The following is a 136,388-nucleotide window of genomic DNA, read 5'->3' on the forward strand; positions in this document are numbered from 1 at the left end:
GTTCCAAGCACCCACACCAATAAGTACTTCATTCAGTGACAGAGATGACACTAAAGTCTATGAGATGCTCTGTGATACACCTCAACGTGGAGCTCTGTGATACACCTCAACGTGGAGCTCTGTGGTACACCTCAACGTGGAGCTCTGTAATACACCTCAACGTAGAGCTCTGTGGTACACCTCAACGTGGAGCTCTGTAATACACCTCAACGTGGAGCTCTGTTATACACCTCAACGTAGAGCTCTGTGATACACCTCAACGTAGAGCTCTGTGATACACCTCAACGTGGAGCTCTGTGGTATACCTCAACGTGGAGCTCTGTTATACACCTCAGCGTGGAGCTCTGTGATACACCTCAACGTGGAGCTCTGTTATACACCTCAACGTGGAGCTCTGTTATACACCTCAACGTGGAGCTCTGTTATACACCTCAGCGTGGAGCTCTGTTATACACCTCAACGTGGAGCTCTGTTATACACCTCAACATAGAGCTCTGTTATACACCTCAACGTGGAGCTCTGTGATACACCTCAGCGTGGAGCTCTGTGATACACCTCAGCGTGGAGCTCTGTTATACACCTCAGCGTGGAGCTCTGTGATACACCTCAGCGTGGAGCTCTGTAATACACCTCAGCGTGGAGCTCTGTAATACACCTCAGTGTGGAGCTCTGTAATACACCTCAGCATGGAGCTCTGTGATACACCTCAGCGTGGAGCTCTGTTATACACCTCAGCGTGGAGCTCTGTAATACACCTCAGCGTGGAGCTCTGTGATACACCTCAGCGTGGAGCTCTGTGATACACCTCAACGTGGAGCTCTGTAATACACCTCAGCGTGGAGCTCTGTGATACACCTCAGCGTGGAGCTCTGTGATGCACCTCAACGTGGAGCTCTGTGATACACCTCAACGTGGAGCTCTGTTATACACCTCAGCGTGGAGCTCTGTGATACACCTCAACGTGGAGCTCTGTTATACACCTCAACGTGGAGCTCTGTTATACACCTCAGCGTGGAGCTCTGTGATACACCTCAGCGTGGAGCTCTGTGATACACCTCAGCGTGGAGCTCTGTGATACACCTCAGCGTGGAGCTCTGTGATACACCTCAGCGTGGAGCTCTGTGATACACCTCAGCGTGGAGCTCTGTAATACACCTCAGCGTGGAGCTCTGTTATACACCTCAACGTGGAGCTCTGTGATACACCTCAGCGTGGAGCTTTGTAATACACCTCAGCGTGGAGCTCTGTGATACACCTCAGCGTGGAGCTCTGTGATACACCTCAGCGTGGAGCTCTGTTATACACCTCAATGTGGAGCTCTGTTATACACCTCAATGTGGAGCTCTGTTATACACCTCAGCGTGGAGCTCTGTGATACACCTCAGCGTGGAGCTCTGTGATACACCTCAGCGTGGAGCTCTGTTATACACCTCAATGTGGAGCTCTGTTATACACCTCAATGTGGAGCTCTGTTATACACCTCAGCGTGGAGCTCTGTGATACACCTCAGCGTGGAGCTCTGTGATACACCTCAGCGTGGAGCTCTGTGATACACCTCAGCGTGGAGCTCTGTGATACACCTCAGCGTGGAGCTCTGTGATACACCTTTTCAGTTTCAGAGATATTGACCCATGCTGACTGGGTATTGAGGACTGGGGGCTTGGTGACTTGGTCATGGAGAAGTCTGTAGTAACTGGGGCATGGAGGAGTCTGTGATGACTGGGGGCATGGAGGAGTCCGTGATGTTCCTGTAAATTAAAAAAGAAAGCACTCTCGTGGTCTTGTGAACAGAAAATAGTTATTTAATTAACAGTTGTCAACGATTCAGTCCTTACCTTGGATCTTTCTCAAGACGTTTTGAGGTAAGGACCGAAACATCGAACAATGTTAATTAAACAACTATTTTCTTTTCACAAGAGTGCTTTCTTTATTCATGTACATGTACATCACAGACTCCTCCATGCCCCAGTTACCATGGACTCCTCTATTCCCGTCACCATGGACTTCTCCATGCCCCAGTCATCACAGACTCCTCCATGCCCCAGTCATCACAGACTCCTCCATGCCCCAGTTACCACGGACTCCTCTATTCCCGTCACCATGGACTTCTCCATGCCCCAGTCATCATGGACTCCTCCATGCCCAGGTCAGCACGGACTTCTCCATGCCCCAATTGCCAAGGACTCCTCCATGCCACGGTCACTACAATCTCCTCCATGCCCCAGTCATCACGGACTCCTCTGTGCCCCAGTCACTACGGACTCCTCCATGCCCAAGTCACCACGGACTCCTCCATGCCCAAGTCACCACGTACTCCTCCATGCCCAAGTCACCACGTACTCCTCCATGTCCCGATTACTACAGACTCCTCCGTGCCCCAGTCACTACAGACTCCTCTGTGCCCCAGTCACTACAAACTCCTCCATGCCCCTGTCACTACAGACTCTTCCATGCCCCAGTCACTACAGACTCCTCCATGCCCAAGTCACCACGGATTCCTCCATGCCCAAGTCACCACGGACTCCTCCATGCCCCGATCACTACAGACTCCTCCGTGCCCCAGTCACTACAGACTCCTCCATGCCCCTGTCACTACAGACTCCTCCATGCCCCAGTCACTACAGACTCCTCCATGCCCCAGTCACTACAGACTCCTCCATGCCCCAGTCACTACAGACTCCTCCATGCCCCAGTTACCACAGAGTCCTCCATGCCCAAGTCACCACGGACTCCTCCATGCCCCAATCACCAAGGACTCCTCCATGCCCCAGTCACCACGGACTCCTCCATGCCCCAGTCACTACAGACGCCTCCATGCCCCAGTCACTACAGGTGCCTCCATGCCCCAGTCAGCACCCGTGGCAGAATATTGAATTACGTGAGTGCGCCTTTTCCCTTCTATCAACCTTGGTGTAAGCCCCATACGCCATTTCTACTCCTTCTGGCACTAAATAGGGTTCTCATACTTTAGGCAGGGATAAAACAGTGTTTTGGATGTATGCTGCATTGTATATACTGTACAAATTCACTATATCCAATCTATGAGCAGCCCTCCAAATGTTGTCAAACTGTGTGAGTAACATAACTTTGTGTTGATTTTTACAAGTTGGCATAAAAAATTGTAAATATGAGTCTCTGTTGTCAGCGATGTGCACTTATACGGGGGCATTTTCTGAGTATTTCAAACGTAAATCTAAAGAACATGTTCTAAAATAACTATTATGGAATCAAACATCCCTGTCTGTAGCTAAAGGGTCTATTGATGAGCAAAATAAATCAACGTTTGATGGATAAGATGTAATATCGATCAACTCAAGGGATGATATCATTGGAATCAATTAAATTAATCTGCAGCCTTTCTCTTTAACTGTACATCAGTTCAACGTCAACTGCGCAGTGCAGGTCAAACTGCCGCCATTTTAATAACCTGCTTTATATAAATGATTTACATGGTTAGTGGGAAACTGGGAATCCCTCAAGGTATTGTAATGTGCACCCTTGCCAGGGTCGGTGCATTTTGGGGGGCGGCGGTGGAGGGTGATGGTAGGAGCAGAGGATGAGGAGGGGGGGGTGAGATGATCAGGAATGGGAGGGGTGAGAGGATGAGGAGGGGGGGTGAGAAGGAGGAGGTGGGTGAAGAGAGGGAATTAGAGGGGGTGAAAGGGGGACGTGAGATGGAAAGGTGACAGGAGGGGGGGTGAGAGGAAGGGGTGAGATGATGAGGAGTGGGGGAGTGAGAGGATGAGAAGGGGGTGAGAGAATGAGAAGGGGGCTGATAGGTTGGAAGAGAGAGAAAATAGGGGGAAGGGAGGATGGGAGAGTGATGGGAGAGAGAATGGGGAGGAGGAAGGGGGAGGGAGAATGGAGGAGGGAGAGTATTGGAGGGAGGGAGAGAGAGAATGGAGGGACGAAGAGAGAGAATGGGTAGAGTGAGAGAGGGATAGAGAGAATGAGGGGGAGGGATAAGGAGAATGGGGGAAGGGATAACGGGGGAGGGAGAGAGAATAAGGGGGGAGGAGAGAGAGAAAATGAGAGGGGAGGAGAGAGAATAAGGGGGAGGGAGAGAATTGGCAGGGAAGGAGAGAATGGAGGGGAGGGAAGGAGAGAATGGGGTGAGAGAGTGCATGGGGGCATGAAGAGAGAGAATATGGGGGGGGGGGAGAGAGTTCATTATGGAGGGAGGGGAGGGGCGCAAGGCTGACGGTTTGTCTAGGGCACAGAATACCCTGGCACCAGCCCTGATCCTTGCAGTTTCTGAGAGTTAGTGCCTGCCAGGTTTAGCACTGTACAACGTGCCACATTACAGAGTCAGGCCTCCCAGTAACTGTATGCACAGGCCGTCCTTTACCTTCCCTAGCAATGTACCAGCCAATTACCTGCAATCTGTGATACTCTTATGTTAAAATAGGTTTGTTGGCATCATCTTTTAAAGCCGCAATCCCCCCTCCCTTCCCCCTCCCCCCCCCACCCCTGTGCGTTTAACTCATATAATGTTAATATCTCGCTGCCTGAGCCTGGCCTGCTTTATATAAATGTTCTATTTTAAGCGTTTAAAAAAAAATGCTTAATCGCTAGCTTGAGGCTTTGGTCCCGCTGCGGCCGGCGGCGTGCACAGCCGCGGTCCACCAGCAGCTTGGCTCCGGTCTGGATGTCCCCGCTGGCTCCTTCCGGCGTGGCTGACTGCGTGCTGTGACGCGTCAGCCAGCCGGAGCTACAAGAAACTTGTGGTTTCGGCGAGTGCTGCGTCACGTGACACGCAAGGCAGCCAATCCGATTCCCCCCTCTGCTCCGATTCCCCCCTCTGCTCCGATTCCCCCCTCTGCTCCGATTCCCCCCTCTGCTCCGATCACCCCCCCCCGCTCCGATTTCCCCCCCCCCCGCTCCGATTTCTCCCCCCGCTCCGATTTCTCCCCCCCCTGCTTTGATTTACCCCCCCCTGCTCCGATTTCCCCCCTTCCGCTCCGATTTCCCCCCTCCCTGCTCCGATCACCCCCCTCTGCTCCGATCCCCTTTCCGTGCGGGCGCGTGCAGCGGGGCCTTAGCGGTTACCATGGTAACCTTTGTACAGCACTAAGGCCGGGGGGAGGACTCCATTTTAACTGCCCAGACACTTAATATTTTAAACACTTAGATCTTCTGAACAACGCATCAGATTTTAAAAATAAAAAGCTATTTTGGAAAAGACCTTAAATAAAAACATACAGCAAAGGGCGATCAGTGGGGACTGCTGCAATAAATACGCAATCCAGCCTTTGTGGGTTCATTTCTAATGTATTGACGAAGGGGACATATCCAGGTAAGCTGGAAAGAAGCAGTGAGATATTGATTACTTTGTGGTGAGTCAAAATCAGGGGTAGCCAACTCATTCAGCAACAGAGCCACTGATTGTGTGCCACCTGTGCTGAAGCAGGGATATCCTTAAAACCTGTCCTGTCACTGGCCCTTGAGGACTGGAGTTGGCCACCGCTGGTGGAAATAAATCATCCCCCTGTTTTAAGACGCCGTAATGAAGTCTTACCCATCGAGTCCAACACAAAATCAGCAGACATGTTGGTTTTATCATTTAACTCCTTCGATGTCAGGGAGTTCCTCGCAGAACCTCCTCTAACAGGGAAAACCTCCCAAAAACAATTCCCATTTTTTTTTCAACTGAAAAAAAAAATGTCTTCTTCCTTCCCCACTTCTTTTTGGGACTTTGTGACCCTCCTTTATCCTCTCTCGATCCTGTTGGCCAAAATGTTTTCCCTGGCTGAGATACAGCGCACCCGGAGAACAATTCAACTGACTGCCAGGCACCCAACCTTTACAAACATGGCAGTAACCTCGCCCTGTTATCTGCAGTCAGACGGGTTGTGCGGAGGGAACAAGGCTGCAGCCGAACACGAACTTAGCATTCGGACTACATATCGTTACGTTTTACTTGATCACTGTGGGAGGCAAGAAGTCAGCATTATTAAACGGTGCTGTCTGTTCATTTTCAGGAAACATCATTTTTCCCCCATGAACACAAAATTGCTGCTTTTAATGAATAAGTCAGTCTGCGTTCCAGCTTCTGAGCTGTGTTTTTACTTTGTTGTGCAGGGTGGCTATACATGTAATTACCAATCCATGGGCAATGTGACTTTGCTTTGTTTTTATAATCTCATTTAACCTGGCAAGACCTCCCCATTGGTCAAGCAAGCTTCTTGAAAGCAGCTACCAATACACACAGTAGTTAATACACAGACCTTTCAGTTACAAACCCCTGCCCCTGCTAGAGCAACAGTGTCCCCTAGTGGACTCCTCATGCAATTGCTCACAGACGTTAACCTCAAATGAGGTTTATAAAGGAAAATATTATCTATAATTCTTCTGTTTCAAGGCAATCTGTTCACATTTACAGAACATTGGCACATGGTGGTAAATTACCTGGTTTAATTAATTAACCCGATGTACTTTCTGGCCAAAATAAAAAGCAATTGTTTTACAGAAATGTATTGAGAATATTAAAGCAGCAATCCCAGCTGCTTTGTATTTTTAATCGGATATTTGTGGTACCTCCTATTAATTAGCAGGTGGGGGAGGGGATTCAAACTTTTGCTATTTATCAAGATTTGGGGAAACCTTTAAAAAATGACATGATTGGCAGTTTGTTTGTTTTTTACTGCCGTAATCTCACGAAAGTTGGAAATGTGAAAACAGGATGTGTTCGCTGTGAATTCTCCCCGTCTCTATAAATATGACACGGTGTAATATGTCATGTGCTGTTGTTCATCTGAGGTTGTATTTGCCTAATTTTAAGACCTGCTAAAGAACAGATGAATGTTATTATGTCCTGATATGTAAAACCATAGAATTCAAAGAGGCTGCACTTTCTTTTTCTCACAACTGTATATAGCGCCATCCATGTACTTAGCGCGTTACAGCAGTAAAACACGTGACATAATAATATAACACATCATTGGGAATAACCGCTTCAGACATAAAAGTAACAATAGGAAAACGGGGGTCCCTGCCCCGAAGAGCTTACAATCTAAGTGGTAAGTAGGGAGAGCTCACAGAGACAGTAGGAGGGTGTTTAGGTAAGTGCATCTGCAAAGGGTCACGGTCGGTGTATCTGAGATGTATAGTAACTATATTGTAAGCTGGTTAAATAAAGTCCTAGAAATAGTTATCTAGTTGAATAAATCAATGGGGAAAGGGGTAGGATGACGACCATTGTATGGCAAAGCTTTGCAGGAAGAGAGGGACCAGCAGGGGGGGAGAAGGCGCATTGGTTAAGAACATCAAAGCCCCAATAAACGGTATGCCAGGGGAACGGAAGATAACAGAGTTTAACAGAAGCCTTGAGAGGCGCCTCAACCATTAAACACGGAGTTCCAGATAATAAGGAGGGATACATGGCAGGTACACACACTCACTGTTTGGTTTAAAAAAAAAAAAAAAAATATCTTGAAAGGGGCGAAAAAATGGGCCCAATTATTTTCCAGCTTGTGACAAAGGGACATTAAAGAGACGTGACAATGGCAGCAGGACACTGAAGTTCTGTCGGTGGTCGGTCCGCTAAATTGGATGCCCCACGCCTTGTTAAGCTTCTGTGTGTGCAAGGAAGGAAGGGCAGTCAAAGGCACTGATACATAACAGTGCTTGAAATGAGCATGCTTCAGCTAAAATAAATCTACACGGAGTAGGACCCTGCATTCCGATCATTACCTGCACTAAGTGTAACTGTGCACCGAATCCAGAGTCAAATACATTCTCTTCAAGTAATAATAATATGATTATAGTTCGAAATGTTGAATCTGACGTCCCGCACCATTATGTCCCATCTGTTTTGGGTCTGTGAATTGGGTCTATTTGCATATGCCTTTTAAAAAGAAGCCGTTTAAACATTGTGTCGTGTATTAAGCTACTTAGTATGTTGCCTGAAGGTCAGTGTAATAATAATCCAGTCCTGGTATTGTATTTCTGTTGGCCTGCCTGTAATAGTGCCATGGCGGCACCCGGGCAGATGAGAAGAAAGACTGGACTGGATTCTTATAACATTGAAATGCTGTAAAAGGCTGGTATCTCCCTAAAGCTGGAGTGGCAAACTCCAGTCCTCAAGGGCAACCAACCGGCCAGGTATAAGGGATAGCCCTACTTCAGCACAAGTGGCTCAATCAGTGTTTCAGTCATTCTGACTGAGCCACTGATTGAGCCACCTGTGCTGAAGCAGGGATATTCTTAAAACCTGCCCTGTTTGTGGCCTGGAGTTGGTCACCCCTGCCCTAAAGGAATACACATGTAAACAAATTGGACATGATGATTCAACCACGTCCCAATATTGGTACGCCACCACGGTACATTTTCATATAAATAACGGGTGTTTCGACTTATAAAGAGAACTTTCCTTGGTTACACGCGGTACCGGATTTTAATTCAAACTTGGGCGGGAAACGGTTTGGAGCCCAGTGCCGAGAAAGAGATTTTTTTTTCCCCCCCAAACGGTTCATTCAACGCGTCCTCCTTCCTCCTGCGCAATGTTGGATTAGAAGACGCCGTCGTTATCTCCGGCGTCAAAACCAGAAGTGCGAAAATGAATGTGCAGCGCGGCATTTCTTCTCGGCTCACACAGGGGGAGGCGACGTGGACGCCCGTCCGGCCCCACTCTGCAAAGCTGAGACTAATTAAGGGTGGCTCGCACAAACGCCGCTGCATTATAGCAGCCCGGCACAATGAGAAAGGAGGGCATGTCGGCGAGTTCTAGTGCTGAGGGTGTTTGTTCCTTTATGAGAGAGGATAATGATATTCCTTTTAAACCTTGGTGCTTATTTAAAGATTTCTGTACTGTACAGTGAGGGATAATGATTGCAGATGGGGAGTCCTTTGAGGAATAAAGCGTGCACCCTTTCTTCTATGCACACCTGGAAATAATAAACCCCAGGCATTACTTTATAACAAGAAGCACAAATCATTGAACCAACAAGAGTTTGTCATTAATATCTTGGTCATTTTGTTTCTCATTTGATAGGCAAGTAACCCCTACATGGGAGAGCCCAGGACTAATGTCCCGGGCCCGGTGGCTGCGGAGGGCCCAGACAGCCGGTGCTGAAAGTTGGGCCCAGCCAGAGGGTCAAGCCCAACTGCTGCGTCCGGCTGCCGGGCCTCTCGTTGCCACCGGGTCTCTCCAGGTGCGGTGAGCCTCTCTCCCCCACGCCGGGCCTCCCTCTCTCCCACGCCGGGTGCCTCTCTCCCGCCGGGAAGCTGGGCCAGACTTCTGGGTGGGCCCAGCTTCCGGTGGGATAGAGAGGCCTGGCGTGGGAGCGAAGCCCGCGGCAGCTGGGGAGAGCCGGGGCCACCGGAATCCTGAGACCATCCCCAAGGTAAGTGTGTGTTGTATGTATTGGAGGAGGAGGGGTAGTATTTTTGATTGTATTTGGGGGGGTAGTGTTGTATTATTTATTTATTTATAAAATATTTTAGCAGGAAGTAACACATTGAGAGTTACCTCTCGTTTTCAAGTATGTCCTGGGCACAGAGTTAAGACAAATAATACATGGTTACAAATACAGTTACATAAATGAACAGGTGGGTAAGGGAAGAATCCCTAATTGGGTGCTCTAGAGAAGTCTCCTGGTAAATCGTGTACTCCATATATAATGTGACTCAGATGAGTAAGGTACCCTGTCCCTTTAAGTATAAGACAACATATGAAGACAGCAATGCGGTTCCGGCATGATATGATCACAATGGACTATTATGTCCACACGGGTGTGAAGCCATCTAACCTGACCGGTGCACTCATCCGTGGCTCCAACCGGCGGTCCCTTCTCTGGAGTGCTTCTCGATATCCCGTGACCTGTGACTTCCGGAAGTGTTTACCGCTGCGTAGTGTCCTGTATGTGGGAAAGGGGTATACCTCTGCTCCGACGCGTGCATCCGTCCCAACAGTTATATGAAGGTCCTCTGACGCGTTTCGTCCCAATGGGACTTTATCAAAGAGTGATAAAGTCCCATTGGGACGAAACGCGTCAGAGGACCGCCCTTGTGTAATTTTAATGGCTAGTATGCCGCAATAAAGCTTTTTTTATATTGCACAATTGCCTTAGCCAGACCTTCATTCTGCGGTGCTCGCAATCCCCACTTTCTCCTTCATATAAATGAGCAGGGTATACATTATATACCAGACATTGCGTGCACAGTTAAAGAAAATATATATTATTTAAAATGTGAGACAGCCTTAGTTTTGAAAGAACTTAAACTGGTGGTGGATGTGAGAGTCTCTGGTAGGTTGTTCCAGTTTTGGGGTGCACGGTAAGAGAAGGAGGAACGGCCGGATACTTTGTTGAGCCTTGGGACCATGAACAGTCTTTTGGAGTCTGATCTCAGGTGATAAGAGCTGCATGTGGTAGGGGTGAGGAGATTTTTCAGATAGGCGGGTAGCTTGCCCATAAGGAATTTAACGGCAAGACAGGAAAGGTGAACTTTGCGCCTAGACTCGAGTGATGACCAATCTAGTTCTTTGAGCATTTCGCAGCTGACTTTTTTTGGTGTGGGGGGGCATGGCCAAAGCGGGTCGGGTGGGGGGGGGCGCGGCCATGACGTGAGGTTGGGGGGGGGGAAACGCGTGTTCGCAAACCCTCGCAACCCTCTCCTTCAACCGAGGAGGAACCGGGGGCAGAAGGGGGAGGCGGCGCCATGTGGAGCCCCGCGCGCCCACAAGCTGGCCCCTTCACAGCTGGGGGACACCTCCCCGCGCCACCCACTGAACCACCAATGCAGTGACAGCCTCTCCCCGTGCGTGCCAGTGTCTCCCCAGCTTTCCCCCTCCCCCGCATGCTCAATCCGCCCAGAGTGGGCAAGTGTGGGGCCAGCCACGCTCCTGCTGCCACCAACCCCGCCCCCCACCCTCCCCCCACGCTTACCTCCCGCCTGGGCAGCAGCCACAAGGATCTGAGGCAGAGGGGGGGGGGAGCCCAAACAACCAACTAACCCCGCTCCTACTTCCCTGCCCGAGCGGGCAGCAGCTGCGGGGATCGCGGGAAGTGGGGGACCTGGGCAGCAAAAAGGGAAAATAAATGAGGGAGGTGGAGAGGGGCTGTAAGAAACACACACAACACACAATATATATATATATATTTATATATATATATATATATATATATATATATATATAGACACACCACGTGACGCGTCACCGCTCAAGATCTCAATTCTCTTCCATCCCCTGGCGGCTGACGCGTCACAGCGCGTAGTGAGCTGTGTAGGGAGGAGGGACTGGGACCGGCTCGGGAGGATACCAGGTGATGGTGAGTAACGCGCGCGCCACCGAATGCAGCGGGACCAAAGCCTTAGGGAGGATTTGTTCCTGTAAAGTACCCCTAGTTTGGCATAGATCTTGGTTGTATTTGGGGCTGGGGGTAGTGTTGTATGTATTTTGTTGTGGGGGGGGATTATTGTGGGGATTGTGTGGGGGGAATTTATGGGAATTGGGGGGGGGGAATTGTGTGTGGGGGGTATTGTGCATGTGTGGACAGGGGGAGGAGGGGGCGATTGAGGGAACGGGATTGAGTGAGAGGGGAGAGGTGGTATAAGAGAGGGAGTGAGGGGGGAAGTAAGCAAGGAAGAGAGGGGGGACGAGTGAGATGCAGAGGGGGGGGGAGAAATATATGGGGAGGGGGAAAGCGAGGTGTGAAGGGGGGGAGCGCGCAAGACTGCCAGCACGGGGGGGAGCGATACTCTAATCCTGGGAAATCTGGCGGCGCCCCCCCCTTACCTTCAGAACTGCCTAATCACTAACACCCCCAATCGGGCTCTCAGATCTGCCATCGCCCTTCAACTGATTGAGCCTTGGTTTAAGGTCAATAAAGGTCAATTAAGCTGGTGGGAGGGAGAGCTTCACCAAGAACCGTCCCAAAACTGTGGCATAAGCTCCCTGCTGCTTTAAGATACCAGGAAGCTTTACTTCCCTTTTAAAACAAAGCCTGGCAAACTGACCCTAATACCCCGGCAGCCATCTTTCCTTCTCCCTTTCATGTTCCCACCCTTTCTTGGTCTTCCTCGTTGTTTCCCCTACATGTTTTCTTTCGGTCGGTCCCAGTTGTAGGTCTGGGGGATGGGTGTCCTCCCCGAAATTCCTACCCGCGGTTCTAGCGCTGCGTTTCTTGGTGAGCAAGCACGTTGGATAAAAATTGGAATAATAATAATAGCATGTTTTTGTATAGCGCTGCTAGTTATACGTAGCGCTTTACAGAGACATTTTGCAGGCACAGGTCCCTGCCCCGTGGAGCTTACAATCTATGTTTTTGGCACCTGAGGCACAGGGAGATAAAGTGACATGCCCAAAGTCACAATGAGCCGACCCCGGGAATTGAACCAGCTTCCCCCGCTTCACACTCAGTGCCCGTCAGTGTCTTTACTCACTGAGCCGCTCCTTCTATTTCTTTTAATTTTTTTTAAACTGGCATTTAAAAATAAAATCATCTTTTTGACCAGTTTCAGCTCCTTGTATTATTCAAAATAGAAACAGAAATATGAAACAACCCCCTTTGTGTCCATAACGAAGATTTCCACAGCACCCCAGGGGCACAGAAAGTGTTATTAAACAGATTATACACTCCCTGCTGTTGGAACAATCAGATGATAGAAAGTTAGGCTTGCTCTATTGTCCTTGCGCTTTAAAGAAGGGGTACTGAAGTCCAGCCCTCAAGCCTCCCCCAACAGGTCAGGTTTTCAGGCTCCCCTGCTTCAAACTCTCAGTGGCAGTCAGTGTCTTTTACTCACTGAGCCACTCCCTCTCCACACGTGCAATGCGTTGCAGGCCTCTCTGGCAGTGAATGGGTTAAATTAGTGTGGATGTTCTGTTGCTAAATAATGTATACAGAAAATCTCGAAGCATCTCACAGTGTGACGAGAATGGGGATTTACTTCTCAATAGCAAAAGGTTTCACTGGGATTTTTACCGTCAACTAGAAAGATTTAGATCAATGGGCCAGCGGCATTAAGGAAAATAAGGCTTCTTTTGGTAAAATGAATTTTCACGGGATGTTTTTAATCTTCTTACTATCACATGGTCCACTTGATCTTCTCAGAGGTATCACGGTACCGCTGGCTAACATCAGAATAATCTTACCGACTTAATATTTAATTTGCTTCCTTTAGAAAGGGAAGTACTCCCACAGAAATCTACACTCGCCTTTGTTGCCTGTGAAATGTACGGACCTGCTTAGCAACATGTACTTAAGTGCTACTTAAGTGCACACACTCAGACATGTAACATCTTTCAGAATGCTCAAAAAATAAAAACACTCACAATAGCAGTTATAGTTTGTAAGTGTCCCAAGAAACAATATATGTACCGTATATGTTACATATAAATATTTCTGTATATTATTATCATTTATTTATAACGCGTCAACGTAGTTCGTGGCGCAGCACAATGGAGCGAGAGGGCGATAACAATAAAATAGCCAACATTACCATACATTGTTACAGTAAGGAGGGCACTGCCCCAAGGAGCTTGCAAACTATAAGGGAGGGTAAGTGGAAACATAAGGTGCAGGGGGAGAAGGTTGCTGTGTGTCAGTGCTGCTTGTTATGTGAAGAGGGAGAGAGAGAGAGGGAGAGGGAGAGAGGCAGAGAGAGGCACTGTGTGCTCATTTGCATGTCATTTCCCAGAATCCCTTGCTGCAGTGGGAGTACTGTATGCTAGGTGATAATAGCGAAAAGCAGGGTTCAGACCTGTCAAAGATGTGAATGTGCTCATAAGTAATATTTTTATATATACATATGTAGCCCCCTGTAAACAGCACAGGCTATACCTATCTTCCTTCTACTGTAGTAAGTCCTGTTAAGATCAGGCACCAGTAATCATCATGGGTTTTCCCCCTTCATAGCCCTATCCTGAGTGGTAGACGCAGGCCTGGACTCTGCTGCAGGAGTGAGCAAGAGGGGAGGTTGGGCTGACATCACGAGGGGCGGGGCTAGCTCTATATTTAGCAGCCAACTCCGGTGAGTAGAGTTAGAGTTGATAGTGATATCGAGAGTCTGCAGTTGCCGGTTAGTTATGCCGGGAGTATGCAGTGCCGCTAACAGGCCATGAGGCAAGGAATCCTGCGGATCGGTCCGAGGAGTTGGAGGAGACTACGGTCTCCCCTGCGCAGAGTGCAGGAGAGATAGAGAGAGGAGCGGAAAGATTCAGCTTCCTTTAGTAGAGCTGATAGAATTATAGACTTGGTGGACCAATGCCCTCTCCCCACTGCCAGGGGTGATGGGGAGAATCCAAGACCCACTGTGAGGCTAAACTCGGGGGTGGGCCACGGGGTATTGAAGCCCTAGCCCAGACCATCCTGCCGGAGGAGAGACTTGGAGGGAAGGACAGGAGGAATTATCTGGGTGGAAGGCGAGCAGCGTAACAACCCGTCCTGGCTATTGTTGTTGCGGCTGCTGGAAGCCACTATCGTTGGGATATTGCTGCTCTGTCAATAAAAGAGACTATTTGTTATTATCAAAGACTGTGTGTGACTTGGGAAGTACTACCCTGGGACCCAAGGGGTTCTTCTATACCGGTCCTGTCCCATATTCCTGGGAGTATAGAAGATGGAGGCGCTGCACCACCAAGAGATCATGGAGGCTACCACCTCAGAACTCCGGTCCTGGCTCCCCCACAACATCGCGGGAAGCTCAGGCCCTCCTGTTCCTCACAGGTACGCACCACACCGCATGTAATCTGCCCCTATGCGCCATAGACACCACCGTAGAGTCTGGGGGATGGGGGGAAGCAGGGTTACACATACATACATACATACACACACAGCATTTAACTTCTTCAGGGCTAGTCCCTTTAACAGTGAAATATTAATGAACCAAGTACAAAGATACTATGTCCCCCATTACTTTCTAATACAGAGCTCACACTGCACGCAGCTGTTCTAAGCACAGACGCCGTAATACAAAGAGACATCTAATAACGGGTATTTCACTAAATTGTATGTTATAGGCCGGGTATTTAAACCTAATGCAATCAGACACATGGAAATCACAGTGCTATCTACATGACTGAATGTTGTGCCAGCTACGTTCTGAACAACAATACACCCATCCACCAGCAAACTGCTTTGTGAGCATCAAAAAGGCCCACGTTTGGATCGCAAACACCTACTTTTTATATCTATTCGTTTACAGCGTCAGCCAATAAGCCCTCTGCAGAAAATGGACGTGTGCAGGTTAAAGTGGTCCTAAACAAATAGTACAGTGTATTTACATTGTGTATTATATTTTCACAAGACTGTGTGACCTGTGCGTCAGGGAGATGTGGCGCTAAGGCAGGGGGGCTCAACTGCAGTCATTAAGCCCCCCATCAGGTCAGGTTTCAGGATATCCCAGCTTCAGCACAGGTGGCTCAATCAGTGGCTCGGTCAAAGACTGAGCCACCTGTGCTGAAGGAGGGACATATTGAGCCACCTGTGCTGAAGTAGGGATATCCTGAAAACCTGACCTGTTTGTTTTTTTAAAATAAATCAGTTCTGTGGTACAGGCATACCCCGGTTTAAGGACACTCACTTTAAGTGCACTCGCGAGTAAGGACATATCGCCCAATAGGCAAACGGCAGCTCGCGCATGCGCCTGTCAGCACGTCCTGAACAGCAATACCGGCTCCCTACTTGTACCGAAGCTGTGCGCAAGCAGGGAGACTATAGAGCCTGTTACAAATGCGTTATTTACATCAGTTATGCACGTATATGACGATTGCAGTACAGTACATGCATCGATAAGTGGAAAAAAGGTTGTGCTTCACTTTAAGTACATTTTCGATTTACATACATGCTCCGGTCCCATTGTGTACATTAATGCGGGGCATGCCTGTATTGGATAATACTTCTTGTTAAAAAGAAATCAACTCTTAATGCCATTTTTAATCAGTTTTAACATACTGAGCATCCTTTGATTTCTATAGCAGGTGCCCACTTCCCCAGCAGTGCAAGATCTTTGCAATACTTTCCTGTTTGTGATCATTTGTTGCCAATATTCCCAGCAGTTTGAGCTGCAAACTGTAATAATAGATAGTACTGTAATATACGGATACATTGTAGCTGCTGAGTTACACTGACTGAAGGATCGATTGAAACTGAAAGGCAGCCATTTAGTGACCCCTGGGAAGCCGGATCTTTGCTGACCGATCACAGGAAAACAAATCAATCGGCAGCTTAGGTAATTAGTTTCCAATAAAAGTAATCAAAGGCTGCATATATATATTTTTTTAAATGTAAATGCCGCTGGGATTGCCTCTTTAAGAAGTTTGCGGCCCAATTTTCACACTTCATGCAGACGGGCAGCAGCGGAGAAATATATCAACATTTGGTAACCTACTTTTGGTGAGTAACAGCAATTATACAGTATGAAGCTAATAATTGGCCTTGTGATTAATTTGGCAAGGTATTCAGCTAATGGAAGCATATACAGTGAATGAACAATGAACATGGAGTTTATAATTAGCTTCTTCTTGAACACAAGCAGACAATATATAAACCTACAAAAAAATAAATTCTGCAAAGTTTGACAGCAAAACAAAGAGAAGGGGACTCTGTAACCCTCACTGCAGGGGTGGTCACCAACAGATCAGGTGTTCCGGAAATCCCTGCTTCAGCACAGGTGGATCAATCAGTCATTGATTGAGCCACCCGTTCTGAAGCAGCGATATATCCGGTGGCCCTTGAGAACTGGAGATGGCCACTCCTGCCTTACTGTATCTGAGGTTTTTACGATTAGCAGCATATATTGGATTTGCAGTAAAGTGACAGCAACAAACACATTATACCCAAGAGCTTACACCTGGGGCCAAGCGCTAATTGCAACAAATATGAATAAGTGAGTAATTAGGATACAGTATAGTGCCTGTGATATAATAAACCAGTGGCAGAAAACCTAAACTATACACATGCTAGTATCGGATGTAAATCATACACTGTGGAAGTCCCATATGGACAAGAGTAAAACATGCACGTGGTATAATACCTCGGGGGGACAGGTGTACACATGCTACAAATAGGTGATGGTCCAAAGAGAATGTGGTGAGAATTGAGGCAAGAACAGGTAAGTAGATATATTGGTTTTGGACTTAAGTGACTGCAGCTTGGAAAATTATGGACTCTGATATATACCAAAGGACTGGAAAAAAAACATGCAAAAAAACTTTAATAAAAATCTGTTAGTAAAACAAGCTTCTTCTTGACATCTCGAAGACGGTTTAAGGAGGTCTGTATCTCCATAAGCAGGGGGTCCCCAAATCTAAATGAGTGGGGTTCAGCTCCAGAGACCCCCATGCTTCAATCCTATGTTTAAAAAAAAAATTTTAAATGTTAGATTGCAACAACAACAAAAAATCGCCTGCTGGTGATTGCCACTTTAAGAGGGATTGAATCCTTCTGAGAAAGCAAATTACACGGATAGGTTATTTCAATCCTCCTGGAATTCTTCCTCTTCGTTTGCTGAACTCAACTGGCAGAATACATATCACAATAGTAAGACAGTTTATTTACGGGGGTGGCCATATTTAAGAAGCCCTGTGACATTTTTATGACATCAATAAAAGATGTGTTGATGGCCACTCTGGCAGACAGGGGGTTAATCGACAAATTAAATAGGGCAGGCTATGTAAAAATGGCTTGGAAATGCTGTTCTGCGACAGTAGACCTTGTCACTGCCTTCTGCGTCTTTGCTCTGAAGAGTTGTAGATGTGCCACCAGAAGCCTCTATAGTAACTGTGCTTTGAATATGTCGCTGCCATTCAAACACACTGGCAATAAACAAAAGAATAATATCCTGTGCTCTTCGATACAGCGAGCACATCCTGCAAGCTTTGGCAGCCATGGATTTCAATGAAAACCCTTCGCTTCCGCCAAAGCTTGGGTGGAATTATTAAATACAGCGATAAGACAGAAGCAGCGACCTCTCGGAGTTTCAATTTACAAGGTCAACCTGCTGCCCACTGAAACCTAATAGCATTGTCACATCAGGACTTGCACAAGCGCTTCGTTCCGAGTTGTACAAGAAAGTAATTATGTTATCTAAAGCGTTGCAGAAACCGGAGCCTCTGAGGCTGCCGAAAGCAGACACGTTTTATAATACAAGGAAAGTTCCGCATAATGTCCGCCAGAAAGTTTGTTTTGAATAATGTGTGGGCTTCATCACGGCTACAAATATTCCCTAGTTGGATACTCCTGAATATTGCTGGATTGTTCGTGGATATGAGAGGGTTTCGCCCATTTATCGAAGCCTGATTGTCTCTGAGATCATTGGTGGGACTGTGAGAAACCAAGTAACATTAATCAGAGGTCTACGGGTTACTAGATTGCATGGGGACTGGAAGTAGAATGAAGGGGGTGGCTGCAGTTCTCACCTACGATTTAACTGGGGGCCCAAGAGCACCCCTTCCTGCTCTCTGTTTTTCCAACTGTAATTTGGTCTTTCCCGTTGCGATGTCTTTCCATGGCGCCGATTTTTCACCAAATGTCAAGATCAGCAGACGGCACAAATCAAAGCAGGTTTCCTGGGTATGTCATATATGATCTAATTCTGGTATCACTTCACGTCCCAAGACACACCCCGCTTCCCATGTGAACCCTGGAAACATCGAATTTGACAGCAGATAAGCACACGTAGTCTTCCCATTTTCCTATCTGTTGTATACCACCCGACCCTATTTGATCCTTGTCTTTCTTTCATATTTAGGATAGCCCTATCTCTGTCCCAAGCATGTTTTAATTCCCTTACTGTATGAGGCTATTCCAGGAATCCCCCACCTGTCACCTTGCAGCTTCAGAATCATACCCCTCATTCTCCTTTCTATCCTCTAAGCCAGGGGTGGACAAACTTTCCCCTCTGTGCCTCCCTCCCAGCTCGCACCCCCCTTCTTTCCTTGTCTTCGGTGTCAAATGATGCCGCGGGGTTATGTGACCCCCGCGGCATCATTTGACGCCGTGTTGCAATGGCGAGGCATCGCCGAAGACAAGGCAAGGGACTTTGCAGAGGCCTCACGCGATCCCCCTGGCATTAATTTAAATGCCTTGGGGGCAGAGCACGGGGCCTCTGCAACCGCGCGCACCCCTGCTCTAAGCTGTCAAATTAAGGTCCTTTACAAAGCCCTAATACAGTGGGTTTTAGTCCCATTTGGCAGTTGCGATCACTTACTAGCCTTTAGGTCCAAGATCTAATAAACATAGTTCTGAGCATGTGGAGAAGTGCATGTAACTACCTTTTCATTCCCAAAAAGGATTCAGATATTTCTTGTATTGTATTGTATTGTATGTCTTTATTTATATAGTGCCATTAATGTACATAGCGCTTCACAGTAGTAATACACGTGGTAATCAAATAAATAACAGATAATATAAATAACAGATCATGGGAATAAGTGCTTCAGACATAAAAGTAACATTAAGGAAGAGGAGTCCCTGCCCCGAGGAGCTTACATTCTTGACTCACATTCCCCTAAGGTTGTGTCAATGTCTTAGTATGAGTGAGTATGTTGCCTACATTTTGGGTTTACCTGTAACTCTGCAACCAACTTGGATTCTGCAATATAGAGACATCAGCAGACAGGCCCAAATCCGCCAAGCATGCTGTGACAGACCAACGAGAAAATCCTTTTTACACGTACCCAAAGAGTGTGGATCCTTCTCATTACACAATGGCTGGCGATCCTATCTTTTGCCCATTCCTGTGTGAAATTAAAACATCCCCACCGCATACAAGCCAGGAACAGAGATACACATGTTGCTATCAAACTCTATTTTATTCTGCTTCACCAGCACATGTAATCCAATTCACACCAGTGCAGTTGAATTATGCCCTCCACTAACACATTTGCTGAAGATTGAGGACAGCAATCTGACACATTGATCTCTCCCACTGCTATCTGCTAACAATTTTCTGCTTGGTAATAGCCTGCTCAACCCCTAAGTGAGTTAAAAGTTCACCTTAGAATTTTCATCTGTTCTTCTGTACTACAAAAAAAAAAGATATTTAGCCAAGAGGATTGTGAGTGCTGAAATACTTGAGTGAGTGGCCCTGTGGTTGTGTGAGAATTCCCGTCTCTTACAATCCTGGAAAAGTTAATCGCCCATGGCTATGGGTAACAAAAATGTAATTGTGTGGTCATCTAGGCAGGCAATCCTTGGCGCTGCATCTTTCCACAATGTGCAGCGATGGAAGGATTGTGTGTAGATCCTTCTTACAAATGCTTGGTGTGAGGACACTCATCTTTGATGAAAGTCAATAGCCTGGGTGTATCAAAAACCCAGACAGACTCTGTAGAAAGAATCGCACATCTTCCTATAAGGGTGAAAAGGTTTCTTAATGCAGTGGATCAACGTTTCGGTCCAACCTTTACCAAGATTAATGATCTGTGGTCTATTCCGTATCTCTGTTCACCTGTGGGATTGGCACTTCATGTCTCAATGCCCATAGAGGTTTCCATACATTGATTGTTTGGTTTCTTGGTAAACACTAGGTACAGATGTGTCTAGGTTGCCCACATCTTCTTCATAAGGCGTTCTTTCCAAGGGTATTTATAGTGGTCTATTCTCACTGCGAGTGTCTCAGATTCCTTTCTACATATTCCTGTTATAGATAATTCCTATGCGTGCAAATGCATTATTGTTACATGTTGTGTATGAATAAACTTAACTACATTCCCTTCTACTGAAAGGGGGGTTCAATTCAGACTAGGAAGAGCTCAAATCCTTACTTTATAACTCAGCCCTGGTGTAGGAAAAGGCAGGAGATGCAGAATAAAATTCAGTCTGTGCTATCAAAGAAGTCAACAGTGACCTTGAATTTAGCAGAATTATAACCTCTTCAGTTCAACTCCCTCAATAAACTAGCTGTTACTGTACAGGCAGTTAGTGTTACAGGCAGTCCTCGGTTATCCACCGGAATCTGTTCTGGAAGTAGCGTTGGATAGTGAAACCGTTGTAAAGTGAGTCCCATGTTAATCAGTGGCGGTGAGCGCTGGATAACGCATTCAGGCATCGGGTAACACATTCTGGCGTCGAAAAACGGCCCGTAGGGTTGCATTGTAAAGCGTTGGATCACATGACCCCGCGGTATCATTTGATGCCACGTTGCCATGGTGACGTGTCCCAGAGCGCCTGAACCTCGGGAAGTATAGCGTCGCAGAGGCCTCTCGCGATCCCCCGGCATTTAATTTAAATGCCTTGGGGAAGAGCACGGGGCCTCTGCAACTGCCTGCGCCCCCCCCCAGAAAAATATCCCGCCCCCCCTGGGGCGCACCCCCCAGTTTGCGCACCGCTGTCTTAGCATACAGCGCTTCCACTGCCGCTAGGGATTCTGGGAAATGACATGCAAAAGAGCAGTCACTTTTTACCCACCATAACTTATTTAGCGTGTGATATTTTAACACAAATCTGCTTCTTTACAAGAAGTGCAATTAACAGCATTTTTTTCTTCACTTAGGAACGATCTCTTCGTCACATGCGTTACATGGCTGAGTGACTTATTGTGCAGTATGTCACTCTCTAGTGCTGGAAGAAGAAATGAAACCCATTCGTTCTTCCCAAATGTAAGTAGTTGATTGTAAAGCACTTAAACTCCTTGCTCGTGCTGCTGCTGCTGCGTGGGAGCCCTCCAAGCTACTCAAGGTATTTGGCAGACGGCGATCTCCGATGACATGAAAAGGAACACAGAGCACGCCGGAGATAAGTATAAAATTGTATTAGACCATAATAAAAAAGCAAGTAGACACTTACAATGAAGTAATGTGCGCTGAACAAGTGACAGCTCCCTCCTCGCCGGGCAAGACGTGCAGGATAGCAAGGCGTAGGGCAACCCCACTTCCCCCACGCTGGGACGGATCTTGTGCTGTGGGTGCAACTCGTCCACACCTCTACCTTCTGCCCCCCCCCTCTCGGCGGCCCCCCCCAGACACAGCGAAAGCCCTCTTTTGTTGTCTGGATGTGAGTTACGCCAAGTTTAGCTGTGATCTATAACTAAACTAATGTTAAGTCTCTGCATTAACCTTAACACACTTTAGTGGATATGCAATGTTATGATAACGCCTCATTTGAATATACTTTGCATGTCATTATCACCATCCATTATAATTAACGCTATGCTCTTTAAATATTGCTTAATGTTACGTTATTGTACTTTGAAGATGCACTGTTTGTTTTAACATGATGAAAAGTGAGGTTAACATCACATTAAAGCAGCAATACTACTTTCTCCTTCTCTCCTTATTTGTATATGTAAAGCATGTGACAATGTATAATTCTACATTCTTATCTAAGCAATCAATTGTTTGGTGCTCCTGTTATAAATGTGTAAAAATCCCGATTGTATGCCTAACATAAAGGCCGCCTTTCAGTTTCAATCAATCCCTGAGTCAGTGTAACTCAGTAGCTACAATATAGCCTTAGATTACTAAAGTAACATTATCTAGTGTTACAGTTTGCAGCTCAAACAGCTGGGAACATTGGCAACAAATCATCACAAACAGGAAAGTCTTGCAAAAATCTTGCACTGCTGGGGAGGTGGGATAAAGCCTGCTATCCAATGTGATCATTCTTCCTCTAATTATAGAGGTAAATAAGAATTTTAATCAGTTAGTGTTAGGACCTGCTAATGGTCATGCCTTGATGTGGCTAGCAGGCTTATAACGCTTTGGCCAAAGGGTTTAACTAAATGACCCTTTCTCAAGAGAATATATAGGTATTTCACTGTGTATTTTTGTCATATTGGACGTAGCTTTGGGCTTCTCTGTCTTTTATTGTATAGAGAAGAAACTACCCTGAAAAATGAGACAGAGGGAAAGGGGAGTGAAAGGGACCTGGGAAAAATGCCGATTTCAATTAGCCAATGAAGTAATTTCATTATTGAAATGAGATGGTCGCTCTCTCCTCCAAAACCCACATTTCAGCCAGTAGAGAGATTTACTTGGCGAACTCCTTTCGAATCTTTTAAAAAGTTTTTTTTTTTTTTCGAAGTTCAACAAAAACATTGAATTTCGCCAGGTTTACACATGGAGTATTTCACAAGCAGCGGAGGAAACCCATATTATACTCTGTAGCAAAGACCTGCCACATAGATACACAAAGAGGTGGATAGATGAAGGTGCAGCCGCTCCCAGGAAAAAACAGGGAAACTCACAGAAAATGAAGTAAACCCTCTACAAAGACCCCGGTTCTATTGCTATAATTCCTCTACAATTTGCACTCTTAAGAGCTTTTATTCGGGTTTTGCCCTTTTGCTCACAGATACATGGCAGAATACTGTGCCACAGCGCAAACTCTTATTTCCACTTCTGCTAGTTACTGGTCCCCCAGCTTCCCCGTCACTGGTGGTTTAGCTGAGCAGGGACTGCACGGTGAAATTTGGTGCCCGAGGCAAGTGCAGAGAGCCGCTGCGCCCAAGGGCATAAAACGAAATGTGTGCTGTTTTCTAGCCTTGGAGCGCACAGACGAGAGCTGCGGTTATGTCACACGGAGGGAGGCAAATAGTCAGAGAGCCGCCGGGACCCCATAAGGACGCCGGCTAAAGCACTCCATACCAATAACAGGACCGGCTAGGATTTTCACAGGTTCTCGGTTCAGGGAGAGCACGTGAAGCCTCTTACCTTGTCCAGCCGGCATCTTCTCCTGCTATGTGGCCTTGTGGCGTCGACTTTGTCACAGCAACACAACACTGTGACGTTGTGGCGTGACACGGCAATGCGACAGCACATGGCGACATGCCATGTGATCGCAGATGCCAGAGCTTAGAGGCACCAGTAGCACAGCCATCAAGCCAGCCCTACGGTGGCCTTCTCCTGGTATTGTACCAGGAGCCAAAGGTCACACAAAAAGCCACCCGAGGCTGTCGCCTCTTTGCTCACCCCTGGCTCCGGGCCTGTAGCCGAGATTAGTAGTGTCTCATGAAAATATGGCCTATTAGAGTTTCCCAACTAGGGCAACTCAAGGGTGCCTCGGTCTCACCTTAAAAAGTTCCACACGGGATGCGATTTGAGCATATTGTTGATGAAAGACTTTGCATGGTTTCCATGCAAAACAAATGATAACAGGAATTTACAATAACATTTACAATCGCTGTGGTCACAGTTTCTAACCCTCCTGCTATTAACTTGAAGCCGGGGAAGCCTTTCTCGAAAAACTGTGTCAGAACCTTGTGACCTGAAGTAAGTCTCGAGCACCAAAATGATAAACTCTAGAATGTAAGCTCTACGGGGCAGGAATTCATTGTGCCTGCAATATTCTATGTACAGCGATGTGTACACGGTCAGCGCTATATGTAGAGGGAGAAAGGGGGTGGCCCGGTATTAAAGGGGTTGCAGCCCATTTGGCCACCCCTGACCGCACCAGGGAGACAAGGGGTTAACTGGACTGAGGTCCAGAAATGTGATTTAACCCTTGTTATGACCTGTAAATGTATTTTCCCCTGTTCCCCTGTTCCATTGTAATGTCTGTGTTAGTCAGTGTCTGCATCACACACACACTAGAATCCATCCGGGAGCACAAGGGTTAATAGTTCTTTAATGATTATAGCTCTTTGTGTAGTTTTCCCGCCTTTTCAGGCACCATTTTGCTGGCCCCCATTGGCCGCCATTAGGGCTCAATGCATTCCAATGGCGAAGTGTGCTGTTTTAGTCCTATTTCCTGTAAAGACCAGCAGGTGGCGTCCGAGAGGGAGAGCGGCGGTTCCCCATTGAAAGTCAATGGGCCCATTGACTTCAATGGAGATTCCTCGAGGTACCCTTTCGAAGAACAAGTTGGCAGCCATCCAGACCGCAAACCGCAAAGCGGATACAATGTCCTTTAAAAGAGCTAAAATCACTTGAGTCAAGTTCAACGTCAATTAGCGTGGGAATAAACAGTTCTGGGGGCCCTAGAAATAAAATTCTTTTTGCCCCTAGTTCCTAGGCTTCCCCCCACTCGACCACAACCGGGTCCCCGAATCCTGGACCCCCGATAAGGGTCGAACCAGATAGAGCGGGTCGCGCCATAGGCTTTGCCGGCGGCGGCAGAAACGGCTCAGAAAAATTACAGTGTGAAATGCTGAATTTTAGGAATCCATATCTCCGGTTCCGGAGGGACCAGAGGATCAAGGTTTGGGGTATCTGTAGTCACTGCTCCGGCATCACTGCAGAACCATCCTTGACCCTCTTGGACCAACCCGACGGAGTATGGACCCCCTTGAAAGTTCGGGGCTTTTACCATTGATTCTAATGAGGGAAAAGCCGCATGGTGAAAAAATTACTAAGTGTAAAATGTTGAAATGTGTAAGTCCATATCTCCGGTTCTGGAATGCCCAGAGGGATGGGATTTGGGTGACATGTAGCCAAGGTTCCGGCTTTAATGCATGCCCATTTCCAGCCCCCTCAGACCAACCAGACGGAGTATGGACGACTGTAAAGATTTGTGGATTTTCTCATAGACTTCAATGGCGGCGGTTCCCCATTGAAAGTCTATGGTAGGAAACCCCATTGACAACAACGGTGGAGTTGCTCCATTGAAACCCATGGCGGCGGAGCCCGTTGTTTTCAATGGGGATTTAGTGAAAAGCTGAGATTTCTTTTAGCGGAGATTTTTGTATTAAAATGAAAAATGATTTAATGTGCATTTGTGTAACTCCGGCTCCATAGGTCGTAGCAAGTCGCTTTTTGGATCATATGGTGTCCCAGTTCTGGCAATGAGAACTGGGAAGTTTGGACCTGCTAGACCCAACGGAACCGGATATTTTAATACGTTTATGTTTTATGTTTGATACTGTGTCCCAAGGTAGGGACAAAGACTTAGGGGAAATTCCTTTGTCCAAGATAGCAGATGGCCCCAAGAGGCGCCCTAATGTCTAGAATTTGAGTGCTGTTCAAAGGGTCTTATCACCCTCCCTGTTTACCTAAGGGCGGAGGAAGCTCAAACCAGAGCAGTTTTTAAGTGTTCCATTTAACACCTTCCAACAAAGGTTTTCCTGCCAGAAAGCCAAATGGGTAGACTGGCTGGTATTCCCTTTGCATATGTGGGGCTACAGAAATGAGACCCCAGAGTTCTACTGCGCATGTGCTAGCCAGCAGGGGGGCATGGGTCAGAATGCTTTCCCACGTTAGTGAGTGGCTGGAGGTAATTGAAAACCAATCCCCTGTACTTAAGGTTATGGATAGGGCCACAAAAGGTATATAATCTGTGGTCAAGCCCTTATCCATTGTTGTTCATGTTTTGCAAGTTCTTCAAGTGTTCAGTCTGTTCTATACCATCTTGTTTGCTGAGAGAAACGCTATGCACTGTCTTCCTGCCAGAGGTCTTTTCATGCTTTTGGGTGTCTTGATGACTATGAAGAGTGCTGTATGAACTGCCAGTCCAGATGTGACTGCTTCATCATTTCCATTTTACGTAAGTGTCTATATTTTGCCTGTTATTTGTACATATCTGTTGTGTTCACCTTTATCAAGGAATAAATTACATTTTATCATATCTAAGTCTCGTCCCAGTTCAAACCCAGGTATATATATATTTATATATAGTTTTGGTGTAAATTACAGCCTGTCACAAGCTACCGTGACACTATACAAGAAAAAAACATTATGAACTTATCGATGGATAAACTAAGGATGCCTCAGGAATGACAGTATACCGTTGGTCCTCGCTTATCCGACGTAATGCGTCCCGCAAACCGGCGCCGGATTGTGGGCCCCATGTTAATCGGTGTCAGTGACCGTCGGATACGCGGGTCCGTCAGATAATGTGTCCACCGCACGGCATTATGCGGCGACGGAAAGCGGGCCTTTGGATACCGAGTACCACCTGTATATAGGGTTTCATTGTGCACAAGGTCAAGAAACATTGCTTTATGCAATAGCTAATCACTATATGTCACTAATTTATATACACGCAGACACACATATACCCACAAACATTTTTATTTCAACTAAACAGCTCTTTTTATACACTTCACAATTTAATTGACAGGAACATACATTTTTGCACATGGATAGAAAATAACATCTTTTTAAGTGTAACAATTCTTTTCAGGTTTTTTTTTTTGGTCACATATTGCAACACAAAAGAACAATGTGATGAACAAAGCCTAGCAGGCTGGTGGCTCCGCACAATATGAATCGGAATAAACTGGCAAAAGTAACTTTTCAATGTATTCACCAACGTTTTAACCCGATCTCAAACGGACACATTGCCCGTGTTAAAAGTAAATGCAGTGATGTGTTTTGCGGTACGAGTTCCTGTTTGTATTGCGATACGTAACTAGGTGATCTTCCAGTGTACCCAATGAGACGATCGTCTGTACGTGAACGCACTTACCCTGCATTATCAATGCAGGTGATCCTCGCTATCCGTCGGTCCGTTATCCGTCGAACGGATAATCCGCCAGATAATGCATTCTGCCGAGCGCATTATCCGACGTCGGAACGGATTATCTGACGCTCACTGCCGCGGGTTAACATTGGCTCCGCAATCTGATGGTCCGTGATCGGATGGCGGTTTGCGGGACAGATTCCACGGGGATAACCGAGGACCGCCTGTACAGGGCTAATGCATAAGCCTATGTTTCAGCCATCTCTTAGCCCAAGGATGGCCAACTCCAGTCCTCAAGAGCCATGAACAGGTCAGGCTTTAAAGATATCACTGGCTCGATCGTCAACGATCGCAGCACAGGTGTCAACGAATGCACCACTTGTGCTGAAGCAGGGATATCCTTAAAACCTGACTTGTTGGTGGCTCTTGAGGACTGGATTTGGCCACCCCTGTCTTAGCCAAATGTAATGTGTAGCTATGCAGTGTAAGATCTAACATTGAAGCAGCATGTACCGCAATGGCTAAAGTGAGATACAAGACAATACTACAGTTGTTCAGCAAAAACAGCAGGTCGGGATAACGCACTTAGGTTTGGCACCATACCCACTTCCACGTACATCAAGTAAACACATTTCGGTAACTTGTAAACTATTAAAGATGTTTATGCGGATACAAAAAACAAAACCTAATACACGGTAAAGGTCTTTTAAAAGCATATTCCACTTCCCACCTGGTTTGCACCTGAGCACTGCATAAAAACAAACACCTTAAAAACAGCAGTACATGTAAAAAAAGAAACATTATATTATACGACAGTCCGAAGTTATCATGTCGCAGTTTGCTGCGGGGTTTTTGCACTCTCTTTACCTAGCCTAGTGAGCGGCTCTCAAACCTCGAATTGTGAAGCTGGTGTTGCAGCTGCCGACCAAGACTGTGTTCTGAGGATATTGCATTTCGGATTCCTGCTGTGTCCCCTAAGAAGAGGTTGGAGGAGTCCCGCTCCTGGTCACTGTGACATTGTAACGCGGACCTGTTTCTTTGGGCCCACCGTGCACCGTGCAGGGAGGGTACGTGCGGTGTCATACTTTAAACGCTGCAAACACACACCTCATTAATGAGCTAGCAACAGAAAATCTGAAGTGTTGTATCGATGCTTTACATTTATTCATTTTTGTTACACGAAGGACATTTGTGTATTATGGAAAGCTTAATATAGAAGAAAACGGAAAAAACTCTTTGGCGTGAATGCGACCGCGATGACCCCGGTTTTGGCTCCAGGAATGTGGAATCGGATATCTGGTCGCGTACATTTTGCAGCAACCAAATCAGCGCCGGTGTTGGGTCGTCGACGGATCGGTCACCGCCGCTGGACACTGAGCCGCCGGCCGTTTTAACAAGGTAAGTTAATTTAAGGGGTTTTGCGGTTAGGGTAGGGGGTTTAGGGTAGGGGATAGCGTTGGTATTAGGAGGTTTTAGGGCAAGGTAAGGGATTTTATGGTAAGGAGTTAAGGTTTTTAGGGTAGGGGTAGCTATCATTAGGATTAGGGTTTTTAGGGTAAAGAGTAAGGTTAGGGGCTTACCTGAGCGGCAAAACGGCCAGCGGAGAGATGTCCCTGCGGTTAAACACCACCAACGATTTTGTCGCAGCAAAATGGTCACGACAAAATGTCATAAACTGTTGCAATGACCCTCTGGCAAGGAAGCGGTTAAAGGTGACACAACATACTTTTTGTCGAGTTTGCCTTCCTCCGCTCTGAATAGCGATGCAGGCTCATGTTTAGTAAGGACTCTTCCGGCAGCGCCCTGCGCTGGAAGTTACCTTATAGCCTTTCAACACAATGGGCTGTAATGTGTCTTCCAGCACCGGTGACGTCTTACGCTAGAACATGGCTTAGTAGATCTGGGCTATCTCATTCTTTCATGCTGAAACACCCCAGTGATAGGTGCTTCAGGAGTGTAAAAACAACTCTCTGTCGTTAACTGTTTACTAAATGGCTATTAAATGTTTTGCTCAGGAGGATTTTCCAGAACTAAAAACAGAATTGTTGTGTTTTAACAGTTTTTTGGGGGGATCCTTTTTGAACATGTTCAGGGCCAGAGGTCCGGTTAGAATGGGTTGCAGACTCCTCTGGTGCAGAAGTCCTTTACTCTTTCAAGTTCAATAAAATAATCAGCCTACCCACTGCCTACAGTATCGGGGTGTCCAAGTAACAGTATCGGGGTGTCCAAGTACTCAGGACACATACAACGTCTTTCATCCGAATCCCAAGTGCTTAGAAATCCTGCAGCTCTGCGATATTACGGTATAGATCCAAGGAGCCCGGGTTAGAGAAAGCCCCCAGGTGCTGAACTTCTTTCCCTGCGATGACCTGTTTCACTGCAACCTCCACCTTCTTCCCGCTGATGGTGTACTGCAAAGCATGGTGACGTGTTACTAACATATAATATATATATACACACACTCATACCACCTTCTTCCCGCTGATAGTGTACTGCAAAGCACGGTGACGTGTTACTAACATATAATATATATATACACACACTCATACCACCTTCTTCCCGCTGATAGTGTACTGCAAAGCATGTTGACGTGTTTCTAATGTATAATATATATATACACACACTCATACCACATTCTTCCCGCTGATGATGTGCTGCAAAGCATGGTGACGTGTTACAAACATATAATATATATATATATATACACACACTCATACCACATTCTTCCCACTGATAGTGTACTGCAAAGCACGGTGACGTGTTACAAACATATAATATATATATACACACACTCATACCACATTCTTCCCACTGATAGTGTACTGCAGGGGAGCGCAAACTTTTTGTGCTGCGCCCCCCTGTCTCTCTGCCCCCGGCTCTTGCGCCCCCCTGCCTTCCTTCAGGCGCGGCAGATGATGCTGCGTGTGCGTGTGACGTCAGGTCACATGGTGCCGCGGCGTCTATTGACGCCGCGTTGCCATGGCGACGCAACACAGACGGCTGAATCCCGGTAAGTAAACAGTTGCAGGGGCCTCATGCGATCCCCCGGCATTTAATTTAAATGCCTGGGGGAAGAGCGCGGGGCCTCTGCAACTGCCCGCGCCCCCCCAGCACAATCTCCCGCCCCCCCTGGGGGTCGCGCCCCCCACTTTGCGCACCGCTGGTGTACTGCAAAGCATGGTGACGTGTTACAAACATCTTATACTATATTAGTGAAAGCACTGTATGCCTGCCTGCCTGCCTGCATGCATGCCAGCCTGCCTGCTGGATGTCCGGTGTCCCTAGGGGAAATCTCATTGGTCCCTTGGGCCGCCCCCGCACACCTCTCATTGGCCTGAGGCGGAGTGACGGCCCAAAAGACACACAGGGACACAAACACACACACAGGGACACACACAGGGACACACACAGACACACACAGACACAGACACAGACACACACACACACACAGGGACACACACACACACAGTAGGGGGGGGGTGTACATTAGCAGCATGTATAACCCGGGGGGGGGGGGGGGGGGAGGGCCTCACATACCCGCCGGAGCCTCCGCCTCTTCCTCCCCGAAATCAGCCTCCACACCCGCGCGCACCTCCTCCTCTCCCCGTGTCTCCCGCGCTTTCAACCCCCCCCCCCCCCCCGGCGCCGTTACAGTCAGCGGAGGAGCGAGTGCCCGGGACACAGCGGGGGAGCGGCCACAACAAGCTGCCTCCCGCCTCAGTTCCACGTGGGAGCGGCCGGACGGGTGAGTGAGCGGCCTTCACCTCCCCTCACCCCCCTTCAAATCCCCTCCACCCCCACCCCCCCCCCCCCCCGGCGCCGCTACAGTCAGCGGAGCGAGCGAGCGCCCGGGACACAGCGGGGGAGCGGCCACAACAAGCTGCCTCCCGCCTCAGATCCACGTGGGAGCTGCCGGACGGGTGAGTGAGCGGCCGGACGGGTGAGGGAGCGGCCTTCACCTCCCCTCACCCCCCTTCACCTCCCCTCACCCCCCTTCACCTCACCTCCCCTCACTCCACTTCCCTTCCCTTCCACCTCCCTCCACCCCCCCTTCACCTCCCCTCCACCCCCCCCCCACCTCCCCTTCACCCCCCCCCCCACCTCCCGTTCACCCCCCCCACCTCCCCTTCACCCCCCCCCCCCACCTCCCCTTCACCCCCCCACCTCCCCTTCACCACCCCCCACCTCCCCTTCACCCCCCCACCCCCCCTTCACCTCCCCTCCACCCCCCCCTTCACCTCCCCTCCACCCCCCCTCCACCCCCCCTTCACCCCGCCCCCTTCACCTCCCCTCCACCCCCCCCTCACCTCCCCTCCACCCCCCCCCTCCCCTCCCCTCCACCCCCCTTCACCCCCCCTTCACCTCCCCTCCACCCCCCCCCTTCACCCCCCCCCCTTCACCTCCCCTCCACCTCCCCTCCACCCCCACCCTTCACCTCCCCTCCACTCCCCCCTTACAACCTCCCACCACCTCCTCACCACCTCCACCCCCCTTCCCACCTCCCCCACCCCCCTTCCCAACTCCCCACCCCCCTCCTTCCCTGAGGCGGAGTCACGGGCCAAAGGACACACAGGGACACAGACACACACACACACACGTAGACACACACACACGTAGACACACACACACACACACAGACGTAGACACACACACACGTATACACACACACACGTATACACAAACACACACACGTAGACACAAACACACACACGTAGACACAAACACACACATGTAGACACACACACACATAGACACACACGTAGACACACAGGTAGACACACACGTACACACACACACACGTACACACACACACACACACACGTACACACACGCACGTAGACACACACACACGTACACGTAGACACACACACATGTACACGTAGACACACACATGTACACGTAGACACGTACACACACACACACATGTACACGTACACACACACACATGTACACGTAGACACGTACACACACACACATGTACACGTATACTCACACACATGTACACGTACACACACACATGGAGATATACACACACACACACACACATGGAGACATACACACACACATGTACACATACACACACACGTATACACTCACACACGTATACACACAGGTATACATACACACACATGTATACACACACATGTATACACACACACACGTATACACACACACACACACATGTATACACACACACACACGTGTATACACACACACACACGTGTATACACACACACACACGTGTATACACACACACGTGTATACACACACACACACGTGTATACACACACACGTGTATACACACACACACACGTGTATACACACACACGTGTATACACACACACACATGTGTATACACACACATGTGTATACACACACATGTGTATACACACACATGTGTATACACACACATGTGTATACACACACATGTGTATACACACACATGTGTATACACACACATGTGTATACACACACATGTGTATACACACACATGTGTATACACACACATGTGTATACACACACATGTGTGTACACACACATGTGTGTACACACACACATGTGTACACACACACGTGTACACACACACGTGTACACACACACGTGTACACACACACGTGTACACACACACACACACATGTATACACACATACACATGTATACACACACACACACACACGTATACACACACATGTGTATACACACACATGTGTATACACACACATGTGTACACACACACAAACATGTGTACACACACACACACACACACACACACTTATACACACACACACACATACAATGTATACACACAAACATGTATACACACACACAAACATGTATACACGTGTATACACACATGTGTATACACACACACAATATATACACACACACGTGTATACACACACGTGTATACACACACACACACACACACGTGTATACACACACACGTGTATACACACACACACACGTGTATACACACACACACGTGTATACACACACACGTGTATACACACACACGTGTATACACATACACACACACGTGTATACACACACGTGTATACACATACACACACACGTGTATACACACACACGTACACATACACACACACACACATGTATACACACACACACATACAATGTATACACACAAACATGTATACACACACACACCCCAGCACCACCACATCAGCACACCGGTATCCCATGCCCCCCCCAGCACACTGGCATTCTCGGCTCCCCACCATTCCCAGCCCCCATCAACACCATTAGCACCCACACATCGCCACCTTTGCACCTCCCCCATCGGCACACCCACATCAGCACCAAACCCTCCCAAATCAGCACACCAATACAATCACCATCAGTACAGCCACAGCAGCACTACCACCGCACATGGGCCGCGTGGACCACTCCCCACCCAAATGCCACACCCACACCACAAACATCCCGGGCAACGCCGGGGCTCTCAGCTAGTATAATATATATATACACACACTCATACCACATTCTTCCCACTGATAGTGTTCTGCAAAGCATGGTGACGTGTTACTAACATATAATATATATATACACACACACTCATACCACATTCTTCCTGCTGATGGTGTACCGCAAAGCATGGTGACGTGTTACAAACAAATAATATATATAAACACACTCATACCACCTTCTTCCTGCTGATGGTGTACTGCAAAGCATGGTGACGTGTTACAAACATATAATATATATACACACACTCATACCACATTCTTCCCGCTGATAGTGTACTGCAAAGCATGGTGATGTGTTACTAACATATAATATATATATACACACTCATACCACATTCTTCCTGCTGATAGTGTACTGCAAAGCATGGTGACGTGTTACTAACATATAATATATATATATATATATACACACACTCATACCACCTTCTTCCTGCTGATGGTGTACTGCAAAGCATGGTGACGTGTTACTAACATATAATATATATATATACACACACACTCATACCACATTCTTCCTGCTGATAGTGTACTGCAAAGCATGGTGACGTGTTACTAACATATAATATATATATACACACACACTCATACCACCTTCTTCCCGCTGATAGTGTACTGCAAAGCATGGTGATGTGTTACAAACAAATAATATATATACACACACTCATACCACATTCTTCCCGCTGATGGTGTACTGCAAAGCATGGTGATGTGTTACAAACATATAATATATATACACACACTCATACCACATTCTTCCCGCTGATAGTGTACTGCAAAGCATGGTGACGTGTTACTAACATATAATATATATATACACACACACACTCATACCACATTCTTCCTGCTGATAGTGTACTGCAAAGCATGGTGACGTGTTACTAACATATAATATATATATACACACACTCATACCACCTTCTTCCCGCTGATAGTGTACTGCAAAGCATGGTGATGTGTTACAAACAAATAATATATATACACACACTCATACCACCTTCTTCCCGCTGATGGTGTACTGCAAAGCATGGTGATGTGTTACAAACAAATAATATATATACACACACTCATACCACCTTCTTCCCGCTGATAGTGTACTGCAAAGCATGGTGATGTGTTACAAACAAATAATATATATACACACACTCATACCACATTCTTCCCGCTGATGGTGTACTGCAAAGCATGGTGACGTGTTACAAACATATAATATATATACACACACACTCATACCACATTCTTCCCGCTGATAGTGTACTGCAAAGCATGGTGACGTGTTACTAACATATAATATATATATATACACACACACACTCATACCACATTCTTCCTGCTGATAGTGTACTGCAAAGCATGGTGACGTGTTACTAACATATAATATATATATATACACACACACTCATACCACATTCTTCCTGCTGATAGTGTACTGCAAAGCATGGTGACGTGTTACTAACATATAATATATATATACACACACTCATACCACCTTCTTCCCGCTGATAGTGTACTGCAAAGCATGGTGATGTGTTACAAACAAATAATATATATACACACACTCATACCACCTTCTTCCCGCTGATGGTGTACTGCAAAGCATGGTGATGTGTTACAAACAAATAATATATATACACACACTCATACCACATTCTTCCTGCTGATGGTGTACTGCAAAGCATGGTGATGTGTTACAAACAAATAATATATATACACACACTCATACCACCTTCTTCCCGCTGATGGTGTACTGCAAAGCATGGTGATGTGTTACAAACAAATAATATATATACACACACTCATACCACCTTCTTCCCGCTGATAGTGTACTGCAAAGCATGGTGATGTGTTACAAACAAATAATATATATACACACACTCATACCACCTTCTTCCCGCTGATAGTGTACTGCAAAGCATGGTGATGTGTTACAAACAAATAATATATATACACACACTCATACCACCTTCTTCCCGCTGATAGTGTACTGCAAAGCATGGTGATGTGTTACAAACAAATAATATATATGCACACACTCATACCACATTCTTCCCGCTGATAGTGTACTGCAAAGCATGGTGACGTGTTACTAACATATAATATATATACACACACTCATACCCCCTTCATCCCTTTGAGTGCCGTAGGGGCCGCAGCACAAGAGGGCCACAGCCCCTTCGGGACTTTGTGATCACGTGGCTGCTTCGCGTGAGCAATCACGGGATCACAGTGTCTCTTCCAATACAGACAGATCGTGTACAGCGAGCGCAAAACACTATCTCCCCTGGAAAACGAGCCAATAAAATATAACATGCCTACTATGTCATAATGCCTCTGGGGTGGCAGACCCTACGACGAGCTAACTTCTACACCAAGAGGCACCCAACTGGTTAAAGTCCCACTGCCATATAGCAATATATTCCCATGTGAAGGCACATTGGAATATAACAACTTGTGTCATAGTTGGAAGGTTTGTATCATCGCTCCATAGCACAACGTTCTTGGTGCTGTAGAAGTGAAGGTTTATTTTGTGATACATTTAATGGAACAACAACAGTGTTCGTGATAGATGTAGGTTTGTTGCAGGTTGTGATATCTTTTAGTGGACCATCATGACAGTCGGTAGATCAAATGATATTGCATTGAGCTTTTCATTGTACTGTGAGACTTTAAGAGACCTGTGAGCTTTAGGCCTCGGTCCCGCTGCGCTCGTTGGCGCGGGCGGCAATGTAGCGAGTTCCCCACCAGCAGGGGAATCCTCGCGAGCCGGTCCCGGTCCCCCCTGGCTGCACAGCTGACTACACGCTGTCGCGCGTCAGCCGCTGGAGACACCACAGAATGGTGTTTTCTAGCTTTGACGCGTGACGTGTGTGGCTGTGAGCCAATGGGGAGGGGAGGCTTCGGGAGGAGGAGAGGCTTCGGGGAGCGGGGAGGAGTGTGGAGTGAAAGCAGGTGAGTGCCTTTCTCTGTGTGTGTGTCTGTGTGTGTGCGTGCCTGTCTGTGTGTGTATGTGTGTGCCCGAGTGCGTGAGTGCCTGCCTCTGTCTGTGTGTGTGTGTGTGTGTGTGTGTATGAGTGCGTGAGTGCCTGCCTGTGTGTATGTGTGTGTGTGTATGTATGTATGAGTGCCTGCGTGTGTGTGTGTTTAATACTTACCGAAGCTCCAGCTCCAGCCCGTGGAGGGAGGGGGGGGGAGAGTAGCGGGTCCCTCCGCTCAAGCCACGCCCCCCCTCCCTGTCAAACCGCCCACCTCCCGCTCCGGCTCCCGCTCCCTACAGACCGCATATCGCGGTCTGTGTATCTCAGCGCACCGCCTGTCAGCAGTGCGGGTGCGCTGACTCTGGGAGCGGGGCCTTAGCCTTAGACATTTCTTTACAGCATAATCTTATCTACAAAGAACTTGAATGTAGGTCAATTAGAAATGATCCCAACCCCACAATGTATATACACTTTAAGACCAATATGGTCAGATATAATAATGTGTACAGAACATTTGAAACATCTGTAAAACTTACAAAATGCTGAAGGAATGGACAGTGAACTATTTGATAATGAAAATTCAAAGGTAAATATAACTGCTTTTATATATATATATATATATATATATTATATATACAGTGGTTGACAAATCACAAAAAAATCTACTCGACACCTAGTACCAAACGTATGCTGCTTGGGCCAATAAGAGCTCGCCACGATGTTAAATCCACTCGCCCGGGGCGAGCAAATGTATAGGTTTGTCGAACACTGTATGTATGTATATATATATATATATATATATATATATATATATATATATATATATATATATATATATATATATATATATATATATATATATATATATATATATATATATATATATATATATATATATATATATATAATGTTTTGTTTTTTTCTTACACAAGTAGGCATTTGTCACTCATTATTATGTTGTTGTATGTGTTTCTGGGTTTACTTGCTTCTGCCCTTCTTTAACCCTGGCTGTGCTGTGAAGCTGTGTAATGTGCAGGTATAAGTTTATAAGGGTCTATGTTCAAATGGATAAGAAGCAAGAGGCGACTGTGTGCTCATTTGCATGTCATTTCCCAGAATCCCTTGCTCCCGTGGAACCACTGTATGCCAAGAGATAATGGTGAATACAGCTCAACCCCCTTATAACGCTGTGCTTGGGGTCCAACGAGTCACATCGCGTTATAAGCGGATCGCGTTAGAAATAATGTACAATTGTATGCATTGTACAATAAAGTATTTACGATACCAATAATCGTGTTGTAAAGTATTCATACATACGAAAATTGGGAGCCACGCTGGCATCGCGTTATAAGCAGATTCGCGTAGGTTTGCAGACCTGTCTGAGACATGTAATTGTTTCTGGGACTGTATAAAACAGTTGCTATTTTCTCTCACGCGAAATAATGGTCTTCTATTACAGTACTTAACAATTACGTTTACAGTGTTTTGTTTTCAAAAGAGAAGTACACAAGAAGAAAAAACACTGAATATTCTCCAAGAATACTGCTGCTTTAGTGTGTTTGACAATAGCTTTACACGCCATAGATTTCCATTCAAATGACCCATGGCAGCCCCAAGCTAATCTAAACCAGAGAGACTAATAATCAAAGAAACTAGAGAGGAATTTAATTAAACTCTTCCATGCAAATTGTTCTGCGAGGTGTTGCCAGTAAAGACGTATAGTAAGCGTGTTTGCAAACCTGATCACAATGCATGATTCATGTAGCAAGCCTCGAGTCGTCATTTAATGTGGCAGATCTATGGTAGGTAACAACAACGTGTTTAATAAGCCCTAGATACGCTCAACTATTATCTGGTATTATGTTGGTTCTGTGATAATCGTTTGGTTTTAAACTTGCACTGATGTTCGCTTATTCTTATGCGTTGTTGATTCCAGCTGTGGTCCCACAAAGGACCCCCTTAAACTGATGACAGTGACATGTTTAATAGGTAATAGCATTCCTCTCATTAGTCCATTGTGAGACTGCAACTTTATTGCATTTTAATAGCTACAAAGAAGTGAACAGCCTATGTAGCCTAATGGTAAGAGGTCACACGGCACTAGCCATAAAAGACAACCTTCCCTGCTCTCCTCAATGTTGATATTTTTGATCTTTTGTATCATCGGTAACCATGATTCCATTCCATTTATTTACACGCAGCGTACAATAAGAAGCATGTGTATCTAATGTAATCATTTATACATTTTATATATAACTCATCTGAATTGTCTGCCCAATTTCCAGCTGAAGGAGTACTTCAGTGTCTGCCTCTGAATAACGAGGAGTATTTTAGTGTCTGCCTTTGAATAATGAGGAGTATTTTCAGTGTCTGCCTCTGGGTAACGAGGAGTATTTCAGGGGGAATGTCACTGCCTTTGAAATAAGTGAACCAGATTTGAATCTCACTATCAGCTCCTATAAAGCGCTATATAAGACAAAATATTAATATATACCCGATATTTTGGTATATATATATATATATATATATATATATATATATATATATATATATATATTGCTATTGTATGGAGATCTTGCTACATTTGAAATAATATTGAAAATTACAACAACAAAAAATCTGCTCTTCAAATGCAATATAAAGGTAAAGTAACACATTTAAGGTACAAACAACATTAGTTTCCAACAAAGCAAAAAAAAATAAAAACATGAAGAACAGCGGATGAAAGACAAAAACATCGCCTGGGAGCTCCCAGAGTGAATAAGGGAGGAAGCAAAGTTATGAAGCCAGAAGAAATAAAGACATTTTCTATCCTGCAGATATATTACTGCAAGCCGAGGAATGCACATAAGCCTCCACAGTACAATACAACACACTGCCAACCGCATTCTCTTTCACATTATGTCCAGTGAGGCGGCATTATGTTAAATCCCGTTTTTCTGCGGCTAAGAACTTTTGGGGAAAAGGCTCAGATCCTGATGAAACTTGGCAGTACTTGAATCATCCAAGGTCACAATCCGGTGCCAACGTTTCAGCACATTTTGTTGGGTTCTCTTTTGAACATTTTAGCGCCTGCAAAGCTGGAGGACTCTGATGGGTACAGGTATCTTTTTTTGGGGGGGGGAGGGGGGGAGGGGGGAGGAGAAATGTAATTTTGTAGTTATGCAAAACACCCTCATTAGAGATAAACCTCAATCCACATAGGTTCAATCCCACATGGTCAACAGTGTTCAATGTCATGTCCAACTTAGGACACAGTGTGGTGTTTATCTGAAAAAGGATTGGATCTTTTTTTTTTTTAAGAAGAACCGTAGCAACGAGACAGAGACTCAACAGCCCTTATACAATATGCTCTGTAGCTGCTTCCCCAGGCTGGAGAAGATTCTAGTCCAGGGGTGGCCAACTGCAGTCTTCAAGGGCCCCCAACTGGTCAGGTTTTCAGGATATCCCGGCTTCAGCACAGCTGGCTCACTTACATATACTATATCTATACTTACTTATTGATCCAGAGGAAGGCAAACCAAAAAACCCCATTTAAGGGGAAAAATTAATTCCTTCCTGACTCCAAGAATTGGCAATCGGATTAATCCCTGGATCAACATCCTTCCCATGTTTACTTATTTGGTATATCCCTCTATACCTTTCCCATCTAAAAAGATGTCCAACCTTTTTTTGAACAAATCTATTGTATCTGCCATCACAGTCTCTATGGGTAATGAATTCCACATTTTAACTGCCCTTACTGTAAAGAACCCTTTCCTTTGTTGCTGGTGAAATTTCCTTTCCTCCAACCTTAAGGGATGGCCCCGAGTCCTTTGTACTGCCCGTGGGATGAATACTTCTTTTGAAAGCTCCTTGTATTGTCCCCGAATATATTTGTATATAGTTATCATATGCCCTCTTAGACGCCTCTTTTCTAATGTAAATAAATCTAATTTAGCTAGCCTCTCCTCATAAGTTAGATTGTCCATCCCCTTTATTCATTTGGTGGCTCTTCTCTGCACTCTCTCTAGTTCCATAATGTCTTTTCTTAGGATTGGTGCCCAAAATTGTACTCCATATTCAAGGTGTGGTCTTACTAGTGCTTTGTAAAGGGGCATAATTATGTTTACTTCCTTTCCATCCATTGCCCGTTTGATGCAAGATAAGATCTTGTTTGCCTTTGCAGCTACTGCATGACATTGGGCACTATTGCTAAGCCTGCAGTCTACAAGCACTCCTAAATCCTTCTCCATCAAGGATTCCCCCAATGTATCTCCATTTAATTTGTAAGTCGCCTTTTTATTCTTGCATCCCAAATGCATAATTTTACATTTATCTGTATTAAACCTCATCTGCCATTTACCTGCCCACGTTTCCAGTCTCTCCAAGTCCTTCTGAAGAGAAATTACATCCTGCTCTGATTCTATTACCTTACACAATTTAGTATCATCAGCAAAAATGGAGACTTTGCTCTCGATCCCAACCTCAAGGTCATTAATAAACAAGTTAAAAAGCAGGGGTCCCAGTACCGATCCCTGAGGTACTCCACTCACGACTTTAGGCCAACCTGAAAAAGTTCCATTTATGACAACCCTCTGTTGTCTGTCCTTTAACCAGTTTTCAATCCAGGTGCATATATTATTACTGAGTCCAATTTTCTTTATTTTGTACACCAACCTCTTGTGTGGAACTGTATCAAAAGCCTTTGCAAAATCTAAGTAGACCACATCAACTGCATTACCCTGGTCTAAATTCCTACTTACCTCCTCAAAGAAACAAATAAGGTTAGTTTGGCAAGATCTGACCTTCATAAATCCATGCTGACTATTACTAATAATTTTGTTTTCCATTAGGTATTCCTGAATATTATCCCGTATTAAACCTTCAAGTATTTTCCCTACTATTGAAGTCAGGCTTACAGGTCTGTCATTTCCCGGTTGTGATCTAGCTCCCTTTTTAAATATAGCCACCACATCTGCTTTACGCCAATCTTGTGGTACTGAGCCTGTGGAAATGAGTGCGCTCATACTGCTTCTTTATCATTGCTATATACTTACTGGAATGTCTTTTGTTTCTAGAATCAAGGCTGGCACGTGCCTAGCAGAGAGTGCCACGCGGATATCATTTCTTATCCTCTTCACCAGCTCCTTGCTGAAGACGCACGTGTCCGCCATTTTTAGAAACAGGATGACCCTTTCTTCCCCGTCCTTGTTGTACTGAGGGACGCACAGGCTGTCTGAGACTTCCTCAAAGGCTTCAACTGCAACAACAATGTGTTTGTAGAATTACACTTCAACACAGGCGCCAGCGTTTGACATCTGCCCTCCCGCTGCTACTGGAATGGGTCATTAAAAGTATTTATACTTTATGTTCGGGCATGACTAATATTGAAAGTCTGGGGGGGAAAGATTTCCACCTTCCCGGGAATTGAACAAGCCGCACTATACACTGGTACTGTCCCCATGTCTGCCCATCACCCTACTTAAAGTAATGCTGCAGTAAGGAGGTTTGCCTCAACTACCCTCTAATAACCAGCAGTTGGTGGTGGCGTTAGGTGCATGATACATAGTAATGGCTTTGTTGGTACGTTCTATCAGCAGAAGAATACTGAATATGTGTTTCATTCGTGGGCCCCAAAGACGAGCTCCAGTGAGCTCCATAAATACCTGTGCTGAGTACCAACTCATTTCCTTCCCAGTGAAGCTTCGAACAAATTCTATATCCTATGGCCAACTCCAACCTCCCTTTTGGGGTTATTAGCCATATGCATTGTTGAAAATTAACCCATTGGCTGCCAGAGAGGCTTGCAACTCATTCCTTGTACCTATGTTGTAGATTTCCGAGCTTCCGAATCGCACCCCGTTCGGATTGAGCGTACCGTCACTAAAATGTAAAGGAGGAGATCCATTAGCAGACATGTACAGTCACTGTAATAAATCCAATCTACTGTACATGCACCCCCACACAGAACCCATCACATAACCAAATCTGTCTAACGCAGAGAGCAACAAATATATAAAAGCAGCAATCCTGCCTAAAATAAAAAGATATATCTTGGAATCAGAACATTTGTTGGAACAACATGGAGAAGAGAGGCTGTAATCTGGGAGGCTGTAATATATAGTGCCTGGGAGATAATTGGGGAGGCTTCACCCAGCAGTGGGGAGACACGGGATATATACTATATATACTAACTGTAAATATTACTGTATGCTCATTTGCATGTCTTAGACAGGTCTGCAACCCTGTCTTTCCCCATTATCGCCCAGCACACAGCGTTTCCACTGCAGCAAGGGATTCTGGGAAATGACATGCAAATGAGCACACAGTGCCACCTTTTGTCTCAAGCTCGTATTACACAAGCAAATCCTCAAGCCAATGCATACTGTTTTAAACACAGCTTTTAGACAGAGGCTGGGATGAGAAGCAAAGCCAGTATATATATATATATATATATATATATATAATTTTACAGCAGATGGAGTCCTCCAGACTCCCTCAGTTCCCAAGATAATTACTAGTGTAGTTACCAGTGTTCTCTCAGGGCATTTAAACAGCCATCCAATAGGAAGCCACCACTGATGATATTACGGCTTCCTATTAGCCTGCGAAGATTTGGTGGCTGCGCTGAAGGAGCAGAGACACCGGTAACTAGCCGCCAATATTGCTGCTTTCAGAAACGAGTTATTGTTGCAATCCGCGATGTAGCGCCACTGCCAACTGCGTCATTATTAGACACATTTCATTAGAACATCATTTTCATGTTCTGATAAAACCGTATTTGATATTTAAGATATTAAAATCCATGCATTAGAAATGACTGGGGCCCCTTCACACAAGGGTGCAGGGCTTTAGCCCGCCTTTACTCCCGGTCATATGAACAGGAGACGCGGCGTTAGCACCGTTTTGCGGATCTGGGCGTCCGTGGGTCATTTATATTCCCTTGAGCTATACAATATACAGCTGTTGGGGATTATCTGAGATGCATTACTGCAATACATAGGCTGTGCTGATTACTGGACACCCTACTGTCTCGTACACACCTTACAGCCGGATTACTTGTATGAACCAGACGCTTTCTTCCGATGCCGGAAGGGGTCTCATGGAATAGCATCGCTTAGTAATAATACAGGCCTATGGCTGGGATTGGCTAAGCGCCAGTGCAGGCTATCACACCCAAACGGTTACATAGTTACATACATAGTTACATAGTAGAGAAGGTTGAAAAAAGTCATACGTCCATCAATTTCAACCTATGCTAAATTTAGACGACAGATACTTTATCTTATATCTGTACTTACAGTATATTGATCTAGAGAAAGGTTATTAGCCGTCATTGATTTGAACGGCTTTTTACACCAGATCTGCGTGCGATACCCAGCATCGGTGAACACTAAACCGCTTCGCTACAGTTTTAACTTTACAAATGGAATAAAGCAACAACCCCCAGTGTACGTGTTGCACACCATGCTATGTTGTCACCTGTTTAGATTTGCCAAACACAGACCTGCGTCCCAGCATGACGATGCCTCCGGTTTTAGGATTTATCTTGCAGTAGTCTCCATGTGCCCAGACACCTGAAACAAGGATAAAAGGTGAGCAATCTGCCCTGACCAACTTCTCCCGGTGATAACCCTGCCAGCCTCCTAAACAACCACTGTCAGGGAATATATTTACACAGCCTCAGATCTCGGCGACATTGTGCTTAGAATAATAACAAATCCTGCGTTTTTGTTTCAAGTGCTAACTGTTTTGTTTCCCGAATCTTTACTTCAAAGGAGCCATCCTTACCTTGCTCCCCCAATTTTGTTTGTGCGTGGATGGGAAGCAGGGGGGATCCCCAGAGCTGAACCGCGTTAATTTCGGGGACAGTGGCCTCGGCTACTTCCTGGTATTTAAATCCCTGCGTCACGCGGGCCAGAAGGAAGCCACAACGAATGGCGTTACCGCTTACTACTGGCCGGCGTAACGCAGACGATTTCAATGCCATTTTGTTTTCCCTGGTGAGGACGCAGCCGGTGGCCCCTTATCCGGTAGGTATTGTGGGATCCACTGGGGTACCCCCGAGCTGAAATGAATGCGGTTCAAAAAGTGGTCGGTCAAAGCAACAGCCACCAAGGGGAAATTCCGCTTTAAGTTTATATGACACATAGGAAGTATGTCTATGTTCTTGCCCCGAAGAGCTTACAATCTAAGTACAGGAAATAAATCATAACCGATCGGGAGACTTTCCCCATAAGGGAAGAAACAGAAACGGCAACAGAAGAGGTTACAAATACAATTTTGTGTGATGTCACTATATGATGTCACTGTGTGATGTCACTATATGATGTCACTGTGTGATGAGCGAGCGCTTGTGCAGCCCCCATCCACCCTCTCCTTAACTGTACAGGTAAGGACAGGGGGGATAAGGGGAAAGAAAACACCTGATTGAGAAACACTTCCCCCATTCAGGCGAGGCCCATAAGGAATTAGGCCGACTATGTGGGAATATACCTTTAAATGTTTAAAATACAAATGTTAAACTTTTAGGGTCACTTTACAGTGAGCGAATCCCTTTAACACCAATCTGCTCTAAACAGATACATAAACAGCCATTCACAATTGTATTTTTGTAAGTCACTAACTAAGGCCATTGTGTGAATAAAGGCCTTTCTAAGAACAATATTATTTAGATCTGCATAGGATTTGTTTACTGGTTGAGAAAATATATCAATAGCACAGATTTTCATAGAACCAACAGTGGACAGATGGAGACCTCATCTCCGTCTCGTCTTCCCATTTGTCTTGATTACAGTACATGCTCAGGGGGGATTTATTCATGAGCCAACAAACGTCAGCATATTAATATTATTATGAATGATCTTGGAAACAGAGATGATGTTAGACGAAGTCTGCTCGCAGTAAAACGCACAGCCGCCTCTGCGCGTTACCTGGGAACTTTGAGAAATAAGCTTTCTGGTATTTGCTGCCGATTTCGTCGTTCCAGAAGTGTGTCGGCTGACAGGGCAAAGGCTTCAAACACACCAGCTCCCCGCTTTCTCCCCACACTGGCTTTCCTGAGGAACACGGAAAAGCTTTTCAGCGCACGATGTGTACGCTTCCCCCTCCCCCCACGCATAATCACGTGATAATAAAAGAAACGTGCCATGTGGAATTATCCCAAGCAGTTAAAAAACAGACACTTCAAGTCTAACTTGTATTTTATTGGCCTTGCTACTCTCTGGCCCACATTCCCTAAGCTGCGATAACGACGATCACTTCAGTGAGGATTACGTTGTTTATACAATAAGGACCAAGTAGTCTTCTGCAGAAAAACGGAACGCAACCAATCAGCCGGAAAAAAAATTGTGAATCAAGGGGCAACTCCCTTAAAAATCTGTTTATTAATTGCTTACATGGATAGGCGGTAAAAAAAACGCACCTACGCGTTTCGGGACGTGACTCTTTATAGAATAAGGACTACAGACGTCCATGGTCAATAAAATACAAGATGTACTTGAAGCTTTTACACAAGAATACGTAGAAAGATGTTATCAGTAAGATTAATGTGTAAATAGTGTTACATAGTAATGGCCAAACAGGACCATTGTTAATAGATAGACATAGTAGGTATCACGTTGTGGTCTCTCCGGGGTTAATACGGCCCCTGCTCCCAATGGTGCAATTATATACTACACATCATTACTTTACGGATTCAGATGTGTTTGTGTGGTATGCAAATTAAGATAGCGTTTGGGTGTCTAATTCATAGTTTACACGTTCTAAAGTGAATTGTGGTGTATGACCCACTTAATTAAGCATATTCATTGCACTCCCTACATTAACACCTCCAGTGTTTTGTCACTGACAAACTTAAAGGGTAGAACATTCAAGATGCAGAATTCTGGTTGTTTGTCTTTACTCTAAATTTCAGGAGCAATCAGAACCCTCAAAAAACATTGTAACGGCAAATTGGAGTCCTGGTCAAATCCTATGATAAACATTTGGGGCTCTTTGTATCAGAGGTACGTGTGCCTTTCGTGTCTGAAACGGAACATATTTAGGAAGTGTATTGCTACGGTTGTAGAATTTGGCGCACGCTGCGCTAGTATTCTGCGCTAAAAATAAGACTAAGGTCACGGAGAAAAAAACTACGCAGAAAACCATTAGGAAAAGTAACGCAAGCCGCGCATTTTTTAATAGATAGACCTACCGTCTTGTCATTATCTACATCACGGATGGGCAACGTCAGCCCTCAAGGGCCACCACCAACGGGTCAGGTTTTAAGGATATCCCTGCTTCACTACCGGTGGCTTTATCAGTGGCTCAGTCTTTGACCTGTGCTGAAGCAGGGATATCCTTAAAACCTGACCTGTTGGTCGCCCTTGAGGACTGGAGTGCCCACAACTGATCTACATAGACCCTCATCTTCTTGCAGGCAGACGCAGACATACCCCAAAATGGCGCGGGTAAGATGAATACAGAGACGCTGCCTGTCGCATGTATATTTTAGCGACAAAAAAAAGACTTTGCGCCGGTATTTGCCCTTTGGATACAGCACCCATAAGGTGCTGTGCTCTTGCAAAGCACTTTCATGGCTTCATTTCTGGGAGGGACACCAGGCTACTGCCTGACACACTTCTTACCTTCCTCACTCCACGCTTCCACCGCCATGGCGAGGTTCCGGGCCTGAATCTCTCCTCTGTACACTGGAATGGACACGTTCTGACCCATAAAGCACGATATTATATCTGTGCCACCTGGGACGGAAACAGCGAGAACACAACGTGGTTTCAATGATAGCGCGTGAAAAGGTGAAACGCGTCGTTAAACGCGCACAGAGAAGTCACTGCTTGGAGTTTACAGGACAAGCTGCGTCGGTGGCTCTAATGTTTTAGTCCCCTTATTAAAGTTAGGCCTCGGCCAGGGTGGCGCTGAGCGGGAGGACGCGCTCACGCTGGCCGCTCTGAAACACATTGGGGCAATGTGTGTGGCCAGCGTGAGCGAGCGCCTGCTCGGCGCTTAGATGCTTGCAGAGCGCGTCATGTGAGCGGTTCGGCCAATGAGGGCGAACCAGCTCCGTGACGTCGTGCCCGCTCGCCCAGACCAGCGCGCACCTAGCCGGCCACGAATCGCCCGGGCGAGCAGGGCGCAGCGCACGAGCGCCAGTGCGCCCGCTCGCTGCCTGGCCGCAGCCTTATTGTGAAGAAAAGCTAAAGCATGAACTAGAGCCAGGGTGGCTAACTCCAGACCTCAATGGCCACCAACAGGTCAGGTTTTTCGGATATCCCTGCTTCACCACAGGTGCTGCAGTCATAATGACTGAGCCACCTGTGCTGAAGCAGGGATATCCCTAATACCTGGCCTGTTGGTGGCTCTTGAGGACTGGAGTTGTCCACCCCCGAACTTGTCGCATTTTTATAGCAACTCAAATTATTATTTCTTTTTAACGTGCCAACATATTCCATGGTGTAGTACAATGGGCTGTCACGACAATCAATAAAATTACAACATTAAAATCTTTTTAACGGGACTGGAAACGCTCTATTTCCGGCTCTGACCACCCGGTTGCCAGTATTACTTCCCTTTTTTTTTTTTTTTAAAGGGGATTTTAACAGTTGTCCAATAGGGAACGGCGACCAATCATGTTTCAGCTTCTTATTGGTTGAAAATGCTGTAGCCATTTTGTTTACCCTGGTGGTAGATTTAAAAACCAGTAACTTCCCCCAGGTAAGTACCGCAGCAATCGTGGGGTCCACCGCGTTGAAAATAGTGCGGTTTCGCTCCATGGGACACTCCGGCCCCCACGTGTAACAACAATTATAATAGTACTAAGGATTGCTGCTTTACCTCTGTGAGTAGCCGTCACATCGTAGGGCCTGGGCCCTCCAGGGGCATCATGATGTAGTGACTACGTCATGGGCTTTCTGCTCGTTTTCTAGGGGAGACCTCGCTCTGCGCTCTCGTGGAGCGCTGCACGCGGTCTCGCCCCCAGCAGAGGAACGCAGGAGGACTCCTCTGTTTCGCGTTCCTCCGTGAACGCTGCGACGAGCAGGTCACGTGACCGCGGTGTGCCGAAAGAGACTGGGGCACTAGTGCTGCAGCCCGTCCTGCACTCAAAGGGTTAACATACAGGGGTGCAGAAGGTATAAGGAGGCCTGCCCAGGGGGGCGGGATGTACTCACCTGAGATGGAGCCTAGCAGTACATTACTCTTTATATGCTCATACACATAGCCGTAGCTTTGAGGCTTCAGGGGAGATCCTGTTGATAATATGGTGTGAAGTGTCCGGAGACTGTTCGTTTCACCTGGAGATCAGGAAGACAGACACTGTGCTCACTCTCCCTTTCTCTCCAGCATTCCCATGGAAAAGCTTAGCGATGTAGCCAGACTTAATAGGAACCCGCAGAATCCTGGCAGCAGAAAATCTCTGCGTGGGGGGTGGGGGGTCCCATTCGAAAGGATGGATTACCCCCCCCACCCCCCTGCATTTAATGTCCGCAGCGTTTTGAGTTTTCATGCGACGGCTTCAGGGGCGCTAAATCTGGCTACATCTGCGTGCCAAAATCCCTGATTCAAAGGAGACATTAAACCAAAACATTTGTGCAGCGTTCCAGGGTGCCTTTCTCACCTAAATTAGTTGGGTTGTGAAATGGTGCTCAAAAGTGCTGGGACCATATGTAAAGGAAGGGAGCATGAACTGGGTTTGTTATAAATGAAAAAGTAGCAGTACTAAACCTTAAGGGGGCACTAAGGTTACCCTGAAGGGTGGGGTGGGTTGCCCAAAGACACCCCCCCCTTCCTCATTGGGTTGGCCCCAGTTAATGTACTCACAGTCCTCAGTTTTCTCCCAGAGCCTCCCTTCCAGAGCGTGCAGCTGTAGTAGGATGAAGATTCCAAAAGCCAGGGTGTGCAGCGCACAGCAATGAATGGAAAGAGCAGGTCTTGCAAAAACAATCCTTTATTGATAAGCCATCATGATTAGGGAGCAGCAGCAAACCTAGAAGGTTTGCTGCTGCTCCCTAATCATGATGGCTTATCAATAAAGGATTGTTTTTGCAAGACCTGCTCTTTCCATTCATTGCTGTGCGCTGCACACCCTGGCTTTTGGAATCTTCATCTAAATGAGACCTGTAGGGCCATACAGAATAAATGGCTAATGATTACATCTTAATTGTTTTTAAAAGAATGGATCAATTATTATAAATTATTTTTTGCATAATGTATGCACTAATCAGAATATTTATTGTATAATTATTTGTTCACATTGCGTATTCATCTAATTAATAATGTTCCATTTATTCTTTTGTATTTATATTTCATATATTCAGTCATTTGTTCGTCCTTTCACATTGTGCTGCAGCGGAAGGATTCCGATTAAAACATTAATGCAGAGGTTCTCATACCAAGTCCTCAAGACCCCCGCCCCCCACCCCAACAGGTCAGGTTTAAAGGATATCCCAGCTTCAGCACAGATGGCACAATCAGCCCCTGCTTCAGCACAGGTGGCTCAATCAGCCCCTGCTTCAGCACAGGTGGCTCAATCAGTCCCAGCTTCAGCACAGGTGGCTCAATCAGTCCCAGCTTCAGCATAGATGGCTCAAGCTGTGCTGAAGCTGGGATATCCTTAAAACCTGACCTATTGGGCGGTCTTTGGAACCCCTGCATTCATGAATAAGAGAAATAGTAGCTCTTGAAGGTTTCATTGCTTTGCCATGAGCTGCCGAGACTGACAGCAAAGGCAGCTGTGAGGACACACACAGCACCAAACACAGGGCAGGGACTTACATGGTTTGAGATTGAGCTCCTCTAGAACAGCCAGCCACTTGGCTCCAGTGCCCAGGATGGTTATCCTGAAAATAACAAAGACGCCCCATGTTACCGAATAGTAACCAAGTCAAACCAGGGATGCATTTCAACCAGCAACGCCACCCGCCCCTCCGGAAGCCTATACGAGTTTAATTCATACCAAAGTTAGTCCTTTGGTGTCCCTTGTGGACTGGAGTTGGCCATTCCTGAAGCAGAACGCCTGGAGCAGGGAAGGCACAGTGTATACAACATGTCCTGGCTACTTCTCTAGTTTGGAGACCACAATAGAAAGACATATTGATGTTCTTGCAGAACATACTCTGGCACTGAACAACAAAGTACATGAGTATTTTGTCTTTTAGATAGTAAGCTTCTCAGGGAAGAGAACCTATTACCTATCGTTTCTTAAGTACGTATGTATGTATATCTTCATTTATATAGCACCGTCCAGGTCACAGCAGTAACACACATGGCATAATAATATAACAGTGGGAATAAGCACTTCAGACATAAAAGTAACAATAGGAAAGGGAGTTAAGTGGCATGTATTTTATGTTTTCTTCTTGTCCTAAACCCCCCCCCCCCCCCCCATTGTACTGCACTACGGAATACGTTGGCGCTTCTGCTTCGGATAAGACTTCCACTTAACTCCTCCTTTACTGAAAGTTCTAAGTCTGTGGCAGCTCGCAGGAGAGTATCAGAGACCCACCCCGGGAGGCAGACACAGGAGAGGGGTGTACGTTACACGGGGAGAATGTATCGCTTCAATTGTTAAAGTTCTATCTGCAGTAATCAATAACCCCAGGTCGCAGATTCATCTACATTAGTCGAGTCTATGACTACGAATCTCAGAGGCTTCATTTGCTGGCTGTCTAATATGCAGTTTGGACAGCTCTATCCATCTAGCAGACAAGCAGCAGGCTGCTGGGTGACTTATGGCGATCCGCGTACAAGGCTCTCGTCGAGACAAAAAAAAAGGTAGGGAAGAAGAAATATGGAAAATTCTAAATCGCTGCAGAAAGCTGCAGGGAGGCGGGCTCAGGGGAACCGTGACAGAGAACTCCTCACAGGGACGGGGATAAATGGGGCATCTTTGTAGTGGGAGTTCTGCAGTAAGAAACGCAGACAGAATGAAAGTAGTCGCGTCTGTGTATCAAGCTCCATAAATGCGGGATGGGACGATTGGCCGCAACCACACCGCCACCGGGCGCTCTGCTGCCACGTCAACTCACTGCCGGGGGACACCTTGCTGCTTGACTTTTCGGCGCGCACGCTCCGATCCCGGCGCCATCTTTAAATGTCTGAGTCCCGCACGCACTCGGCAGTGTCCCGCGTGGCCGAGCGCCCTCGTCAATGTCGCAAGCGCCTCGCCGCTCACACGGGACATTTAAAGACGGTGCGTTGGAGCAGCGGGCGTGTGCCCGACTTGGAGCGGGCAGCATGGGTCATTGACGAGGGTGCGTGGGACTCGGACATTTAAAGATGGAGCCGAGGTCGGAGAGCATGTGGCGAAAAGTCAAGCAGCGAGGTACTCGGCGGTGAGTTGTCGTGGCGGCGGAGTGCCGGTGGCAGTTAGGTCACGGCCAAACGTCCCAGACCGCCACCAATGCCCCTCTAGTTGCCCTCTAAGCTTAGGATATGTGAAGTATCAACACAAGGAGCTAGTGAGGCGCTACAGCAGGGGTGGCCATCTCCAGTCCAAGGGAGACCACCAGGCCAGGTTTTCAGGATATGTCTGTATGTATGTATGTATGTGTGTATGTATGTATGTATGTATGTATGTGTGTGTGTGTGTGTATGTATGTGTGTATGTATGTATGTGTGTATGTATGTATGTATGTATGTGTGTATGTATGTGTGTATGTGTGTATGTATGTGTGTGTGTGTGTGTATGTGTGTATGTATGTACGTGTGTATGTATGTATGTGTGTATGTATGTGTATGTGTGTGTGTGTGTGTGTGTGTATGTGTGTATTTATATAGCGCCATTAATGAACATAGTGCTTCACAGCAGCAATACACGTGATATAATTATATAAATAAAAAATAATATAAATAACACATAAAGGGAAGAAGTGCTTCAGACATAAAAGTAACATTTAGGAAAAGGAGTCCCTGCTCCGAAGAGCTTACAATCTAATTGGTAGGTAGGAATAACATACAGAGACAGTAGGAGAGCATTCTGGTAAGTGCGTCTGCAGGGGGCCAAACTTTATGTATCAGGTGTATAGTATTAGCCACGGAGCTACTCATATGCTTTGTTAAGCAGGTGTGTTTTAAGGTGTGTTTCAAGGTGAGTAGAGAGGGTGCTAGTCGAGTATTGAGGGGAAGGGCATTCCAGAGGTGTGGGGCAGTCAGTGAGAAAAGTTTAAGGTGGGAGAGGGCTTTAGATACAAAGGGGGTAGAGAGAAGACATGCTTGAGCAGAACGCAAGAGTCAGGACGGTGTATAGCGAGAAATTAGGGCTGAGATGTAAGGAGGGGCAAAAGAGTGTAAAGCTTTAAAAGTGAGGAGGAGAATTGAGTGTGAGATGCGGGATTTGATGGAAGCCAGGAGAGGGATTTCAGGAGGGGAGACGCTGAGACAGATTTAGGAAAGAGTAGAGTGATTCTGGCAGCAGCGTTTAGAATAGATTGTAGGGGAGACAGGTGAGAGGCGGGAAGGCCGGACAGCAAGAGGTTACAGTAATCGAGACGGGAGAGAATGAGGGCCTGTGTCAGAGTTTTACCAGTAGAGAAACAGAGGATATCCCTGCTTCAGCACAGGTAGCTCAATCAGTTGCTCAGCCGAAGACTGCACCACCTGTGCTGAGGCAGGGATACACTGAAAACCTGACCTGTTGGTAGCCCGTGAGGACTGGAGCTGGCCACCCATGCTGTAGGCATATTCATTTGCAGGTGGACGGCCCAGAACAGGAATTGATGCATTAACCATTTCAGTGCTACTGATGCCACCAGGACTGCTCAAAGACTCTTTCCTAATTAAAAATGAAGAATCCCTCTTTCCCAGCATTAAACGCTTCTTACAGCAATTTGTCTCTGCCATCCTTTGTGAGGGCACTGAAGAATCTTATCTTATTAAAAAAAAAATAACATTCATATTTTGGTTATTTTGTGAGACCCCCTAGAATTCCCGAGATTTGATTAACATTTAATTGCAAACAATTATCTCTGTGGGACGCCCCCTTTCCGCTGGCGCAGCTTCAGCGAAATGTCAGCTGTGAAATATTGCATAGCCAAGACCACAACATCCAATCGTTCAATTAAAATAATCAAAGATTGCATGGGACACGTCACGTCGCTAGAACATAATACCCCACGTAACATGCCCTAAAATGTGCGGAAAACACACGGGCGGACACAGGCAGGGTTTCTGCGCTGAAACGTCTCATTCGCGTTGGAGTCTTTCAATTTTGTTTTGAAGTGTGTTCAGCAATCAAGCAATCCGAAATGTAAACCCCGCTGCTACGTACCATGGGATAGAAAGGGGGAATTCTCAGCAACACACTGGGATAAATACATTGTCAGCACTATGCAAGGCTACATAATAAGGTGATTAATAACCTATTTAGTGCTCTTAGAAAGTGCATGTGCTACAGAAAATCCGGAGCTTTGCTTTGCAGTGAGTTACAGGCTCACCTGCCACTTAATGGTTTAAATACAGGGGGGGGGGGGGGGCACTCGTCAGACATAGGAGTACATTCACAAAATGTAAATGGCCATTAGAGATCCTTAGAGGCTGTTCTGACTCAAGCTTCACTGTGGCAAGTGAGTAGGATCAGGCAGTTTAAGGCATCCCCTTTAAATGAACACAGAGTCCTTCTATTTTCTGCAACTTTATTGGAAGGGGTGTATAGGAACCTAGAATAAGGGGGGGCACTTGTGAGGGGGGAAGGTACAAAATCAATGCCCTGTTCTGGGTGAAGCAGTGAGAAGGGGCTGTTACTCGCAGGCTGCAGGTTCCAAAAGAAAGCATGCTTTCCTGTCCAAGTAGCAACAAGTAATGGGGTAAACCAACAAGCAGGTGAGGCAAGCACAGCTCAACTAACTGAGAAGTGCAGGGGGGTTGCCAGGGCAACAGACTAGACGCTATGGGAAGGCTACATTTGTTGCAAACTTAGGCCTTGACCCCACTGCCTACAACAGCGTCCGCACGGACGAGAGCCCTCCCCTCAATGGCGCCGGGCCCGCTGCGAGGGGGGCCGCAGCGCTGGGGCGAAAGTTGCTCCTGCTCTCAATAGAATTGAGAGCAGGACTCGCGTCGAGCGATAAGGCACGCCCCCCGGCGGTTCAGCCAATGAGGGCGAACCTGCCGGGTGACGTCATGGCCACGCCCCCGTCACTCCCCCGCCACGCCCCCCCCCCCCCCGGTCTCTCTTCTTGCAGTGAGCTGCAGGCCAGGGAATCGGCTGCACGCGCCGCCAATCTCGCGGGCGCGCGTTGCAGCGGAGTTACCGGGGCCTTAGCCTTAGACTGGGGAGAAAATATGCAATCTGGTTCCAGGACAGAGGCCATTCAAGTGATACGCCGTTTAGTAAATAACCCCTTAAGTGAGGGGTGGCCAACTCCAGTCCTCAAGGGCCACCAACACGTCAGGTTTTAAGGATATCCCTGCTAATGCACAGATGGCTCAATCAGTGGCTCAGTCGTTGACTGAGCCGCTGATTGACCCAACTATGCTGAAGCAGAGATATGCTGAAAACCTGATGCGTTGGTGGCCCTTGGGGACTGGAGTTGGCCGCCCCTCACTTAAGTTGCAAATTAGCAGGGGGAATTCCATAAGGCGATGGAGCGCCCTTATACATTCAGAGATCAACTCTTCTGCATGTAAAGCAACAGATTTACTTTCCAGCGAGAATATTCCGAGACCAACGTTTATCTCCACGTGAGCTTGCCACCTTACACTGAAATGCGTGGACACCTTAACCTACGTGTGTGCCTAGATCTTCCCTCGCTGCGTCTCCTACCCAACGACAGTGGCAATGAAGTGACTCCTGAACAATGAACCAGATATTGCGGCAGCGACTTACCCCAGTCGGTCCACAAGATCCCACAGCACGTTGAGATTGGGAACCAGAGGCGACCCATCATAAAGCACCAAAGAGGCCCCAGTTGCCACAGCGGTAATTAGCCAGTTCCACATCATCCACCCGGCCTGTTAAAGAGGAAGTCACCCGAGCTGTCACCTTCTCTGCATCCAACAAAGCAAACCAACCTCCACACTGTATGCAATCCCCTATACACCGTTATTCCCCCACTCTGTCTCGTACTAGTCAAAATCTTTTACCTGCTTTCACACACATACTGTTTGACGGGACATAGCATATGTTCCCTGCTCCGCAGTGTGCTCAGATTAGGGAAGGAGGCATGGGAAGCCCACCCTAGCACCAAAGGGAACTAGAGGCCGGATCATGTTTAATAGATTCAACTATTGTCTTTTCCATAGTGAGCAAATGTTTTCGAGGCTTCTGTTTTTACACTCTTTATCCAAATCTCTGCCAGAGATAACACTGTTTGCCAGTTACATGGTTCTTATAGCCCGGTACTTTGTAAAATAATGACGAGGCGATCATTAGTCAGACACGTAAACAGAAGTATCTGATAAACATGAATTCAGTGGACGCTGAAGAAACTATATCTTGCAAAAACAACATATGTAGCAGTTGTAGTAACCAACTCTATTGGTGAACCAAGTGAGCATATTTTGAGGGGGTTATTGGTTTTTGCAAAGGCCGACCCAAGTGCCATATTGTCCTGCCGGACAAGTTTTATTGTGTGGTGAGATTTTAGGGTAAACCGCAGCTGGGGGGAACCTGGAAACGGTAGTTGTGGTTTCAGGAGAATACGTATTAGCTGATCAAACTGACTAATAATTAGACAAACGATTGTCCTACCGCTCAACCTATTAATCATATAAAGAAGAGACAATACTGAGGTGCATACGGGATGAGACTTAGAGACTTTCACCCTACACCCACCGCAGAGGATTTTATACACACTATGTATATACAGGCATACCCCGGTTTAAGGACACTCACTTTAAGTACACTCGTGAGTAAGGGCATATCGCCCAATAGGCAAACGGCAGCTCACGCATGCGCCTGTCGGCACGTCCTGAACAGCAATACCGGCTCCCTACCTGTACCGAAGCTGTGCGCAAGCGGGGAGACTATAGAGCCTGTTACACATGCGTTAGTTACATCAGTTATGCTCGTATATGACGATTGCCGTACAGTACATGCATCGATAAGTGGGAAAAAGGTAGTGCTTCACTTTAAGTACATTTTCGCTTTATATACATGCTCCGGTCCCATTGCGTACATTAATACGGGGTATTCCTGTACAACACAGAATTTGCACTACTGTTAAATAAAATGTTATTGTTTTCATTGTACGAGTACACTAGGAGTTGTGCTACCATTTGGTAGCCTGAGTATCTCACTCAGAGATTAAATCAATTCTCTATACTCTAAAATACACCGCTGAATGAGCGCAGTTATACAGGGATCGTGTGTGTTTCCCTCAATAGGGAAACATTTATCTGCTCAAACTGAGTAAGACACAGAGAGTGATTTACCGTTGTGTAATACATGATGATATCATTGCTGGTGGCGTTGCCGTGTAAGATATGCTCCTTTAAATGCTGTATCATGGTCCCCTGTAGGAAGTAGAAGAAAAACAAGTTGGACCAATTATACACACATTCGAGAGCAGCATTTAACAGTTAGGGCTCTATGCAACAAGGCCATTTGGGTGCGAAACCGGGGCATTTTCACCCTGCTCCTATGTGTCAAAGCGTTTTGCTCCAAATTGTGCCCCGTCTGCCCCAGGTTGCACTTTCAGGAGACTCAGTAGGAGGAGTTGGGGGGAGTTACATGGGGCACAGATTATAATGAGATGTATCACATTCTGCGTCTCTACCCCAGCTTGCACCTTGGGGAGAGTCAGTAGGAGGAGTTGGGGAGGAGTTACATGGTGCACAGATCATAATGAGATGTATCACATTCTGCGTCTCTGTCCCATCTTGCACCTTGGGGAGAGTCAGTAGGAGGAGTTGGGGGGAGTTACATGGTGCACAGATTATAATGAGATGTATCACATTCTGCGTCTCTGTCCCAGCTTGCACCTTGGGGAGAGTCAGTAGGAGGAGTTGGGGAGGAGTTACATGGTGCACAGATCATAATGAGATGTATCACATTCTGCGTCTCTGTCCCATCTTGCACCTTGGGGAGAGTCAGTAGGAGGAGTTGGGGGGAGTTACATGGGGCACAGATTATAATGAGATGTATCACATTCTGCGTCTCTACCCCAGCTTGCACCTTGGGGAGAGTCAGTAGGAGGAGTTGGGGGGGGGAGTTACATGGTGTTTGTTGGCTTTCTGGCATTAGGCAGTACATTGTATTTACCAGAAAGTAGCAGGTAATCAGAACCCCACACCTTCTGTTGGAAGAGCAATGTGCAGAAAACAAAGGACCTGTAACTGTGCCTGTGGGATCGGCCATGCATTGCAGAGAGACTCCTCTATTTTCTCATCGATATGTAACGGGGGGGAAACCTTCTGAACATTAAAAACGGCGAATATTTTATACAGTCCTGAAACAAAACCTAAATGTATAACGGATTGTAATTATAACTCATTAGAAAGGTAAATAAGATTTCCCGTGCATTTTAACGTCAGGTTCATTGTTTGCTCTCCTCTATTTCTTCATTAACCCATCCCGCTCTGGAAGTGTCTGCCCAGCCGGCTCTGGCACTGAAGCGGTTACAGACTCCCTGAAGCAGCTCACACGTGCTGCACAGTTCTTCAGCAGAAACAGTGAGGATCACAGGCTTTGTAAGTGCGACCTCACATTCTAGTCAGCAGATGGAGCCGTGACTCGTGGCCCCGCCGGCTCCTGTATCACCTTGTCTGCTGACGTTACATTGTAGCAGGAAGATGTTTGCTGTGAATGTTTGTATCTGCATTGTAAGAGGGGCGTAGCAAAGCAAAGGACAAAGGAACCATCTACTGCGATACATCAGATACAATGTGTCATACTCAATACATACCTGTGTAATAGTGGTAAACACACATAAACCTATACATATAAACAGATATGTTTCTGAGTAAGCTGTGTGTATTTGTGTAGTACTATGTTAGAAGTACAATATATACTGTATGCAACCAAAAGGACTGAGGCAAACCAAACACATTTACTTGGGGGTGATGTGTGTGTATATATGATATATATGATATAGAGATATACTGTATATATATGATATAGAGATATATATATATATATATCTTCTCTCCCTGTCCACTTGGTGGTCATCTATCGCCCACCTACCTCTACTCATCCCCCTTCTGCCTTTCTCTCTCACTTTGAATCCTGGCTCTCCTTCTTTCTCTCCTCAGACTCCCCTGTTCTCCTCCTTGAGGACTTCAACTGCCATATTGATGACCCCTCTCTCCCTTGGGCTTCCCGCTTTCTCTCTCTAACCTCTTCATTTGGCCTTCAACAGTGGACTTCAGCCAGCACCCACAAGGATGGCCACTACCTGGACCTGGTTTTCACTAAAAACTTTTCTCTCTCTGATTTCTCCATTTCCCCCTTTCCTCTCTCTGACCATCACCTCATCTAATTTTCTCTTTCACGCTTCTCCCCTTCTCCACCTCCATCAACCCCTCGGTTCTGCAGAAACCTGCGCTCTATTAACCTACCAGATTTTGATTCCACTTTACGCTCCTCCCTCTCCTCTCTCAGCCCTCTACAGACCCTGCCAAACTGGTCAGGAACTACAACTCTACCCTGTCCTCCTCTCTTGATCTACATGCCCCACTTTCTCTCTGCCGTTCTCGCCCTTCTAACCCCAGACCCTGACTAAATTCCCACACGCGCATGCTGCGTTCCTCTGAACGCCTCTGGAGGAAATCTCACGCTCTCGCAGACTTCCTTCACTACAAATTTATGCTATCCTGTTTCAACTCTGCCCTCTCTCAGGCTAAACAAACCTACTTTTCTTCATTAATTAAAACGCACAAGTCTAACCCACGCCGACTCTTTTCTGTCTTTGACTCCCTACTCAGACCACCCTCAGCTGCCTCTTCTTCTTCCTCCATCTCACCTCAGGACTTTGCTGACTATTTTAAGGAAAAGGTGGAATCCATACGTCAGAAAATCTCCTCTGTTTCCTCCTCCCATCCTACACCTCTTCCTAACTCTCCTCCTGCCTTCCTTGACTCTTTATCCGCTGTCACAGAGGAGGACGTGTCACTGTTGATCTCCTCTTCTCCCTCTACCACTTGCCCTCTTGACCCCATCCCCCCCATCTCCTAAAACCTCTTGCTCCTACTATAATCCCTAAACTCACACAGATTTTTAACTCCTCCCTCTACTCTGGAACCTTTCCCTCCTCCATCAAACATGCAACAGTTATACCATTACTAAAAAACAGCACGCTTGTCCCTACCTGCCTTTTCTAATTATCGACCTGTCTCCCTCATAAATATATTGTGATACAGTTACTGTCTGTGTATGGGCTGTAGTGGTGCAACTAGAGTGCTTTCCAGCCTACATGGAGTTAATCGCCCCTGGAGAGGCTTGTTGCAGGTGCAGCAAATCAGCTAATCAGGGTGGTCTCATTGGTGAGTAGGAGTGTAAAAGGCAGACAGAGAGCTGCATATAGAGAGATAGCGCAGATTTCCCCAGAGAGGGAGAGAGACTGGTTGGTCTGGCTACCTGTTCCAGAACCTGCAGAGACAGGGCAAGAGGCTCTGGGGACTGACCAGAAGGGTGTGCCGGGGAGCTGCAGGACTCTGCAGCCGTGAACAAGGTGAGCCACCGGGAATCAAGCTGCCAAGAAGGATGTGCCTAGGGCGAGGCTTGGACTCTTCCCCCTTATCCCAGTCAGGAGAGAACTGGGAGCCAGCAGGTAAAATTACCTGCATATGCCTGTTTTGATATTGTTGTTGGTAAGGGGCTTAGCCCTCCAGCCGGTAATCGGGGGCTAACAACGGTGTTAGTTAGCGCTCTAAGAGGAGCTAGGCATTTTGTTTGGTTGCTGTTTTGTTTTATCCCCTGTAAATAAACCGTGTGTGTGTGTGTGTGTGTGTGTGTGTGTGTGTGTGTGTGTATGTATATATATATATAAATAATACCTCGTGTATTTATATACAATACATTGAAATTGAAACCTTACACTCCATTGGTCCTCGCAGCCCATAAGAAACCCAAAGTGAGTGGAAACTTGCACAGATAAAAGGGGAACGGAAGTTAAGTATGAGCTAAGCCTTGGGGAACCCTAACGCCCAGTGGAGTAAATGAACCTTGGGGTGTGCTAAGAATTAGTACTGAGCCCCATTATGTGTAACACAGCTCATATGTTCTGAACATGACAGGGATCTCTGAGTTAGATAGGTATATATGATGAGTCTGTATAGCCACATGTAGTTCCCTCTCACAGTACTGTGTTGCTGGCCCCCGGAAGGGTTTAAGGCTTCAAATGTAACAGCTGATTAAAGTGGTTCTAAATAAAGATGGCTGCCACATTGTAATTACTCACCCCTGCTGAATGAACCATGCACTTGGGTGCTCCCGTGGTGCCGGATGAGTACATGATGAATAGAGGGTGATTAAAGGGCAGCTGCTCAAACTCCAGCTGAGGGGGCTGGTCCCCAACTTTGCCAGTCGCCAAGAAATCCTCCAGGAACACGCTGCGTGAAAAAATACATCACAGTGAGAACCACAGCCGCCAGTCCCACTATCCCGCGCGTTTCCTGCCGCCGGTCCCACTATCCCGCGCGTTTCCTGCCGCCGGTCCCACTATCCCGCGCGTTTCCTGCCGCCAGTCCCACTATACCACGCGTTTCCTGCCGCCTGTCCCACTATCCCGCGGGTTTCCTGCCGCCTGTCCCACTATACCACGCGTTTCCTGCCGCCTGTCCCACTATCCCGTGCGTTTCCTGCCGCCTGTCCCACTATACCGCGCGTTTCCTGCCGCCTGTCCCACTATCCCACGCGTTTCCTGCCGCCTGTCCCACTATACCGCGCGTTTCCTGCCGCCTGTCCCACTATCCCGCGCGTTTCCTGCCGCCTGTCCCACTATACCGCGCGTTTCCTGCCGCCTGTCCCACTATCCCGCGCGTTTCCTGCCGCCTGTCCCACTATACCGCGCGTTTCCTGCCGCCTGTCCCACTATACCGCGCGTTTCCTGCCGCCTGTCCCACTATACCGCGCGTTTCCTGCCGCCTGTCCCACTATCCCGCGCGTTTCCTGCCGCCTGTCCCACTATCCCGCGCGTTTCCTGCCGCCTGTCCCACTATCCCGCGCGTTTCCTGCCGCCTGTCCCACTATACCACGCGTTTCCTGCCGCCTGTCCCACTATCCCGCGGGTTTCCTGCGCCTGTCCCACTATCCCGCGGGTTTCCTGCCACCGGTCCCACTATACCGCGCGTTTCCTGTCGCCTGTCCCACTATACCGCGCGTTCCTGCCGCCTGTCCCACTATACCGCGCGTTCCTGCCGCCTGTCCCACTATCCCGCGGGTTTCCTGCCGCCTGTCCCACTATACCGCGCGTTTCCTGCCGCCTGTCCCACTATCCTGCGCGTTTCCTGCCGCCTGTCCCACTATCCTGCGCGTTTCCTGCCGCCTGTCCCACTATACCGCGCGTTTCCTGCCGCCTGTCCCACTATACCGCGCGTTCCTGCCGCCTGTCCCACTATCCCGCGCGTTCCTGCCGCTTGTCCCACTATACCGCGCGTTCCTGCCGCCTGTCCCACTATACCACGCGTTTCCTGCCGCCTGTCTCACTATACCGCGCGTTTCCTGTAATTACTAAGATCTGGGCTCACCCCGCGATACACTAACTGAACACACAAGTTTGGTCAATATGACACCATTTTCGACAAATCTGGCACAGTGCGTCAGAACAAGCTTTTCGGTGCGTTTACACAAAGGCTCTAGTGCAGGGTGGCCAACTCCTGTCCAAGGTCAGGTTTTCAGGATATCCCTGCTTCAGCACAGGTGGCTCAATCAGAAGCTCAGCCTTGGACCGCGCCACTGATTGAGTTATCTGGGCTGAAGCAGGGATATCCTGAAAACCTGACCTGTTGGAGGGGGGTGTTGAGGACCGGAGTTGACGACCCCTGATTTCTACAGTATGAAAAAGCAAATTGTGTTGAAAAGCGCACCCTAAAATATCGCACGTCTGTGACAGGTCACCAGGGAATATATGCATTTCATTTCTAGTCATTATAAATGGGAAACTGCCTTAACGTGCTATGAGAAATAACATTACGAGAGGAAAGAAGGAGCTTGGAATATACATTTAAATTTCCCCCTCATTATGGGAAGATGGATCTCCTCGTCAAGACATTCAACTGAACGCAAGTCCCGCTGCATTAGCACAACTTAGCAACTCATACTCTGGGTTTTTAAGCCCCATTAGGGTATTTGCACCCAAGGGGTTAAACTGCTGTCAGTGCTCTGCATCACTAAACAACATTAAGGACTGTTTAATAAGCAGTGCTGAGCCGCGGTGCGTCTAACATGCAAGGGAACGCGGGCAGCAAGATGCCTTTCAATTAGCCTTGCCCAGTAAATATATGGCTTTACAAACTATAGGAAATTACATCAAATGAGGACAACCCCCCTCCCCCCCATAGTATGCCCAAATTCCAGACCCTCACTGGATCCCTGAGTACTCACTAATGACTGGCCTTAAAGTTAACCGCTTTGATGTTTGAGACACCCGAGTCCTTTTCCTAGATTTCCGGCGTCAGAACTAAAACTGGGGCAAAACCAGTGCAAAAAATCCCCAGCACCCTGCGTATCAAGAAAAATCCCCAGCACCCTGCGTATCAAGAAAAATCCCCAGCACCCTACTTATCCAGAAAACTCCCCAGCACCCTACTTATCCAGAAAAATCCCCAGCACCCTACTTACCCAGAAAAATCCCCAGCACCCTACTTACCCAGAAAAATCCCCAGCACCCTACTTACCCAGAAAAATCCCCAGCACCCTGCTTACCCAGAAAAATCCCCAGCACCCTACTTACCCAGAAAAATCCCCAGCACCCTACTTACCCAGAAAAATCCCCAGCACCCTACTTACCCAGAAAAATCCTCAGCACCCTACTTATCCAGAAAAATCCCCAGCACCCTACTTACCCAGAAAAATCCCCAGCACCCTCCAGAAGCCCCTGTCTGCACCCTACTTATCCAGAAAAGCCCTCAGCACTCTACAGAAAAAAAACCAGCACCCTACTTATCCAGAATCCCCCGCCTGCACCCTACTTATCCGGAATCCCCCGCCTGCACCCTACTAGCCCAGAAAAAGAATCCCAAGGAAATGACCTGGACAGTTTCCTGCGATAAACATGGTACGATTCTATTGCAGTGGTTTTTGCAAACGTTAGTAAATTCCCTGCCCCCTGCTTTACTTCTCTCTGCCTCTAGCACAAAATAAATAAATTGTAAGTTATTCAGGAGAGGATGATTACATTGTATCTTCGAGATGTTATTTGAAGTGTCATCCAAATAACTAATTGCTCTCATTTAAAACCAAGTGTCCCTCTCCTCCGTGCCAATTGTGTTCTTGGCAGAAGGCATTTCAGGAGCCTAAAAATAGGTCTAATCTAATACAATTTTTCATGCAACTTGTATAGATCCCACAATGATTAATAAATCACACTTAACTGCAGGCATTTTCATTGTCCTTTTAATAGAACCCTGTTTTTTAGGGGGTTAATTCGTCAGTAATTTCCAGCTTTAAAACAAAAACAGCAGCACCAGGAGTTCTATGGGCAGATGTCTTAATGAAGTGTCCTGTCTCCCTGTAGCGTCGAGATGAGCAGATAACGTCAGGACACTTAATACTAGTTTGCTTTCTCAAACCAAGTGAGACAAATGCCTGCGTTCTGTTCTTACTCCTCTCTGTAGATCAGCCAGCAGGGTGCCAGGAGCTGGCTTCATACACAGGGAGACTTGGGTCAGTGGGAGACTGACTAGATAGAGACCTCTGTTCCCAAATTCTCATGCCCCGTGCCATCACTAAAAGTATGTATCCTATGGAACAGGGGGGGGGGGGTCAACTGTAGTCCTCAATACCTCCCCCCCCCCCCTCCAACTCCTCCAGGCTTTCAGGATATCCCTGCTTCCGCACAGGTGGCAAAATCAGTCTTCGATTGAGCCACATGTGCTGAAGCAGGGAATGACTGAGCCATATGTGCTGACGCTGGGATATCCTGAAAACCTGACCTGTTGGGGGCTTGAGGTCCTGAAGTTGAGCCCCCCTGCTACAGAACAATCTTCGCCTTTTAGTAGAGATGTGTGAGATACTCTCTGAGAAATATTCCCCAGGTACCTCCGGTGTGATCACAGGTATCTCTCCCCACCCGCTGTATAGATGGGGGTTCTGGGAGGTGTACAAGTCACTGGGCACTCTCTTTCTCACTGCCCTTCACCTCGTTCGAGTCTGGATGTCAATGTTGCGAAATGTTGCATCCGAGACTGATTTAGCTATTTTTTCGCTTGGCAAAACCGCCGTTTTTTTTTTTGTTTTTTTTACAAATTGCAAAGAAATTGTCCCAAACGCAGTTGAGATTCTTTCACACATCTCTGATCTTTAGCAAACTTCAGGGTGTCGGAATATGAGTTCTAGTAGTGTACAGTACTGAGGACACTTTTTGGGGTTAGTGAGCAACTTCATTCTTTCCACATGAAATAACCTTCAAAGATATTTGAATCTGTGCGCTGCCAGGATCAGAAAATTTCCTCTGTTAGGCTAAGGCCCCGGTCTCTCCGCTGCAACGCGCGCCCGCGAGATTGGCGGCGCGTGCAGCCGATTCCCCAGTCTGCAGGAAGAGAGACCGGGGGGGGGGGGGCGTGGCAGGGGAGTGGCGGGGCGCGGCCATGACGTCACCCGGCAGGTTCGCCCTCATTGGCTGAACCGCCGGGGGGCGTGCCGTATCGCTCGACGCGAGTCCTGCTCTCAATTCTATTGAGAGCAGGAGCAGCTTTCGCCCCAGAGCTGCGGCCCCCCCTCGCAGGGGGCCCGGCACCATTGAGGGGAGGGCTCTTGTGCGTGCAGCGTCCGCCACAGCGGGCGCTGCAGTAGGCAGCGGGGTCAAGGCCTTAGAAGTATAAAGAAAGGACCATTGAGGTCTCAAAAAACTCATCCATAAAAGCTTTATTTCACACAGCGCTTTTCACAAGGCACAGTCCCTGCCCAGGTGAGCTTACAATCTATGATTTTGGTGCCTGAGGGATAAAAAGTGACATGCCCAAGGAGCCGACACAAGGAATAATAACCTTTAACAAGGTTCCCCTGATTCAAACTCAGGGTCTTTGATTACAGTCAGTGTCTTAGCTCACTGAGTCGCTCATTCTCAACACCAACCAACCAAAGCCCAACGTTCTGCAGAAACACATGGGAATAAGGACGGCTGCTGAAAGCGAACCCCCAGCCCAGGACAGCGGCCTACCTGTTTGGGATGATTGAGATGTCTGTTTTCTCTTTGGGAAAGACGTAAGGAATTACAACCACCTTTTTCAAATCCGGCAATCCTGAAACACAGGGAGAAGGAGACAGGTTCCAGCGAAACAGATTACACTTCGTTATCAAATGTAACAAAAGAGCAAAGGTGACAACTGTGTGCTCATTTGCATGTCACTTCCCAGAATCCCTGGCTGCAGTGGAAGCACTACGCTAAGAGATAATGGGGATGAGCAGGGCCGCAGACCTGTCTGAGACGTGAATGTGCTCACAAGTAGGGATTTTTATCAAAAGTAGGCACTCGCAGGGCACAATGGCTTTCTGAGAGGAAATGTACAAAAACGGGGAGAAAGTGCTTCAAGATGGTTAATGGCCTTAAATGAAGGAGAGGACGCAGGTCTGACAATGGGGCATTTTTATATGTTCTTCATCAGGGGTGCTCAACGCCAGTCCTCAAGACCCCCCCAACAGAGCAGGTTTTAAAAATATCCCTGCTTCAGCACAAGTGGCTCAACCAGTCCCAGCTTCAGCACAGGTGGCTCAATCAGTGGCTGGGATATCCTCAAAATCTGACCTGTCGGGGGGGGGGGGGGGGGAGAGAGTTGAACCCCCTGTTCTACGTCCCCAGATTTGGGACCCCAGGTTTGCGGTATATGAAATGGATGGGGTTTTTTTATCCTTTCTTTGATGGATTTGTAGTAATCATGGTGATTACAAGGAGTGGGGGGGGGGGGTTATCTAGGTTCTCTTATATTCTGTCTTTTGCTTGTACTTTTACACTCTCAGAGGTGATCAGCAATCAGGGGTGCGTGTGCAAATATCCGATTGTGTTATCGGTGGTGTGAGCAATAACCTGCCCCTGTCACCTACCCTAATATGCATGTCACCGTGTAAACCCTCACAGAGGATTCGGAACACTTTGCTGTAATCCATATCTGTTCAGTTTTATTTTTTTTTAAACCAAGACTGACAGCTGGTAAAGTCCCCCTGGTTTGGTAAAGTCCCCCTGGTTTGGTAAAGTCCCTCTGGTTTGGTAAAGTCCCCCTGGTTTGGTAAAGTCCCTCTTTGCCAGGTGTTACCTGCTTTCCTGCGCAGTAATGATTACAGGGGAACGGACGCCCGCCTCTTACCTTTCACTACACTCTGTAGCTTTTCTAGATGAACATGTTGTTTCCCGTTATAAACCACAGCGTCAACCGAGAAGATCAATTTGGGCTGAATTTGAGAAAATCTGTCCAGTACTCCCTGCAAAGGATACAGAGATATGTAAAAACAGTGGGAAGTAACACACACATATACTGATATATATGAACAACTTTACCATCCGGAAGAACGGCACAGCAGAGACAGCACACAGTAGTCAATATTCAAAAAACAGTATTAAGGAACAACACACAAATCGACGTTTCGATCCCACAGAGGGATCTTCCCCTGAAGAATATATGTGTGTGTGTGTGTGTATCTATATATATATATATAGAGAGAGAGAGAGAGAGAGAGAGGGGCAGTTGGCACACTATAAACTGATAATCCACTGATGCTTGTCCCATATGCACACATGAACAGATACATTTTACCAGATGGAGGTCTGGAAAAACGAGACAGCACACAGCCAGGGAAATCCAGAAATACTGTATTCAAAAGAAATACATGGCACTGCATCCCAATGATGCATCATGCAGTGCCATATATTTCTTTTGAATACAGTATTTCTGGATTTCCCTGGCTGTGTGCTGTCTCGTTTTTCCAGACCTCCATCTGGTAAAATGTATCTGTTTTTATATATATATAATATATATATAATATATACATATATAATATATAATATATACTATGTGTGTACAGTATGTTTAGTTTTGTGACACGAGATGGTCCGTTGCTTGCTCAGTAACTACACGTGCTGGTACTGTAGGGAGACGGGCTCTGTCCCAGCAGCACACACTATTCGGGGAGTTTAGGTGAGAGGCGTATTCAGATCCCGCAGTGGGAAGCAAACCTCTAGCGTTATCACTTCTCCGCAGAGCGCGTCTTTGTTGCCTTTTCCGTCTATTTGGATACATGGCTTGAAGAGACCCGACGTGCGTCCCTGGATACTTAGCTCTGACGGTGCTCCTGGTACTGTCGCCTGCAGTGTGAACATAGGGTGCTACAAAAGGTACCGCGGCCAATAAGAAGCCACAATGTCATCCAACCCGGCTTCCTATTGTCCCCCCGCGGGAACTACACACCTGCATTAAGCACTGGAGCACCTTCCGAGGTAAGTATTTTGGGGAGCAGGGGGTCCCAGCAGCTGAAATGAATGGGGTTCTGCTCCGGGGACCCTCTGCTTCCCACCATTTGTGTATTCAATGCTCCTTTAAACCAAGTCATCTCTGCCCTAATGCCAATGTCCGCTGCTTTTGACTTTTGGCGAGAGACTATTTCTCCCTGTGCCTCAGGCACCAATAATTAGACTATAAGCCAGGCTGGGCAACACCAGTCCTCAAAGGCCACCAACAGGTCAGGTTTCAAGGATATCCCTGCTTCAGCAAGGGTGGCTCAATCAGTCGAAGACTGAGCCACTGATTGAGCCACCTGTGCTGAAGCTGGGACTGAGTGAGCCACCGGTTCTGAAGCTGGGACTGAGTGAGCCACCGGTGCTGAAGCTGAGACTGAGTGAGTCACCGGTGCTGGGACTGAGTGAGCCACTGGTGCTGAAGCTGGGACTGAGTGAGCCACCGGTGCTGAAGCTGGGACTGAGTGAGCCACCGGTTCTGAAGCTGGGACTGAGTGAGCCACTGGTGCTGAAGCTGGGACTGAGTGAGCCACCGGTGCTGAAGCTGGGACTGAGTGAGCCACCGGTGCTGAAGCTGGGACTGAGTGAGCCACCGGTGCTGAAGCTGGGACTGAGTGAGCCACCGGTGCTGAAGCTGGGACTGAGTGAGCCACCGGTTCTGAAGCTGGGACTGAGTGAGCCACCGGTTCTGAAGCTGGGACTGAGTGAGCCACTGGTGCTGAAGCTGGGACTGAGTGAGCCACCGGTGCTGAAGCTGGGACTGAGTGAGCCACCGGTTCTGAAGCTGGGACTGAGTGAGCCACTGGTGCTGAAGCTGGGACTGAGTGAGCCACCGGTGCTGAAGCTGGGACTGAGTGAGCCACCGGTGCTGAAGCTGGGACTGAGTGAGCCACCGGTGCTGAAGCTGGGACTGAGTGAGCCACCGGTGCTGAAGCTGGGACTGAGTGAGCCACCGGTGCTGAAGCTGGGACTGAGTGAGCCACCGGTGCTGAAGCTGGGACTGAGTGAGCCACCGGTGCTGAAGCTGGGACTGAGTGAGCCACCGGTTCTGAAGCTGGGACTGAGTGAGCCACCGGTTCTGAAGCTGGGACTGAATGAGCAACCGGTTCTGAAGCTGGGACTGAGTGGGCCACCGGTGCTGAAGCTGGGACTGAGTGAGCCACCGGTGCTGAAGCTGGGACTGAGTGAGCCACCGGTGCTGAAGCTGGGACTGAGTGGGCCACCGGTGCTGAAGCTGGGACTGAGTGGGCCACCGGTGCTGAAGCTGGGACTGAGTGGGCCACCGGTGCTGAAGCTGGGACTGAGTGGGCCACCGGTGCGGAATAAGTCTGCGCACAATTGGTGTTGTATAAATACCTTGCTTGGAATAAAGTAAGGGTGGAGTGTTACAATGTGGAATAAAGAGTATCGAACAAACAAAGCGTATGTAATCTTATACTGTGTACATACTGTGCCCAGCTCGACGTCTTTACAAGGGATACATTAGGAGCGACGACGCAAGCAGAATGTGTCAGGAATATTACTAATCTGGAAGCAAATTCATGTGCAATTTAAATCTCGCGGATGATTTAGTGTGGGACAGCGCTGATTACACCGTACTGCGGAATCATAGGCAGGGCGCAGATTGGTAATGAAGTGAGAATTGCAACACGGACAAAACATTGCCAAAGGAAATGACAACCCGAAAATACAAATTAACACCTTCAAGTCCCTATCTATTAAGTCTGAAGGTAATGCATGGAGCAACTGAGCTGTACAGTATTCTTCAGCTGTGTGATGTCAACGGAACGAAAGGCAGTGTTTGTGGGATTCTGCTGCCCTCTGGTGGTCACATGAAGAAATGATACATTTACTAGAATTACAAAGACAATTCACTGGTGTTTTGCATGTCCTTTCCCAGAATCCCTTACTGCAGTGGAAGTGCTGTGTGATAATGGTGAAAGGCGGGGTTGTAGACCTGTCTAAGACATGCAAATGAGCATATATGTAATATTTCCATTTGAGATATATATATATATATATATATACTAGCTGAGAGACCTGGCCTTGCCCGGGATGTTTGTGGGGTGGGGGTGGCATTTGGGTGGTTGGGTATGGAGTGGTCCACGCGGCACAGGATGGTGTGTGGTGGTACTGCTGATGTGGGGGTGCTGATGGTGATTGTATAGGGGTGCTGATGATTTGGAAGGGTTTGGTGCTGATATGGGGGTGGGGGTGCAATGGGACGGATGTGGGTGTGCCGATGGGGGGGTGCCAATGGGGCTGGAGTGGCAAAGGTGCTGATGTGTGGGTGCTGAAGGTGCTGATGTGGGGGTGCAGATGGGGGCTGGGGATGCCGGGGGGGCCAGAATGGCGGGGGGCTGAGAATGGCGGTGTCCTGGGGGGCAGGGGATACCAGGGGGCAGGGGATACCGGTGTGCTGATGTGGGGGTGCTGGGAATACCAGGGTGCTGATGTGGGGGTGCTGTTGGTGCTGATGTGGGGGTGCTGGAGATAGCGGGGTGCTGATGTGGGGGTGCTGGGGATACCAGGGTGCTGATGTGGGGGTGCTGTTGGTGCTGATGTGGGGGTGCTGGAGATAGCGGGGTGCTGATGTGGGGGTGCTGTTGGTGCTGCTCCCCGTTAATGCTCCACAGCTGGCCGCCCACGCTCACCTGGCCCCGCTCGTTAAACCCGTAACCGGACTTAACGATGCGAACTACGCGGGGGCCCTGCCCCGGGCCTGCCGGGCCCAACCTCTGGCCCCCCACCTCCCCCGTTCCGCTGACTGGAGTGAATCCCTTTCCCATCCTCATCTGCCATCTTTACCACGGGAGGAGCATCCAGGCGGGACGGGTCACGGGAGCAGCGCATCACCCGCTGCAGGGGAAGCTGGGGATGTAGTCAGGCGGCTTCTGTCAGTCAGTGTGTGCGGTTCCAGGGGGGAGGCAGCCAATCAGAGCCAGGTAATCAAAGGCAGATAAACAGCCACAAACAGAGGCAGCCAATCTGAGGCAGCATTAACCTTTGCTGTACCTGTGTAAAGTATGTGTATCCCCCCCACCGGGCGCCCCAGGGGACAGTGAGCCACGCCGCGATCGCCACGGCCGTGCCCCCATCGCCACGGCCGTGCCCCCGCCCCCCCCCCCCTCGTGCCCATGTCCTGCAGTGCGCAGGCAAACAGGTTAAGGCCTGGTCCCCGCTGGCTACTGCAGCGCCCACTGTGGCGGACGCTGCAGGGACGAGAGCCCTCCCCTCAATGGTGCCGGGCCCGCTGCGAGGGGGGGCCGCAGCGCTGTGGCGAGCGCTGAGCCACGCCCCCCAGCGGTTTAGCCAATGAGGGCGAACCTGCCGGGTGACGTCATGGCCGCGCCTCCGTCACTCCCCCGCCACGCCCCCCAACCCCCCCCGGTCTCTCTTCCTGCAGCTCACTGCAGACCGGGGAATCGGCTGCACGCGCTGCCAGTCTCGCGGGCGCGCATGCAGCGGAAGTACTGGGGCCTCAGCCTTAGGGTTTGGTCCCGCTGCGGCGTGCACGTTATCCTCCCGAGCCGGTTACAGTCCCCCCTCGCTGCACGGCTCACTACGAGCTGTGACGCGTCAGCCGCCAGGGGATGCAAGAGAATTGCGATTCCGAGCAGTGACGCGTCACGTGGTGCGCTGGTGAGCCTATCGGCGCCGGGGGCTGGAGCTGTCACAGCTTCCCCCACATGCAAAAGGTAGGGGAGGAAGTGTGTGTGTGTGTGTGTTTAAGGACGGACGGACGGAGGGAGGGATCAGCACGGAGAGGAGGGCATGAGTGGGGGGGAAGCTGCTTACCTTAAGCATACCGCCGGCAGCAGCACCCTCCTGCAGCCCGGGAGACCGACCCCCGCTGCAGCCATCCACTGGAGGGGGAGGGGGGTATCGGGCGTGAGCTGCACGGGGAGCAGCAGAGGGCATGTGGAGGGGGGGGGGGGGGGTAGCACGGAGAGCAGCAGAGACTCCCGCTGCAGCCCTCCGCTCAAACTACGCCCCCCCGGCCGCCGCTCCCTACAGACCAGTGCCTCTCCACGCGCCGCCTGTCTGCAGTGCGGGCGCATGGTCTGAGGCAGCGGGGCCTTAATCTTAAGGGCGTGCCGATGGGGAAGGTAGCGGTCAGGGGTAACGGACCGCGCGTTGAGAGGGAGCCGGTGAGTGAGCTGCGGGTGAGGGGGGGTCATTGATGAGGGAGAGCCGGCGGGTGAGCTTGGGAGGGGGGTGGGGGGGGTTTGACGGAGGGCCGGACGGTGTGAGCAGTGTGCAGGGGTGAGGGCAGGTGTGGTCAGAGAACCACACAGGCCAATGAGGCTGAGTGACAGACCGACGGACCAATCAGATTGCCCATAAAAACAGCAAACATACAACGTTTTCAATTATAAGAAAGATAAGATAAGATATATCACATATTGCCAATGAATCTACTGGTATTTTGAAGTAATTACTGATCTGTAGCTTTGGCATCGGGCATTAATCACAGTTATAATATACGAGACATGAATAGGAATGGCGCTAACCTCTGCTCCAGTTAATTCATGTCTCGTATATTATATTATGTAGGACTCGGATATCACTGTGGCATGTGCCACTTATTATTCCACTTTACTACTAGAATTTGAGGGGAGCCCTTCTATTGGATGGGTTAGAATTGGTTATGCCAGCTCAGAAGGGCCTTCAGATCAAGTGTTGCCACTGACTATCTCTGTTAGGGAGTAACGGGTATCACTAGGGGGAAAGTGAGGAATCACAATCGGCCTCGACTTGAATACTGTATGTTACTGTTTAGTATTTGAAACATTTTGGTGTTGTCTTTGACTGCCGACGGCACGGGGGCCCTTGCGTTTGCTCTTGTCTGTTGCGCTCTCAGCTTTGGATTGCCTCCCACATTGATCACCCCGTCAGCGGCGCAAATTCTCCGCTGCTCGCTTCCGGAAGCGGTTTATATATGCGTGGATGCCGCCCTCTCTTTAAGACACCCCCCTCCCCCCTTACACTCCCCCCACTCTTCTCCCCCCTACACACACCCCCACTCTTCCCACCCCTTCCCCTCTTACACTCCCTTTCTTTCCCCTTACACTCCTCCCACTGTTCCCCTGCCATCCCTCTCCCCTCTTAGACTCCCCTCCTTACACACACCCCCCCCCCACATCTTTCTTCCCCCCGCTCTTCCCCTCCATTCCCCTCTTACATTCGGCTCCCTCTTTACCCCTTATACTCCCCCCTCTCTCTTGCCCTCCTTAAAACCCCTCTTCCCCCTTACACTCCCTCTCTCTCTTCCCCCTCGCACACTCCCCCCTCTCTTCCCCTCCATCTTCCCCCCCCCCCCCCCTTACACGCTCCCCTAGTCTCTCTTCCCCCCTCTCTCTTCCCCTCACTCATTCTCTCTCTTACACACGCACACTCTTATCTTGGAGTGAGGTCTCCAGTCCTGCGCCGGTTCGGGACCCCGCAGCTTGGGCGGAAGTTGGACCCAAATTCCGGCATGGACAGGAGGAGGGAGATGAAACTGCCGGCCGCCGCCGCCACTGCTGGTGATCCGCGCGATCAGCTGTCCCAGCTCACCCCCCTGTCATCCGCGGGAACCCTGCTTGAAAAATCACCGCTAATTTTGATTCCTTCCAACTCCTCCCTCTCTTTATTTTCCCTCCTTTGAGGCTCACACTGTCCAGCTTTATTCTCCTCTCCCTGTCCACGTGGCGATCATCTATTGCCCACCTACCTCTACTCATCCCCCTTCTGCCTTTCTTTCTCACTCTTTGAGTCCTGGTTCTCCTTCTTTCTCTCCTCAGACTCCCCTGTTCTTCTCCTTGGGAACTTCAACTGCCATATTGATGACCCCTCTCTCCCTTGGGCTTCCCGCTTTCTATCCTCTTCTTTTGGCCTTCAACAGTGGACTGCAGCCAGCAGGATGGCCACTACCTAGACCTGGTTTTCACTCAAAACTTCTCTCTGATTTCTCCATTTCCCCCTTTCCTCTCTCTGACCATCACTTCGTCTCTGTCTCTCTGTCTGTCTCTGTCTGTCTCTGTCTGTCTCTCTGTCTGTCTCTGGCCGTGTCCATAGATGGACAGGCCGTGCTGAGGCGTGCGGACGCTCCGCGCTGAGCCCCTGCATCCTCAATGAGGATGCCTTGAGAGGGGGCTCGCGCGAGCGTCCGCAGGCGTGCGGAGGAGTTGGAGGTTTCAGCCGAGCGCCAAGCTGTTTTTCAGCGCGCTGTCGGCTAAAAACCTCCAATGAGAGTGGGGCTGCGTCAACGTCACGGCGCCGTGACGTCAGCGCCGTGACGTCGACGTCAGTGCGTCGCGGGCGATTGGCCCAGCGACGTCACTGCCCCGCCTCCCTAAGTCTCCCCCCACCTCCGATCGCGGACGCTGGCTCGCCTGTATGGGCATGAAATCGCCCAGCTTCTGCAGGCGAGCCTCAGCGTCCGCGCGCCTCAGCACGGCTCCCCCCCTCTATGGCCCGGGCCTCTGTCTGTCTCTGTCTCTCTGTCTGTCTGTCTCTGTCTGTCTGTCTCTGTCTGTCTGTCTGTCTCTGTCTGTCTGTCTGTCTCTGTGTCTCTGTCTGTCTCTGTCTGTGTCTCTGTCTGTGTCTGTGTCTCTGTCTGTGTCTCTGTCTGTGTCTCTGTCTGTGTCTCTGTCTGTGTCTCTGTCTGTGTCTCTGTCTGTGTCTCTGTCTGTGTCTCTGTCTGTGTCTCTGTCTGTGTCTCTGTCTGTGTCTCTGTCTGTCACTCTGTCTGTCACTCTGTCTGTCACTCTGTCTGTCACTCTGTCTGTCACTCTGTCTGTCACTCTGTCTGTCACTCTGTCTGTCACTCTGTCTGTCTCTCTGTCTGTCTCTCTGTCTGTCTCTCTGTCTGTCTCTCTGACTCTGACTGACTCTGCCTCTCTCTGACTCTGCCTCTCTCTGACTCTGCCTCTCTCTGACTCTGCCTCTCTCTGACTCTGCCTCTCTCTGACTCTGCCTCTCTCTGACTCTGCCTCTCTCTGACTCTGCCTCTCTCTGACTCTGCCTCTCTCTGACTCTGCCTCTCTCTGACTCTGCCTCTCTCTCTCTCTCTGCCTCTCTCTCTCTCTCTGCCTCTGCCTCTCTCTCTGACTCTGCCTCTCTCTCTGTCTCTGCCTCTCTCTCTGTCTCTGCCTCTCTCTCTGTCTCTGCCTCTCTCTCTGTCTCTGCCTCTCTCTCTGTCTCTGCCTCTCTCTCTGTCTCTGCCCCTCTCTCTGTCTCTGCCCCTCCCTCTCTCTCTGTCTCTATGGCTCTGTCTCTATGGCTCTGTCTCTATGGCTATGTCTCTATGGCTATGTCTCTATGGCTATGTCTCTGTCTCTCTCTGTCTCTGTCTCTCTCGCCCCTCCCTTTCTCCATCTCCATCTATCCCTTGTTTCTGCAAAGACTTGCGCTCTATTAACCTACCAGCTTTTGAGTCCACTTTACGCTCCTCCCTCGCCTCTCTCAGTTCTGCTTAAGCCCCTGACAACCTGGTCAGGAACTACAATTCTGCCTTATCCTCGTCTCTTGATCTACATGCCCCGCTTTCTCTCTGCCATCCTCGCCCTTCTAACCCCAGGCTTAATTTCCACACGCGCATGCTGCGTTCCTCCACTCGTTCCTCTGAACGGCTCTGGAGGAAATCTCACGCTCTCGCAGACTTCATTCACTACAAATTTATGCTATCCTGTTTCAACTCTGCCCTCTCTCAGGCTAAACGAACCTACTTTTCTTCACTAATTAACACGCACAAGTCTAACCCACGCCGACTCTTCTGTCTTTGACTCCCTACTCAAACCACCCTCTGCTGCCTGTTTTTCTTCCTCCATCTCACCTCAGGACTGTTCTGACTATTTCAAGGAAAAGGTGGAATTCATACATCAGGACATCCCCTCTGTTTCCTCCTCCCATCTTAGGCCTCGGCCAGGCTCTCCACTGGCGTGCTGAGGCGCGCTGAGGCTTAGGGAAAGCGGGTGCTTTCCCTGGCCTTGCGGGTGCTTTCCCTGCGCGCCGTCAAGGGGCGGGCCGGGGGCGGACCAGTGGCGTCACGGAGCTGGTTCGCCCTCATTGGTCGAACCGACTCACGTGACCGGCCCTGCGTGCCGGCAAGCGGGGAAATGTTAAAATTCCCTAAGACCTACGCTTCCGCGCGCTTGCGTAGGCGAGCCCCTACTAAAGCCGCTCTAATTGCGGCTGTAGGGGCTCAGTGCTGAGCGGGAGCGCGCCTCCGCCAGCAAGCAGTAAGCATGGCCGAGGCCTTACACCTCTTCCCAACTCTCCTCTCTCACCACCTATTCTCTCCTAGACCCTCTACAATATGGCTTCCGCACTGCTCACTCCACTGAAACAGCCCTCACTAAAATAACTAACGACCTCCATGCTGACAAAGACAAAGGTCACTACATTCTGTTCATATTACTCGACTTCTCTGCAGCATTTGATACTGTGGACCACCCTCTTCTCCTTCACATTCTCCATACTCTTGGTATCCGTAACAAAACTCTATCCTGGTTCTCCTCTTGCCTATCCCAGCGTACTTTCAATGTCTCTTTGGCTAACACCTCTATTGATCTCTCTGTGGGGGATACCCCAGGGCTCTGTCCTGGGACCTCTTCTCTTTTCTCTTTACACACTCTCTCTAGGTGACCTAATCTCATCTTTTGGCTTCAAATGTCACCTCTATACTGACGAAACACAAATTTACTTTTCAACCCCCGTCCTTACACCTGCTGAACAGACCAAAGATTCTGAATGTCTCTCTGCGATATCATCCTGGGTGGTCCTCCGCCGACTTAAACTTAACATGGCAAAAACAGAGTTCCTCATACTTCCTCCCAAACCTGGACCTACGACCTCCTTCCAAATTACTGTTGAAAGCACTATCATATATACCTAGTTACCCAAGCACGCTGCCTAGGGGTCACACTCGACTCCTCTCTCACATTCTCCTCACATTCATCAGGTAGCTAAAACCTGTCCTTTTTGTCCTCCGCAATATTACAGAGATACATTTTCTCCTGTCTCGATTACTGTAACCTCCTGCTGTCCGGCCTTCCTGCCTCTCACCTGTCTCCCCTACAAACTATCCTAAACGCTGCTGCCAGAATCACGCTACTCTTTCCTAAATCTGTCTCAGCGTCCCACCTGCTGAAATCACTCACCTGGCTTCCTATCAAATCCCGTATCTCACACTCAATTCTCCTCACTTTTTAAAGCTTTACATTCTTCTGGCACTCATTACATCTCGGCCCTAATTTCTCGCTACACACCATCCCGACTCTTGCGTTCTGCTCACGGATGTCTTCTCTCTACCCCCTTTGTGTCTAAAGCCCTCTGCCGCCTTAAACCTTTCTCCCTGACTGCCCCACACCTCTGGAATGCCCTTTCCCTCAACACCCGACTAGCACCCTCTCTATCCACCTTTAAGATCCATCTTAAAACCCACCTCTTTAACAAAGCATATGAGTAGCACTGTGGCTGATACTATACACCTCATAGATCGATCATGGCCCCCTGCAGACGCACTTACAAGAACCTCCTCCTACTGTCTCTATACGTTCTTCCTACTTATCAATTAGATTGTAAGCTCTTCGGGGCACGACACATTTTCCTAAATGTCACTTTTATGTCTGAAGCACTTCTCCCCTTTATGTGAGTGTAGCCAGGTCACCCTTTGCCCCCTGCGACCTTCCTCGGTGCCTCCGTGGCCAGGACCGATGGCGGGTACTGCCGGAGGCCAGCGGCAGACCCGACGGCCATTCCGAAAAGTGGGGGCCGAGGAGGGAGCGCACCGGAGTGCAGGAGATCTCCGGCGGCTCTCACGCAGGGCGCCGCCATGTCGCGCCGGTTCGCGCATGCGCAGTAAGCTTCCGGCGGGCCAACAGAGTCGCGCATGCGCAGGATTAGGTAGGGAGTTGAGACAGCTCTTAGAGAGTCGCGCAAGGGCAGGAAAGAATCGCGCGAGAGTAGGGACAGTGAGAGAGATGTGGCGGCGGCCATTAGGGGTTAGTGCAGGCGCAGGGAAGGCGCGCACGCGGCCCCAATGTAATTACAGGTGCTCCGGGACTACAATTCCCATAGGGCCTAGCGAGGGAGGCACCAGGTGCCTCATAGGAGCCAATAGGGCTGCAAGACTGCCAGGAGAAGAAAAGGATACATTTCGCGGGCTTGCAGCTACGTGTTCAGTCAGTCAGGAGCAGCCCAGGGAAGGAGGTAGGGTGCAGGAGTCAGGGACTCCCTGTACTAGGCCAGCACCCCCAAGGCCCACGTTAGCCCTGATTCCCCACCAGGTTAGTGAGTGTTGCCAGGCACAGCCCTCATGTCCTGTCACTTACTGTAGTTAGAGCTGGGGAACAGAAAGGGAAGAAAGGGACAAGTGGGCTGAGTGTTAGTCTGCAGAGCGTTGCTGCAGGAATTAGAGGAGGTAAGCGACGTGAGACAACTGGGGGGTTCATAGCGGTAACCAGTCCGGGGAGCCATAGCCCAGGGCCCGCGTTGCGCATAGTATGAGGCAACTGGGGGGTTCATAGCGGTAACCAGTCCGGGGAGCCATAGCCCAGGGCCCGCGTTGCGCGTAGTATGAGGCAACTGGGGGGTTCATAGCGGTAACCAGTCCGGGGAGCCATAGCCCAGGGCCGCGTTGCGCGTAGTATGAGGCAACTGGGGGGTTCATAGCGGTAACCAATCCGGGGAGCCATGGCCCAGGGCACGTGTTACGAGTAGGGTGGGTGCAGGGACCTACCTGCATAGGATAGGCAAACCCGCAGGCCCTAGGAGTTTTCCTTAAGCCACCTAAGGATGCTGTGCTGTAGGGACGGCCTATAGTACAGTGTGTGTCACGTTGTTATAGTGTTAGGTAGGGACTCAGCGGACGCTGCGGTTCCAGGGAAGGAGTTCGGGCTCAAGTCGTGGCCACAGAGAATATCTCCAGGTTGGGATCAGATGGAATCATCGCGCGTCTGACCCTTTGTGAAGTTGTTGCTGATCCGAGCACCGGAGTACTCGGCAGGTACTATACAGTCATAAGTGCACCAACGGGCCCTTAGTGTAATTGTGACTGCGCAGTCACCCATTGCTTCTCTCTGCAAGAGTGCGGGACATTGGGTGGGATTCTATGGACACTGGGTGGGATCACCTGGTGTTGGGGAAAGCGTCCTGCGCGACGCAGTGGTAAGTGGCTCCTCTAGAGAGGGACACCGGTTATGTTGGTATTGTCATGATATGTGTTATCTCATGTTCTTAAGTAAATAGTATTAGTTATTATACCTCACCGTGTATGTGATTATTGTGATTGTCCTGCGAGGAACCACTCCCTCTCTGGTGGGAGCCATCGCAGGTGGAGGTGCTGAATTGAGAAAGTGGTTACTCCTAATATATATTGCCCCAGGTTCCCCGTGGCGGAAGCTCAGCCCTCCTGTGAGCCAACAGGTAATGCACCACACCTATGGTAACATTGTATGTTTCTCCGCACCCACAGTATAATCTGCGATTGGGGGGGGGGAGAAAACCGTTACATGTTATTTGTATTATTTGTGATTTATATGATTGTCACGTGTATTACTGCTGTGAAGTGCTATTAATAGCCCGATATACATACATACCCATTGGGACCAAAGTATCACACAATAGATAGACTGTAGCCAAGTATGTTCATGCAGACAACCAGTTTGAGGAATTTGCAGGACACAATATGTAGCAGTTTGCTACAATACAGATAAGTTATGACATTCAGAGCAGCAACATTCACTTTGGCAACGAGACCTTCAACTGTCCCTGTCCTATAATACTGAATGGCAGCACGTAGGAATGCAGATGATTAGAGCAGAGGGGCGCAATCTTTATTCCCTTGGCTCCTATATATATATATATATATATATATATATATATATATATATATATATATATATATATATATATATACACACACACACTAAAGCAATATTTATAAACAGTTGAATCTGAAACACAGAGAAGTGAAACTGACTTCATATTATTACGACCTATTCTTCATCTAACATAAGGTTTCTCATCAGCCAAGAAGGGAAGACTTTAGCTGTAATGACTTGTACTTTGCACTGCTACAGTCTCCAGTAGCTGACCAGCACCAGAACATATCCAGCTGCATCTATCAGCATCCAGTACATTATACAAGGTTTGGCTTGTATCTTCCTGCACATGTTGCAATACAGTCACACCTCTATTTGCAGAACCAACACAACACGGACACTACACGTTTCAGGGCATGACGCTATACAATGGAGTTCTTTGTTGGAATAGGCACGTGCTAGTGGATAATTTAGCTCCGGTGTTTTCCGGTGGGGAGCTACCCACCCTACGTCCTATAATAGGATGGATCAAAGTCCACGTCTCCGCTTTTTCTACTCCCGTTTTCACGTGACAAACTTCACCGGTGAAGAGACGTCCCAGCATAAAAATTGGTGCCCTAACCCTGGGGTGCATCACTCCAGTCCCCCCCCCATCCCTTCTACAGGTCAGGTTTTCAGGATATCCCAGCTTCAGCACAGGTGGCTCAATCAGTGACTAAGTTAAAGACTGCACCACCTGTGCTGAAGCGGGGATACCCTGAATACCTGACCTGCTGGGGTGGGGGGGGGGCTTGAAGACTGGATTTGAGCACCCCTGCCCTAACCCTACATATGCCCAGGCCTGGGTTGTTGAAGGGGTGTTGGGTGCTGGTGGTCTATCCGACTGGGCCCTTGTCCCTGCTCACCCCCCCGCCCCCCTTGCCAACTTGAACTGAAGTGCTGCAGTAAAGGGGCGCGCGGACATGCCGATTACTCACGTTGATGCCGAAATCAGGAGATGTGGCACTCCATATAGCACCAATGCTCGCGGCGGCCAGCATCGCTTCTACAGCGTGAATGCTGTTCGGCAGGTAACCTAGCACAAGAGAACAGTGTAAGGAAGGGCGCATGTGATCCCCGTGCGGCCAGGCCTGGCTGTGCCAGATGCCACTCTGAAACAGGGCTGTATTAAACAAAAAGGAAACTCGTACATGTGAGGGCTAGAGCCACAATGGTCCGATGACAAACAGACGTGTTATACCGTGTGTTAGCGCGGTATCCCTAAACAGGGCCGGCAACAGGCGGGAAAGCCAGGAGAACCGGCCCGGGTCTGGCCCAACTTCAGCATCCGGTTACCGGAGCCCCAGTTCTTCCCAGCTGGGGTCCATTGTGTGTGTGTGTGTGGTGTGCGTGTTTATTGTGCTTTTGTGTGTGTGCGGAGCTTTTCTCATTGTATAGTGTATGGCATGCATGTGCGTATGAGAGCGAAAAAAATGAAAATGTGCTAATAGCGCTAATGCAACACAATGCATGTGTGCGTCTGTGTATCTGGTGTGTGTGCGTCTGTGTATATGGTGCGTATACCTGGTGTGCGTGTCTGTGTATGGTATGTGTATCTGGTGTGTGTGCGTCTGTATTTATGGTGCGTGTATCTGGTGTGTGCGTCTGTGTATGTGGTGTGTGTGCAACTGTGTATATGGTGCGTGTATCTGGTGTGTGTGTGTGTCTGTATATGGTGTGTGTGTGTCTGTGTATATGGTGCGTATACCCGGTGTGTGCGTCTGTGTATGGTATGTGTATCTGGTATGTGTGTGCAACTGTGTATATGGTGCGTGTATCTGGTGTGCGTGTCTGTGTATGGTGCATGTATCGGTGTATATGGTGCGTATACCTGGTGTGCGTGTCTGTGTATATGGTGCGTGTATCTGGTGTGTGTGCGCGTCTGTGTATATGGTGCATGTATCTGGTGTGCGTGTGCATCTGTGTATATGGTGCGTGCATCCGGCATGCATGCATCTGGTGTGCGTACGTCTGTGTATATGGTGCGTGCATCTGTTTTTGGTGTGTGGGCCGCCTGATTCTTGGGCCGGTTGGTTGGACTTGCCCCCTGGGCCAAAGTTTGCCAGCCAGCCCCTGATTTCAGTCCCCTGCATTAGAGTTGTTCGGTTTATCTCGGCTCCGCCCAAGTTAATATCACCAATGTAAAAAATGTCGCGACTTCAGATCGTTTTTTTTTTTTTTATTCATAAGTGGGTTGAGTTAAGAAAAATGCATTAACTATGAGGTAAATAATTCTGGTTTAAAAATGGTGCAACGGACGCCATTAGGAGGGGGAGGGCAGGAAACCACGACAGGAGCCTGGTGGAGGACGGGGGCACGGCCAGCCAATCCCAGAAGTTGGGCAGCTGTGGCCCCTTCCGCCGCCAGGCTCGGGCCTGTAGTCCTGACAATCCTGTGCTGACGGCAGCCTGAATTAATACGCTACACACACAAACAAAGACCCTGTACAAGGTTCAAAGCTCGCTATTAAAATGTACGGGAGATGTTTTGCATAGAAACATAGAAACTGCAAGCAGACGAGAACCAATAGTCTGCCGATACTTAGCACCTCCCACCTCTGTTGGGAACCCGTTCCATGCATCCACCACCCTCTCTGACAAGTACTTCCTTGCATCTCCCGAGCCTCCCGCCCTCCCGCTTCAGAACACGGCCTCTTGTAAAAACACTTCTCTTTCTTGGTGTTCCAGCCCCATGATATATGAGAACGTCCGAGTCTGGGGTACGCTTACGGCATTGGGATGAATTAAATGTACCGTATGTGCCCGAATGTTGGGTGACCCTTAATATAAGGCAACCCCCTAATTTCAGTAGCAGCTGGAAAGAAAAAAGTTCACACACACACACACACACAAATATATGGTCTGTGTGTGTGTGTGTCTGTCTGTCTGTCTCTGTCTCTCTGTCTGTCTGTCTCAGTTTGAGCTTCCTGCCCCAAGCAACATGGCTGCTCCAACCCCCCCAATGTCGAGCTTTCTCCGTTTTACCCTCCTATTTCATACTTCCGACTGCTGATTGGCTCGCCGCAAAGTGGGCGGGGTCCGATTATAAGGCGAGCATGTACTTTTCAACTTCACTTTATTGGAAAGAAAAAAAACATCGCCTTATAATCGGGCAAACCCGGTATTTGACTCGAGCCCTTGGGAAGGGTTTTGTTGGCGTTTGTGTTTTTGACAGGCGCGGCGTCTTGTGGGTAGTTAATACAGTTCGTTACCTACAACCCGGTCGCCGGTTTTCACTCCCATTTTCCTCATTGCGGCAGCATACAGCGCGACGTCGCATCTCAGCTCTTCAAACGTCACTTTGTCAATGTTTTCTTCCCCTTCCCCTGTGGAGACGGGTCAGGGAGAGAGGTGTCCGGGTTAAACCCCCCAGTTTTGCTTCCAGAGTAGGCAGGGGAGGGGTTAATGCAGGGGGTGCTCAACGCCAGTCCTCAAGCGTGAGTTGGGATAACTTATATCTGTCATGGATACAGTCAGCGGCGGATTTCGATATCCGCCGCCCCTCGGCACTTACATATGGCGGCCGCCTCCTTCCTGCCGCCCTCCTCCTTCCGATTCGAAGCGTCAAATGATGCCGCGGCCGTCACCGAAGTGACGTCACACGGCGTCTCGTTTCCATGGCAAAGCGACGTCATCTGATGCCGTGACGTCACGTTGCCATGACAACGAGGCGCCGTATTGACGCCACGCTGGTGACGTCTGCGGCGTCATTTGCCGCTGCGAATCGGAAGAAGGAGAAGGGAGGCAGAAAGGAGGCGGCCGCCATATGTAAGTCACTAAGGCCCGATAGGCCGGAGAGTGCAGCAAATGTATATGGGGGGGCGGACATTTTTGCCGCCCTAGGCCCGAGCCAAACGGGCCTATTGGGAAATCTGCCACTGGATATAGTATATCGTTTACCTAAAGAAAAAAAAACTCTAAATACAGGAAATAAGTTACTTATAGGAACACACTTCCTGAGTTCAGTGGATGCTCTCCTTTAAGAAACTGCATTTCCGACCGTCCCCTTGATGAGGAATACTCACGGGCTGCATACAATGCCACTTTGTCATTCTCCTTGTGTTTAAGCAGGTTCTCTGCGTAGTTCAGTCGGCTCCCTTTAAACCACTCTGGGATATCGGCGATTCCTTTCGACGTGTCGATTACCTGCAGGAAACAATGACAAGCACTGCAGGCCTTTCCTTTCTCATACCTTTTCCAGGAGCAGTCACACCGGTTGTAATGAAATGAATCACTGGTTTCTTTGGGATTATTTCAATGCAGCCCTGATCGCTATTTATTTTTGTTGCATTTATTCTTATCACTTACTTTAAGAGATCTCTTGGTGAGCTTTCCAACGCTATTCTAATTTTTACTAGCAGAATGCTCTGTTCCCGGAGCTGTAAGCGTTGGAAATATTATAGTGTCCGGGAGATTAAAATGAAGCTCATCCCTGGCCTGTCAGACCTCTGTTGGAGGGGATACGGCCAGCAGGGAGACCTGGTACACATACTGTGGACCTGTCCCTTGTTAGGCCCTTTTTGGGATTTGATCCGATCCATGGTGGAGGAGATAAGTGAGGTGGAGGTCCCACTGGATCCGGTGTCGTTTCTGTTGGGTAAGCCTATTGAAGGCCTCCCTCCTCAGCTCAAAAAATGAACATCCTTTGTACTAACGGCAGCCCGCCGCTCAATAGTGGCAAAATGGAAAAAAAACTAGACCACCCAACAGGGAGATGGTACTCACCAGAATCAGGGAAGTCCATTTGATGAACCTCCTATCAGACCGATTAAATCGACAACTAGACAGATTCAACAAAACCTGGGAAGCTTGGCCATATGATTAAAGCCCCATAGAGTTCTCAAACTCTGTTCTAGAGCTCGGTGGATATCGGGCCTTGGGCGGCCCCCTCTTATGCCGCTCCATACCACTCCGCTCCTCCATCCCTCCCCCCCCCCCCCCTCTCTCGCTCCCCTCTTTCTTCCTTTCAACTAGCCTTTCGCCTCTTGAAAAGGAGAGACGGGTGCAGATCCATAGACTCCCCCCCCCCCCCCCCCCCTCCGGACGGAGAAGGGCTTGATACTCCTGGATCCTAACAGGTTGTGCGGAAGCTCTACTATTGTCAATTTTTTCAAAACTAACTAATGACTTCTGTATCAGTTTGTTGTGATATGTTATGCTGTACCCTACCCTCTGAAAAACCCAATAAAAATTTGGGGGAAAAAAAATGAAGCTCTTCCCAGAGCCCAGCGCTGTAAAAATGTTACTATGGGAACCTAACAAGGTAGAGATCAAGAAAATCATGCTTTTTTTTGGGGGGGGGGGGGTTAACAGTAATGTAAGAGCAGGACATACTCAGGGGACAAGATACTAACATTACTAAAATGACTAATAACTAATTACTAACATGACTTAAACTGATAGGCTTCTGGGGGAGGGAATTGTGGCTTTAATTACAGAAAATCGTTGCTTTCTGCAAAATAAACAAAGCAAAGTCTTGGTTTAGTAGTTTACTAAAGGTACCTAATTTCTAAGCGGTTCAACCACGGGTACATGAGCCAGCGATATATTAGGGGGCTGCACTGCAAATGGAACCTGTGATCTTTCATTTACATAAAAAGGTATATGAACTTCCTGAGCCCAAGTTGTGCTGAAAAGTTGTGTAATACGGCAGGCTTGAGCTTATAGGGCTCCATGTTAAAATGGACATAAAGCAAAATTTGACACTGTGTGCTCATTTGCGTGCCATTTCCCAGAGTCCCTTGCTGCAGTGAAGCACTGCATGCCAAGAGATAAAAGGGAAAGGCAGGGCTGCAGACCTGTCTGAGGCTTGGTCCCCGCTGGCTGCTGCAGCGCCGGCCGCGGGGACAAGAGCCGTCCCTCAATAAGGCCGGCCGCGCTGCGAGAGGCGGCCGCCGCGCTGCTCGCTCCGTTTTTCCTGCAGACAGGAAAATTGTGATCAGCTCTAGCGATGGAGCGCTAGGCCACGCCCCCCGGCAGTTAAGTCTATGAGGGCGAACCTGCCGGGTGATGTCATGGTCGCGCCCCCATCATGCCCCTCCTGTCTTTCCCCCTGCAGCTCACTGCAGACTGGGGGATTCGGCTTCACGCGCCGCCAGCCTGGCAGGCGCGTGCAGCGCAGGCACTGGGGCCGTAGCCTGAGACGTGTGAATGTGCTCACAAGTGGGATTTTTATTTGTTGTATGGTAGAGAGGGTTTCGTCACTTTTTTTTACCCACCATAAATTGTTTCATGTACAAATTAAATACATACATTTTTATTAACCAAACCCTTTTCTTCCGTCTGCAGCTACCACGGACCTGCATTTCCCACACGTGGCACAGGCGGCGTCAGGACGCTTGGTAGCATAATGCGAAACAGAGCGAGGGGTTTTGACCGTGGACAAGACAACATGTGCATCAGTGGGACGTGACTCTGTATTGTGTGTGTGATTACAACATGGCTCCTGTGCGCCTGTCCCGGTCACATGGTCTAAATAAACGCCGGCTTTATTATCATTAGATGCATAAGTTGCTATAAGAACAGATTTACCATAAAAATACTAAAGTGAGAGTGTGCTGACTTAAAGCAATGAACAGTCATGTTATTAAAGCGCCAACTCAAGCGAGAGCTAATTTTTTTTTACATAGGATTGAAGCAGGGGGTCTTTGGAGCTGAACCCCACTCATTTCAGCTCTGGGGACCCCCTGCTTCCGGAGATACTTATATCTGTAGGGAGTGCCGGTAGCCGCTCGGCTAGCAAGGATCACGTAATGGAGTTTCCAAGCTCCCGCGCCCTGCGAGCCAATAGGAAGCCGTGACATCATCCGGTGCGGCTTCCTATTGGCCCGTGTGACGCGGTAGCTTTAAAGAAACATAGAGATACCGGGAACCCTCTTCAGAGGCCAGTATCTCGGGAAGCAGGTAGGCCCGGAGCTGAAATGAGTAGGGATCCGCTACGGGGACCCCTTGCTTCAATACTGTGTAAAAAAAAAAAGGGGGGGGGGACTTGGATCATGGACGTACCTCCTCATACAGGCGGGAGTACACGATGCCGCTGAAGTCCCAAAATTCAGCCCAAAACTCCGGGTAAAACTCCACCGACCACTGGTACAGTTCGTTGTAATTGGCTGAAATAACGAGATGACAAAGAATATTGTCACTGACGAGCAGAAATGCAGCTTAACATCGTACGTGCCGCTTTTACCAAAGGTTAGTAATCAACACTCCACTCGGGGAGATTCACTCTGAGCGCATGTTGGGGTATTACACCCCAATCCAGTGTAAAGTGCCATCAGCTACATCAGGGGTGGCCGACTCCAGTCCTCCAATGCCAACAACCCGTCACATTTTAGGATAGCCCTGCTTCAGCACATGTTGCTCAGTCAACTGATTGAGCCACCCCTGCTAAAACCACAACTCCCCCTATAATAGTTTCATTGCCCCTGAGGTCCGGAGGTGTTCGATGGAGAGCCTCTAATGCTGTGAGTTTGTGGGACACTCGTCCCAAGCACTGATCTCACACTCTTAAAGAACTTTGGCTGCTCCTGTATTTTTACTAATGTTGTAAATTGGATTTTGAGAGTGACCAAGATTAAATGGTACAGGTAAACCCCGTTATAGCGCAAAATCTGTTATAACGCGGTTTTTCACGTGGCTCCCGTTTTTGTTTTTTTTTGCACACACTACACACACTCCCAGCACTCACTCTCACTGCACCACTGCACACTCTCACTGCACACACTCTACACTGCACACTGCTCACAGCACACTGCACACACTCCCAGCACTCACTCTCACTGCACCACTGCACACTGCACACTGCACTGCACACACGCACTGCACACACTCTACACTGCACACACTGGACACACTCTACACAGCTCACACTGCACACACTCTACACTGCACACTGCTCACAGCACACTGCACACACTCCCAGCACTCACTCTCACTGCACCACTGCACACACTCTCACTGCACACACTGGACACACTCTACACAGCTCACACTGCACACACTCTACACTGCACACTGCTCACAGCACACTGCACACACTCCCAGCACTCACTCTCACTGCACCACTGCACACACTCTCACTGCACACACTCTCACTGAACACACTCTCACAGCACACACAGCATACAGCTGTCACAGCACAAAGCTCACACAGCACTCAGCTCTCACACCACACAGCACTCACAGCACACTCACAGCACACAGCTCACACAGCACTCAGCTCACACAGCACTCAGCTCTCACACCACACAGCACTCACAGCACACAGCTCACACAGCACTCAGCACTCACAGCACACTCACAGCACACAGCGCACACAGCACTCAGCACTCACAGCACACTCTCACAGCACACAGCTCTCACAACACACTCTCACAGCACACTACACCACACCTCCCACTCCCCCTCCCTACCTTTGGTGTCGGCTGCTGAGATCGGAGCTGGCATCAGGAGGAGGGTGTCGGGAGGAGGGGGGGTGTCGGGAGGAGGGGGGGTGTCGGGAGGAGGGGGGGTGTCGGGAGGAGGGGGGGTGTCGGGATGAGGGGGGGGTGTCGGGACGAGGGGGGGTGAGTGAGGAGCAGGTTGTGACTCGGAGGGCCGCGTGGGCTATGCCACGGAGGGCCGGTAGGTGTGGGGGCCTGGGGGGGAGGAAATGGATGCCGTGGTGGGAGGTAAGGAGCAGGTTGCCCAGCCGTTGCTAGAGGACGTATAGGGCTTCCGGCCACCTCTTCCTTCCTTCCCTCCTCACTCCCTCCCTCCCGATCAGGCGCGCAGCGGCCATTTTTTTTTTTTTAATTAGCGCGACCCCGTTACTATTGCGGTGGTCTCGGGGTGGACCCCAAGGACCGCACTATAACGGGGTTTACCTGTAGCTTGAGGGTTGTGTGATGGTATCATGTCATTTGTGTTGTCATCAGTTGTCATTGCTGATGTCATTTGTGATGTCATATGTGAATTGTATCCAAAGAAAGACAAAAACCTGCTCCTTGATGTCAGGACGGTGCATGACTGTGCTCAGTCATTAAAATGATCTTTTTGCACTAATATGATTGCATCTTTCATGGTGTATACGGCTCCCTTTGTATCCTTGATCTCAGGAACCATCATGCAAAATGTGGTTACGATATCTTAAGAGGTGTCCAAATGCCTAGGGACCAGACACATAGCTATCCAAAATATATAGTAGATACACATGTAGCCTTACACCTACCCCAAGCATGTTTGATTTGCCTTACTTTACTGTGGGACTCTTCAACTAGTTCACCAAAGGGGCCAGGTCCGAAAACATTTAGAAGAAGGGCCACAAGCTTATTTTGATATCTTTCTAGATACATTTAAAGGAATTTTTTTTAAATAGTATATTTCAACATTGCACACATTTATAACATCTGCCATATACGGATTTACGTTTCTGTAACTTACAAGTACATTTCAGCGGCAAAAACTGCACTTAGCTGCTTAAGCAACTAGTATGACATGAGCAGGAGCAGAGTCTCCAAGGGCCACAGCAAGGACCCTCACAGGGCACCAGTTAAAGAGCCCTGCAGTACTGCCTGTATGAAGTGGTGTATGGGAACCACATACATACACAGAGTCTGATTCTATCCAGGGATTTGGGATAGGCCATAAAAACGATGGTGCAGAGATTACTACTTTTCACACCGCAGAAGTAAACATGAGAAGGATGTTGACCCAGGGAGTAATCTGATTGGCCATTATTTGGAGTCAAGAAGGAATTTATTTTCCCCCTTATGAGATATTAGTGGATGATGTCTCACTGGGGTTTTCTGTTTGCCTTCCTCTGGATCAATATACTGTAAGTACGGATATAGGATAAAGTATCTGTCGTCTAAATGTAACATAGGTTGAACTTGATGGACACATGTCTTTTTTCAACCTAATTTAGTGTGTAACTATGTAAAGTGAGCATCTTGTAGTTTATTTTTGTTTTGATGCTTATGGGAATGTACGAAACAATCTTCAGAATTGTTTCCCCTCAGGGTCTCATGTTTATATGCAATTCTTCCCTATCCCCTGGCACTTTCCTCTCATCTTTTAAGCATGCGGTGGACACACCTATTCTCAAGAAAAACCCAGCCATGACCCTACGTGCCTTACTAACTCGGTATCCCTCCTGGCATTTTCCTCCGAATTACTTGAACGTCTCGTGTTCTCACGTATGATCCACTCCCTTCATTCCCACGCCCTCCAGGGCCCCTTGCAATCTGGCTTTCGTACAGCTCACTCAGCGGAGACTGTGCTTACTCAAGTAGCCAATGATCTCCATGAAGAAAAAATCCTATGGTCACTTGTCCCTACTTACCCGTCTCGATCTCTCTGCTACCTTCGATAGTGTTGATCACTCTCTTCTCCTTTATATTCTACGCTCTCTTGGGGTCTGTCACCAAGCTATATTCTGGTTCTCATCATACTTCTCCCATCGCACATTTTTGGTCTCTGTTGCCAACATGTCTGTCTCCTGTTGATATGTCTGTTGGTGCACCTCAGGGCTCTGTTCTGGGACCTCTCCTTTTCTCTCTCCGCACTATCCCTTGGTGAGCTCACTCCTTTGGCTTCAGCTATCATCTCTATGCAGGTCATAAACAGATATCTATCCACCTTTAACCAGACACCTGCAATCCAGTCTCAAGTCTCTGATTGCCTCCTGCCTACTGTATATCCTCATAGATGACTCTCCGCCACGTTAAACATAATATGTCTAAAACTCAGCTCCTTATATTTCCCCTAAACCCGGCCTAATATCCCCTTTCTCCATCACAGTAAACAGTTCTACAATCTATGCTGTCGCCAAAGCACGTTGCCTAGGAGTAACATTTGACTCTTCCCTTTGCTTCTCCATTCATATAAAATGAGTTGCTTCTTTCTCTGTAACATTGCCCAGATCCACCCTTTCCTCTGTCAATCTACTGCTAAAACTCTAATGCATGCCCTCATCCTCTCCCGTCTGGATTGCTGTAACATACGGCTAAAAGGTCTCCCTGCCTCAAGACTTTCTCCTTTGCAATCCAACCAAAACTCTGCTGCTAGAATCATTTCACTTTCTCCCAAAACAGTCTCTGCTCATCTCCTCCTTACATCCCAATCCTGGCTTCCCGTCATGTTTCGGATTACCCACAAAGTTCTCTTCTTAACCTTCAAAGCTGGCTCCACTCTTCTGCTCATCCCTACATAGCTTTGATCTCAAATATAACGTAGCATTTTGCATTTATCTTATTTTCTATTTATTTTTCAGAAATCATAATAAATATCCAATCGCGGGGAAGCAAATAACATTACTATTGTATTTTTCTAATGTCAGTAATTTTCCCGCATTAAAAAAAATACAAACAGAATTTAAAAAAAAAAAATGATGTGCTTCAGAACGGTAAGATTCACTGTAGACAGCCCAGAGAAAGATTTCTTACATGTAACTTTAAAAACACAGTATGCATTGTTCCCCTTAATCCCCATCACTGCTGATGTGTTCCCTGTCTCTCTAGCAGCAAGGGTGTAATGTTAAAAGGAAAGAGGTTCGGGTGGACAATAAATGAGAAACCGGTTTGTCGCAGTCAAAGCTAAACTCATCTCCGTGATCCTCTCAACCTTCTGCTAGCAGACCTGACATTTGGCCGTTAAAGGGTTAACATTAACTTAAGGACGGGACTGTTTACTTGGCAGTCGGCTCTATAACCTGCTCCCTCCCCCTTATTTTGGCAGCAATGATTTTCTCCCAGAATATTAGGATTTAGAGAGCGTTGGTAAGGGTGAGGCTGGCATATTACGGTCAGGCCTTCATGTTAAGGTAAGGGTTAGGCTGGCATATTGGGATGAGGATTAGGTTGGGCACAATAGGGTTAGGCTGGCATACAGTATTACGGTTAAGGTAAGGGTTAGGCTGGCATATAGTATTACGTTAAGGTAAGGGTTAGGCTGGCATATTGGGGTGAGGGTTAGGCTGGCATAATAGGGTTAGGCTCGCATACAGTATTACGTTAAGGTGAGGGTTAGGCTGGCATAATAGGGTTAGGCTGGCATACAGTATTACGTTAAGGTAAGGGTTAGGCTGGCATATTGGGGTGAGGGTTAGGCTGGCATAATAGGGTTAGGCTGGCATACAGTATTACGTTAAGGTGAGGGTTAGGCTGGCATATTGGGATGAGGGTTAGGCTGGCATAATAGGGTTAGGATGGCATACAGTATTACGGTTAAGGTAAGGGTTAGGCTGGCATATTATAATGAAGGTTAGGCTGGCATAATAGGGTTAGGCTGGCATACAGTATTACGTTAAGGTGAGGGTTAGGCTGGCATATTGGGATGAGGGTTAGGCTGGCATAATAGGGTTAGGCTGGCATATAGTATTACATTAAGGTAAGGGTTAGGCTGGCATATTGGGATGAGGGTTAGGCTGGCATAATAGGGTTAGGCTGGCATACAGTATTACGGTTAAGGTAAGGGTTAGGCTGGCATATTGGGATGAGGGTTAGGCTGGCATAATAGGGTTAGGCTGGCATACAGTATTACGGTTAAGGTAAGGGTTAGGCTGGCATACAGTATTACGGTTAAGGTAAGGGTTAGGCTGGCATATTGAGGTGAGGGTTAGGCTGAAATAATAGGCTAAGGATGGCAGATTGCGGGTAGGGTTAGGCTGGTATGATAGGGTAAGGCTGGCATATTAGGGTTAAGGTAAGGGTTAGGTTCAGGCTGAACAAGTTTTATTTAACCTGCAACTGTTTAAATAAGGCTAAACAAGTGCTTTATATACCAGGCTCGTCGGATAAATTGCCTCTACTGTACTGTACATAAAGGAGCAATTCATGCTTTTTTTGGTATTACTGTTTTCTTAACATAGGCTTGAAGCAGGGGGTCTCCGGAGCTGAACCCCATTCATTTCAGCTCCAGGGACCCCCTGCTTCCCAAGATACTTATCTCTAAAGGGGGTGCCGGTATCTCATCAAAGTTTACGGCCCCCCGCGTCACGCGGGCCGACAAGGAAGCCGAACCCGATGACTTCGCGGCTTCCTATTGGCCAGCGGGGTGCGAGAGCTGTGAAACTCCGCCATCGCACGAACCCTGCTAGCGGAGCGATTACTGGTACTCCCTACGAAAGGCATTTCCGAAAGCAGGGGGTCCCTGGCGCTAAAAAGAAGGGGCTTCAGCTCTGGACATCCCCTGCTTCAGTCCTATGTAAAAAAAAAATAAGAATAAAATTGAACAAAATAATCGCTTGCTTGGGTTGCCCCTTTCAATCCTGGCCTCTCAGCCACTGCAAATAATGGGATGGGAAGGCAGCAGAATAAACAGGCGTACATCAAGTAGTAACTTTCACCCCAATTACACCCTGTTTACCCAGGCCAGCAGCACAGAATGCATTGGCTGTAATGTCTGCGGCAGGCCAGGCATTCGTTGTTATGCAGAACAAATCTGAGGTTACATCAGCAGGTAGTAAAATAAACTTGGATGTGAAGACATCCTGCAGAATTGATTAAACTGTTAACAGGAATAAATGGAGAACAAAGCGCACAAGCAAAAAGAAATTATTCCTGTTTACTACATATTGGAAGCTGCACAGCCTGCCTACCACTCCTAGGATTTGTGAGTATTGTTTATATTTCAGGGGAACCTGCCAATGAGACTGATGGTGGGCGGACTTGTACCATCTACCACCTGTCTTCAGGAGGATAGTACCCATACTATTGGATATTAAGTACTAATATCATTACTCATTTTTTATACCTTGGATTAATGGTTTGGCTTGCATTATTCTTTTATTCCTGGCATTGGAGCGCTTTAGCCTATTTTTCCTATCTTGATTAAACTGTTAGCAGGGGTAGCCAGGTTTTATCATGCAGAACAGATAGGATTACACAGTGACGATGTTGTTCTACAATGTAACCCGGAAGCGGTGTTCTCCGCGAGCGTTCCTGGATTTAACACACGCCCTGGCGCACGTTTCTGTGGGCAGTTATTGCGAATGTTATCTCGTGTCGCGCAGCGCTGCGCACAACGTGTCCCAGTCACGCAGAGCTTACAATCTACATTTTGGTGGAACTTCAGAGAATCGCGAAATGCGCAGGGAACGTAAACGCGGGGAGAAGTGTGGGCCCTATTTTGCTTGCTCCGCCATCTCAGCGTTTCACTCCGCCAACACTGTACGGGTGATGTCATCCGGACAGGGAGAATCCAGGAGTAATCGTCCGTGGCGGTCTCAACGATGGAGCAATCCCTGACTGAGTGCTGTTAAATTCTAACGTTTCGAAGTGCGATACCTACCGAGTCTTAGCTTCTTAATAAATGGAATTAAACCACTGCCGTTTTTCGTGCTTTCTTCTATTTTTCTCCAATCTAATTTTGGTGACTGAGGTACAGGTGGGATAGGTAACTTGCCCTGTTACAATGAGAACTGACGCTGGGATTTGAACCAGAGTTTAGATTCTGATTCCCATGCTGTGCTTTAAAGCTGTGTTAACAGCGAGCATCAGCTTATATGGGCTCCATGTAACAATGGTTTTTCAGACAAAAGGTGACACGCGTGCTCATTTGCATGTCATTTCCCAGAATCCCTTGCTGCAGTGGAAGCACTGTATGCTGGGGATAATGGTGAAAGACAGGGTTGCAGACCTGCCTAAGACATGTGTGTATCATGCGCCCTGTACTGCTTCCTTTCACAGCATTACTGGAACTCAGAGATAAATGCACGTCAGCATTAAGCATCTTGTAATGAATGGGCTTGGGCTGCAATTCTATTAGTAGCAACATTACCTGATTACAGGTGGATAATCTAGCTAGGAAAAGATGACGTCAGCTGCCTAAGTGGTGGATCTGGGATTAAGCCGTTTCACTGCCGACAGTGAAGGGTTAAAACCAAGACCATATGACCCGGAGGCGTAACTCTGTAACCGTGGGGGTTCTCAGGGGTGCAAGTAGTGATGTTCATCTATAGGGTAACTACTGGTGCAGCTTCCGTAGCAAACAATGTCCATACTGGGGTCACTTTTGGTTCCCACTGGACGGGGGCCCTTATGACATTCTGTGGACGCCATTCCTGTTTGGCTCACTGAAGGGATCTGAATATATTATTGGGGATCGATTGGCTGTCGTGATCTCTACACTCGGGTGCGGCAGACATACAGGCACTTAGAGGGTGTATTAAGGCACGTCAACCATTTACTTCCTGCATACGTTGCTGAACCCGATTAGTGCAATGAGGTGTGCAAAATCCCTTTACAGCAAAACTATTTGCTGTATCTCTTTAATGTACACAATCAATCAGCGTTGTAATGGCGCATCACGCACAGCGGAGAATTTTTTGCTCGGTCAGACGCAGTTTGCAAACATTCTGAATGGAGAAGGGCCAAAGTCCACTGTGCAAAGCATGGGCCCATGTCATCTAAGCATGTCTAACTGCTGTCACCGTAGTCTCCGCCCTAAGGCAAAAAGATGAACAATTGCCCTTTGCTGCTCCCAAATATGTAACTCGTTTCTGGTGTCCGGTGACAGTGGCTGCATTTTTATTTTGTGACTGTAAACTGCCTGCCGTTCTCTTGCAAAGCTACTAAAATGGGCCCGTTAACCCCTTGTGCAGTGAGTAGCCCGCAATGCCTTTACCCAAGCGGTGGTCAACTCCATTCCTCAGGGCCAACAACTGTTCAGGTTTTAAGGCTATCCCTGATTCAGCACAGGTTGCTCAATTAGTCTGAGCCACTGATTGTGCCACCTGTGCTGAAGATGGGACTGAGTGAGCCACCTGTGCTGAAGCAGGGATATCCTGAAAACCTGACCTGTTGGCGGCCCTTGTGGACTGGAGTTGCCCGCCCCTGCCTTAACCCACCTGCTGCCGGTGTGGCCGACCTGCTTGTTTCAAGGAGTTCACAACGAGCTTGATAAGTTTTGCACACATCCAAAATAAATGGTGAAAGTGTGACGGCGGTATATTCTGCTGGGTGACGGTCACATCATGGTGCAACAATGCAACAATGCAACACAGACGGCAAGCTTCTCAGCACGCCACTGGCTTACCAGATTCATGCAATATGAACGATACATTTTTTTCTGTATGATTTCATTTTACGCTTCGTTACCTTAAAGACGGTGAAGTAAACCTCTCAACCTTCATCATTTGCGCAATAAATGGTGCAATAATAATATAGTGACATTCATTATTAATGTATGGGCAACCTCAAAAATATCCAAGTCCTGCAGTGAATATTGATTTTCTTATTATTTCTATGATGCAATAAATGATGTCATTAACATTTAATACTTTAATACTATTCTTTGGTCCTCATGATCTTTATGAAAGGCTGGTTTGTTTATGAGTGATCTGAAGGACCCTCTAGTGTCACTTCTATGAGTGTCAGTCAGTCCCAGATCCCTCATTCTACTGATATCTGCCATTATATCCTCCAGGTGACCCAATAACCCCTTTACAGATCCCAAATGCATTCCCCCCCCTCCCCCGTGCAGTGATTGATACCCAATAAAATGTGTTTTCTTCTCAATAACATTTAGTAAAGAACGCCTATTAGAAAGCGCAAATAAATGCCCCCATGGTGAAATAAGTTTGAGATTGAAATGGATAAAATAATTATTCAGATACACTCGCACAGGGCATGCGAGCAAAGAATGCCTTCTCCTTTCCTCCTACGCGTTTTGCTAGAACACAACTAGCTTCTTCAGGGATGTAAGATGTGTGATGCCTTACATCCCTGAAGCTAGCTGTGTTCTAGCGAAACGCGTAGGAGGAAAGAAGGACAAGTCATTCTTTGCTCGCATGCACTGTGTGAGTGTATTTTAATAATTATTTTATCCATTAAAATCCCAAACTTATTTCACCCTGGGGGCATTTGTTGGCGCTTTCTTCTAGGCGTTCTTTAATTTATCATTCTTGGGGTCACGGATTTCCCCTATGTAAGGCTGCGTTTATAGTAGGGGCGAGGGTGCGTGCGATTTCCGCGCGCTGCGCGAACCAAGTGCAACAGCTGATACGGGCCGGCCACAGTGCGCGCAAAGCGCGGGCGCGATGCAGAGCGACCGCGCGGCAGATTTTGCAAAAGACAGATAATTTTTGGGATTTTTTCGAGTCACGGCTGCGTCACGTGAGTGGTTCAGTCAATGAGGGCGAACCAGCCTGGTGACGCCTCCCCATCCCTCCAGCCTCAGTGCACCCATCGCTCGGGCGACAGGCGCGGGCGACGCCATGTGCTCCGTCGCGGGCGCCTACTATAATTGCGGCCCAAAGCAGCAAGAGTCGGGTTCAGCAATAACGTAAAGTGACTATTCCTTCCTTCTTTTTTTTTTTTCAACGTATATTTTTTCCTACAGCTTCCCGTATATTACCTACTGTATATTCTACATATTTGTATCTGTTTCTATTGATATACATTGGTTTTAACACAATTTACTGTGATTCTAATACCAACAAGAGATTTTTCTGAGCAACATGGGTTGTTTTCTTTCTTTTTAACAATAACATTTAGTACTAATTATTTTACACACACACACACACACACACACACACACTATATATACACATACATAACTACAGTACACTGTTATTATATGATGTGCAATATTCTAATAAATCATCTATTTAGTATGTTAGTTATTAACTATTGCCTTTAGTTAAATATATATATATATATATTGAAACAAAAAAGGAAAAATTAGCCAGACTTCAATTGGAATAATATATAAATGTCAGTGAAATTATCTGGGCAAAGTATATAGGCGAAGAAATGTAGGTGGGACTATTGACATATGCAGCTCAAATAAAGATTTTCCAAAGCTAAACAAATTAAACAAAAAATGAGCGAGAGTGTCCAAATGAATATAAAATATGTGACAATTTATTAAAACAATTAATAGACACCCCTAGCAGAATAATCTATATAGGATAAACATATAACATAAAACACATATTACTAAATAATGCTTACAGACATGAAAATAAGATCACCACATACAGCTGATAGGTAAAGGAGGATACCCCTGCTTGTGTTTACCACACAATATGGTTGGGGGACTAGCTCTGTCTAGGGGAGACAGATAGGAGATAACTATGACAATAGATCACAGACTTTACATGTGATCTATTGTCATAGTTATCTCCTATCTGCCTTCCCTATATAGAGCTAGTCCCCCAACCATATTGTGTGGTAAACACAAGCAGGGGTATCCTCCTTTACCTATCAGCTGTATGTGGTGATCTTATTTTCATGTCTGTAAGTATTATTTAGTAATATGTGTTTTATGTTATATGTTTATTCTATATAGATTATTCTGCTAGGGGTGTCTATTAATTGTTTTAATAAATTGTCACATATTTTATATTCATTTGGACACTCGCGCTCATTTTTTGTTATATATATATATATATATCATGTGTTCCCAGTGGGCATTGCTGTTGTGCTGATTCTTCTGCTTGGATTTTATTTGATCAACATTTCAGTTAATTATTTAACATGATAAAATGTCCCATTTCTCATATTTGGGCCCATATGATGTAGTGTTTAATGGCCCCAGAGCCTGTGCTGTCACTCACCCAGATTCAGCCCAAACTTGCTGTTGACCCTGGCCCTGAACAGGTCCATTTGGGTGATTTTCTTGGAGTCAGGGTACCACATCACTTTGGATTCCATGATCTCCTCCATCAGCCCGTCCTGCTTCTTAGACATGCTGCCTGTATCTCTGCCTGTGTGTACAGTATCTGCACTGTATCTCTCCACTCCTCTGCTGCTGCTACCGCTGCAAGCCCAGGCATATACTCAGCTTCCTTTATCCCTCCGCCTGCTGAGAAGCAGAAAATAGTGCGCCCTGCCCTCCCACTGGCTGCTGCACACATGGACATTCAGCTTTTTATCTCTTGGGTGTTGGCAGGGTTAAAATAATATATGTGTATATATTTTAGAAAGTATTTTTTTTTGAGTAACACACACACAAGTTGAACACTAGTATATACATTTCAGAATGATGTACATATGTCAGATTGGAGTAACATTTCAGAATGAAGAACAGATGTATAAAACTGTTGCTATAAATCTGAATATATATATTGAGAAAGGTCCCGTGTGGAGGACCGAAACGTTGGTTTATATGTCACACTAAATACAATTTTTTTTTTGACTACCTTCTGGAGTGCTGCCTCTGATATTCGCTCACACGGTATCGTATAGCCTATATATATATATATAAAATGGGGAAAGGCGGGGTTGCAGACCTGCCTAAGACATGCAGATGAGCATACAGCTATATTTGTATATATATATATATATATATATATATATATATATATATATATATATATATATATATATATATATATATATATATATATATATATATATATATATATATATATATATATATATATATATATATATATATATATATATATACATATATATATATACACACAAACACACACACACACACACACATACATATTTTTATACACACATTTATACACACATATATATTTATATTTACAAACATACACACACACACACATATTTATTTATTTTTACACACATATCTATATATATATATACTCACATACACATGTATATCTTTTTACACACATATACATACATATATACATAACTACACTGTGTATGTATGTATGTATGTATGTCTGTCTTGGAAATTGGAAGTTAAAAAGTAAACGGAGACTTTTTTTAGTCTTGGTTTTAGTTCACGTTAAAATGTGATTTTATTTTGGTTTTAGATAAAGGATACAGAACTATAAGCTTCAAGTGTTGGTCCTGAATTGCAATGACTATCTTCCAACAAAGTGCAATCATTCCACGGAAAAGGGAAGATGTCATTTACTGTGGTATAACTGTATAACACGTGAATTATTTATTTTTTTAAGTGATATGTTTTAAAATAGATGATAATACACTTTACTGGCAGGGTTTCCCCATTACAGGGGAAATGGGGAATCCCTGCCCCGCCCTCCCCCACTTACTATACACAATACTGTATCCTTCACTAGCAAGATAAGCAAAACGAACCGCGACCCCAGCGCTGAGCGGGTTAAACGTAGAGATACCTTTATGTATGTATGTCTTTCTTATATAGGGCCATTCAGGTACATAGCGCGTCACAGCAGTAATACACGTGACATAATATTATAACACAGAATGGGAATACGCGCTTCACACATAAAAGAATAGGAAAAGGGGTCTCTGCCCCGAAGAGCTTACAATCTAAATGGGCAAGTTTGAAAGAAGAAGAAAAAAAACGCGATCCTATTTTTGTTTGACAAAAAAATCTGGAAAGAGAAGGAAAAATCGCCATATTTTTCCGAAAACCAAAGTTGTAAAAAAACAAACAAAAAAAAAAAAAACAATATTCGCTAACAGAAACTACAAATGCGGGCAACTTTTCTTAGCGATTTAAGAATCACGTTCAACATTTTTGCTCTGAAAGTTCAATCGAACTTTTCACGTTTGAAAAAAATATATATATATTTATTTATTTTTAAACATGTCACAAAAGTACGGAGGGGGAGAACTTGCAAACTGAATTTCGTTGAGTTTGCTCATCTCTCGTTAAATGTTCCAACCCCAATAATCCAACACTTATGGGTGTGTCCGCCTTCCTTATGGCAAAGTGCCACCGCTTTTATTAGCCTCAGCACTGAAAGGGTTAAAAAAAAAACGTTTCGCCAATCGCCACCATCTTGTCTTTTATGTCACCTTCCTATTAACCTCGTCACTGCCAGGCCCCCAACATGTTGTTTATAAAGCACTGCAGTGTATACGCGGCTGTGTCAATCGCAAGTTCCTGCGCCTCGGAGCTTACACTGTACAGGAGCGGCCAACTCCACTCCTCAAGGGCCACCAACAGATCAGCGTATCAGAATATCCCTGCGTCAGCACAGGTGGTGCAGTCTTTGACTGAGCCTCTGAATGAGCCACCTGTGCTGAAGCAGGGATATCCTGAGACCTGTTGGTGGCCCTTGAGGACTAGAGTTGGCCACCCCTATGTCATTGGGTTAGAAACGTGTCACTTGCTCCTTTCGACGTGGTTGGCTGAAGTTTTGGCAATATAAAACCTTTGTCTAGGTTCAGAGGTGAGGATCACCTGGTCTACAGACCAATGCCATTTTTTTTTAAATGCCAGACAGTTGGCAGTGAACTTGCTGACGTGACGTCTTTCACGGGTTTTAAATGTTCTGATATGGGTCAAAGTACAAAAAGATTTAAAAAAGAGCCATGAGATAATGTGTCCAACAGAAAAGTCTGTCCTTGTGCGCTCGCTGCCACGCCGAAAATGAGATTGACCCCTAGCAGAGGATGCAATGCATGGTGACGGAGGCTAAGGGGTTAAATATTCATACTTTATATTCATTACATTACATTATACAGCTCAACCCCCTTATAATGCTGTACATAGGGTCCAAAGAATCATATCGCGATATAAGCGGATCGCGTTAGAAATAATGTACAATTGTATGCGTTGTACAATCAAGTATTTAAGATACCAATAATCGTGTTGTAAAGTATTCATACATACGAAAATTGGGAGCCGCGCATGTATCGCGTTATAACGGGGTTGAGCTGTATTATATTACATCAATTGTAAAATCGGTGAATTTCAAGGAAAATAATAATGATACACAAAATTCTGTCAGTGATCGGCCAATATAGACTCTAATTCAACCAAAGAACTACTACTTACATATTAAGAACAGGATATCACTATATTTGAATGTAATTCTTAACCGAATATTTCATGTTCAATGCGCGCACAATTCTGAATAACGGCTTGCGAACGTGTGCCGCGAACCGAGCATTTCCGACTCTATACGGACAATCGCTTCTGCGGTGCGACAGTGTGACAGTGTGACAGTGCGACAGTGTGACAGTGCGACAGTGTGACAGTGTGACAGTGTGACAGTGTGACAGTGCAGTCTGATCTTATTATGCGCTGCCGCAATCTGTATGTTTTCATATATGTGAACACTGTGCGAACACAACAAAGTTGTTGTGTCAATGCGCGTGTTGCAGTTTGTGAGGTTGCATTTTGCGAGTATTTACTACAATGTGACTTAGAATAATGTGATATATTATGTGATTTTGATTTAAGTTTTGTTTTTTTTATGTTTCTTACATTTTTATTTTTATATGTTCTTTAAGAATAAATGTTTTCTTTTCCTATTCCAGGTTTCATGTGTATACCAATGGAACACAAGAGGTCCTGGATAGATCCTTTTGGGGTTCTGAGTCACACGAGGACATCTTAAGAACATTATCTTAAGGCTGTATTACATCCCTTTTTTTCTCCATCCACTCATAATATCCTATGTGCACCTTAAAGAGTGTGTGTGGACACATAGAGAGATAGATATATAGAGAGAGAGAGAGATATATAGAGAGAGATATATATAGAGAGAGATAGATAGATATATATATAGAGATATATAGAGAGAGAGAGATATATCTCTGTCTCTGTGTGTGTGTGTGTGTGTGTGTAAAGATTTTTTTGATGTGTGTGTGTGTGTGTGTGTGGACACATAGAGAGAGATAGATATATATATATAGAGAGAGATAGATATAGATATATAGATAGATTTAGGGCCTCATGCAGAGAGCATAGAATTTTCAAATTGGCGAATTTCATAAAAAGTAGCTTTTTTGGAGAGTTTTATTCTCCATATGCAGAAAAGTGCGAATTCTGCTATGTTTAACATGGATGCGTGTGGCGAGTTTGAATGGAACAGATGCGCGCTTCAGAAATGTAAAAAAAAAAAATCGCGGCTTTTTTTCCCCCTTTGCTATAGGCGGCGAGCGCCATCTTATTGCCAATATTTCCTGGCGCGGCTAAAATGAGAAAATCGCGCCATTTCCCTGGCGCGAACAGCCGCTACATGCCGCTCGTACCTCTCTGCATTCGGAGAGTTTTAAAAATGGCGAGATGGAGGTTCTCGCCAGCCGCGAGGCGAGTTTTAGCAATAAAAAAAACAAAATGGCGCGTTTTTCGTAACTCGCCATTTTATGCCGGTTTCTGCGCGAAATTGTACAAAAAATGGCGAATTTTGAAATAACGATGCTCTCTGCATGAGGCCCATAGAGAGAGATAGATATAGATATAGAGAGAGAGAGATATATCTCATCCACACCGGGGGAAGAAACAGCACAGATAACATTCCAAGAGACACTGTTTTTAAGTAATCCTTGCTTCATTCATTGTAACATCGCCGGAAGAAGAGATCAGTGTATCTCGAAAGCTCGCACAAATAAAAGCATTTCGTTAGCCACAGAACGGTATCATCTATTTATTTTTTGATTATATATATATATATATTTATATATTATACACACACACTAAAGCAATATTTATAAACAGTTGAATCTGTGCACGGAACACCGTTACCCGCGTTTTATAAGTTTTGTTAATTTGGGCGAGTTTCACTGTGCGTGAAACTCGCCATGCCGAGGCGCGCGGTCGTTGTGAAACATAAATCATTCCTGTGCTACCGTGGAAAGACGAACGCGCGCCTCTCGCGAGACCCAGAGCTGCTGATTGACAGCTCTGAGGTTACCTCAGTCTCCTTCATGTACACAGCATTTTCTCATACGTCCAGCAGCGCCGGCGAACAACAGGTACTAGCCAACTTTGGATGGCGGACAGAAACGCGCCATATAATGTGCCTGAATGGCACGTTCATGCGTATCGGCCCTACTTGAATACCATGTAATTTAGAAATGGCGAATAAGTGATTCTCGCCACGTATGTGGCAAATTTTTTTGGCTACAACACACTTCTGGCGGATTCTTTGAAACTCGCCATGTTCTCGGCGATAAACATTTTCAAGCACACTCTTTCGCCAAATCCTTGGCGACATTCACCTTCTCTCACGTCTCTGCATAAGCCCCATAGAGAGATATAGAGAGATATAGAGAGATATTGAGAGATATTGAGAGATATATCGTTGGAAAAAAATGGTACTCGTCTGGTTCCTGGGAGATCATTGGGGAGGCTTCATCCAGCAGCGGGGAGACACGGGCTGTAGATCAGGGGTGCGCAAACCATTCGCGCTGCACCCCCCTGCCTACTCGCCCCAGTGCTCGCAACCCCCCTACCTTTGTTTCCAGCGTGCAGGTGTCATGTGATGTCACGCCATGACCCCGCGGCATCATTTGATAAGTAAGTTACAGAGGCCTCACACCTCCCCCGGCATTTAATTTAAATGCTGTGGGGAAGAGCACGGGCGGCTCTGAAACCACCCTCGCCCCTCCCCCCCAGCAAAATCTCCCGCCCCCCCAGTTTGCGCACCGTTGCTGTAGATGATGGAGAGAGAGAGAGCCCAGAAAGCTTTCATGTCCTAAACTCAGATGCTGCGGCAAGCATTATTTGTCATTTAAAATTCAATGAAAATGTACTAATCGAAGCCAGCGTATTTCCATTAAAATTTCATTTTCTAGGATCACTGAAATGTCGCTGAACGTGTGTGTCCTTTCGTGCAAATATCTACTTCTATTTGTCCTATATCATCACAGGTCGGGTTTCAAGATCTCCCTGCTTCAGCACAGGTGGCTCAATCAGTCTCTGCTTCTGCACAGTTGGCTCAGTCCCTGCATCAGTACAGGTGGCTCAATCAGAGGCTCAGTCACTGAGCCTCTGATTGAGCCACCTGTGCTGAAGCAGGGATATCCTTAAAATCTGACCTGTTGGGGGGTCTTGAGAACTGGAGTTGGGCACGCCCCCGGTTTTACTCATTAGCATAGGGTTAACGTTAGCCAGTCAACCTAACCGCATTTAGTGCCTGTGGCACATTGAGTCTAAAATGAGCGAGATTGCCTTTTAATGAGCGAGACTCACTCTCAATGGCCCACATTTGCTAAACGGTGTTAAACTTTAGCACACCCCAATTCATTTGAATGGGAGTTAGGTCGGCATAAAGCGTAGCACTGTTTGGTAAATATGGGCCAATGTGTGGACCTCTTTTAGCACTGACTTTGTTTTTAACCCTTTTTATAACACATGACACATTTGGCAAGTTTGTAACGTACATTGGGAAGTGTTGAACTGGCTGCATTTATGAGGACAGTTTAAATGGTTAAACTTATTTGGGAAGATACTGTAACCATTTCTGCCTCAGTCACTTCATGACAGGGACTTGATGCTGTGATGACCTAACTGGCGGAGGAATACCTCTCTCGGCGCACCACCTTGCGCGCAGAGCTTGATTGGCCGAGGCTCCACTGGCTCCACATCAGCCGAGAGCTGAGTCTGTGGATGCAAAACTGTCAGCAGAACCAACCAATGGCTACACACAGCGGCCGAGGCAGGGGCTGCGTCTCAGCCAATCAGAGCGAGTAGCGAGAGGGGCGTGCCCCTGCCAGCCTGCTGATTGGTCTATGACCACAGGAAGAATGTTACAATGTTGCAGTGTGACGCCAACGACGAGGCAGGGCATGCTTAACCCCTTCAGTGCTGGAAGGTTCCAGGAACTGCTCCCATCCATGACATACCCATATTAACCCATCTGATGCCAGTGGGGACTAGAATACAAGTTATACACTGAAATGCTGTGGCAGCGCACATTCCACCTCTCCTCTTTAAGCTTCAATACATTTCGCGCTGTGAGTGCAATTAGGCAATTATATCGGCGACTAACAGTATCGTTGAATGCAGGGGCGGCCGACTCCAGTCCTCAGGGGCCCCCAGCACGTCAGGTTTTAAGGATTTCCCTGCTTCAGCACAGGGTCGGGTGACCAGACGTCCCGGGTTTTCGGGCGCTGTCCCGGTTTTCTGGGCCGCTGGCGAGCACCGTCTGCACACGCGCAAAGAGCGCCTGCCGACAGCACATATGCGATTGACACATCCCGGCTGCTTATGCGCGATTGGCGCCTTCCGACTGCTCATGCGGGATAGGCACGTGCCGGCTGCTCTTGGCGCAAGCTGATAGGCAAGCTCCCATCGCACATGAGCAGCCGGCAAACGTCGTTCGCGCACGCGCACGAGCAGCCAGGAAGTGGCGATTGCGCATGCGTGAGACTTGTCCCGTTTTTTTTTTTGCCTAGAAAAATCTGGTCACCCTAGCACAGGTGGCTCAATCAATGACTGATCCACTGATTGAGCCACCTGTGCTGACGCAGGGATATCCTTAAAACCTGATGTTGTTGGTGGCCCTTGAGGACTGGAATTGGCCATTTCTGATTTAATTTAACCATGAATTGTTGTATTGTCATATCTCTGTGCCCAGACCATCCATGAAAACGAGAGGTAACTCTCAAAGTATTGCAGTACTTCCTGGTAAAACCGTTTATAAATAAATAACATCTCCTTGTTATTAGGAGGTGCACAAACTTTTGGCGGGTTTTTTTCCCAGAACTTTTTTTTTTTTTAAATTTCACCAATTTAAAAAATCCCCGCAGCCTAAAATAAGGGATTGGAGAGAGAAGGCGCCATACAAGGACATGCTATCATTAAATTATTAGTACATTGAATTTAAAGAATGTTGCATGTTCCTCACCACGTGTTGTATAGAGCAGGGCTGCTCGACTCCTGTCCTCAAGACCCCCGAACCCTCATGGGGGTGGTGGTGGTTTTCGATTGAGACACCTGTGCTGAAGCTGGGATACCCTTAAAACCTGACCTGTTGTGGGGGGGAGAGGGAGGGAAAAACGGTTCTCCCATTTGGGCTAACAATATCTGGTGAAAAATAAACACAGTGAAACCTAAGGCCTGGGACATAGTGATTTTATCCGGGCGGAGGCACGCTGAGGCTCAGGGAAAGCTTTCCCTGGCCTTACACAGCGCGCCGCCCGTGGGCGGGTCAGGGGCGGGCCAGTGACGTCACGGAGCTGGTTCGCCCTCATTGGGCGAACCGATCACGTGACCAGCCCTGCGCTCCGGCGAGCGCCAAATCTGAAGACTCGGTGAGACACACGCTTCCGCAAGCGTGCGGAAGCGTGCGCGAGCCCCTGCTAAAGCCGCTCTCATTGCGGCTGCAGGGGCTCAGTGCCGAGCAGCAGCGCGCCTCAGCGCCGAGCAGCAGCGTGCCTCAGCATGCCCGAGGCCTAAGACTAAGATTATAGTAGGCTGTGCGTGCGGCCAAGCTGTGGGTGAATATCGATGGGGAGGCGTGACGGACGTGTCTCAAAGCTGCTTCGCCATCATTAGCTGAACCGCTCACTTCACGCGGACGTCCGAGGCAGTCGCTTGAAAAGACAAAAAAAAATGTGTCTTTACAAAACACTGTCGCGGCGTCACGCCCCATCGTCGTTCGCGACACTCGGACCGTCGCGGTTAGTATAATCTCAGCCTAAGTCTGTATAACAAAGGAGACTTTTGGTTAAGTCCTTTGATCAAATAATGACAAGCCTGCTAACCAACGCCAAGGTAAGTCTCAGTAGCAGGTCCCTATGCTAAATGCATACAAATTCTAGTGAATTATGTGCAATATGTGAAATATGCCCTGGAGGGGTTAATAAACAAACAATATGTGATTTAGTGCCGTTCAAAACTGGTATATACAGTGGGTCCTCGGTTATCCGACAGAATGCGTCCCGCAAACCGCCGTCGGTTAACGGACCATCAGAAAGCGGGTTCAATGTTAATCGGCGGAGACCGTCGAATACGCGAATTCGGCGGCGGGACAATGCGTCTGGGGACTGCATTGTGCGGCTTCGGATAACGCGTTCGTCAGTAAGCGGAATGTCGGAGAACGAGGACTGCCTGTATACCAGTAAAGATACTCACATACAGCAAGTCTTAAGACACTCACTACTTGGAAAGTGACATAGAAAGTGTCAGGATATTATGCTGGTCCAAAACCACATATTTTCTTATCATAGGTAAAACACAAAATGACAAGCAAGCAAACTGCAACAAACTCAACCAGGACGCAAATATTTAATGGGATTTGAATCAGTCGGCTGTCTTAAGGGCCTGCCACAGATCACCTTTATCTGCTTCTCACCACTTCGCTGCTAAATGACTGACTTTGCAGTGTGTTCCAGGCAACCACGGAGATATACCTTTGATTTTTTTATTATTTTTTGGTTAAACATTGAATCACTTGATTAGGCTGTAAGGAGTTTTATGGCATAGATAAGTAAAGATAAGCGTGGATCCTATGCTTTGAAGGCATTATATCCAACTTATTATGCTCTTATTTTCTCTGGTATTTTTTTCACTTTCCGGATTTCACCCCCAAACCCTTTTTGCTACAAAAGATTGTGACTGGGTATTTTAAAAGATGCTTGCTCCATTGAGGAAATTGCTACAGTATCCCTTATAGGAGGTTGCTACTGTACCAGTAGTAGTTTGTGGTCTATGAAATTATTTTAGATGTTAACAAGCTTGTACGTTTCAATGGAGTCACACACCGTCCATAAAAGAAACAATATTAGTGGGCTAACTATGACTAAAAGCAGCTATATAACCACATACATGTTAGGTCTACAAATACAACATGTGTGTTCATTGTGCTTGGTTTGTCAGTACTTCGTACTCCCAGTTATGGGTAAAAGGGTGTTTAACAAGTGTAAAGATCTGCATAGTTAAAGGAGAGATCCAAGCTGGTGATTTTTGGGGGATTGAAGCAGGGGTTCTGCGGAGCTGAACCCCATTAATTTAATCTCTGGGGACCCCGTTTCTAGAGATACTCACCTCCGGAGGGGGTGCCGGTATCTCTCTGCTGCTTAAAGCTCCCGCGTCTCATGGGCCAATAGGAAGCCGCACTGGATGATGTGACAGCTTCCTATTGGCCAGCTGGAGCTTTGAACAGCGGACCTCACGTGATCCCTGCCAGCCGAGAGGCTACTGACACCTACTACGGAGTTAAGTATCTCTGGACGCAGGGGGTCCCCGGAGCTGAAATTAACGGGGTTCAGCTCCAGACACTCCCTGCTTCAATCCTGTTTTTTTTTAAAAAAAATCACAAAGTCCCGCTTAGATTGCTTCTTTAAAAATTGTCATGAAACAAAAATGGCTTGGTTGCAATATACAGAAGTTCCACCTTCCTTTCTTGACACCTCTGGAAGTGAGAAAAGGAAATTACAATTCACAACTGGAGCCATTAGAAAAAGGATGTGTTCCCTGCTGGGCGAAAAGCAAAAAATAATTACTGGTAGGCGAAGAAACGCGTCAGAGGACCGTGCTGCCTATTTTTGGTATTATGCACATTCAATAAACATTTTTTATTAGCACCAGCCCCCAGCCCTATTTCTATTGTTGTGCTCAGAATCTACCCGCTTTTTGCTACTTTCCCTTCTGGACTAAAGCACGCTACTTCTGGGACCTAGACAGACCATACAAATGGTGAGTTTGTATTACTTCCGACTCCAGCGGGACTTTCCTCCGACAGCCAGTGTGTTTCAATATATGCCGACACTCCAGGCACACGGACCGACGGGATGAGATCTGGGCACCTTATACAGGGTTAAGTTCTGTGGTTACGGGGATTGTCCTTAGGCTGCCCAGTTTCGATTTCCCTTATGTCGGCTTGTTCCTGTGTAGCTTAATTGATGAGCTGGATATTACATATACACACATAATTGTGCATCTTGGATGGATTATAGTCATTATTATCATCCTTATATTGCTTATGGTTCTGGACTCCCTACCTATACTCTTATTCCATTTTGGTATTAGAAGCACCATTTAGAGGATTCGTTTCCTATTGCTATTTTCATAAAACATTTTTTTATTGAAAAATGAATTTGCACATCTATATTAAAAGAAAACACAAACTCTTTAGTTTTTCCTTTGCCAAAATGTATTTAATACCATCTTTTCATTGCAAAATATTCCACTACAGCAACAAATGTGATTTGGTAAGTAATAAATAGGTAATATCCCACTAGAAAAAGATATATATTTATAGGATACAATGCTAATACAGAGATAAAATCTAGTATTTACCCAAGGAGCATTTTTTCATAGAATACATAATGAACCCACAATATTATATATTAGGCAGTTTGTGACAACATATGATATATACTGTAATGTGAGATTTCAACGTACAAAATAGCAATGTGTCAAGAAATATGCATGCTGAAAACTGGAAATACTTCATCAAATACTCTTGTTGGTAATAGAAGCAACTAACTTGCACATACATTACACTTTATTTTTTTTAACCACAGGCTTAACCAAAACTATCCACACAGATAGAACGGCGAGATTATAAATGGACAATCACATCTTTGACATTGCACTGCAAATAAAGGACAAAAGATTGCATGTACTGTATACCTAACAAACACAGGTCCGTGATGGGTGTATATCCTTAACTAGAACATTTAAAACAGTGAAAGAAAGGGCAGTGCACCTAAAATCCCAGCGGTACATCAAGTTTTCATCGACCACCATTAACATCCAATACAAAATATTGATAATACGACAAACGGTATTTGGTTACTCATATAAAAAATAAAAAAAAAAACCCCAGAAACACACAGTCTGGTATTTAAAGACTTTTGCCATCGTAAAAACCCAAGAAAATATAGTTGCAAAGGAATATAGGAATTATTTATCGTCTTTAACACTTGCAGTGCTGCACGGCCTAGCAACACATACCAAAGTAATACAGCACTTAACCCTTTCAGCTTTGCCAAGCAAGGGGTTAAAAACGCAATGTGTCACCTACGCAGGGTCCTTTTGGTCGGCAATCCCGGAATAAAAGTAGCACAGTCTCTGGGGGATCCCGTGTACTTAGCAGGGGCTTGGGGAGAAAGGACCTGAAATAGGCGATTTAAAGGTTTGTGTCTCAGTATTATTGCCAAAGCCCCTTGAATAAGGTATTATTGGTTTTTGACCTGTATCTGTCCTGCACAGCAATGTGATCCGCTGCCCCTTACATGTGCTGCCGCCCTCCATCACCTTTGAAATCCCAGCGTCCCATGACGCCGCGGACGTCAACGTGCCGTTGCACGTTGCCGTGGTAAAGCGATGTCGGATTGTCATGGCAACGAGGCGCCATGTGCCGTCATGTTGGGACGTCAGTTGGGTCATTTGACACTGGGATTTCAAAGGAGATGGAGGGCCGCAGCAAGGAGGCGCCAGGACACAGCTAAATGTGTTCCTTTTAGGTCCGATCGGCCAGAGAGCGCGGCAAATGTATATGGGGCGGTAATCTTTGCCGCCCTAGGCCCTGGCTTAACGGACCTAATAGGAAATCCGCCATTGATAGCAGAAACCTGTGAACCGCGGAGAGACAGGATGGAGGAGAGCTGCGTTGTTACAGACAATCTTTCTAGTAACAGCTTTTGGGAACCTCTGCAAAACACCTCAGCATTGTTTGGTGGCTTACTTGCACTACAGGCATAAACACCACACTTCGTACTATAATGCATTGCAGGGCCCTCTCTGCCATGGGGTTAAAAGCCAAGCCAAGAGAGCATGCAAGAAATCTTGGCTAAAATGTAACACGGATTGGATGAGGCATTATAGCACAGAAACTTTCTATTGACGTCAGTGGGGGGTGTTTCTGTACGTGTGCCCTGACCGGCACTAGCGCAGTTTAATGAATAACCCCCAACGTACTATAAGGATTGATGCAAATAGAATATTTTGAGTCTGAAAATAAATCCTATCCATTAGCAAGTTAACGCATGTTCGAAACTCATTTTAAGAAAATAATTAGCAAAGTATCCGACCAGGTGGTATCTTTCTAACCAGTGTTTAAATGAGTAATAGGATCAGGGGCGGATTGGGTCGCCAGTAAACAGGGCCAATGCCCGGTGGGTCCATGGGCCGGAGCCACCTTGGTGGTCACTGCATCCTCTCCCTCCTCCTATCGGCACTGGAAGTTGGATCCAACTTGTGTCCGACCGGAGGAGAGAGCTGCGGAATCCCTGGACAGACGCAGAATCGGAGCAGCACTGGGGATACCTCCTCACCCCAAGCAGGTAAGATTGTTTGGGAGGGGGGTGGTGTATAGTGTAAGGGGGGCTTGATGGTGGTTCCAGAGGACCCGCACTCTTCCCCACAACAATTAAACTGATTGCCGGGGGAAAGCCCGGGGCCTCTGTAAGGCGGCATCTCACGTTGTCATGGCACCCCAACATCACATGGTGACGGGTTGCCATGACATAACGTTTCCGCATCGTGGGAGGAGGACCGTTAAAATAGATAAATCGCCCGGGCCGATACGTCTCTCTAATCCGCCCCTAAATAGGATTAATGATCCATTAATAACTCTGGAAACTATATGAATTCAGCCCATCCAGAAGGGATTATCCACCAAAGAACAGACGGTTTTATCACGCTACATCTAATATACAACTTTATGATGAATATCACAAGGAAGCAGATATCATCACTGACCGCCCTGACGCCAGAGTTCTACTAGCTGCATTTGTCCTGGAGAAGTATACATTTGTCACATGGCTGTTGCCTTTTAGTGCCACTAGAGGGACGGTTTGGACACTAGTATAGACAAGTCTGGGCTAGCATTTCTATTTATAATAATAATTATCATTTATTTGTAAAGCGTTAACACATTTCGCAGCGCGGTACATAAAACCTCGAAATGTTGCTGGTACCTGCAAAAATAGGTTATACTTTGCAATGTCAACAATATAGCCTAATACTGTACATAAAATGTTGCACGTGACGGGATATAAATGACTCACTGCACAAATTATTCAGACTAAAGTAATACATGACATTGTGCTTTTTCTTAACTTGTGCAGACAAAACATGCAGTATGTTTTTCAAATATAAAGTAAATACATGCAAGGTACAATAACGTATTTGAGAAGAGCTATGCAACCAGATGAAGATGTGTTTGATTAACCAATTTACTGCCAGAAGGAGCCACGATGCATTGCACCCGATATGGGTAAGCACAGTGATCTTTGCTATACATTCATGGCTGCTAGGTACAGTATTTTTGCCTCTACAGAAGCCTATGTTAAGTGCGCCCTATTTTTACATTCCACCACTTGAAACAAAGCCAATAGAAAGATGAAGCCATGGGCTGCCAACCTCTGCAGAAGCCAAGGGATTAAGGTGCCAAGTTCTATATCTATAATGGCTTTTAGGAACACGTCACCTTCTACATGGTGTATTTCTGTATGTTAAAGGCATTATCAGGAGGAGACGGGTAAAAGATGGGTAATTTGGCATTGCCCCTCGTCACTGCACTTGTACTGCGAGGAGATGTCTCACTTCAGCTAGAATACAACGATATGCCATTAAACTGACTAACTTATTCCCCACCACTACTTTTTTTAAAAAGTGGTTATTTATTCATGTTTCCCAGCTGTCAATCATGTTTGCTCTTTCTTTGCACATTACCAGGTCTATCATGGAAGAAAATCCCATTGGGTTCAACTGTTTTTTTTTTATTGATTGATTGATTAATGGTGATACTGTTATTGATTTGACAGCTGGAATACAAGGAAACTGCTACCAGCAAGTAATGAAACTACACGCAGAGGCCTAGATCAGGGACGGCCAACTCCACTCCGAGCGTCACCAACAGGTCAGGTTTTCAGCATATCCCTGCTTCAGCACAGGGGGCTCAGTCATTGACAATAGTCAGAGCTCCCCCCCCCCCCCCCCCCGTGAACGGCCCTGCTGCTTCATGGAATCCCCAGTTTTTGCCACCCCCCAAATGTTGTCGCTCTAGACGACCGCCTAGTTTTCCCAGTGGTTGGCCATTTCTATCTCACCCACAGCAATGACCGGGACAAGGGATCTGTCCACCCAGTAAGTTTATCTATCAGTGTGTTTGGCAAACACTGGGGAGCAACAGCAGCATGCAACAGGGGTCAGTAGTTGTGATTCTCAGAGATGACCAGCAATGCTTTACATTGCAGCACAAAGCTAGAATACGAATGCGCAAAAAGGCAAATAAAACGGGGAATGAATTACTTCATCAGGATGCGAAAAGGAACCGCGACAAATAGGGGCACCAAGCAAATAAGGGTGTGCGTAAATGGTATATGCCTGGGGCGGCCAACTCCCGTCCTCATGGGCCACCAACAGGTCAGTTTTTAGGATATCCCTGCTTTAGTGGCAATCTGTGGCACAGTCAGAATGACTGAATCTCCTGTGCTGAAGCAGGGATATCCTTAAAACTTGACCTGTTTGTGTCCCTTGAGGACTGGAGTTGGCCACCCCTGGTATATGCAATATAAGCGCATGTACATTTCCCAGAGATACTGTGTATTAGCATTACAGCTCTGGGGAATAATTTAAAACATTTCTTCAAATTCCTAATAATAATAATAAAATTTAAAAAACACCACGCATCACGCGCTTAATTACTACAGTAAAAAACGTCCGTGTCCCGAAACTACTTGATAGCCGTACAGCCAATTCAGTTTTACAATGGCAGGGTCTCAAAGCAAAACTTAAAAAATTAAAAATCAGCAAAAATATATATATAAATCAATTCTGATGAAGTTCCCTGAGGCTCCCCATTGTCACTCAGTGCGTTACCCACAGGTACTAAAGCAGGGACGGCCAACCGCAGCCCTCAAGGGCCACCAACCGGTCAGCTTTTAAGGATAATCTCTGCTTCAGCACAGGCGGCTCAAATCAGTGTCTCCGTCAATGGCCGAGCCATTGATTGAACCACCTGTGCTCAAGTAGGGATATCCTGAAAACCTGACCTGTTGATGGCCCTTGGGGGCCGGTGTAGACCGCTCCTATACTAAAGCATCCCTTAGAGCTGGGATTATAAAGGAGCAGCCCACTTCCTCCGTCCCCTTTTAACTAGGACAGGACGCAGGACTGATCGCGCATTCATTTTAGCTTCGGGGGACTCCGATTCCAGAGATCCTTACCGGCAAAAGGTAGCCCCGGTTACTTGTTGGCCTTCCAAAAAAATAAAAATCCCCCAGATCACGGGGGCCAAACGGAACCTGCAACGGACGACACTGCGACTTCCTCTTGGCCCGGCAGATTTAAGACGCCATTTTGTTTTGCCCTGGGGAGGACGATAATGGGGCTACCTTCAACTAAAAAAACAAACAAACAAACAGAAATTTCAAAAAGAAGTCTGCAAAGAAGGGTGGGTGGGCCGTGTCGGTCCTTTCTTCCATGTACTAACAAAGGAGGGAGACGCTTTCAATCATGGACCCTGCGAGGTTCGAAAGCTTCTACCAATATCAACTACTTGTTGATCGAACAAATGGGTATCATACCCCCTACTCCTTCTCCCTCCTTTGGTACATATTAGAAGTCTACTGAAGCCATTGTGCTTCCAACCAGAACACCTTCCCCTCATGCAAAATAAAACAGTTATCACATGGGGATTCACTTTCACAGGTTAACCCATCATTTACAAAAACCACTTTCTACTTTATTGCTGCCTATTAACCCTGAGAAAGTGTTGAGCAGCAGCAGGTATTTTATTTAAAGATTTCAGCTACTAACGTTCCTAAATTAAGCAACTTTTGTGTAACCTAAAGGTTAATGCAATTCTATAGCTCACAAAAAAAACACAAAATGAACAACACATTTCAAATAAACTTGTCATTCTACACAGTGTGTGAGATAATATCAACCACTCCTAACACAATCTACTGTACATTTTGTTTACCTAGGTATGTGCTAAATACATTTAAGTCTTATTTAATCCACGGCACTGTGAAAAAGAGACCCGTCACAAGCAAGAGACACTATAAAAATTGCACCACAATATACTTCCTCCCTATATGAAAACTCCTGATCATAAAACATTAAAATCTAAAAAGCACAGGTCAAATAACCTTCTTGAGAAATTCTATATATTGTCAGAAGATTAGAGATACTTTTCGGCAGTGAGCTGCTTTGATAGACACAGGTAAAACACACACACAAAAACGCTAAAAAACGTATTCATACATTTTACTTCCACTCGGTATCAGAGAATGCACCCCCCGACTGGGAGTAAAAACATCCAACTCCTATTCCGCCAGAATTCTGCTCAAAGAATTAAGATAATCAAGGGAAACGCTTGATAGCAAGACCTTTGGATGAAAGACTCACAAATAGGATCTGATTCACAGTCTACTTCAAATTCAACATCATAAAAAAAATGTAAAAAAAAAAGACTAAAACTCAAGATCAAACGAAATTTCTACAAACTATTCAAGACTGTCTCAAGGTGGTCAACATATGAATGGCTAGGACAACTGGATCTATACTCTAACAAGAAACTCATAACTCAACTACATTACTCACATTTACACATATGATTGAACGGGTGTATAAACAAAATGGTGCTTTGTCTACAAGGAGCTGGTATCTTTTTACGAACGCAATGGGGATTATTGGTCCCCGTCTCTATCCAGACTCTCTATGACCCTTGTAAGACGGATATTTAGAAGCCTGATTTGGTTGTCCAGGTGGTCAATCTTCTCTTCCAGGTTGCTGGTGTTCCTCCTCCAGTAAAGCCCAACGGGACCCGTCATAAAGTAGATGGCCACCACAAAACAAAGGGGTACTATGGCATGTTCGGGTTCGCCTTCATACTTCTGCAGTATGTAGACACAGGAGAGTGCGAAGAGGGAGACGCGGACGATCCAGAAGAAGCGACCGAAGATGACGTGCAAGAGGTAGAAGAAAAATCCCAGGAAGAGAGAGGAAAACCAGTAGGCCAAAAGGACGGCAAGCACAAGCATGACAGCTCGGGTAGGGTTACTGGCGACTGAGGCGGGGCTGAAGTAGTGTATCAGGTTGGATGCTGAAATGACAACGAACATAGCGTTAGAGCTGTAACTAAATCTAAAGAGACGTTTTAGCAAGAGTGCCATCCATCATAAAAAAAGCACCCCACAAATAATACAAATTCAGTTCGAAAAAAGGAGTATGCTTGAACATCCATTTTTCCCCCTCAAAAAAATAAATAAATAAATCACAGATATTTTATTAATTGGATTTAGATTATAACCCCTATGAGAAACCACAAGTCACTCTTTACCATTTCCAAAAACCACCTGATATTTTCAGTATATTACATAATAAAACTACATTAAATAAGTTATGGCGGGAAAAAAAAAAAAAAAAAAGCAACAGAAACCCTCTACCGTACAGCATACAACAAGTAAAAATATAATTTGTGAGCACATTCGCGTGTCTCGGAGAGGTCTGCAAGCCTGCCCTTTCACCATTATCTCCTCGCATACAGTGCTTGCACTGCAGCAAGGGATTCTGGGGAAGGACATGCAAATGAGCACACTGCCACCTTTTAATAAATCTCAAAAACAAAAAAAGCAAAGATTGCTGCAAAATGCTTAAAAAATACTTGCTCTGTTTGTGTTTGGTTCAGAGTTTGTGCTGCGATGGGCAACAAAACATAAATGGTCAAATATTAGGATAGAATAGAACGGTGTGGCTGACTTTTAATTACAAAATGGCAAAGTATATGTCGAATTCTTATTTTTACAAACAAATTAATAAGAGGCAACATGTAGTTGTTTTTGTAGCATGTTGCTACGCTCCATAAATCACAGAAACCGATTACTTAAAACAAATGAAGCGATCTGATCTTGTGAAATGTCACTGACAAAGCATTTTACGTTTGGTCTGTTTACAGAATGCAGCTAACGGAAGAGTGATAACCGCGTCTCCCCAGGCGCAGTTTCTATTTAAAAGATTGATTACATGACCGAATCTTCTGAAAGGATTCATGGGGTGACGTGTTCCCTCATCTAAAAAGTCTTTCGATGGGTCTGCCAGGAACTGATGCTTTAAATAACCTTAGTGAATAAACTGGCAGATGTATTTGGTTTTATTTATAAAAATGATTTGACCAGGAAGTAATACATGGAGAGTTACCTCTCGTTTTCAAGTATGTCATTTCTCCTTCATGTTCGACAACTCACCATCAATTCCAAGGACATCCAGAAGGTCGGTCCATATTCTCCAGAGGGTGTCTAACAATACGTCTGTGCCATACACAAACCTCTCCGTCAACCGGGAGAAAAACTATTCAAAGAAACAGAAAGCAATGAGTGCATCATACAGTATGTACAATTCTTAGTCCCCCCGTACACTGAGCTGTATGGGTAATCTAAAGCAGGGGTGCACAAACTTCCTGCGCTGTGCCCCCCCCCGCCTGCTCTCCCACTGTTGCGCACCCCACGTCACATGGCCCCGCGGCGACATTTGACGCCGCGTTGTCATGGAGACGGGTGGACCACGGAAGCCAGGTAAGTGAACCACGTGGCCTGCGCCCCCCCCCCCAAAAAAAAAACAGTCTCGCACCCCCCCCAGTTTGTGCACCGCTGATCTAAACAAAACCCTTCTATTCCTGGAACGTGTCCAACATTATAAATATAACTAGAACATTTTAATGTAAAGTATTATATTGTATACCTATAGAAACCCCATAAAAACTATGGGTAGCAGGGCACTCTTACATATATATCCCATAACCGACATTCATCTGTTTATAAAGATGATATACATTGACAGACTTTTGCCATTTCAGGATTGTCTTTTACCTGCGGAACTGCAAATTAATAAGACGATCAGTTAACATGGGATATTAAGTTAGGAGTGCACCACTATGCATTAATTTATGGGACTTTCTATAGATATACATATATACTGCTGGAAGTATAAGTGCACCAACATACTAGAGTGGAGACCCTCTTTGACACAATATTATTCTCCTCTACATTAAAGTATATTATCAGCATTCAGAATAATCATTTGACACTACATTCATTTTCTGATACCTCCCAAACTTAGATTGTAAGGGGGGGGGGGGCGGGGACTCCTTTTTCCTAATGTTACTTGTATGTCTCAAGCCCTTATTCCCATTACGTGTTATATTATTATGTCTGTGTATTACTGCTGTGATGCACTATGTACATAGGTGGCGCTATATACATAAAGATAGACATATATACAAACCATCCCTAATGCCACAGCGCCCAAGCATGGAAAGAACAAGGGGCCCACACACAGTGGCTGAAGTAGCACAAATATTGGCAGGAAACGGGGCTTTCCTGCTGCCTTCTTGGTGAGACAGGGAATGTGACACATTTGGGAGTATCACTGTGGATGGCACTGGCTCTAGGAGAGCCCTTTAAACCCCGAACAATAGATGGTCATCTATAAACAACATTTTGCAGCACACCTCAAAATAATGTAATAATCATAACTTTATTCATGACATGAAGAGGATATAACGGCATTCTTCTTTTCAGTATCAGGAGGGATTGTTTTTTCTCTTCATGTGTAGATCTATTATATTTAGTATTGTGACGATGGTCATCATATCAGAAGTCTAGTGCAGTAGAGGCCAACCCCAGTCCTCAAGGGCCACCAACAGATCGGCTTTTCAGGATATCCCTGCTTCAGCACAGGTGGCTCAATCAGGTGGCTGAGGCAGGGATATCCTTAAAACCTGACCTGTTGGTGGCCCTTGAGGACTGGAGTTGAACTAGTTTATTCAACATTTTCTAATCATTATTTCTGTAATGTAGCAATTTGTTGCAAAACTCTGTTTATTTTCTGTAAAACGGTTAGCCTGTTCATGTTATGACCTATTAGGGAATTGGATCATTGTGCTGGTATCGTGTCATTATTGGATCATGTTATGAACTACTGCGGCCACTCTAGTTAATATACTATAATGATGCAAATTGCAGATACCCAGAGGGTACTTAGGATTGTCGTCAACACAGCAGGGACTGGTCAATCCGGACAATTATAGGACCAAAATTATGGTTGTGGTATGTCCTAAAGTTATTATTATTTTTGCGGTGTGCTACAAGTACAAGCCCCCCATGATTTAAATTTATTGGGCACAATATATTTATTTTTTTATAACGAATGAGGTTAAAGGAGCAGAACACAGTCGTTTGTTTTAAAAAATAGGTGGGAAGCAGGGGGTCTCTGGAGCTGAACCCCATTCATTTCAGCTTCGGGGACCCCCATGCTCTCCGAGCTACATACATCCGTAGGGGGTGCCGATAGCAGCTCCGCAGGTTTTAGAGGTCCTGGTTACACGGGCCAATAGGAAGCCGCAAGGTATGATGCCACGGCTCCCTATTGGCCCGCGGGACATTTAAGCCGCAATCATGTGCCCCAAATACAGCCCAGCCAGAGCTTCTACCAAAACCCTAAGGCCTCGGACATGGTCAAAAAGACCGCGCTGAGGGGAAACATTATCCCTATCAGCACGGCTTTAGACGGCGCTTCCGCAGGCGTGCGGAGGCTTGTGGAATTTCAGCCGACAACCCAATTTTAGTTTTCCCGCTGAGGGAAGCGCAGGGCCGGTCACGTGACTGCAAGACGCCAATGGCAGTCCGTGACGTCGGCGCCGTGACGCGCTAGCCCCGCCTCCCACCCGGCACACAAGCGCGCACGCTGACGCTCATGCAGGGACACGAAAAAGCTCCTGCTTGAGCAGGAGAGCACGAGCGTCAGCGCTCTTCCCTGCACCATGTCCGTGGCCTTACGGAGGGAAGTACCTCTGGAAGCAGGGGGTCCGTTGAACTGAAATGAATGCAGCTCAGGTCCGGAGACCCCCTGCTTCACAGATAAGAGATAATGGGGAAGGGCAGGGGTGCGGACCAGTTTGAGACGTGAATGTGCTCACAAGTGATATTGCTTTACGCTGCACGGTGGGGGGGGGGTTTGTCACTTTTTTACCCACCATAACTTATATATAATGTGTGGTTGTCTATCAATCAAATGTGACATTGCTGTGGTTCCTTGAGGAGTGGGTTGGGAAATACTATACTTCTTGTAACTACAGCATTAATAAACTTAACTGAAACCCCCTCCCCACTACTGTTTGATCTTGCTCTTCCGTTTAAAACGGATATAAATTGCACATGAAGCCATTTCCTACAGAGATCCACCACATGTAGCAGTCCAACCACCAGTAGGAAACAAAGGCAACACCAGGGGAAGTACCAGAAGGAACAAAAACTGCACCCATTAACTTCAAATTTGAATGTGGCAATTTTTTTTTTATTACTGTTAACACGGATAAAGACTGACTTTTAAAAAAATAATAAATTAAAACATCAGAAAACCATAAAATAAACAAACACTAAAAACGCCAGAGTCCCAGAGAATAAATAACCCAGGAACAGTTTTACATCCAGCCAAGAATTAGTACAAACCTTGGTGCCCTTGTTTAAGAATGGCCACTCTTAAAATATAAAAGCCACAAAATAGTAAAGTGTCCATCTCCAGTCTTCAAGGGCTACCAACGGGTCAGGTTTTAAGGCCATCCCTGCTTCAGCACAGGTGGCTCAATTAGTGGCTCAGTCAACGACTGATAGAAATTCTCCCTTGTGTGCAAACATAAGTGCAAGAGAACTAAAAGTATTGAGTAAAATTGATTACATCACATAAATGTCAGTGCAAACAGCCAACTTACATAGCAATTGATTGTAATGCCGAGTCCATAGCAGGGGAGGCCGCGCTGAGCCGTGCGGACGCTCCGCGCTGAGCCCCTGCATCCTCCATGAGGATGTCTTTAGAGGGGGCTCACGCGAGCGTCCGCAGGTGTGCCGAGGTGCTGGATTTTTCAGCCAACAGCCAAACTGTTTTTCAGAGCGCTGTTGGCTGAAAACATCAAATCAGCGCGGAGCAGCGTCAACGTCACGGCGCCGTGACGTCGGCACCGTGACGTTGACGTCGGTGCATCGCGGGCGATTGGCCCAGCGACGTCTCCCCCCTCCTCCCGATCGCGCTGCTGGCTCGCCTGCTGAAATCGCGCAGATTTCAGCAGGCGAGCCTCAGTGCGCCTCATCCCTGCTACCCCCTGGGGGGCGCGGGAGTGAGGGGACCGCCGGCAGGGGGGCGCAGGGAAAAAAGTTTGCGCCCCCCTGGCCTAAGGCAGCGCTTATAGTGCTGGGTATGCGACCGGCTACGCAACTGCGTGGTGTCAGCCGTAGCTCTTGCGATTCCTGCACTCTGGTGAAGGAGACCAAGGGAGGGCGACATGGGGCGTGGCGGAGGCGTGGCCATGAGCGGTTCGCCCTCATTGGCTGAACCGCTCACGTGCCGCTGACGTTACGCGGCGACCGCCAGAAAAGTAAAAATCCTTTGACAACCGGCGATCGCGACTGCTCCGTCGCGCCAACGACGGACTGCATGCGCATGCAACTGCGCAGTCGCCATAGCCAGCACAATAAGCGCAGACTTAGTGTGCTGCCCCAGACATCAGGATCACCAATCCTCTTCATAAACGAATAACCTCAACAAAAAAAAAAAGGGGGCGCACACACACACGGCATCATATCCTTTATGTAAATGGATTTAAAATAAATAAGAATGCCCTCACAATAGAGAATAATTAAAAACCGCCCATTATCAGAGAGCGGAGTCTCTCACTGCCTCTCTCCCTGCGGTCAGGACACCGCTTCTGCCAGTAAAACGGAGGCTGCCCCTTCGACATCATCTCATTATCTATTTGAATTATCTATTGTGAGTGCATTGTTATTTGTTTTAAATCCATTAATATAAAAGGATTGGACGCCGTGCCTGCGCCCCCCTTTTTGTTCCTATTCCTTTTAGTGCTGTGGGCAGCGTGGCCGTGGCAGTGCGGCCAGAAGACCGGAACGCTGGACGCTGCACTTTCTCTGATTAATATACAGAAAAGGGGAGCTTTGGGAGACTGAAAGTGAAGCTCAGATCCCCCTTTGCACCGTGTTATAGTCACTGCAGGACATTGTGCAGAAATAGGAACTCCTGTTTGAAGTGCAATTTCTAAAACTCAGCGAATTAGCATTCTTTTGTACATCAGGAAGTGGATAATAAGAAAGGTCCATATTCTCTAAAGCAGGGGAGCGCAATCTTTTTTCCCTGCCCCCTCCTGCTGGCTCTTCCCGTCTTTTCGCGCCCCCTCCCCCCCCTTACATTGGCTTCGGCGTCATGACCTCGCGGCGTCATTTGCTGCTGCGTTGCCATGCCGACACGTCTCCAGGAGCAAGGTAAGTGCAGTTTACAGAGGCCTTTGCCGCTCCCCCGGCACTTAATTTAAGTGCCTTTGGGGAGCGCGCAGGGCCTCTGTAAACCCCGCGCCCTCCGCAGACAAACAATCTCGTCCCCCCCCCCCTCCAGTTTGCGCACCGATGCTCTAAAGGCTGCTGCACTTTAGCACGCCCTTACTACCATTCACACGAAGGGCAGTTAAGACGTAGGAAAGCGTAGCAGCCTTTAGTGAATATGGGCCAAATTGACAAAACCAGAAATACAACTATAACATAGTAAAGGAAGGTTGAAAAAAACACGTCCATCAAGTTCAACTATTGTAAATTTAGACGACAGATACTTTACCCTATATCCGTACTTACAGTATATTGATCGAGATGAAAAAACCACAGTGACGTATCATCTAATAGTATCTCATAAGGGGAAAAATAAATTATTTCCCGACTCCAAATATTGTCAATCGGATTACTCCCTCGATCAACATCCTTCCCATGTTTACTTACATGGATCAATAAGCAAGTATAGATATAGGATAAAGTATGTTGTCTAAATTTAGCATAGGTTGAACTTGATGGACCTACGTCTTTTGTCAACCTCATCTACTATGTACTATGTAACTATGTAACTTATTTGGTATATCCGTGTATACCTTTCGTTTCTAAAAAGATGTCCATAATTATCATATCCCCTCTTGGACGCCTCGTTTCCAATGTAAACAAATCTAATTTAGCTAGCCTTTCCTCATAAATCAGATTATCCAACCCCTTTATTAATTTGGTGGCTCTTCTCTGCACTCTCTCTAGTTCCATAATGTCTTTTCTAAGAAGTGGTGCCCAAAATTGTATTCCATATTCAAGGTGTGGTCTTACTAATGCTTTATAAAGGGTCATAACTATGTTTACTTCCCTTCCATCCATTCCCCGTTTAATGCAAGATAAGATCTTGTTTACCTTTGTCGCATGACATTGGGCACTATTGCTAAGCCTGCTGTCTACAAGCACTCCTAAATCCTTCTCCATCAAGGATTCTCCTAATTTATCCCCATTTAATTTGTAAGTTGCCTGTTTATTCTTGTTTTCCAAATGCATAACCATACATTTATCTGTATTAAACCTCATCTTCTATGTACCTGCCCAAGTTTCCAGTGTATCCAAGTCCTTCTGGAGGTAAATTACATCCTGCTCCGATTCTACTATTTTACACAATTTAGTGTCATCAGCAAAGATGGAGACTTTGCTCTCGATGTCAACATCAAGGTGATTAATAAACAAGTTAAAAAGCAGGGGTACCAGTACCGATCCTTGAGATACTCCACTTACAACTTTAGCTCAACCTGAAAAAGTTTCATTTATGACAACCCTCTGTTCTCTGTCCTTCAACCAGTTTTCAATCCAGGTGCAAATATTTTTAGCGAGTATAATTTGCTTTATTTTGTACACCAACCTCGTGTGGAACCGTATCAAAAGTCTTTGCAAAAATCTAAGTAGACCACATCAACTGCATTACCCAGGTCTAAATTACTACTTCTCTCCTCAAAGAAACTAATAAGGTTAGTTTGCCACAACCTATCCATATCTATAAGTCTCAAATAATGTTTGTGTGTGTATGTCTTCCCCCTGTGTGATTGGCCCTGTGTTCCCCCTGTGTCATTGGCCACGGCGCACCCCCCACTCCCCCCCTCTCCCTCACCCCCCACATTGCAAGGACCATCTCACTTGCAGTTGGAACATAAGGAGAACAACTTGGCGAACCCACACTCCTCACTCACGTCCGCCGCTCCTCAGCGCAGGCCTCAGCTCTCCCCCACCACCAACCCCCCTCCCTCCGGTCACGCCGCTCCTCGGCACAGGCCTAAGCTCTCCCCCACCACCAACCCCCACCCTAAGGTCACTCCACTCCCACCCGTCGCTCCTCGGTGCCATCCTCACCTCGCCCCCACCAACCCCCTCCCTCTGGTCACGCCGCTGCTCGGCGCAGGCCTCAGCTCTCCCCCACCACCAACCCCCCACCCTCCGGTCACTGCACTGTTGTCAGTCCTGGCAGAGGGGAGGGGGCTTTGTGGTCCTGTAACAGGGGAGGGGGCTTTGTGTGTGTGTGGACGGAGGGGGAGACACAGTGTGTGTGTGTGTGGGGGGACGGACAGTGTGTGTGTGGGGGGGGAGGGGACTGTGTGTGTGGGGGAACGACAGTGTGTGGGGGGGGGCAGTGTGTATGTGGGGGAAATGTGTGTGTGGGGGGGGACAGTGTTTGTGTGGGGTGGGGACGGACAGTGTGTGTGTGGGGTGGGGGGGACAGTGTGTGTGTGGGGGGGGCAGTGTGTGTGTGGGGGGGCAGTGTGTGTGTGGGGGGGGCATTGTGTGTGTGGGGGGGGCAGTGTGTGTGTGTGGGGGGGCAGTGTGTGTGTGTGTGGGGGGGGCAGTGTGTGTGTGTGGGGGGGGCAGTGTGTGTGTGGGGGGGGACAGTGTGTGTGGGGTGGGGGGGACAGTGTGTGGGGGGGGACAGTGTGTGTGTGGGGGGGGCAGTGTGTGTGTGTGGGGGGGGACAGTGTGTGTGTGTGGGGGGGGACAGTGTGTGTGTGTGGGACAGTGTGTGTGTGTGTGGGACAGTGTGTGTGTGTGTGTGGGGGGGACGAAGGACGACAGTGTGTGTGGGAAATTGTACACCTGGTCAACGCCGGGTCTCTCAGCTAGTCCTTCATAAATCTATGCTGACTATTACTAATAATTTTATTTCCTATTAGGTATTCTTGAATACTGTATTATCCCAATATTATCCTAAATCTTCAAGTAGCTTCCCCACTATTGATGTGTGGCTTACAGGTCTGTAATTCCCTAGTTGTGATCTAGCTCCCTTTTTAAATATAAGCACCACGTCTGCTTTACGCCAATCTTGTGGTACTGAGCCTGCGGAAATGGAGTCCTTGAATAATAAATGTATTAGATGTTTACATGCACAAGTACAGAACACAACCCATTTCACCGATACAGTACCTTTTTTGAATGTTTTTATTTTCCACTGGGCTAAATTACGTCACTATATTCCTTGCCCACGTAATATAAATCTCTAAGTACCGTGAGAAACAGTATCATGTTTCCGTTCATATGAAATAAATGGTGAGGTTTTAGTTGGGAATTATTACTCCCAAGATGTGACACCGGTTTGGTCAAATTTCAAGCAAAAGAACAGGCTGCATGCATTGTGGGCAATGTAGTCCTGGAATAGGATTGACTGGGCAGTTACTAGATACAATTGGTGCACTGCTAGAGAGAGGGCGGGGCTCAAGAGCCAGAGCCTATCAGAAGGGGAAGGGGGCTGTCACTTTAGAAATGCTTCCTACATTAGAAACATTAAAAATGTCTTTAAAATATATATATTTTTTTAATTTTAAATGCTACAAGTATTTTCTCATAGTACAGAACTGATTTATCAAAAAACACGTGTAAGATATTGCTAGAACTGCTGCTTTAACACAAAGAAAAAAAATGAAATGGTCGGCCACGTTAACGTTTTTTTTTCTGTGTAGTTGTGCTGAAAAATACAGCATGCAAAGGGTTAACTACCTTTCTCTTCTATGTTTAGTCACCTGGGATGAAAAGATTGGCCGGCCTACGCATTTATTGGTCAAGAAAGCAACAAAACGAGGGGGTGTTTAGAGCAGCGGTGCGCAAACTGGGGGGAGGGACATTTTGCCGGGGGGGGGGGGGGGGCCGTTGCAGGGGTCCTGCGCTCTTCCCCACGGCATTTAATTTAATGCCGGGGGATCGCGTGAGGCCCCTGCAACGCTATACGTACCTGGATTCAGGCGCTCTGTGACGCGTCGCCATGGCGGGGGCCATGTGATGTCACGTGTCAAATGACGCCGCGGGTCACATGACGTGACCCCGAGCGTCATTTGACGCAGCTTCAAGGGTGGGGAGGGGGGGTGCCATCACCGAGGCAGGGAAGACAAGGGGACGCAGCTGGAAAAGTTTGTGCTGCCCTGGTTTAGAGAATAGTTTCTGGTCAGGTTATCCAAGAGTGGTCTGCTTTGGGGGTATGTGGTAATAGAACCATATAGGAAAGATATATTTATATTATGGATGTCTAGTGACGGCACCCAGAGCCTTCAGTAGCTCTGTGTACCATCTTAAAAGTGGGACAAATCTCTGAAATCCCCCCACCCCCTTTGATTAGAAGAGAGGGTGACAAAAGGGTCGCTAGTCATATATATTTGGGTTATGGTGTACCTCACAAAAATAGATATTTCTGACAAGTTCAGCTGTTCCAATTAATATCAAAACATGCCAAGGATATTTATATGTGTATCGCTGATATTCATACCAAATTAGAACTTGCAAGGGGCAAAAAATAGGTATCTACATCTCCGGGAGAAGCATGACAACTCAGTAATGCAGATCACATTATTCTGCGAGTCACAGGAAGAGAGTTATGCGTTATTTTTATACTCCGAACTATTCTGCATCCTCAGTCGTAAATGCGACAAGAGATGGATGAGTGGGAGTTAAGGACACACCCACCAAAAGGTGGGCCTCATCCGTGTGACAGAGGCAAAGTTTGGGCATAAAAATCATGTATTTTTGTATCAAAGGTAGAATTCAACATAGAGGGAGGGGAGTTTGGTGCCAGTATACACGTAGGACACTCTTATTTTAACTTCAAGCCCTCTTTGAAGGATCTGATATTGTTATTCAGGTGATGTATTTAAATTTTCTGTTTTTATCCCGTTATTTTATGAAATTGTCTGCATTGTTATATTGTATGTTTTTTTTATAACATTCTTTTTTCTGTAACCAAGCACTGTATCACTTTCGTATATAAAATCTAAACTATAAGAAGTACCGTCTTTGGGTTCTAATGTGAATCTAGTATCTTTTAAAAAGAGATTAACCGCATTTTAGGACACGTTTTGCTACATTGTGTTTGTGTGTAAAAATTATATATTTTCCTAGTTAACAGAGACCAAGGACTCCGAAGGCAAGAACTGAAATTATTATTGGTGGTGGCTGGGTATGGGAGGTGTATAGTGTAATGGCTTTTGGGGCGATATTGCTCATTTTGAGGGCCCTGCGGGAGGCAAATAAATCAGCAGGATAGCTAGAAGGATCAACCCTTGTCACATACTCTGCCGTAAGTGACATAATCAATTAGAAAAGGACAAGTACCATGAGCTTATTCAAAACCTTCTGATTGGTACCGTCAAGGAATCTAGTGTTACAATGATACAAAATGAGATTATATTTTGAAAGTGGATTGAATGTACAGTTTATAATAGCTATCTTCAACACCTACTGAGAAAACAGGATCTTCACCAGTAAAAACAGAACCAATCTTACTTATCTACATAAAAATTACACAACAAAACAGATGCTGTTCAAAAGCATGAGATGCAAGCTGTAAATGAACACAAAATTCCAGTAAATTATACATTTGTTCAGTTTCTCGTGTACAGTATAAGCCATATACTCCCATTATTCTGATCTTCATTTGGATTTGTTAGGAAGGGAACTCGTATAACAAACCCACCTCTAAATAAATACATGGTATATTTACAAGCCCCAGACTGAGCAGTAATGACATCTAGTGCAATGCCCTTATTACAGAGGGGTCCATCAATCTACTCCTCAGATAAACCCCAAACTGGATATTTTGCAAATAAAATAAAAAGTTGAGAAATCTAGAGAACATCTCATGCCAGGGATATAAATAAATCCGTTTCTGAGATAATGTTGGTTAGTGTATTCTGAGCTGTGCTGTCTTCAGCTCTGGGATTTGGTTAGATGTAAGGGGGTGGGTAGCTGTACTTTGAAGCCTTGGCACATTCGTCATGGTGTTCTTGCCTTGGAGGAGTGAGTGCCCTTGCATTATGTAGATGAGCTTTAATTGCCTTTAATGATAAAATACTAGTGCATGGTTCCTAGTTGTGACTGTTAATGCTCCTCTGCACTAGCCATATGGTCTGGGATTGCTAGTTTTGCATTAGAGAGCAGATCTGACCCCCTATAGGATGCTATGGGGGGGAGTTGTCGGTAATCTGGCAACGAAGGGGTTAACGGAAAAAGATCAGGGCCAACCTTCTGCACAGCCCTCACGTTGTCTTCCCCAAAGATACTGCTCATGGTCTGGTAGAAGCTGGCGGCAGCCTTGCGGAAGGCGTTGTTCTGTTTCTCCGGGCTCTTGCCCCTGGCAGAGTGGGCACCCAGTGCCCCGGAGATCAGCAGCATGATCAGCAGGCAGGGAAGCTTGGGGGGCAGCAGGCGATCCATGTCCGGGCGAGGAGGGTGAGAGGCGATCGCGTCTAGCAGCAGCGGGAGACCGGCAGTGTGCAGGGACTGGTTACAATGTATCACACCTTCCGTCTCCTCCCAGAACCGGAAGAACATTCCCCTTTGCTGAAGCAGCCCCCGCTCTCATGCTCAGTAGCAAACAGCATCTCTCGCTCTCTAGTTGACATGCTGGAGATCCGTCACTGACATGCGTGCCCCCCACTAGGTACTAGGGGTGCTACAGCCCCCCACCACTACCATCCGCGGATTTATACATTTTTATGTTAGCATCATGTCATGCTACTGATATTGTATGTGCCCCACCCAAAGAGTTCCTGCTGACTAGAGACCCCAGCTCGTTCTCATTTTATTATACCTTTAACCCAAATACCTGCGGGTGGGATTACTAACCCCTTGGCTGCCACAATCTGAAGGTGAAACCGTCACTGCAACAATTCTGTTGAGTGAGTCATCATTGAGATCTATAATGTTGGGGCTGAGTGGGGGTCGCTGGAAGTGGATATTTGACATCTGCTCACTCTTTTTGGGAGTATTAAACTAGAAGCCAGTCATTCATTCCAAGCACCAGAGGGTTAACAGAATCCAACAGTGTTACACTTCAAAGCACAATATTTCTATTAAATATTATTAAAGATCCAGAACCCACAACTCACTTATCTCTTATTCCCAGGGCTGGAGAACATTTTACCTATGGAGTATCAGAGTAAAGGCCTTTGATTGCTATAAACACTCACTTTCATCCTCCCAAAACACAAACTTTGCAGAGACTAGTGAAGCACTTTGTACCAAAGTTTCAAAATGTTTATACAATAACAAAAGTAACACAGAAATTTCTTATAAAAATCTACCTACTTTATAAAAACATCCTAAACTACGGATTGCCAAAGAGAAAAATAAAAAACTAAGTGCGCAGAGGTGCTTTCTGGGAAACAAAAATACACGGTATGTTTATTTAGGGATTAGGAGGGAGTGAATTATTACAAACATGAGCAGTGTTGTATTTCTTGTTTCCGAAACAGATTGTACTGCTAACACGTTATTACAATTCTGAATTACATCTTCTAAAGTAAGGCCTAAGTAGTCTAACACAACATATTGCAGGCCTATCCTACCTCTCCTAACACAGCACATTGCAGGCCTATCCTACCTCTCCTAACACAGCACATTGCAGGCCTATCCTACCTCTCCTAACACAGCACATTGCAGGCCTATCCTACCTCTCCTAACACAGCACATTGCAGGCCTATCCTACCTCTCCTAACACAGCACATTGCAGGCCTATCCTACCTCTCCTAACACAGCACATTGCAGGCCTATCCTACCTCCTAAGGCCTCGGCCAGGGTTCCTGCTGGCGTGCGGAGGCGCGCTGAGGCTCAGGGAAAGCAAGTGCTTTCCCTGGCCTTAGCCAGCGCGCCGTCCGGGGGCGTGTCGGCGGACGGGCCAGTGACGTCATTGGGCGAACCGCTCACGTGACCGGCCCTGCGCGCCGGCAAGCGGGGAAATGTAAAATTTCCCTAAGACCTATGCTTCCGCAAACGTGCGGAAGCGTAGGCGAGCCCCTACTAAAGCCGCTCTCATTGCGGCTGTAGGGGCTCAGTGCCGAGTGGAAGCGCGCCTCCGCCCGCAAGCACTAAACATGGACGCGGCCTAACACAGCACATTGCAGGCCTATCCTACCTCTCCTAACACAATTTTAATCTTGTCTGTAAATGTTACTTACATCCATAATCATAGATTATCTTTAACTGCCCATGCAATGTCTGTAAATATAATGTATAACCCTGTTCATTTAATGTAACCATGTATTGTCACCATAACTCTGTGCCCAGGACGTACGTGAAAACGAGAGGTAATTCTCAATGTATTACTTCCTGGTAAAACATTTGATACATAAACAAGAGAACTGTTTGATCTTTTAGTTAATGAAACAAAATCACACATGATCTCAACCCAGCTGTGGTACCCAGTAACTATTTCAAGTGATACCAAAAAAAAAAACTACATCAAATGGATTTGAACAATGAATGATCTTATGGTTTCCAGCAAATCACATGAATGAGCAATGCAGCTTTGCATTTCATACATATGTACAGATGAGGGGAGGTTTGGTTTAAGGAAACGAATGAGCACGTTTGCAAATTGTGGACTAAACAGCAATAACCAAATGTTATACTGTAATGTACACCTATCATTTTTTTACCCTTCACTACCAGAGTTGCCGGTATATTATTCTGCAAAAAGGGTCAGAGACATAGAATTTGACGGCAGATATGGCCCAACTAGTCTTCTGGTAAACAATATACAGTATACCCCACATTAACGTACGCAATGGGACCAGAGCATGTATGTAAAGCGAAAGTATACTTAAAGGGAAGCACTGCCTTTTTTCCACTTATCGATGCATGTACTGTACTGCAATCGTCATATACGTGCATAACTGATGTAAATAACGCATGTGTAACAGGCTCTATAGTCTCCCTGCTTGCGCACAGCTTCGGTACAGGTAGGGAGACGGTATTGCTGTTCAGGGCGTGCTGACAGGCGCATGCGCGAGCTGCCGTTTGCATATTGGGCGCTATGTACTTGCGAGTGTACTTAAAGTGAGTGTCCTTAAACCGGGGTATGCCTGTAAGTACTTTAGCCTACTAGCATCTGTCAATTCATATCATTGATGCCCCATTGTAAAGCACTGCGATGCTGACCCCACTGGCTTCTTGTACATCATCATTTATGTTACGTAATCTCCTCGTATGTTTTCATTTTGTGTGCTTTCCCTTTGTATAGAATTTTCAAAAACTGTAGATTTAAATAAAATGTATCTAAAGATAAATAGCAACCAAAACATCCAGAAAATGACATTGGGTGGTATATATCTTTTTTGAGACCAAGTTTGAGCACCACTTAGTATTTTCACATATTTCAAACGTAAAATGTTATTAGATCTTAATCTCGGCCCTAATAATAGATACAGATAACCTGATGAAACAAATGACACAAAAACATGAGACTTCTTCAACATTTATTTATCCACAAATGATTAAACATTCAATATCCATGTGTGAAAAAGTATGCAAACCTTTAGATTCAGTACCTGGTGGCACCCCCTTGAGCAGCAATGACTTCAACTAAGCGTTTCCTGTAACTGCTGGTCAGTCTGACATCGGTTTTGAGGAATTTTGGACCATTCCTCCTTACAGAACTGCTTCAACTCAGTGACATGTGAGGGCGTCTTTCCATGGACAGCTCGCTTTAGGTCCTGCCACAACATTGGGGTTTAGGTCTGTACTTTGACTAGGCCGTACTAAAACGTGGAATTTCCCTTCTGCAGACGATGAGGACCGCTGGTAGCTCCGATACATGCTGAGACTGGTGTGGAAGCGCCACCCAGAGACAGCTTAACCACCAAAGCCAATCCGGTCGCCCGTCATGAGAGGTACCCCATTCAAACTCCTAATAGGTCGCTGAGGCTGCTGAGTCCATTCAGATGGGCAGAAATAGTGGGTAATTAAACCTCACCGAGGTATGAGCATCATTCATGACTATATGTGAATGCTACTCTTAAGAGTAATTAGACTAGGCTGGGGCCATAGAGGGGGTAGCAGGGCTGAGGTGCGCTGACGCTGAGGCTCGCCTGCTGAAATCTGCGCGAGCCAGCGGGCGCGATCGGAGGCAGGGGGAGACTGAGGGAGGCGGGGCAGTGACGTCGCTGGGCCAATCGCCCACGACGCACCAACGTCAATGACATCACGGCGCCGTGAAGTTGACGCCGCTCCGCGCTGATTGGATGTTTTCAGCCGACAGCGCTCTGAAAAACAGCTTGGCTGTCGGCTGAAAAATCCAGCGCCTCAGGACGCCTGCGGACCCTCGCGTGAGCCCCCTCTCAAGGCATCCTCATTGAGGATGCAGGGGCTCAGCGTGGAGCGTCCGCACGGCTCAGCACGGCCTGTCCTTCTATGGACTCGGCCTAAGTTATATAACATTGTCTATGCTGTGGATCTAAGGTGCACCTTCCAGATCAACTTTGTCATTTGAAGGGACATTTTCCTTAAGGAGAGACATTCCAATTTCCACTCTGGAGGGATTCATTTCCTAAAGAATACTGCGCAACATACTAGATATCTCTCAATGTAGGGATCGTTTGTCCTCCTATACTCCATATAGAGGAGCATTCTAAAAGATCGCACCAATTGACATTCATTGATTAGTCAATTATTTGGGACCCTTCACATTCATTTATTGTATTTTATATATATATATATATATATGCATTGATGTATTTTATTTAAGTTCTAGGCTTACTGGACCATTGTTCAGTCACAAAGGCCATATGTTTTAATACATTTGTGTACATTCCTATAACCTACCTTGCTGTCCTCTTTAACCTCTAATCCCACCAATCTATTTTAGAAACCATTTTGTCACAATTTATGCGCCATAGTTTCCGTCTTCAGCTTAGCACACGAGTTTTCTATTTTGATTAATCTGCTAAAATATATTGCAAAATGTCTAACCACAAGAACTACAAGATAAAGAAAATAAGATGTCCAATGAAGTCGTAAGTGCTGACACTGTGATATTATGTATGCCCACCCCTTCTTTTGGTATAAGATAGCTTACTTAGAGCCTATAGTTCAGTTCATTTATGTTAGATCAGACGCATGTCTTGATGTTTATGTGAATGTTACTCTTGCAAGCAGCTGCTGCAATAAAGTTTTCCAACAGATTGTTTTTGCCTAAAAAGATTAAGTGTGGAACTGAGTTTTTCCACGAAAGCATCCTCCAAGGACCATAATCAGTGAGATTCGGGGGTTCTGAGACACCACAAAAGTAATTCTAGTAGAAAAGTACTGACTTTTAACAGTAAGATTCCAATGCAATGTATTAGGCCATGATAATACCCAAAAACGCGCGCGACTTCGTGTGTAGCGGCGCCAAAACAATTTGCTTAATTCTAATGAAACTGCTCATACCGCTGGCGACGGTCGTACTGCAAAGCGGACGGCTGGGGAAGAGACTTTGGAATTTGTTTTCTTCACGCGACGGCCACATCACGTGAGCGGTTCAGCCAATGAGGGCGAACCGCTCACGGCCACGCTTCCAAGCCTCCTCTGCTCTCCCTCCCCGGTATAATCAAGATGCTGTTCTGCGCTGGGTTACGTCACTGGATAGCGCTGCCGCCTTGCAGCACTTGGTATAATCAAGGCCTTAGATTGCTGATGCTAAAAATCAGTGAGACTCACCGGTAATTACTGAGAGATAATAGGTCTGGCGGATGTACATCAGCACCAATCTTGAGACATTTAGGTTTCTCTGGTGTGTAAAGGGTTAAAGATGCACCCTCTGATACACAAACTTGAAACTTTAATTTTTTTTCTTGACGATACCTCTGGATATTCATACTTCACACAATAATATTTACCTTTTTTATATGATGTAAAACTCACAGGTAACTTCTTGTAAGTTTTAGGTTTTTGGAGGGATAGAAAAATATGGCTGCCATTTACCCCATAGCAAATATTAGTGTTTATTCGATGAGTACCAATAATACATTCAAATTCATTTTATACTGAATTCCCTGGTCCAGTAGAACTGGTATGGTCATGTTGGGTCGTGCATACATTTAATATAACACTGGATGCCTGTATTACCATGTCCAAGGAAAACCAAGGAAAACTTCTTCCAGACCTCTGAAAACATGATTTCAGAAACACAAGTCATTTCAATTGGATCACATAACGTATTTCATTCATGTAAAGGATGTATGACGTATGTATTCATGTATAATAATAAAAATATAACACTGACTGCCTCTATTACCATGTCCCTAATAATAATATAACACAGACTGTCTGTATTACCAAGTCCCTAATAATACTATAACACTTACTGCCTGTATTACCATGTCCCTAATAATAATATAACACTTACTGCCTGTATTACCATGTCCCTAATAATAATAATAATATAACACTGACTGCATGTACAGTATTACCATGCCCCTAATAATAATAATATAACACTGACTGCCTGTATTACCATGTCCCTAATAATAATATAACACTGACTGCCTGTATTACCATGCCCCTAAAAATAATAATAATATAACACTGACTGCCTGTATTACCATGTCCCTAAGAATAATATAACACTGACTGCCTGTATTACCATGCCCCTAATAATAATAATAATAATATAACACTGACTGCCTGTATTACCATGTCCCTAAGAATAATATAACACTGACTGTCTGTATTACCATGCCCCTAATAATAATATAACACTGACTGCCTGTATTACCATGCCCCTAATAATAATATAACACTGACTGCCTGTATTACCATGTCCCTAAGAATAATATAACACTGACTGTCTGTATTACCATGCCCCTAATAATAATATAACACTGACTGCCTGTATTACCATGCCCCTAATAATAATATAACACTGACTGCCTGTATTACCATGTCCCTAAGAATAATATAACACTGACTGTCTGTATTACCATGCCCCTAATAATAATATAACACTGACTGCCTGTATTACCATGCCCCTAATAATAATATAACACTGACTGCCTGTATTACCATGTCCCTAAGAATAATATAACACTGACTGTATTACCATGCCCCTAATAATAATATAACACTGACTGCCTGTATTACCATGCCCCTAATAATAATATAACACTGACTGCCTGTATTACCATGCCCCTAATAATTATATAACACTGACTGCCTGTATTACCATGCCCCTAATAATAATATAACACTGCCTGTATTACCATGCCCCTAATAATAATATAACACTGACTGCCTGTATTACCATGCCCCTAATAATAATATAACACTGACTGCCTGTATTACCATGCCCCATATAATTATATAACACTGACTGCCTGTATTACCATGCCTCTAATAATAATATAACACTGACTGCCTGTATTACCATGCCCCTAATAATAATATAACACTGACTGCCTGTATTACCATGCCCCTAATAATTATATAACACTGACTGCCTGTATTACCATGCCCCTAATAATAATATAACACTGACTGCCTGTATTACCATGCCCCTAATAATTATATAACACTGACTGCCTGTATTACCATGCCCCTAATAATAATATAACACTG

The 136,388-nt window shown here is 46.8% G+C and overlaps 2 protein-coding genes across 4 annotated transcripts; both read right to left on the bottom strand.

Moving 5' to 3' along the window:
• Positions 1 to 29,362: 29,362 nt before the first annotated feature.
• Positions 29,363 to 98,839, bottom strand: AACS (acetoacetyl-CoA synthetase). 3 transcript variants are annotated; one of them, XM_075568709.1, is made up of 18 exons: positions 98,645 to 98,838; positions 87,112 to 87,215; positions 84,132 to 84,252; positions 83,319 to 83,432; positions 81,046 to 81,143; positions 67,114 to 67,228; positions 65,973 to 66,054; positions 61,053 to 61,203; positions 57,088 to 57,168; positions 55,541 to 55,665; positions 50,491 to 50,555; positions 48,888 to 49,010; positions 47,349 to 47,462; positions 45,654 to 45,779; positions 44,228 to 44,297; positions 42,545 to 42,603; positions 41,778 to 41,980; positions 29,363 to 29,689 (listed from the first exon to the last, which is right to left on the bottom strand). In XM_075568709.1, the coding sequence occupies exons 1-18, from the start codon at positions 98,775 to 98,777 to the stop codon at positions 29,552 to 29,554; spliced, it is 2,022 nt and encodes a 673-aa protein (XP_075424824.1). In that variant the 5' UTR covers positions 98,778 to 98,838; the 3' UTR covers positions 29,363 to 29,551. The 3 variants fall into 3 exon arrangements, 2 of the variants coding, with proteins under 2 accessions (XP_075424824.1, XP_075424825.1); XM_075568710.1 differs by lacking the exon at positions 29,363 to 29,689 and adding an exon at positions 35,466 to 35,510 and having other exon boundaries at positions 98,645 to 98,839; XR_012787759.1 differs by lacking the exon at positions 29,363 to 29,689 and having other exon boundaries at positions 41,910 to 41,980; positions 44,203 to 44,297; positions 98,645 to 98,839.
• Positions 98,840 to 115,118: 16,279 nt separating this feature from the next.
• On the bottom strand, positions 115,119 to 129,363 carry BRI3BP (BRI3 binding protein). Its single transcript, XM_075568714.1, has 3 exons — positions 129,039 to 129,363; positions 117,888 to 117,990; positions 115,119 to 116,746 (listed from the first exon to the last, which is right to left on the bottom strand). Exons 1-3 carry the CDS (start codon positions 129,345 to 129,347, stop codon positions 116,331 to 116,333), a joined length of 828 nt encoding a protein of 275 aa, XP_075424829.1. The 5' UTR covers positions 129,348 to 129,363; the 3' UTR covers positions 115,119 to 116,330.
• Between the last annotated feature and the right edge of the window lie 7,025 nt (positions 129,364 to 136,388).

This window comes from Ascaphus truei, chromosome 13, assembly GCF_040206685.1.
Source record: "Ascaphus truei isolate aAscTru1 chromosome 13, aAscTru1.hap1, whole genome shotgun sequence".
Classification (NCBI taxonomy): Eukaryota; Metazoa; Chordata; class Amphibia; order Anura; family Ascaphidae; genus Ascaphus; species Ascaphus truei.

Coding starts and splice junctions, on each gene's coding strand:
- AACS (XM_075568709.1), bottom strand. CDS start 98,777: ATGTCTAAGAAGCAGGACGGGCTGATGGAGGAGATCATGGAATCCAAA. Junction 83,433..84,131: donor AGTGGCATTGTATGCAGCCC/GTGAGTATTCCT, acceptor CCGTCTCCACAG/GGGAAGGGGAAGAAAACATT. Junction 49,011..50,490: donor GGAGCTCAATCTCAAACCAT/GTAAGTCCCTGC, acceptor CCTGATCTCCAG/GTGAAACGAACAGTCTCCGG.
- BRI3BP (XM_075568714.1), bottom strand. CDS start 129,347: ATGTTCTTCCGGTTCTGGGAGGAGACGGAAGGTGTGATACATTGTAAC. Junction 117,991..129,038: donor ACGTGAGGGCTGTGCAGAAG/GTTGGCCCTGAT, acceptor TTCTTTGAATAG/TTTTTCTCCCGGTTGACGGA. Junction 116,747..117,887: donor GGATGTCCTTGGAATTGATG/GTGAGTTGTCGA, acceptor TTGTCATTTCAG/CATCCAACCTGATACACTAC.